At 43.2% G+C, this 144,179-nt stretch overlaps 3 protein-coding genes across 5 annotated transcripts; 2 read left to right on the forward strand and 1 right to left on the reverse strand.

Annotated features, from left to right (window-relative positions):
• The first annotated feature begins 5,655 nt into the window (after positions 1–5,655).
• Positions 5,656–61,837, forward strand: LOC147902216 (uncharacterized). Of its 2 annotated transcripts, none has more exons than XM_087374647.1 (9): positions 5,656–5,870; positions 5,969–7,010; positions 26,336–26,577; positions 27,042–27,060; positions 27,352–27,554; positions 38,726–38,835; positions 38,929–39,027; positions 60,583–61,069; positions 61,307–61,837. In XM_087374647.1, exons 2-9 carry the CDS (start codon positions 6,007–6,009, stop codon positions 61,393–61,395), a joined length of 2,253 nt encoding a protein of 750 aa, XP_087230773.1. In that variant the 5' UTR covers positions 5,656–5,870; positions 5,969–6,006; the 3' UTR covers positions 61,396–61,837. The 2 variants fall into 2 exon arrangements, with proteins under 2 accessions (XP_087230773.1, XP_087230774.1); XM_087374648.1 differs by having other exon boundaries at positions 5,671–5,770.
• Positions 61,838–113,722: 51,885 nt separating this feature from the next.
• Positions 113,723–118,120, forward strand: LOC147902217 (pentatricopeptide repeat-containing protein At4g13650-like). Of its 2 annotated transcripts, none has more exons than XM_087375245.1 (2): positions 113,723–116,829; positions 116,995–118,120. In XM_087375245.1, exons 1-2 carry the CDS (start codon positions 114,951–114,953, stop codon positions 117,408–117,410), a joined length of 2,295 nt encoding a protein of 764 aa, XP_087231371.1. In that variant the 5' UTR covers positions 113,723–114,950; the 3' UTR covers positions 117,411–118,120. The 2 variants fall into 2 exon arrangements, with proteins under 2 accessions (XP_087231371.1, XP_087231372.1); XM_087375246.1 differs by having other exon boundaries at positions 113,723–115,617; positions 115,858–118,120.
• Positions 118,121–122,949: 4,829 nt separating this feature from the next.
• On the reverse strand, positions 122,950–124,971 carry LOC147902218 (pentatricopeptide repeat-containing protein At1g11290, chloroplastic-like). Its single transcript, XM_087374457.1, has one exon. It carries the CDS (start codon positions 124,969–124,971, stop codon positions 122,950–122,952), a length of 2,022 nt encoding a protein of 673 aa, XP_087230583.1.
• Between the last annotated feature and the right edge of the window lie 19,208 nt (positions 124,972–144,179).

Below are 144,179 nucleotides of genomic sequence, written 5' to 3' on the forward strand. Positions count from 1 at the left end.
ACATGAAGTTGGGGATAATGAAACTTCACGCACCTCTTAGCTTCCTGCTCTTCCCAATCTTAATAATGGAGACCCTTATCACTTGCAAAGAGAGGTGAAGAAAATATTTTCATGCAAAGAAAACCACAACATATCTTTCTCCTTGCTTCCCTTAGAGGAGAATGAATATGGAGAATGAATATGGTAACATCCCAAGTGACGTTGGAGTCCAGCATCGAGAGAAGAAAAGCATCCGCAGAGGCCATTATCTCACCAAGCCGGTCGGCGCCAAAGAGAAGAGCGATGCATTGTTGGAAGAAGATCTTTTGGCTTAATATGACATGAACTGCTATATATCTAGGGGCTTGAAGGGGCTGATTTGGCTGGATGGGTAAATTTCGGGGAAACATGGCACCTCCTTCACAGAAGCCTCTAGAAATGGCTCAAAATCTTTCTATAAACTCCTAGAAAACACAGAGGTCTATAACTTCCACCACAAACCTGATATCAAAAATTAAAGTACATACAGGGATGTGCCTTGAAGAGCTTCGTACTGATATAAGTTTCATTCAAAACAGATAACCGGTTAAAGAGATATGGACAGTTTACTGAAAGGGGGTAAAAATTGCCATAGAAATATACAGTCATACACAGAGACTCATAACTTCTTGTCCTGGACCCAATGCAAAAAATTAATTACATCGGATGGAGATCTTAAAGAGAGCTTTGTGTTGATATAAGTTTCATTGAAATCGGACCACCGAGGAGAAAGTTATAGGCCAAATACTGACAGGGATCTAACTGCTATATTAACTGCCATCTACCCATGTAGATTTCGCCTAAGCAAACTACTCCCCTCAAGGCTCCACAATTATCAACGATCCAATACCCCTAGAATTTGCCTAAAAGAGAGGAAGAAGCTTGCATGGTGGCTTGGGAAATAGATGGACCATGTGTGCACAGTGAGCAGCCGAACAAGAACTACTTTAGAGACTTGAATACAGAGAGAAAAGAACATAGGAATGGAGACTCAAGGAAAATGATAAGAAGTGACTTTCACTGCCATGAGAGTAAAACTCCACTCAAATACACTCAAAATACTACAAACACGAGGGAGAAGAAGAGGTTTCATACATACAAGAGGGAGCAGAAGCTCCAAAACTACTCATAGAGAGAGATGGACTCAAGAGTCTACATAAGAGAATATCTACAAAAGGGAGAGAAGGTTCATGGAAGAGGCTTGAGGAGACTAGAGCTACAGCAACATGAGGCCTAATGGTGGAAGAGATGATGAACAAGGGAGAGGAGGGCTCCTTTTATAGAGATTTTGTCACCCTCCTTCACCCATTTACAATTGCTGCCTGTAGATTCCTTTCCCCATCAATCACATAAGCCCATATGTCACCATCCATGTTCTTTTTTGCTACTCTTGCCATGTGTCCCATCAAAAGATGCTCAAGACTCTTAAAATATTGAGAAAGTCAAGAGTCTCCCCACATGGAGCCCATAGGGACCCTCTCTTTTCCATATGTCCACATCCTCCTTATTCCACATAGGAATTCTAGAAGGATTCCTCTTAACTCCACACTCCTCCACATGCCTTCCACATGCTTGGCATGTGATGTCTCTTATATTATTGGAGCACATGGACATGAGCCCATCTCTTTATATGACTCACTCTTCCTATTTTCTAATATCCCATACACAAATAACTCTCACCCCATACCAAGGTATTTATAATTCATACCTATGGTATTTACAATGATCAATTCCACTCATCCTCTCAATCCCATACAATATCATAGAAAAGAGAAATAGGTGAGAGCCGCTAGGCTATCACTTGATACTCAAACTCTTATCAAGCATAGAAGAAAACAATACCAATGCCAAATAAAAAATATCAATTTTTGGTGTCACAGCACTCATAACCTATAAATCCCTCAAATTGTGCCCAATTCTAGATCTCGCACTTCTACAAATGCGCATGTGCACACACACGCACACACATGCATGTTCGATATTGCACGTGTGCAAACAGATGCATGCACACACGTGCGCAGGGGAAGGGCAAGAAGCAGGTAGCAAGTTTTTTTTGGTAACTAGCATGTTTTGTTCCACCTATTCCACTTATGAAATACATCTCTCTCTCTCTCTCTCTCTCATTCCCCCCACCTTTTTTACCATGATATTTGTCTTTTTTCGCACCATTTTGGGTAAAATTTTTAGCCCAAAAGGGCTTCTAGAGGAGAGCCAGCATGCATAGAATCACACTAGAGACATAATTTCATGAAACTAATAAGAGAAATGAACTCATTTAATGTGTTCTGATCGTTTTGATACAAAACATGACTAAATTTGGATATTTATAGCAAAAGTTGTGAATTTTTTTAAAGCCCAAGGTGGCGTTTAAAGGAGGGCACCGGTGCCATCATCAGAATGCCAATTTGGGCTTTAAAATATTCCATTGATTTCTTTTTTTAGTACCTCTCTCTCTCTCTCTCTCACACACACACACACACACACACAAAATGCTAAAATTTTTGTCCAAAATGGTGAGAAAAAAATACAAATCATCAAGGCAAGAGAGTCTCTCAAAGACACACACACACACAAATGCGCAAAATGCTAAAAAATTTGCCCAAAATGGTGGGAAAAAAAGACAACATCAAGGGGGGGGGGGAGAGAGAGAGAGAGAGAGAGAGAGAGAGAGAGAGTGAAAAAAGAAATCAAAGAAATTTCTTTTAGCTCAAATTGGCATCGAGAGGAAGGCACTGGCACCCTCCTCTGGATGCCACTTTGGGCTTAAAATTATTTTACAAGTTTTGCTAGGAATATCCAAATTTAGTCATGTTTGGTATCAAGCGCTCATTTCTTTTGTTAGTTTCATGAAATTCTATCTCTGGTGTGGTTTTGTGCATGCTAGCTCTCCTTTAGAAGCCCTTTTGGGCTAGAAATCTACCCAAAATAGTGGGGAAAAAAGACAAATTTTGATGGCAAAAAAGGGGGGAGAGAGAGAGAGAGAGAGAGAGAGAGAGAGAGAGAGAGGGGGGTAGAGAGAGATGTGAGAGAGTTAGGCATAGATGGAGATAGAGGGTCTATACGTAGGACCAAGAGACAAATGAGAGAGAGAGAGAGAGAGAGAGAGAGAGAGAGAGAGAGAGAGAGAGAGAGAGAGAGAGAGAGAGAGCAGCGTGTGCATGAGAGAGGGGGTAGAGAGAGATGTGATAGAGTTAGACATAGACGAATACAGAGGGTTGCAATGAAGACAAGGAGGATGAACAGAGAAAAGAGACAAAAAGAATATTGTGTGTGTGTGTGAGAGAGAGAGAGAGAGAAAGAGAGAGAGAGAGAGAGAGAGAGAGAGAGAGAGAGAGAGAGAGAGACATGCCATAGAGAGGGGGGATGGTAAGATGTTGATAAGACACACACACACACACGCGCGCACGTGCATGCACGCACACACACATGTGTGCGCACGTGCGTGCACGTGGGAGAGAGAGAGAGAGAGAGAGAGAGATGTCATAAGTGGAATAGGTGGAACAAAACATGTTGGTTGCCAAAAAAAACTCGCTCAAAACTCGCTCAAAAAACTCGCTCCTCACACACACTCGCGTGCATGTAGAAACACGCATGTGCGTTTGCACACCAACACATGTGTACACATGCGTGCACGCGCGCACACACTCACGTGTGCACAATGCATGCACTTGTGTGTTTGCCGCACAAACACACATGTGCATGTGTGCACGTGCACTCATGTGCACACACAAACACACACATAGAGAGGATACTTAAGAGGGAGCACCTACACTACAACTACCCTCTAACCAATGCTACTAACCCCCTTGGCTAGTGAGAGGAAGTTAGTAAGAGATCTCCTCAAATGTGAAAAACACTAGTAAGATATGCATATATTTCAAGCTTGGGCTCATCGATTTGTTATAATATAACACTCATATAATTCTTCTCATTTACTATATAAAATTTAATTGCCAACATATCTTTGTTTACTTGTGTGCCGTTTTAATTGCCATTACATGGCTCTCCATTAGCGATAACTACTTGGGTACTAGCTCACCCAGAATCGTGTCATGAATAATGTCAAGCTCACATTTACATTATAATGCTTGATATTACACCGAAAAATTGTAATCACATGATTATGAAATCATTGTCCCATGTTAAACTTTAGCGGCCTGATGTGTAAGGATACAATGCAGGGTCAAGGGATTGCATGTATATGACGGTATTCATTTACAATTATCCCTCGACTCTTCAACACATTTTCAAGCACTTGAGTGCATTTGAACAATAATGAGCCATAAATGTCTTATGATGGATTGAAAGTTGCCTTTTTTTTTTCTCGATAAAAAAATATAAGCTTTATTAGAAAGAAAAGAAAATACTACAGCTGTTGAGCTCTCTTTTCCAAACCCAGATCTGAGGATATGTTATAGGGCCTTTGTGTCAACCAATTGTGCTTGCTTCCATGTTAGCGGGAATAAAATTTGGGATTGGCCAGCCAATTGTGAATTCGTTTCCAAAGCGGTCACATTGTCATGCAAGCCCAAAAAAAATGGAAATGACTCGAGAGAAGCATTACATAGAGGATAGATAGGAGATATATATTTCTACTTTGAAATCTGATCCTTATTGGGATAATCTACATGTCAGTGTCCTCCAAAGGAAAAATCAAGACGATTAGAAGGGGTGGCCTTCCACACACGATGTAGCCTAAGCGCACGTACATTTATGGAATCATGAGGCGTAAATTTATTGCATGGAATGTTTAACTAGACACGGGATATCAAAATTAGTATGGCATGGAAAATCCAAAATGGAGAATTGAGAAAGTTGCTTGCCTTGATCATTAGACCAATGACGAAGATCTATTGTGCCACAATAAATATGAGAGGTAGGCCATGATAGAAGTAGTCTCATGAAGGTGGTAGACAAATGAATTTTGGTCTTTGAGGGAAAGCTAAGACACCTGCAAAATTTGTTGTAAACTATGCCACTGTGAGTGGTGATTTGAATCCCATACCACTGACCACAAATCTATACATTAGTTATTTAGCCTTTTGTATAAGCGAGGGCTAATTTGCATTGCTGTCACTATTGCAAAGTTATTTTGGTAATCCATAGATTTGTTATGCCTCTTTTTTTGCAAAGATAATTGTTATGCCTCTTACAAGTGATTACAGGGACGATTTGTTCAATTAGGGTCCCACCTTATAGTGATTAGGTGGCTTGAATTCTAGGGGCTTGTTCCCACGTGGTTGAAATGTGCGCATCTTGCTGCTCATTCACTTGTTTGGCTAGTTCAAACGTGCAAAGTGAATGGGCGTTTGAATCCATGGATTTTCATCAGACTCATTGGGCCACTGCGGGTGTGAGTGGGTCAAGGCCTGGGATGGTATGTGGCTTGAGAATGCTCGACGGCCACTTGTCTTGCATTTGGCGAGCGTGGAGGTACCTTGTGTGCTCTTGATGCGCTTTAAAAATCAACAACAAAATCGTTACCCATCCAGCAAAAGCGACACGAGGCTGAGGGAGGGCTTGAGCTATCCAATGGCAGGCGTCCAGTCTCCGCCGTTGGATAAGCCACGTGGCGTGTCCACGTGGCGGGCGGAGGACTATCGGGAAGAACGGTTGGCCGTTTTGAGGAAAAAAGTAGCTGCACCTTTCGTGTGAATTTTGATTGAACGAAGCAGAGATTCTGGCCAACTCGCGAAACCTAGTTACAATTTTGTAGTCTTTACAATCGACAACGATCAGCTAGCCTTATCTTGTGAGTGAGCGCTTTAGACTACTGACGATATGCTTTCACATCCAATTGATGCCCAGGATTCGCCTTCGTAGTCCCCCACGTATCGAAGGGATTGACTAAGGTTATGATTATGTTCGGCTTCTAGCATACCGTTTCTGTTCGCGCACACTTATTTTCGCATTGCCACCATGTTAACCACTCTGTTGTAAATACATGCAGTTATGGTGCTCGGTTATTTTGAGTTCTTCCCACTGTAAATGGTTTGTGCACTGGCTTCTGCCTCAGCAGCTGCGAGGGTCTTCTCTGGAGGTTCTACTTTTGTAGGTACATTTGGAAAGTTTGAGGATACACATTCAGAAAGGGATATCGTAAACCTGATACAGCGAAGGGCAGGAAGAGAGGTGGTGTTACAGGGATACTTTTTGCCTTGCCGCACTTTATATTATTGTTCATCGAGAGCATTGAACTCTCAGTTCCTATTGAGGAATAAAATCACGGTTTACCATACAGTTTGTATTGTCCTAGAGAAGAAGAAGACTTGCATATTCGATCAAGGTCTGTTTGAGCTTGCCAGAAAGACAGTGGATCCCTTTGGCAAAGATTCTCAGGTGCAACCTTTGCATGAAACATGTAACATAGGCTCTAATGGAGGAATAGTTCTAGAAGGTCAGCAGCTTGGAGTAGAGAGTGAGCACGTCAAAGAGTCAGGATCACAACTTGATCCGGGTAGGCATTTTTCCGATTTGCCCAAACACCAGATTTTACTGCCTGGTTTGAAAAGGACCTTTTGGAAGGTTGTGGGAAACAAACCAAGAAATTTGGAGGCCAGCTCTCTATTTCCTCTACCACCGTTTACAGGCCGCCTGATTACGTTTTTTGGCTTTGTACTTCTCTTTAGTATAATCGTTAACAAATGGATTGGGCGTACTTGGAGAGGGGATCAACTGTCAAATGCAACAGATGCAGGGGTGGAAACATCTGGCCAGCCAAAGGCTCCCACAGGGATCTCACTGTTTTTGGAAAGAGAGCTAAAAAAAAAAGAGTCCGTAGAGTGGGTCAACATGGTTCTTGGGAAACTGTGGAAGGTCTACAGGCTTGGTCTGGAGAGCTGGCTGGTTGGTTTGCTTCAACCTCTCATCGACAACCTTCAAAAGCCAGGTTATGTGAAAAGGGTACAGATAAAACAATTTTATCTTGGAGATGAGCCTATATCAGTTAGAAGCGTGGAGCGAAGAGCCTCTCGTCGGGCCAATGATCTCCAGTAAGTGAGTATATGTGGTGGGAGCCCCTAATAAGGATATTGTGAACTGTTAATAGACTTTTGACTTTTATCTGGATACCCTCAGTGTATTGGGAAGTTATGCTCCATGTTTCTCCAGTTTTTGTCTTTATAAGGTCCAAATTGACCTGTCCATGCATTTAGTGGACACAGATGGATTTCAGTCTAGTTAAAGCAGGCAAGTTTAGTTTTTAAGGGGCCAGATGCATCTTTCCGAAGAGTTATGGAAATGGAATTGTGTGGCAAAGTTATCCTCGTTTCAGTTTTTGGTTGTGGTTCGTACGATTGTGAGGGCTTGATACCTTTGAAAGCTGGGCTCATTTTGGAGCCTTGAGAGAGAGAGTTGAAAAACTTAGGATTCACGCGTTCAGATCTAAGATATCCCTAGGGACGCAGTGGGTGCCTTGATTAACCCCCAGGCCCGTTGAAGGAATTCCTGCTGTTTTGAAGGCAATTTTTGGGCCCTTGACTTGAAGGTAGTTTTTCACATGTGTGAGTTCGTGGCCTGTTCGTGCTCATTTTGAGCAAAGACATTAAGCTCGTTTATGCTCCAGTCATAAATAAAATCGGTTCGTGAGTGTGTAGGGCAGTTTGTGGTTGTTTACAGTTCAACTTTCAGCTCGTTTTTTTTTCAGTTCATAACCGTTCGTGGCAGTTTGTGCTTGTTTACAGTTCGTTTTTCAGCTCGTTTTTGCTCCAGATATGAAAAAAGTCACTTCATGACTGTTCCTGGTGGCCTACAGTTTGTGTTGGCTCCGAACAGAGATGAGCTCATGGCAGTTCGTGGCTTTTCCCAGTTTGTTTTCAGCTCGTTTTTGCTGCAAATAGGCGAAATCAGTTCGGAACAGTTTGTGAGCAGCAAGCACCAGTTCATCGAGTTTGTTTTTGCTGCTGTCTAATGTTAGTGGTGTTCCCTTTCACATTCCCGGCAGTTTCAGCTCATTTTTTGAGAGGTCATGGCAGTTCCTTCACTTCCTAGGGTTTTTTTTTGCAAGTTGGTGGCTGATCCAGCTCATTTCCATCCCTCGACTTGGTTATCCCTTCAGTTGGAGCTGTTCCCTTTTAGAGTCGAGAAGTGGAGTTCATTCAAGTTTGCACGTTCGCAGCACAAGACCATTTTTCATTTGTTTGGGTTTGGAGCATGTGCTAGACATGTCTCTTTCAAAGAGCTTTGGGACATTGACCAAGGGTGATAAGGTGGATGGATCTTTTATACTTAAAAATACCTTGGTTGGCAAAGGACTATGAGAAATTGTTTCAAGGGATGAAGTAAGGCCTCTTGCTTCAGTTGTTGCCAGCATGGCAAGTACTCATGCCTCATTTGGAGGTTCATCCCTACCCCTCCCCCTCTCATAGAGGACCAAAGAAAATCTGAGCATCGAGATGCCCAAGCTTTGTCTTTGATTAATATAAAAGCATGCACTATTGTCAAGGATAGATTGTTAACTATGTATCACATCAAGAATGAGGGAAGGGTCATTGCTTTGACCTATTAGCTTAAGGAGCTTAAAATTCATGATGGACAGACCATCACGGAGCAGGTGTCAAAAATGTCAGATTTGAGAGATTAGCTTAATAGCACCGAGAAGACCATCGAGCACAAAAAAACTGTCTCACACACTCTCAACAGTTTGGCTCCTTCAGATGGAGTATGTGTTATTTCATTGAGTATTTCTCTAAGGGAAGCTTCTATTTCATTTGATGAGCTGTTTGGGTTTGTTGTTGTGCAGGAGGAAAGGTGTAGAGTAGGACTCCTCGATTGAAGGCACTTATCTCTAGTTGATGAAGGGAGAGCAGCTAATTGCCCGAGAAGTCCTTCTGTTGTGGTGGAACCAATTCACCCTGCATAGAAATGGCTGACCTACCTAAACAACTGCCCTTGTTTGAATGATAAAAATTCCCCCCTGCTCTGCCTAAAGATGGAAGCATGCACCATTACTGACCTTGTTGGGAGACCTGGTCCTGTCAGTAGAGGATATGCCGCACTTGCCAGACTTGAGCGTTAGTGCTTTTACTCCCGGTTCAGGACCCTAGAACTATGTCTCTTCTCTTTGACTCACTTGTTCGTCCAGCTAGGATGTATGACGGCCCCTCTTGTGGGACCAATTGTAGTGGGCCCGTGTAGAGAGAGTACAGGTTCTACTTTTGGCTGGGATGTTTCGGAGCAAGCCATCTGTCCCACATCATCTTATGCTAGCCGAGTCTACCCCTCTACATCTTGATTCCACCTTTCAGGTGGTCACATATCTTCTTAGAGTTAGGGACTTTGGCACCTCAACATTCGGACGATGCAGATTACTATGGCTGGCCTTGACCTCATCTATGGCACTTGAGGGAAAGGGGGATCGGACGAGTTGGTATGCTCAAACACGCAGATTGTTTGTAGCCTGGGACTCGATATGGATAGATTGCCATTGTTTCAGTAATAAGTATAGCCTTGAGGCTAGCACCTATTACAGCCCTCCTCATGAGCTTCCGGTGAAATCAGGCTCTACAAAGATCATTGTTTAAGGATCTTGGAGGGGTGTTTACCGAACAATGGGGTTATACCTCAATCCATATTCCACATGCAGAGGATCTTAATTGGTTAGTTCCGAGTATCTTTGCAAGGCTATGGAGTGAGATAGGACACACACAAGGCACTTCACATGAGAGACAGATCTGCACCTTATGTGATATGCAAGAGATTGAGACAAAGGAGCATTTTGCATTTAGATGCTTTATGTACGATGAGATCGTGAGCAGCATTATTGTCTATTCAGGAGCAGATTTTGATATATCTTGATCAACGATGCATGGTGATTTTCCTCCTTGCGACCCTGCAACGTAGAGATTGGTGTAGAGGAGATCTTAGGAGGGCCCATCAGAGCCCATCTAGAGGATGATCACAAACTTTTTCTCCAGTTACGAGACATAGTGGAGACCGGAATGCATGGCTGAACCTCTGGTGGACTCTCTCATGAGGAACACAGACATTTCCTCTCTACTATTTGACTTGGGGAGAGAGACCACTAGAGTGACCGTAGCTCTTGCCAGACAATGAGCTACCTCCGGAGATTATAGAGGAGGAAAAAAGGACCCATATAGACTGATCGGGCTGAGCACCAACAACACTTGTTCACTGATTTTCTTCCTGATGATGTGAGCCCTCACTAGATCGAGAGCCATTGACTGCTGAGATTATCTTGTCTATCCCCAACCAAATGGTGGACTTGGTCCCATGGACACCATACATGTCAACATCACTCGGATGGATAGCTGACAGGATGGTCGATAGCTAGGGACCTCCCCTCTTTGTGCTTTGCATTTTGGTGGTCTCCCAACAATGACAACGTGGTATATTTATTTCTTTTAGACAATGCGTTGCCCTATTAGCAGCTAGATTTACATGCTTGTCTGGGAGGAGACTAAAATGAAACCGTTTAGTCTTCACAAGAAATTGTAGCTTGAATGAAGAGATTTGGACTACCTTTTGATTAGCCTTGTCCTTTAGTGCTAGCCTTCGTCATGGTTGAGTCTGCCCTTCACGTCCAGAGTACCCACAAAAACTCAGTACGAAGACTTTGCATAAATGGATGCTCAAGTATGTGTGGGTGTGTGGATTTGTATGTGTGAGAGCATATGTTTATACTATGGTCTACACCCACTGTTGGGCGCTAATGATGTTAGTGGGGATATCATAGTAGCGAGTCCCTGCTATGCATGATGGAGCTGACGGTTTGCAATGTTATGAGTGACTATCATGAGATTGAAACTGCACTATGTTGTGTTTTTAGAGGATGATTTTGGGCATGTTCTCAGACTCATCTAGGTATATTGACACTAGCCTTGGGTTTGGGTGCCCATTTTTAGTGGCCCCACCCTTAGCTTTCATTGTATCTGGTTTTTTGCAATCTCATAGACTCTTCGTTCTTTCGAAGACGTTAATAAATTTTCTTTCTTTTATTTCTGTTATGTTGTGCTTGTTCTTGACCAACATTCATGCAACAGTAGGCCTATGAGGTGGGGAAAAAGTGTTAGAGGAAAGTTTGCTTACGGCATTGATGCCCTTGCGTGAAACCAACATTTTGATCTAGGTGGCTCTATACTTACCTCTCATGTTCTAAGGCTACTTGATGAATAATTGAAACATCTGCTCCAAGGGATGTGTCTAAGAAATCTTGCATGTGTCCCTCCACAACTACTTTGAGATCCATTTGAGGCACTAACTTTTGCAGTAAGCTAGAGAGAGCACATGGTATAGGGTTTAAGTGGAAGGATAGGGCTTGTTTCACTCAAGCTAAAACCAAGTTTTGGACCAGATTTTGAGGGTGTAGACTCTTGATTGTACTCCTTCCTTCTCTTTTGATCAGCCTTCTTCTTTCTCCAATCCCTCGCATAATGCCCCTACCGTGGCTGGTTGCAATAGAAACATTTCTTCTTTTCTTGCTTTCATTAAAGTTCTCCTCCTCATCAGTTTTCTCATGTCTCTTCTTGTTGGGCTTGTTGTTACCAAGCTTGCCCTTGGCAATTCCCTTGCTCTTGCCTTGTGCAACAAAGGCTTTGTCTTTGTCACGCTTGCCATCGTACATCCTTGTCCTAGCTTCCTTTTGTACCAGCGTCTTCTTAAAGATGAGCAGCTTTGAGATTTCTGATGTCGTAATGCTAGCTACAAAGGTCCTAAAGGTCCTCGGCAGCATGTTGAGCATGAGCATCAGCCATGATATGACAAACCGCTCTGAGTTGATCTCTCGATACCTTTACTTTCGTGAGGTAGTCGCCTTCTCCATTATCATGGTGAAGGACTGGTGCTGGAGGTTGAGGATCCTTGCTGTTCGTTTTTCCGTACAAGTCCTTTAGGATGTACCATGCTTTCTTATGTATGAGATCAATCCATCAACTGTCGTTTATATGATTGACAACGATTCTTCTCTTCTATAGGTGTGGATCAACTAGTTTTATTGCTTTTCTATAGGTCTGGATCAACTAGTTTTATTACTTTTCTTGCCGCATCTTTGATGTCTTTTGGCTTTAGACCTTCTTCTATGGTTACCTTTTAGAGCTCCAGGTGGCTCCGCCATGGTTGACACGTACGATCACGTTCGATGCGGTACTAAACGAACTAAAAAACCTTAGGCGTACGTCCGATAGTACGTTCGATACCCCAAAAAAAAGACAAATATTTTAGAGTTTTGGAGTAGGTACTTGTACAAGCTTTAAAACTTGTACAAACATGTAATCTAGGTGCTTGATGGAGATAAAGAGGGAGAGAGATGAAGATGCTTGATGCAGCTTGAGCCTCGTCACTTGTTGGAGATGGAGAAGGGAGAGTCGAGACTCAAAGTTGGAGGTAGATGATTAGTGTGAGATCATAGTGAGGAGAGAGGGGGTTTATATGGAACCTTGCCATTTGGGAGGCCCAAAATCAGTTTGGTAGAACCACCACCAATAACAAAACCAGTCATCCAAAACAAACGAACCCAAAATCAGCTTGGCAGCTCATGCTCTAGCACTTGGAAGTACCGGTTAGGCTTGATCCTCAGCTCATGATAGTTCATGAAGAGCTGCTCGAAGATGGCCCATTTCTCTGGCTAGTGTTCGCTTAGTTTGGAGTCTACAAGGCCTTCGTGCAGCCTGTGGATGGAAGGAATTCTGTAGCCTTAGCTTGGTGGAGCAAGCCCGCCTCCCGTGGTCTTTGGGTCCCCGTGGGACCTTTGCTGTGACGCTTCAGCTCGTGGCCTTTGCAAGCTGCCTGCTCGCGAGGTCTCTTGGAGCAGCTCACGATCCTTCTAGCTCCCCTTTAGCAAGTGGTACAGCCCGATTGGAGGCCTCAAGGCTCTCAGTTCACCCAGCTTGGTATTCAGGAGTGTTGGATCTATCGCCATAATTCATGGCAGTGACCAATGTATAGTCAATAAGTGGGTTAGGGGCACTTTTCCCTTGTTAACCTCTTGTATGTTTTCTTATCTCTTGTATTCAGCACGTTTGTGGCTTGCTCTCCATGTCTCCATTTGCTTTCATTTGGTATCAGAGCGTCAAGCTTCTGGACCTGCTCGAGCTCGAGCTCAAGCTCTCGGACCTGGTTGCGCCGACCTACACACCCAGTTGCCATATATCAGCCTTACAGTTGGCTTTGTTAGCCATGCACCATTCCGTACAGCCGTACGGTTGGTCCTGTGCTGCCTCATTTTGTACCTGTAGCAGCAGCTGCTGTACATTTTGTACAGCCCTAGACCAGCAGCCGTACCATTCCGCCACTCATCTATACAACTGTACAGCCCTACCGTACAGCAGCTCGCCAAATCATTTGTACACTGCTTCGCCGTCCCGTCTGCTCCCTGTACAGTCTCTCCTCCCTCTACCATACATTGTCCGTACAGTGACCGTACGCTACCGGTACCTTGCCAGTGCATCGTCCGTATGCTACTCTCAGCCATACGTACCCTGTACATTGACTGTATGCAACCCTCTATACACTGACTGTACGCCATCTGTACATTGTCAGCTTCCGTCCGTACACCTAGCCCATGTGCACATGTTCCATATTGTAGGAGCTTTCGTACAGCTGCAAGTTCCCTTTGTATGTCTCTTTGTAGGTGTATTTGGAAGTTTGGTGTGCTCACACACACACATTTGCACATTGGGTTGATTTGATTGCACAATTTGGGGCTTTTCTTATATTTGCACCAATTTCAGCACAATTCAACCCTGCAAATTGGGGCTTTTGTGACTGGGCTGCAATTTCTTTGTGCTCGAGGTAATTGGACACTTTGCAAGCAATTTTGGACTCAAATTGAGTTAGATTGCAGACTTTGCAGTTGTTTTCTGGCAAATTTTAGGCATTTCCAGGTTATTTGGGTGCATGTTGAGTCTTTGATAGGCCGAGACTTTCGGACACCCATTCTCCTATATTTGGGGCTTTTGGACTTTTTGCAGGTGTTTCGCAGGCACATTTGGCAAAGATTCAATTGAGTTTATGCTTTTGGGCTGTTGCATTTTGTGAAGTTTTCGTCCAAGTTGCGGCCTGCTGGTATTGTGATAATTCTTTCTATCTTAAATGGTGCGTTGCCCTATCAGCTAGATTTAGATTTAGATGCTTGTTGGGGAGAGACTAAAATGAAAATGTTTAGACTTCACAAGCAGTTGTAGCTTGAATGAAGAGATTTTGGACTACCTTTTGATAAGCCTTCTCCTTTAGTGCTAGCCTTCATCATGGCTGAGTCTGCCCTTCACCTCCGGAGTGCTGGCAGAAACTCAGTACGAAGACTTTGTATAAATGGATGCTCAAGTATGTGTGGGTGTGTGGATTTGTATGTGTGAGAGCATATTTTTATACTATGGTCTACACCCACTGTTGGGCGCTGATGACGTCAGTGGGGATGTCATAGTAGCTAGTCCTTGCTATGCATGATGGAGTTTATGGTTTTCAACCTTGTGAGTGGCTATCATGAGATTGAAACTGCACTATGTTGTGTTTTTAGAGGATGAGTTTGGGAATGTTCTTGGATTCATCTAGGTATATGCTTCTGCCGTATTAGCGGACATGCAAATTTCACCTTGTAAAGTTTTGGTCCAAGTTGCGGCCTGCTGGTATTGTGATAATTCTTTCTATCTTAAATGGTGCGTTGCCCTATCAGCTAGATTTAGATTTAGATGCTTGTTGGGGAGAGACTAAAATGAAAATGTTTAGACTTCACAAGCAGTTGTAGCTTGAATGAAGAGATTTTGGACTACCTTTTGATTAGCCTTCTCCTTTAGCGCTAGCCTTCATCATGGCTAAGTTTTCCCTTCACCTCCGGAGTGCCGACAGAAACTCAGTACGAAGACTTTGTATAAATGGATGCTCAAGTATGTGTGGGTGTGTGGATTTGTATGTGTGAAAGCATATTTTTATACTATGGTCTACACCCACTGTTGGGCGCTGATGACATCAGTGGGGATGTCATAGTAGCTAGTCCCTGCTATGCATGATGGAGTTTATGGTTTTCAGCCTTGTGAGCGACTATCATGAGATTGAAACTGCACTATGTTGTGTTTTTAGAGGATGAGTTTGGGAATGTTCCTAGATTCATCTAGGTATATGTTGCATTTTGAGCCATTGATTGGCTGTTTTTTTGAGCAATGGACAAATTGCATCAACATCCTGGAAGGGATTTGCATTGTGCACCTTAATTCCCAGGAAGGGAATTTTTGCTGGTATTTGCTGCATTTTCTTTGGCAGTTATGGCCCAAAACAATCCCAATGAAGTGTTTGGAGTCCTCACACAAGAGGATAAGTTAGATGGTACCAACTACTCCTCATGGAGTTTTATGGTTTGCAATATCTTGGTTGGCAAACACTTACGGTATTATATCAATGGGGATCAGCCATGGCTTGAGAATGTGGTTGCACCTGGCACTCCTCCTCTACAAGGTGGAGGAAGGGGTAGAGGACAAGCTAGAGAATGTGGTTGCACCTGCCACTCCTCCTCAACAAGGTGGAGGAAGGGGTAGAGGACAAGCTCAAGGTGCAGGACAAGTGCTAGGTGCAGCAGTTGCTGCAGCGGTGGCTCCCACACAGGAACTAAAAAGGTGGGATTCACGTAATGCACTAGCACTTTCAGCTATCTCCCTTTCTGTCAATTCCGCACATTCGGTCATACAAGACCTCAAAGGCAGCTTGGGATATTTTGGAGAGTATGTTTTCAGCCCATAATGATGCTAGGGTCTCTTTCTTGAAGAGAGAGTTGACTCATACCTCATATGGATGAGGGTGACTGTATGTCTGAGCACCTCACTAAACTTCAGGATTTGAGAGCACAATTGTTGAATATTGATGAGATCATTCCAGATTCAGAGATGGTCACTACCACTTTGAATTCTCTTCCGGAGTCCTATCTTGGTTTTCACACTTCATTGAATTTGTCTTTGAGGGGGGGTGGCAACTCTCTTACCTAATCAGCCTTCACATCAGCATAAAGATGATTCTGGACAACCTTCTAACAAGGCTAAGAAGGATCAGGTAGCTGACATATTCATGAAGGCATTGGGCACAGAGAAGCTGCACAAGTTCAAAGACCTGCTTGGTGTGTAGGAATTGGGATTGAGCTCGAGGGGGAGTGTTGAGATATCGAGCTCCACTCGTGATATGCCAGGGTGACCGTTGTGGATTTATGTCACCGACTTGTTAGCTGCAAATGCAGTTGGTACACCACCTAGGAATAATAGCTGGATGACAGCTATCCTTATGTACTCTAGTTTGTGGCTCAGTTAGTATGCCACCTTAGTTAGCTGAGTTTGGTTTGAGACCCACATATAGGGTTCTTCTATTTCTTTGTACTGGAGTTCTTTTGGCTTACACAACTAAGAAGAGGAAAACCGTTTTCTACCTCCACATTTGTGTGTATTCCCCCATTGTGTATGTGAGAAAGCCACAAGTGAGACTCCTTCCTTCTCTCCCACTATCTTCACAGTAACACAAAGTTGCAACACAAAGTTGTATCACAAAGTTGTAATACAAAATTGTAACACATTCTCTCTCTACATGTAGAAGCTCCCGGCCGACCCGGGAGTCCCCCTGGATCTGGTCCCACTGACCTCTGAGCATGTGGATAATCTCGCTCCAGATGTCGGCCATGATCTGGGCAGTCGAGGGTGAGGTACCTCCGAGGATCTGCGTGTAGCGCGAGGTCCAAATGTGCCATCCAACGATGCTGCCAATAATCTCCCAAACTGGCTGCCTCACCTGAGATCCTGTGTCCACCTCTACCAAATTCTGCGGGATGCCCTCAAGCGGCCCCCAAGTCCCCTGGGTGATGAGGAACATAGGGTCCTACGGGCCTGCCTCGAACATCTGGTGATAGCCAGGTATGGTACTGCACCAGCAGAATGCGCCCCAAGTGATCAAACCTAGCTCCGGCTCTGCACGAGTGAGGATCCCGGAAGCCCACCTCCACACTTCCTGGGCGCGAGTGCAGCTCCACAGGCAGTGTTTTTGTGACTCCTCGTCCTCATGACAAATCTGACAGAGTCCCTCATGACCAAACTACCGCAACCAGCTCCCCACTAGAAGTCCCTTGTGGGCGAGTAGCCAAAGGAAGTAGGAAATCTTCCGCGGCCGCCAACTCTCCCACAAGGCCTTCCAGAATAGCCTGGAAATACCCTGAGCATACCAACTGGGCCGCTGGGTGGGCGCTCTGCTCTGCATCCTCCCGAGAACGCTCCTACCGAGCTTCGCACTGTATGCGAAGAAAGGGGTCGGCCCCTGGTCTACGGCCCCTGGTCTACCACAACCTCTGGCCATCTCCACTCTCCTGGGTCCCAGTCAAGCTCTGAAAGGGCCCGCCCCTCCCAAAGCCAGAGACGCCACAACTACAACTGATCCTGCTCTACTCTAGGATCGACCTGCCAAACCTTCCCCAAGAGGCCTATAACACGAACCCTCTGCCACGGGAGAAGGGGGTCGATGAGCGCACCCTCTCTCCTGAGTCGGCCGTCACCCAAAACGGCGAAGAAGGAGACAGAGTTGTCGGCTAGCCGACCTGTGACAACCAGTGGGATGCCACGGGGGGTGAGCTGTCCAAGCCAACGGGCATCACCAGGCATGAGGATCTGAATCTCCGGTGGTACCAACCCAGTGGGCAAGAATCGCTCCATCTATCTCTGTGCGCCTTGCCTGAGCACCACGGACGCCCCCTGCTGCGGCTGCAAGTGCGGCTGTCTCCAAGTGCCTATAAGTGTCCCTCCAAACTCGAAGGAACCGAGTGGGCCCCCACATCCAGCCATCCCATGAGATATGCGACCTCTCCCCCAGCTGAAGGCCCGAGACATCTCTGACCTGATCGTTCCAGATGAGCGGCTAGCGGTCGATCTCCTCCTGACTGCTAGGAGGCGACTGGATGAGGCTAAGACGAAGTCGCCTCCAAATAGTGAGCATGCTACGAATGAGCAGGGAGCGGGGGCGGGTAAGCAGTGCAGAGGTAAAGATCCACCTGAGGGACGGCAGCGACTCTCCTCCTCGGCGCGGGGTGCAAGAACTGATCCCCTGCTGAAGTAGCAGCTTCCACGTTTGCCCCCCCGGGGTCAAACCGCGGATAACTAACTTGCCCAGCAGGGCCTGACTCTGGAGCTCTGGATCAATGACTCCTAAGCCTCCCTCCGCCTGCGGGAGAATGATTGTCTGCCAGGCTACCCTGGCTCTGGTATCTCTGAGACCATCCCCTCCGGACCACAGGAAGTTCCGAACCATCCTTATGAGCTGTGCCACGCAAGACCGCGAGAAGCACCAACAAGAGGCCACATATCAGGCCGTGGCCAGGAGAACCTGATTGACCACAAGGGCTCGACCTGCAAGAGAGAGCTTAGCAGTGCTCCAAAAAGCCAGCTTCCGTCGTATGGAATCTAGCACTGGGAGAAACTGCTGAGCTGGCGTAATGTCCAGGCCAACCTAAAAACGGAGGTATCTAGTAGTCTGCCCCCGCGGGATCCATCTAAAACCCAAAAACCTCCCCCACTGTGAGCAGGCCCCCGGGTCTGTGAGAAAACCAACTGATTTGTTCCAGTTGATTTTCGCACCGGCTGCCGAACAGAAGACCTCTAAGGCCAGCCTCACCCTCTCCAGCGTCATCTCATCATCCTGTACATACAGCGCCGTGTCGTCTGCATACTCCGAGTCCAGGAGCTCAGAGTCCTCCCTGATGGGAAGGCGAACACCCCGAATCCCCGTCGTCCTAGCTCGAAGATAGTGCGCCATCGCCTCGGCGAAGAAGAGAAACAGGCAAGGAGCAAGTGGGCAACCCTGACGCACTGATCTCTCCAAACGAAATCGCTCTCCCATTCTGCCGCCGATGATGACCCTGCTGGAAGCTGTCCTGTATAACGCTGAGATGCCCTGAATCCAGTCCACTGGGAATCCAAGTCTCTCCAGAGTACCCTCCAGGAAGGACCAGTCCACTCGATCGTAAGCCTTCTCAAAGTCGAGAAGTAGGATGGCTAAATGAAGCCCGCTGTGCTGAGCCCACTCCGTCGCCTCTGAGAAGGTGAAGACATTATCCAGAATACTGCGATCCTGGACACAGCCTGTCTGAGTGTCATGGATGAGGTCCGGAAGTAGTGGTCGAACTCTGGCGCTGATCATTTTGGCAAGGATTTTGTAGGCGGTGGTGAGGAGAGTGATCGGGCGCCACTGACGGATCTCCTGCCGATCTCCCCCTTTCGGGATGAGGCTGATCAATCCCGAAGAGAGGCTGTCTGGCATCTGGCCACTGCTGAAAATCTTTTGGAGAGCTGCAAGAAGGGGCTGATGGATCTGATCCCAGAATGAAGTGAAGAAAGCTCTAGAGAGCCCATCCTCACCAGGGCATTTCTGCCCATCGATAGCCATCAAGGCCTCCTGCATCTCGACGGTGGTGAACGGGGCCATCAGCGTCGTCTGCATGCTGGGCTGAACAAGGGCCGGAGTGTGCCTCCACACCTCCTCGCGGAAACGACTGGTGCGGGGGGCAAGCTGCTCCTGCTGGAAGAGAGTCCTGTAGAAGTCGGTAGCCAGCCCCATGACCTCGTCCTGGTCGGTAGTGATATGACCCTCCGTTGTCCTAAGACTCTGGACCTGGTCTCCTGCTGCCCTCTGACCATGAGTCCTGAAGAACTCTCTGCTCATCCTGTCTCATTTCCTAGCCCAGTAAGAGAGGGAGGCGTGATAAGAAAACTCCGAGCGTCGCTGGAGAGTCTCCTCAAGAAGGGCTTTGGCTCGAAGGGCCTGGTTACGAAGCTCCTCCGAACCCGGAGCTGCCTGCTGGAGCCGCTGAATGGAGGCGAGGTCCCTACGAAGAGCTCTCTCTCTGCCCCACCACTCCTGACAAACCTGAAGGGCTGCTAGCTGGCAAATCTGGCTGGACTCCTGCAGAGCCTGAGCCACCGCCTCTACCAAATCCTTGCATTCGCCCCAATCTCTGTCCCAAAGGCTACCGATACGACTGCGCACCTCCTCCCTGGAAAAGATGGAATCAGGAATCCTACACGAACGGGGGGCAAGGGACTGAGCTGCCGAGTCTAGTGTCAAGAGCACTGGCGCGTGGTCGGAGAGCGTCGTCCGTGGCACTACACCCACTTGACCACCTCTGCCGATGGCCCAATCACTGACATAAAATCTGTCCAATCTCTCCAGGAGTCTGCCCCCTTCCCTGCGGAAACCCCATGAGAAGTCCAAGCTCCCTTGCCATCGACGGAAGGCAGGGTCTCTCCAGCTGTACCTCCCTCCTATCGCAAAGAGAAAGGAGTCCCATGCGGACTGCTCTGCCTGAGCTATGCCTGTAAACTTTGGTCCTCTGCCCTGCTGGTCCTCCATGGTCTCGAGATTGTTGAAACAATCCACGAATCCATGACTGGGAGAAGCTCTGTAAGTGTCCTCCAAAAGGTGGCTCTGCGTCGGAGATCTGTGGGTGCATAAATGTTGAGGACTCCTATTCTGGAGCCCTCCAACTCTAGGCCAACCCACAGCGCACGGCGTGGGATCAACGTACCATGGTCAAAAACCCCCTGGGCAATCGACTCGCAGACGGACGTGTAGACACCGCCACTCCTCCCCTGTTCACCGATCGAGGGCTCCCAGTAGGTGTGAGAGCGCCCAGGGAGGATCTTCCCGCAACTACTGGTATGAGCCACTGAAAGCTTATGCTCCTGGAGCAGGATCATATCCAAGCGACCAATCACCGTTGGTTGAAGTTCCTGTCTCAAGATAAGCTTCCTAGGACCACGGGTGCCAGAAGAATGAAACCTGTTCACATTCCAGGAAACAATGTGTAAGCTCATGGCGAGGACTGGCAGGCTGCGAACAACTGTCTGCTCGCGGTCGAGGTCGATGAAGAGGGTGGCTGTCCGGAATGAAGGCGCAGACGCTTCTGTGAGGGTTTTGAGGGGGAGGCGGGGTCATCCTGCCCGTTCTTCAAAACTCTAAACAAAGGCGTGAGGCCTTTGGTGCCATGGACGAACGCTTTCTCGAGCCAGCTCGAGATCTCTGAGGTTGTCATCCTGTAGAAGGCGCGAAGTTTCTGTGATGTCCAGACTCTGACATTCTGTGGGAGGTGCCAAGGCAGAGGGGGCCTGAGGATCACAATCAACCTGAAACGCTTGGCGACGCATCGCCACCGCAGGCGCACGTCACCCTCGGACCAATGGGTCTCGAGAAACTGTCCACCCGTCGGGCCTATCCAGGAGCTAATCTGAGCATGTGTCTGCTCCCTGAGAGCCTCCCAGACCGAGTCGTCTGTCCAACCCTCGGTGCCGTCGCTGAGAAAAGTGAAGGCAAAGCTGGGCCATCCCTCGGGGCCAAGGCTGCGATCTTCCCATCCGTCCCTTTGCGGAGCAAGAAGATACTGATGTCAAGGCAAGCTGGGAAGGTCCCGAGGTTGGCCACATCCAAGTAATCCCAAGGTCCGGACCTGTAGAAGTCGCGTGGGAGCTCTCTCTCCTGGAGCTGAGGCCCGCCAGAATCTGCAACTGAGGGGGGCGGGCTAGCAGACAAGGAAGGCTGCTCCTGGGGTGGTGAAGTCTCGGGGTGCCCTACCAGGGTGGAGGAAGCTGCAGGGTAGGACACACTGACTCCACTGAAGCGTCTAGCTGGGGGGGCGGAGGTGGGGGAGTAGGAGCTGCACGCGGCTGAGATAACACCGGTGAAGATGACGCTGCGGGAGAGCTGAGAGGGGTGGGGGGGCTGGGGTTGGGGCTGAAGGGGAAGAGGCGGGGACTGAGGCTGGGGGGCGGTAGGAGGGGACTGCATCTGGGGCTGGGGCTCGGTGGGGCTGGGGGAGGGGGGGCTGGGGATAGGGAGGATGGGGGACCTGATGCTGTGAGGGGCGGGTAGCAAACGAAGAAGAAGCTCTCCCTAGACCTTGGGGCGGCTGCGTGTCAGGTCTCTGAGGCACTGCTGCAGCTGGGTACCCTCTGCCTCCTTGCCTTTGTCAGGATTCTTCTTATTCTTTCCCCTTTTCCTTCTGACCTCGGTCCAGCCACCAACCACCTCTGGACCGGACTCCTGTTGCCTCTGCTCTGCCTGGCGTGGCTGCCTGGAGGGGGGGGAGGGGGCTGCGGGGGAGGGGGCGGGGGGGGCCGAGAGGGGCTGGAGAAGCGTGGGCAAGCAGCAGCCAGGTGCCCAAAACCATGACAACGCAGGCACTGGCCTGGTTGTCCTGTGACCACCATGCTCTGAGTAATGATGCTAGCATCTGTCACAACCTCGATCTCTACAGGGAGGGACGCAGGATCTACCACAGCCACGCGGACTCTGGGAGCTCCTGCCGCAGCAACCGCATCGACAAAAGTGTCATGCATCACCCAACCAGAGTGGGAACCCAGGTCCCTGACTATTGGCTGCAACTCAGCAGCAAGGCCTGGAAATACTAGCATCACTGGGTGGCGAGGTATGCGATAACGAGCATCAAAGTCCGCTGCGCTGAAGCCTCAGTACCACAAGGGACTATCATGATGATCTTCCCATCCACTGATGTGGGGGAACCAGCAATCAGGTTGCTCGCAGCTCTCGCAGTGGAGAGCTTGAGCCAGAAGATGCCCCTTCCCATAAGGGCCACCTCCTCAATGTGGCTATCCTCTAGCACAAGGGTGGATTGTAGCCAATCCCTGATGGCTGCCCTGGAGGGAGAGTGTCCAATGACTCTGCCATAAACTGAAGTGTGGGCAAAGTCATTGGCAGCCTGTTTCACCAGGGAAGAGTGCTGCTCTGTCAAAATCACGCGGTAGGCTAATGGAGAGGGGGGGTCCGGCTGGGCCTCTGGTTCCGGGCAGGGAGCCGCCATACCGCAAAGACAAACTGCGAGAACTCCAAAGAAGAAAGAGGCTACCACCGAGATGGAGAGATAGAAGAGAGGTGGAGCCTGGGGGTGGATGAGGGAACGAGGCACACACAGGGGCGACTCCTTCAACCGAACAAGGCCAAGCCAGGGGGAGAGGTCTTCGAGGCAGCAGGCGGGCTGCCACACGATCTGCAGTGAGCAGGGATCTTCGAGCACCTGGGTGGAGCTTCGAGCAGCTGGGCGGAGCTTCGAGCAGCTGGATGGGGAGACACCTGAGATACGAGCAGGCGGCGACAGCGACGAGTTGAACGGGCAGACTCTGAGCGCGGCGAGGCTCTGAACGGGGGGGGAGAGGCAGCTTGTGCGAGCTCGAGCAGGAGGTAGGCGACAGAGAGGGAGAGACAGACGCGCGAGGAGTGGGGGGTGGGGGGGGAGAGAAGAGGCGATGGCGAGGCGACGGGCGGAAGAGGGAATCAGGGGGAGATAGTCGTGATGGCGAGGAGGAGGGCTCGCAGGAGCAAAAAAAGCAAGGTGATGAACATGCCTTAAGACTATCTGGCACGCTGTTTCGTGGTCTTTCTCAGCTTGATGTTTTTGAGAAAAGATCAGATGATGCACTTGCAGTTTCCACTCCCACGATTGCTATGCAGAATGCATAGTTATGGCATGCTAGATATGGGCATATGAGTTATGGCAGCTTGATGACACTTCAAAAACATTCTATGGTTGACGCTTTGCCTCCTTTGGAGTCACCTCCTCCTCATGCCTGTAAAGGGTGCATACTTGGAAAGATGCACAGGTTTCCCTTCAAGAAGGATGGTGCAATACAAGCTCTTTGGAAATTACAGCTCATTCATAGTGATGTATGTGGTCCCATGAGGACTCTTGCATTGGGTGGTTATCTCTATTATGTCACATTTATTGATGACTACTCAAACTACACTTGGGTCTATGGTTTAAAGAAAAAATCAGATGTGTTTAAGCATTTTCGACACTTTGTCACAAAGGTGGAGAATGAAACAGGCCTCACGGTTAAGATTCTACGCACAAATAGAGGGGGGAGTATATGTCTCATGATTTGAGGCTTATTTGAAAGAGAGAGGCATCACACATTAGCTTACAGTGAGGCTTACCCCTCAGCAAAATGGCAAAGATGAGCGGAAGAATAGAACTCTTATGGAGATGGATAGATGCATGCTCACAAGCAAAAAGTTGCCTCACTTGTTTTGGCTTGAGGGTCTCTTTTGTGCCAACTATGTTTTGAATCAGGCTCCCGCTAAGGCTTTGAAAACAAAGACTCCTTATGAAGTTTGGCATGGAGGAAAGCCTTTGGTGAAACATTTTCGTGTCTTTGGATGAGTTGCATATGCCCATGTGCCCTGTTGAGTTTCGACATAAGCTGTCAGACAAGGCAATTAAATGCATATTTGTTGGGTATAGTGCAGAGGAGCAAAGGTTACTGTCTCTACAATCCTGTTTCACGCAAGATTTTTGTCAACAAAGATGTAATCTTTTCAGAAAATTCGGCACATACACAAGCTGAATTTAATGTGCCAGCTTCTTCTACATCAGATGATATTTTGAGGGGTTAATCCCCATTGCTTTGGGTTCCAGTTCTGACATCCTTGCTGAAAATCAGAATTTGCAGCAAGCTCCTCATGTTCCACATGCCCTGATTCAGCCATCAGCTGATTTAGTTCCTCCACAGGCAGTGGAAGATGCTGTCAGGCAAGAGATTACAGAAATACATGCAGCCAAATCTGTTCCCAATTGAATGCTCCAAACTCTTAGGGAAAGTAAACTTGATGCTCCTTTGCCTCGCAGAAATCGTAGTGCAGCAAGGCACGAAGGGGGGACTCTTTTTGTCGAATCAGCTTATGCAGGTACTCTTCTTGATGAAGAAGAGTTTGATACTTTTGAAGAAGCTAAGGACAATGTGCGTTGGATGAATGCCATGCAAGATGAGTTGCAGTCCATTGAGAAAAATCAGATCTGGAATCTTGTGGATTTGCCACCAGGCAAGAATGCCATAGGTACCAAATGGGTTTTCAAAGTAAAAAGAAAGTTAGATGGGTCCATTGACAGGTACAAGGCATGGCTGGTTGCAAAAGACTTACAAGGCATGGCTAGTTGCAAAAGACTATGCTCAGAAGAAAGACATTGATTATGAGGAGACATTTGCTTCTACTTCTAGGATGACCACCATCAGATCAGTTATTGCTATGGCTGCACATTTTGATTGAAATGTCCATCATTTATATACAAAAAAAAACTTTTCTTAATGGAGACTTATTGGAAGAGGTTTATGTCAAACAACCTCCTGGCTTTGAAATTTCGAGTAATGCACATAAAGTTTGCAAGCTGAATAAAGCTTTGTATGGGCTGAAGCAAGCCCCACGTGCGTGGTACTCCAAGATTGATGCCTTTCTGACCAGCAAGGGGCTTCATAACAGTCCGATTGAAAGTACCCTCTACATCAAAAAGGATGGGGGGGATATTTTGGTCATCATTCTTTATGTAGATGACATGCTGCTCACAGGGTCACATGAAGAAAAAATTGCAGATTTCAAAGCTGAATTGAAAGCTATATTTGACATGTTAGATTTGGGCATGTTACATTTTTATTTGGGGATCTATCATCCAGTTTATACAAGAGAGACGTAGCATTATTATGTCTCAATCCAAGTATGTGCAAAAGCTCTTGGATCGGTTCAACATGCAAGATTGCAAGCCTACAGCCACTCTCCTATGGAGCCAGGGCTGAAGCTTAGTATGTATGATGCAGGTGAATCAGTAGATGCCACACTCTACAGCCAGGTTGTTGGATACCTCATTTATTTGTGCAATACACGGCCCGATATTCAATTTGCTGTATCTTAGGTAAGCAGGTATATGCACATCCCAAAGACATCATATTGACAAGCTATAAAACACATCTTCTATTACTTGCAAGGCACAAAGTCTTATGGCAGTCACATTTTGTTTCCCATTCAAGTGACTATAGTCAATTGCTAGTACCATGATTTTCATTCCTTTTATGATTTTGCACATTTTGTGTAGATATTGTTAAGATTTTTATTTGATTTATTGAATCTAGGATATGACCTTTGTAAAGCATATGAGTTTTGGATCTCCCTTTCCTTGCTTTTGTGGTCAGTGGGCACCTTCAAAACCTAAGCCGCAAAGAAATAACTTAAAGGGCTGCATTTGCATGACTGCCCTTGTAGATGACTTGTTCTGAAGCTTGACTTGATGCTTGTCACAAAAAGTTTGTGGTTACCTGAAAAGTGAGAAATACAAATTGGGTTTAACAAGTATCACATTGGTCTCCGGTGTACTTTTGTGGTGCCCACATGCTTCTGCTATTGAAGTTGAAATTGGGATCCTTGCCCTTTAACATACCTGTTGGTGTATTAATTATGAGGGCTAGATCTAGATTTGCATGACTGCCCTTTTAGATGGACTGTTCTGAAGTTTTTCTTGGTGCTTATCACAAGAGTTTGTGGTTACCTGAAAAGTCAGAAATCAAATTGTGTTTGACAGGTATCACATTGGTCTCCGATATACAGGCGGTGCCCGCATGCTTCTGTTATTGAAGTTGAAATTGGGATTCTTGCCCATCAACATACCTGTTGGTGTACGAGGGCTAGATGTAGATGGGGAGTTGTGGGTAAAGTTGCGCCTTGTACCAGCCGAGCCTTGGGTAGGAGCTGCAACATGGGCCTTTGTGTCTTTGCCCAAAATTAAGCTCGATCTGTCTCCATTTCGACTCTTCAATCTCATGGGTACAATTCTTGTCCTGAAGTCTAGTTGAAGATGATTCAGTGTAATTGGATTTCACGGGCTTCCACTTTGCTTTTGTGCATTTGATGTGATACTGTTGGATGGATTACATCTGCAAGCATTTGTGCGGTGGAATAAGTTTTTGAAAACGTGTGTTTGCAGCTAAGGGCTTTCTGTGATTCATTTATTCAGCTTAAACTTGCTTGTTAAACTGTTCAGTAACTTCTTCAGATGCTATCTTGCTGTGTGATGTATTTGTACGAAATCTTCTAAGGGCATTATTTAGTGCATCGATGCGTTACCAGTTTGTCTTCTTGAAACTGTGCAGTTGAGTTAGTATTTTGTAAGGAGAATTTGGAAGAGAGACTGTAACAAGGGATATCTGGGAACAATAATGAGAAGTTTTCAAGGATTATTAACATGTTTCTTTGTGTGCTTGGCTTTTGATGGAGTTTCGACTTAGCAGCCATTCCTTTTCTTTCAGTGTAATTTTTTATCCCCTTCACTCCATTTTATTCTACACTTGCAGCAATGAAATTGTCGTGTATTCTTATTTTTGTACTTCTGCTATGCTCATACAAAATTATACTAAAACCTGAATGAAAAGTTTGTCAAGAAAATTCATTGTAGTTTCATATGTTGCATGATACACTGTAGTTAAATGGGGCAGGCGGTGCCAACAAAATGCCTTTCTTCTAGCTTTTCTCATGTTCATGATCCAGGATTTTTATCTATCTCAAAGCACGATTTCTGACATGTACACTTTTGTTAATCAGATTTTTGACAAAGCTCCTTACCCAGGATCTTCCACAGCTTTTTGTTCGACCCAAAAAAATTGTGATAGACTTCTTGAAGGGAAAGGCTGTTGGTCCAGTTCCGAAAGATTTTAAAGGGGCCACAATCGAGGGCAACAAGGATTTTTCAGGGGAGCTTTCAGTGACCTTAGTCGATGCTAGAAAGCTCAGATATGTTCCTTATGGTAATATCCCTTTAAAAGTCTATTATTTGAAGCAAATGAGCCCCCTGCATTCTTCTTATTGCAGCTAGGACTGGTTAGCATATATGAATACTCCTTGGAAAGCCTTTTCTTTTACATAAGTCAACCCTTACATTCTCTTGTTGCAACTCGGAAAATTTGTGACTGACTAGCATTATTATGTCTCTTGGTTTTCTTTCATGTAAGATATAAAGAATATGTTTTTAAATTTTTTAGAGCATTAGTCAGCCATTAACAGAGGCTACAGTTTCGATTCCTTAATTGACAGCTGCCATAATCGATTTAGTGTGTGCATGAATAGATTATATATATCAGTCACCTACAGTAAGATACCTGTATTAACAGGGCTCTTCTCCTTGTACGGCTAGCATAGTTTCGCTTCCCGAAAGATGTATAGTAAGAAACTTGTCACAACCCCATAGATTTTACGTTGGTTTAGGCTTTATCTTCTCTGGAAGAATGCTTATCACTAAAGGTTAATTTTTTATTAACCGACAAACTCATCTATTTAGCCGCAATTTAATAGCCTACCATAGCTAGATTTAGATGCTTATATGGGAGAGACAAATTTGAAATCGTTAGTGTTCACAAGCAGTTGTAGCTTGAATGAAGAGATTTTGGACTACTTTTCCATTAGCCTTGACTTGCTTGTTTATTTTTGCTTAGTCACCTTCTTCCTTTCTTCTTTATTTCTTGTTTTCTTTCTCTTTTGTTTATTTGACATATTTTAGTAAGCACTGGGTTTGCCCAAGAGACTCCGCGGGTCTTTAGAAACCTAGTATAGCTGCTTATGCTTGGGCACTAATGATGACATAAGTGTTTCTTTTCTTGCTAAGTATGTCTTCATTTTGTTTTTCATAAAAGTTTTTGTTTACCTCTTTTTTCTTCTCTTTCATTTTCTCTTTTATTTTCTGTGTAGGTTTTTGGTCTTTAGAACAACAAAAAATTTAAATTTGTATCATTGGACATATTCTAGTCTTACAAAGGTACACTTTTCCATTAGCGTTCTCCTTGAGTGCTAGCCTTCATCATGGCTGAGTCTGCCCTTCACCTCCGGACTGTGGACAGAAACTTAGTATGAAGACTTTGTATAAGTGGATGCTCAAGTATGTGCAGGTGTGCGGATTTGTATGTGTGAGAGCATATGTTTATACTGTGGTCTACACCCATTGTTGGGCGCTAATGACGCCAGTGGGGATGCCGTAGTAGCTAGTCCCTGCTATCTGTGACGGAGTTTATGGTTTTCAACCTTATGAGTCACTATCATGGAGATTGAAACTGCACTATGTTGTGTTTTTAGACGATGAGTTTGGGCATGTTCCTAGATTCATCTAGATATATAGCTCATTGATAGTCCTTGAAAATGAAGTTAGAGAACCTTGTCGTTCTGAAATTTTATTTCCTTTAGGCCCATGTTGACTATAGTGTTGCCTTTAGACTGCAACTATAATGATTATTGTTGATCATTATTTTACCGAGCCACCATTGGAATGATTAATGCATAATGCAATGTAACAATACCACCTTATAATACCACCATTACAATAAGCTGGACACTCCTGCAGAGATTTTAATTTAGAAGGGAAGTTGCTCATCACAAGAGTAAAAAATCTAGTCAAAAGAATCCTATGGTTTGGAGAACTCATCCAAAGACTAAGAATGTTTTTCCTTAATGTCTCGTAATCCAATTTGAATTTGTACAATTGGATATATTCTAGTCTTACAAAGGTATATGCTTCTCCTCATTGTATCATAATCCAATTCAAGTGTGGAAGCCAAAAGTTATTCCTATTACTCTCCCCATTCTCTAGTGATGATATTAGAAACGTTGCGTCTACTTCTAGACTGATGCATCATGCTTCTTGTGATTTCCCTATAGAAACATAGCATCTACTTCTACATTGATGCATCATGTTTCTAGAGATTTTCCTTACTCCCCAAACTGGAAAATTTCACCTATAGAGATTCTCCTTACTCCCCAAATTGGACAATTTCATCTACTTCTAGACTGATGCGTCATCTTTCTAGAGATTCTCCTTACTTCCCAAACTGGAGAATTTCACCTATAGAGACTAAAAGAGAAGGTTACAGTTCTTGGATTGATTTATTATTTCGTGTAAATTTTCTAAATATGAAGGGTCTTTTTAAACTTCTATATACTTTAGACACTTCTCTTTTCAAGATTTTCATTTAAGAAACCAACATTGCTTTCAATTGAAAGTATTGTTAGAGAAATTTCTAAAATCTCGAGTTCTTGGTCCTAAAAGCTCTCCCATTTTGAGATAAGGGCTTATGATCACTATATTTACTTTTCCTAGTCTTGATAAGATATGTTCAAGTTCTATATTGAAGTCACCTCAAGTTATGAGTGCTCTTCCTCATTGGTTAGAGGAGTTTTCTTGTGATTTCTTGGAAATATGTGAAAACGTTAGGACAAAAGGCCTTCAATGTGTAGACCTTGGTAGAAACTTACAATGCATGGAAGTTTAGCTATTCTTAGTACCCCTTGTTGTTGCACTAGTAAGATGTTTGCTCCTTTTGTTGATATTTCTCTATTGCATGTAGTAACTACTGATACTTCCGTCCTTCCTATTGCCTTTCTAAGGGAGCTTTTTAAAAAAGGTTCAAAATTTTGACTTTTCTTCTTCTAAGGATTTGTTTCTATTAAAAGCGATAGAGAAAGGAATTTCAAGGTTTCTATCCATGTAGAAGAATCTTTAGAGGTTGAAGGTCTCTTATTACATTTCAAATCAATAGTTTTGAATCTAGTTGCTTCAAAACTAGGAGAAGTTCCTTTGCTTTTTACCTCTGATAGTGGTAGCTCTCTCTTCAGAGGATGAGATCTCTTCAGAGGATGAGATATCCTTGTGTAAATCCCATTAAAAGTTTGTGATTTCTTATGTAGACAAATACTCAAATAATTTCGGCTTTAAAAAACATCAAATCTTTTGGTTTCATTTGCAACCCAAGTCTTCCTTATCTCTATGTAGCTTGAAGGTTTCATAAAATCCTAAGAAACCTAGATTCAAAGTGGTTGAGTTATTGCTTCAAGGACATCTTACCAGTTATCAAAAGTAGAGGCCTATGTTCTTGTTAGCTCTTAAGTTTGTTCTATTTTTCAAGTAATCTATTCTTGGGTATCTCTTTAGTTTAGTTTTTCTATACACATACACATACATATAGACATTCTCATATGTACATACATAAATACATATAGAGACACGCACACACACAGAGGCATACATACCCTTGTTATTATTATTATTTTCTATTGTTAAATTTAAAACAAACAAATAAAAAAACTAAACTAATTCTTAAAAATCATGATAATTGTTCCCTTGTGTTTGCCTTGGAGTTTTATTTGTTTTCTTGTATTTATGTTGGTTTATCTTTATTCCCTTGTGTTAGCATTAGTTTTTTTTGTTGGGATGTGTTGTGGTGGAAATCGAACTCTATCACAGATCTAGGCATATGGCACACATACGCGATATCACTATATGATGTGTTATGCTCTAGCCGAGATAGCATGACCTCGGAAAGATCGGTGGGCATTTTCTCTTAGAGGACCAACTTTTGTAATTGTTAATGTGCGTAAATGAAATGGTCAAGAGAAGTAACTGCCAAGGTCCTAGGTGAAGGTGAAATGGCATTGACTAGGTAGTTCTGAGTGCTAAGGCCTAGGTGCACCTAAATGTGCAATAATGCCAAGGGGCAAGTGGTTTTAAATGTGCCCCAAGAGAGGGGTAAAAAAAGGTGCACCAAGTGGAGAGGCTAAAATGATGACATTTGGCAAGGAGAACTATCTAGGGAAATGAGGGTCTCGTAGATAGGCATGAGGAAGAAAAAGGATTAGGAATTAGAATACATGGGATCTACGAGAGTTAGGCTGGGAGGAAAATACAAATGCCATCGCCCGTGATCTGTGTTAACAAAGCAATAGAGTTTCTTACAGTAGAGATAGAGTCCTTATCAGTTGGTATCAGAGCTCATGTAGTGAGCGATTCTGGAAGATTGACGGCGCAGTCTGAGACGGGACGGATTAAGCCGTGAATTGAATTGGGACCTGCGAAGGGAGGTAGTCGGGGTCGTGATAGGCGCATATGAAGAATATGGCGCACGAAATCTGCTTGTGAGATTTGGTCGTAACTCGTTGCATCGCTAAAGGACGACTGTCAGTCAAGTGTCGGAATGGTTTTCTATCAGGCCGTCGCTTGAGGCAGAAGGGGGCATGACCCATATTCGAATCGGCAGTTTGTGTGTGCTAGGACGTTGTGCAGGGGACTGAAGCACATGGGCAGGTTATCACGTTGACAAGTGCTTATCGGAACAGACTGCGCACGAGAGGATTTGGTTGAACAGCGTATAATTGGATGTCAATGGAGTATTCCGCTTAATGATTCAGTGAAGAATTAGTCCGTCAAATAGATCAGCCGTCACTAGCACGGCGTTAATTGTAACCTGCCAAGTCATGAAAGGATCAAAGGGGATTGGGAGGATACAAAGGAGAGAGAGGGGCAAAGGAAAGAAGAGAATCTGAAGAAGGGGCAAAAGGGGAAACAAAGCCGGAGGTGATAAGTGTATGAACACATCTCCCCAAGGAGAAAAAACCAAGAAGGGGGGGAGCAAAATCCCAAAACCCAAGGCTTTGAACTGGGCAGCGTCTATGGGTCCAAAGGTCCTCCAAATAGCCCCAATGGCTTGGCATGTACCAAAGGACAGCACTCGGCATCTAAAGGGACTGTGGGTTACTCCAATGGGAGTGTGGAAGGCCTTGGGGGGCTTTACACAGGACCCAATACCTGATGTGGGATAGGCAAGAACAAAGACCGGGGGGGGGGAGCTCCACGTGAGCTCCTGCCGCGCCCCCCCTGGCTGCCCCGCAGCCTCTCCTTGCCCGCCTCCTCTGCTTCCCCTCCGCACTCCCTTGACCTCCCCGCCTCCCCCTCTGCGCTCACCCCGCTGCCTCCGCCTCCCCTACTGCTTCCTGCCTCCTTGCCCCCCGCTCGCTCCTCCTGCCTCCGCCTCTGCTGCCCCTCCCCACCTGCTGCGCCCCCTGCGAGCCCTGCCACCTCCATCTTCTCCGCCTCCTTCTCAGCCCCTTCTCCTCCACGTCCACCAGCCCTGCCTGCTCCCGCCACCTCCATCTCCGCCCCCTTCTCCTCCACCTCCGCCCCCCACCCTCTCCGCCCCTTCCACCCCCGCGTCCCCTTCCTCTCCCCCGTCAGCTCCCCCCCCTCTCTCCCGCCTCTTCTCCGTTTTCTTGCCCTCTCACCTCCTCACTTTCTCCCTCTTCGCCTTCTTGCCCTCCTTCCTCCTCCACCTTCTGCCTTCCTTGCTCTCCTTCTTCCATCTCTATCCTACCCCCTCCTCCTCCCCGCTTTGTCTCCGCCTCCCCCTTTGCCACTTCTTTTCCTCACCCTCCTTTTCCTTTTCTTCTTCCTCACTGTAGCGGGAGCACTTGTGCTTGTTAAGGCGAAAGAAGAACCTTGGTGGTGACCCTTGGTTTGGCCAGAGGGGTGGCTCTATGCCCCCTCCTCCTCCCCGCTTTGCCTCCGCCTCCTCCTTTGCCACTCTCTTTCCTCACCCTCCTTTTCCTTTTCTTCTTCCTCACTGCAGCGAGAGCACTTGTGCTTGTTAAGGCGAAAGAAGAACCTTGGTGGTGACCCTTGGTTTGGCCAGAGGGGCGGCTCTATGGTAGCACCCTCGAATCCCACAGGTGTTAAGGTTCTTCTTTCCCTAGCTGACAAGCAACAAGTACAGCAGGCAGTTCAGTCCCTCTCGGACAAGGCGCTTGTGGGCAGAATTGTGGGCCTCACGCCTACACGGAGACAGGTGCGAGAGTGGATCCAGGCGAGCTTGGCATTAGAGGGAGACCACATCCAGGAGGTCACCATCTATGGACGAGGCATTTTTATCATCCAGCTAAGCTCCCCCGACATTGCCTTGTCACTTGTGGAGCAGAGCCCCATTCTCCTTGGCCTGCATCTTGTCTACGTCTTTCCATGGTATCATGGGTTCACAGTGGAGGACATGGATACGACACATCATGTTCCACGTTTTTCGGTCACACTCCGCTTCCCAGGGCTTCCCAAGGAGTATCGAGCCATCCTCCCTTCCATTGGTCGGGCACTTGGCACAGTGCTCGAGTCCCCGCTAGAGTCGGCTGCCTCAGTTCTAGCATATGATGGAGTCCCCAGGATCAGGTTGGTGGTTGAGAGCCCAGAGTCCCTCCCAGAGTTGATCCTTCTCGAGACCTTGGAAGGGGGCACACTTTGCCAGAGGGTGGAGATCTCCAGGTTACCAGGCTAGTGCCTTTGGTGCGGATAGATGGGTCACCTCGCCAGAGATTGCCCCCGTGGCCTCCCTTGTGCGCCTCCCCCCCCTCCTCCACAAAGTAGGCAAAGTCAGCTCAGCGGCCTCTCAGGAAGGAGCGGCAGGAGTCTCATACCCCATGGGTTACCCCCTCGGAAGGGAACTGGATACAGGTTAAAAAGAAAAAGAAACCAAGCAAGCAGGCCCGCAAACACTGCAGGCAGAGGGCCAACCGCAGAGAGAGGGACAGGGTTGACCGAGAGGCCTTGGCCCTTGAAAGAAGAACAGCAGGAGTCTCCTCCAGCAGTAGGGGCCACTGCCCATCCAACCGATCCTCCAGCTTCGGAGGTTCAGCCTCTGCATCCACCATTGCAACAGTAGAGAGCCCTTGGAGCTCCAGATGTGGCAATGGCGGAAGCCACAGACGCTACCCGACGAGGGCCGTTGAGGAGCCGATCCAAAGCCTTGGCGAGCCTGATCAGGAGGTCTCCCTCTTTCCTTCTCCTCCCCCCCCCTCCCCCTCCCCCTCTTCACTTCCCCCTCCCCCTCCAGGGTTCCCCCCACCCCCTCCCTCCCCCTCAGCCCCCCCTTCTATGGTCACTCTCACCACCCGCCCCTTGCCCTCTGTCCCCCGCGTCCCTACCTCTCCCTCTCCCGCCGCCCCCCGTAGCAGCTTCTCCCGCTTCGACACCCCTGCCATCAGGCAAGGGAACGCCAAGGCCCCCTTCTGCTTCCGCATCGCATCAGCAGGTCTGCTCAGAGAGGGATCCCGAGGGACGAGGCTCGTCCTCCCGGCCAACAGCTCCCAACTTCCAGCCTGGGCGTCCCTTACCGTGGGACTTCTGGACGTTAGGACCCTGGAACTATCTGAAGATTCCGGACTCATACCCTCTACCATTGGAGGTAACGCTCATAATCCTTCAGCCCCGGAAGGGGGGTTTGATCAGTGCAGTGGGATCTCAGACACACCCCGTTTGAAGATTTCCGTTTGCCTCCACAGGGTTGGAGAAGTGGTCCTCGGAGGTGTTTGATGCTATTTTGGGTAATTAGATTACGCTCATGATGGACGAGTGGATGGACCACAGGGACTAGATCTTTGGTACGCCCATGGTGCGGAGGTGAACTTTCAGCTGAGCTTCATGCACGAGGAGTGTGGTTTGGTGACAGGATTTATTAGATTGCCGCTAGAGGCAAAGGTGGATCTGGCACACTTCTGGCCCCTCTAGACGTGTGCGGAGTTGTTTAGGGTGGAAGCCTCCTTCATGATGAAGTGGGCACGGAAGATCGGTATTGAGCCGGTATCCACCCTAGTACGACGCCGCACAGACATTGACTACTCGCTCCCCAAACCCCCGGCAAAATCACACAAGACAGTCTTTCTAGGACAGGCACCCACTCACAGGAGTGCCTTGTTCCCGACTCCCCCGTCCTCATGAGCTAGACCATAGTGAGTTGGAACGTACATGGGCTCCATGACGGTGTTCGTAGCCAGCCGCAGTACCTGATGCTCCGGCAGGAGTTGCAGAGGACAATGGTAGGGCGGGCAGTGGACATCCTTATGATTCAGGAGCACACAAACTGGGTTTGTTCAGGAGCGCAGGATCCTGAACAACATCTTCACGTTCTGGGAGGCAGTGGATTGGTCCAGGGAGGAGTCACAGCCACTAGCCGTCCTTTTCTTGGACTTTGAGAAGGCCTACGACAGGGTGGAGTGGTCTTTCCTGGAGGGCACTGTGAGGAGATTGGGTCGGCGGAGCAGTTTCAGCGCTATATCCAGGGAGCTCTAGTCAGATGCTTATCATTTGACACACAGGCGAGGCCTTTCCTCTCTCTTGCTCGGTCTATCAGGGCTGCCCACTAGCTCCCTTCCTCTTCTTGTTTGTAGCGGAGGCTCTTGGCTACTATTTGAGATCACAGGTGGCGGGTCTCACAGGGTTGAGGCTCCCAATCAGGCAGAAGGAGGAGCTCCTGGGCTCGGAGTTTGCAGATGACACGGCCTTGTATGTGGAGGGCACCACAATGAGTCTAGAGATAGTCAGAGGCGCCTGGCTATCTATTGTGAGGTCTTGGGGGCACGGATCAACTAGACGAAATCCATAGGCTTCTTCACCGGCTTTGAGGAGACACAGGAGATCCGTGAGTGAGGGAGGGACTTTGGTTTTAGATGGATATCGTGGGGCCAGACAGCGAGATACCTCGGATGCCAGATAAGTATTGACATCACAATAGAGCAGCAAATTGCCCTGGTCTTTGAGAGTATTCAGGGCAAGCTTCTCTATTTGAGCTCGGCCAAACTCTCCCTCGCAGGTCGCACCTTAGTGGCAAACCAGGTCCTTCTTGCCACTCTCTGGTATATTGCCTCTTGTTGGTGCTTTCACAGAGGATGCATTGGGCAGCTCCCACGGTTGGTATGGAACTTCCTCTGGGCAGGTTTAGACGGCACGAGGAACACTAGGGCCCGAGTAGCTTGGCAGACGATGATCATGCCGCAGGCACTGGGAGGTTTGGGTATCATTGATCCGGAGATGCAGAGCAGGCCCCTTTTGGGCAAGTTGGTGGTTCGTGGCCTCACCCCAGGTGCTGAGCCTTGGAAGCTCCTCTTACAGAGAGGGCTTCTAGGAACACCCCACGTGGGGGACAGTGGCAGACTTCACATAGATGGATCTTCTCAGAGGCCCCCCTTACGGGGAAGGGCTCCCCCCTGATGAGGAGTCTTCACAGGGTTTGGCAGAGACTAGCAGGGGATCTCATTTGTGCTCCACCTAGATGCAGAGAGGAGTTTGAGCGCCAGCCCCTTATGTGGCACCGAGAGGTCAGAGATCAGGAGGGACGTATGCTTGGGCAGTGGACTCACATTGGTTGGGCACAGTGGGGCAGTGGTCCAGCAGGGTCCTTTGGTCACTGGAGCAGACTACCTATGGAGGCAGAGGTGAGGCTTGACGCCCTAGCGCATCTGCGAGGGGTAGGGCAGCGGATGGGCGAGATCGACCTAGCCATTCCTGAGTCCTGGTGGGAAGGACTTCACGTTTGGAGAGACAACAGATGGTTGGAGCAGTTTTCCCGTACTGATGTTCCCTTGAGGATTCTGTGCAGCGCGGGCAGCACGCACCTCGGCTTCTTCCATGTAGGACCTGGAGGCCTACTTTAGCTCCTCACTGGGAGTGACCCTGAGATGGATGGAAGTCTTGATGGGATACACTGGCAGGTGATCAGAGTGGTAGGACGCTTGTGGAAGGAGTGGCACATTGACCCTCCCAGTATCTCAGAGCAAGACGCCTCTAGATGGCGCCTTTGGTTGTGGGAGGGTAGACCCCTAAGGGAGGTCCAGTGGGATCCGGGGGAGTGGTTCTGGCCCTCCAAGGGCGGCCTAGTTGAGACAGCACATGAGGTGCCTTTCTTTTCTTACACCACACGGATTGGCAGGAGACTTCAGATGGACTCGTCGAGGTGGACCCCCTCGAGGGAGAGACACTGGGTGACCGAGAGTGTGCCCCGGGATGTTTGCTCTAGGTTGTGGACGCGGTTGTGGTCCAGCTTGCGGCCGAGGAAGATTTCATACTTCTTCTGGCTGGCAGCCCAAGGAGGCTTGCCCATCGGCCCGTGGTTGGAGTAGATGCGAGTGGAGGGGCAGTGCCATTGTTGCTCAGATGGTGTCGTGGAGACTATCCTGCATTGCCTATGGAGCTGTCGTAGCACAGCGAGGATATGGATGAGAGCCCTCAGGATCATGACACGTATGCAGAGTCTTCAGAGAGACTACACTTGGGGGATGGTGGCTTGGTTGATAGAGGGAGGACACACGTTTTAGATTGATGAGATCTCCCCAGCCTACCGGATATAGGGTCAGAGCATTCAGAGGATTGCACTCCACAAGGCAGTCACCGCTGATACCCTAGCTCCTCCTCCTCCTAGGGAGGATAGTGTTTGGGAGGTGGTAGCGAGCATCACGGCTTGGAACATTTGGGTGGCTCGCTGCAATCTTGTGATGGGAGAGCACCCGGTTCCACCCTCGGCTACCTTGGTTGCCATCTAGCAGGATATCATTTACACTCTACGGTCCACCTGGGAGCGTGGGACTCCAAGCTCCAAGGTGACTATTGAGAGGCGTGCTCATTTCTGCAAGGCTTGGCTTGCAGGTGTTTTTACATCTTCACTCCGCGAGGGATTCGCTGGTTGTATAGTCCCCCCACTTGGCTGTTAGCCCCAGTTTCAGAGATCCCCTAGGCAGTGAGCTGGCCTTCTCTGGAACAGACTGGTTTCTTTCTTTCAGCCTTTTCCGGCTTTTTTCATACTCAGCACCTTCGGGGCTGCTGTCTTGTATGAAAATTTTCAAGCATTAATAGAAGATTCCTTTCTTTGGGAAAAAAAAAGACCCGGGGGAGGGGGGAGGCTCAATGGTGGGAGATTGTAGCCCTTTGATTCTTTCAAAACAGACGTGGCTGGATGGAGGAGAGGTGGAGCTTGGGACCGCGGACATAGGAAGAGGGGCAGGTGTAGGAAGGCTGCTTGCCAACCCTTAAAGGGCAGCAGCCAGCAGATGAGTGCACTTTGAGATGGGGAAGAACCGGGTGGGCATGGCAGTGGAAGGAAGGAGGGCAAGGAGGCTCATGGGCAATGCTAGTGGGATGGGGGAAAGAGGGGTGTGCCGAGGGTAGGGAGCTTGTTGCATTGTCACTTTGTCTTTTGAATGCAAACATGAAGTGGAACTATGATTATGAATAAATAAATGTATAACATGGCATCTTGTGCAATTTGAACTCCTATGATTATGAATATATAAATGTATAACATGGCATCTTGTGCAATTTGAACTCCTTAATCATGGGACATACCATATGCAGGCAAAACAGATCCATATGTAGTTCTCATTTTGGGTGATCAGGTGATCCGAAGTAAGAAGAATAGCCAGACTTCTGTTATTGGGCCACCTGGGAGTCCCATTTGGAATCAAGTGAGCTGATGCCATTTGAGTTTGTGGAGTTGTTTTAAATGCAAAGGTGCTGATGGTTACATTTTCTAATTTGTTGCATTATTGGAAATTCAGGATTTCCAGCTACTTGTGGTAAATCAGAAGACGCAACAATTAGCAGTACGAGTACGAGATTTTTTTGGAATCACTGCATTTACAGTTGGCTTTGGTGAGGTAGAAGTTTTATGAACCCATGTTGCAAGGATTTTGAATCAAAATATCATAATAAATTTCTTCTTAACCTGTAACTCTCTGCGGCCTCCCTGAATTGACTGCTTGAAATCTGAGAATTGCAGTAGTGCACCTGAAAAGTTTGCATTGGGGTGTCTACGAAAGAAATATCATTTCTTTTTTGTATGCACGTGAAAGATGTACCAGGACTGTTTTTGACACGAACTTACAATTTCATTCTTGCTGTTATGGGATTCTGTGGTTTTTTATAATTGGCAGATAACATTTTTGATCGTAGGTCATTACTTCACATGAATTTCTTATTTTCCTACACTTACCCAAGAGATTCCAGAACTTTCGAAACCTAGATGGCAGCTTATGCTTCGGTACTCATGAGAACATATGTGCAGCTTTGCTCACTAAGTATTGTTTTTAAATTTTCTTATTTTTAACTCATAATTTGCTTTAAAGTTACTGACAAAATCCCTGATTTCCTTGTTCTTTTGCTTGTTTTATTAAAATTTTACCTTTCTATTTGTAAGATTGTATATTTTTCTAGTCTTATGGAGGTATGCATATATATACTTACTCTACAATAAACTAGATTGTCACAAGGGCTTATGTTTCGTATAAGTGAATTAGTTTACTAGGTGCAACAGGAGAAGAAGCAAGTGGCCCCATTTTAGTCTTGGTTTGTTTGATGCTCCTCCAATTAGATTGTTAACCGATCTCTCAGCTTGTAATGCCACAGCATCATCAACATCAATATAACACCCTTGCTTGCAAATTCTTTAACTTGGAACCAGTATTCCGATTGTCAAAGTTGATCAAGCCATTGAAACGTCTAGTAGCTTCTATTGGATATACAATACCAATCAACAGCTCAGATATGTGCATGCTTCTATTGGATGGGCACAATGCCAATCAACAACTCATAATAACAGATATGAACTTTGTCTGCATATGAGGCAAGTAGAGTTGCTAGTGCTAAGAGCTTCAATATAGACTGCAGTGGATTGAGATGATCTCCCCAGTTCTGTTCTGTGCTCTTTTTTAGAGCACACGATTCTTGTTTTGGCATAGACTTTGCATTCTAGAGCTGGAAAAGGTATGGAATTAGCAGCACTCTTCCAGCACTAGATGTCTAGCAGCACTCTTCCAGCACTAGAATTCTAGTTCTAGATGCCAATTCTGTGTCTGTTACCAGCACTCTTCCACCAAGAACTAGATCCCTTTTGCTCTTTTGTTTCCATATTTGAAAAACATTTCTGACCCCTGATTGTTGGAGGCTCTCCTTTCTGAGCCACACACTAATATCAGAGACATTAACAACAGTCCTGTAGACAAATCTGCAAATCGGAAAAGAGACATTAACAAAATTCCGACATGGAAACTTGACAAGTTTTTTCTAGACAAGTTTCAATGTCGGAAGTTTTTCGTCGAGCTTCTCCATCAAGGTCGCACTATCAGGCACTGCTATATTGATTTCCTTCGAAAAATTCCTCCTCAAAGAAACTCCAAGTGAAATACCTTTCATGCAATACAAAGGCTATGATAGTGCCATGCTGTGTTGCCAACTGAAACTCCAATGAAATTCCAAGTTTAGTACCTTACATCTCCATCGAGAACACACTATCAGACTCTGCCATCTTGGTTTGCCTCTGAAAAATGATTCCACAAGGAACTTCCAAGGGAAATACTTTACATGCAATGCAAATGCTATGACACCCCCATGCTGTGATACCAAAAATAATTCCACAAGGAAATTCCAATTGAAATATCTTACATGCAATGCTAAGGCTATGATAGTGCCATGCTGTGATAACTACTGAAACTCCGAGGACCTTTACATGCACATGCTTCTATTGGATATGCACAATGCCAGGCTCTTCTCTCGGTGTCCTGTATCAATCCATTCCCATTCTCCAGGATCCTATTGCAAATACTTGGTTGGGACCCCTCCATAAATCCAAAGTCTCCAAGAGCCCAAGGGAATGAGATATGGGTTAGCGTCTAGGTAAGATCCTAAATCGAAGAAGCTGTGCTCCACATGGCCTACAACTCTGATAGGCTGAAAAGGAAAATGCATAAGTATAGCATCTGAAGATCTCAATAGCATGCCCCTAGAATGACGTCGAAGACCCAGGCATCCCTATCTGAACATGAAACTTGAAGAGAGATTCCCGATCTCGTAAAGGCTCCTAGCCATGTATTAGAAGAAAGATATCTGTCACTCAGGAGTATCCTATCCAAAGGTATAGCGGCATCTATTTGAAGAATTCTCCCTGCACTTCCTTTGAGTTGGCTTACTAGTTGAGATTGTTGTTCATCTTAAGTCTTCTAAAATTCTTCCAAGAGCCCACTGAGGAAGCATGACCTCTCTCCCATCTAGACCACTACATGTACGAGGATGAACCCAAGGGTCTATCATGCTCATCAAGTGTGCTGCCATTCCACATGACAGGCTGCCTATCAATCTCATCCTGAGAGGTTGGGAGTAGTCTTTGGAGAGTTTTCTTGAAGCTGGCCTAGGCTTTCAAGATGGCAGCCAGAAGAGTGCAAGAGGGGGTCTTGAGACGGGCTGAAGTAAATATCCACCTGGTGCTATCCATCCAATCTCCACCTGTGGAAGGAGAACAAGACTGTATTTAACGAATGAAAAAGTCCTTCCAAGGTTCCTGCTCCCTTGGCATAAGACCACTGACCACCATCTTGCATAAAAGAGCTCTGCTCTATAGGTTTGGGTCTATAATATTAAGTCCTCCTTTTGGAGTAAGAAGAATGAGGGTTTCCCAAGCCACCCAATGGCTCTGGTGTTTGCTACACCATCCAGACCACTCCAAAGAAAATATCTTATCGGTCTTATGAGCTGAGTAATGCAGTCTCTGGAATGACACCAACAAGAACATACGAACCAAGCCGTGGCCAATAGTACTTGGTTGATCACCACCACCCTTGAAACCACCTTGGAAGCAAAGTCAAGTTTAGCTGAACTCCAAAAAAGGAGTTTCCTCCTAATACTCTCTAACATAGGGGCAAACTGTTGTAAGGGAGAGATGCCCAAACCGACTTGGCAGGCCAAATATCTAGTAGAAACACCCCTTTGGATCCAATTGAATCCAAAACCGGTCCCTTAATTTGGAGTATCCTGGTCATGATCCAAAAACCATTGGATTTATTCTAATTAATATGTGTACTTGCTGCCAAATAGAACAGATTCAAGGCTTCCTTGAATGAGGTGAGATTCTGTGTATCGGCATCCAAGAAAACAGCAGTATCATCAGCCGACTCGCTGTCTGGAAGTTCCTCATTCTATCTCAAAGTAGTCTCAGCACAACAATATCTGTCTTCCTGAGCTCTCAAAAATAAACTCATCGCTTCAGCAACAAATAAGTAGAGAAAGGAGCAAGAGGGCATTTATGATGGACTTATCTGGAAATCTGAAACGTCTCTCCCTTTACACCTCTAATAAGTACCTGTTGTGGGCTGATTTGTACAAGGAGGAGACCCCCCTAATACATGCATTTGAGAATCCATATCGTAGGAGGCTACCCTCCAAAAAACCCCAATCTACTCTATCATAAACTTTTTCAAAATCCAGAAGTAGAATGGCAAGTCTTTGGCCACTGTGCATAGCCCATTGAGAAGCTTCCCAAAAAGAGAAAATGTTATCGAATAATCCTGTTTATGTATCATGAATAAGATGTGGAAGAAAGGGCTGCAAACTGGCTTTGGCCAACATTTTATAATAAGTTCCCAAAAGAGTGATGGGCTTCCATTGGGAGATTATACTCCTGCAATCGCCCTTTGGGATGGGGTGAATGAGATCTTCTATTAGTGAATCAGGCATAGTACCAGAGTCCCATATGCCCTGCAGGGCTTAGGTCAAGTGCCCAATCATATCCATAAAAGTAATAAAGAATGAAGGTGACAATCCATCTAAACTTGGAAATTTGCCCTTCTGCAAGGCCAAAAGTGCCGTCTTGAATTCATGATTTGTAAATGGAGCATCAAGCATAGCTATCTTGTAAGGTTCCACCAATATAGGAATATGTTGCCTAGTTGGTGTGTCAGGATCTGTTGATAGGAGGGAAGCATAAAAATCTGTAGCAACGTGTAAAATGGCATCAGGATCTGTCTGCAAGACACCGTTCGAGTCAACAAGTTGAGAAACACTTTCTACCATGCTTAGGCCCAATCGTAGGGAAAAATTCATTGTTGATTCTACCTCCCCTCTATTTCCAAAAGGGTTCACGTGCATGAAAGGCATACTCTGCTCTTTGATCAAGCAAACTGAAACTGGCCTTCAATAAATTAAAGGGCAGAAGAACTAACAAATAACCAGCCAACACTGTTACATTAACAATTCAGCAAATATACAACTAGTAGATTGGGAGCTAGAGTGCCCCTGCACCAAGACAAAGACACAAATTGGCCCTGAACCTTGGCACCCCTTTTGGTATCTCTTTAATCAATTGAGAGGCCTTGAAATCCAAGCTACATAAGGGATACATTCTTTCTCACATTTGAGACATTTCACATCCTATTAGGCATCCACATTCCTCATTGCTCTCACTAAACCTTGCAGTAAGCATCCTTGTATATTCTAGATTGATTGCGGAACCGTTACTAGCAATCCACTCAGCCACTCAGTTCCCCTCAGCTATCACTAGTACCAATGCAAAGAAAGAAAGCATACATAAGCTTTCTCCATTGTCCAAGACTGCCACTACCTATAGTCTCACACCCTATGGGCAGCAAATATCCTAATACTTCAACCTGTTACCCATAAGAGAACTGGCATCACAACACAACAAACACTATGGCAGTCACACCTGTACAATCCCTCTCGGGGTTCCAGGGATACTTTCCATCTCAAGCATGGATTCTCGACCCTTGCCTATACAGCAACGAGGCTTTACCAAACATGTGCTCTTTGCCAAAAATCCACTACCTACATGTGACCCACCTCCTGGGGAAACTAAAAGTATGTTTCTACACAAAACAAGGTACCCGCCAAAAGCTTTGGAACCTCTTGTGAAGCTGCCTTTCGTACATTCGCCTGCCTAGGAGTCCCTTTTGGCCTTGCACTCAAAGCATTCCACATTTCCTTAGGCATCAATGCCCCTAACTTCAGCCCCTCTAGGCTCTGCCTTCATCAAGCAAACTAGAAGCATCCAATTCTGTCCCAAGCATTCGCATCAAACCTCGTGGCTCATACATACTAGCAAATCGTATTGGAGATGGGTGATGGATGCAGAGAATCAAACAAACACTTTTTGGAAGTGATATGTTGGTGGCACCACTATCAAAATACCAATTATTCAATGTCTCATTGACATTGAAAGTGCATGCATCGTTAGAAGGATCATAACTGCAAGTCAGAAAAGCATAAAAGTCATCCTCAGATGTGGCTGTAGTATCTGGAGCAGCCACTTGAAAATCAGAAATGCAAGTCAAAAACGCATAGTGAGTAGAATAAGTTTTCTGAGAACTCATACCTTCTCCTCTTTTTCTTTGTCAGATCACAAAGCAGTCTTCCTTTACTGTAATTTTGGATCTGGTTTAAGAGATTCCTCTTGGTTTAAAGCTGACCCAAAGCATTTCACCCTAAAGAGTGTTCAAAGTATGGTCAAGACAGTTTGGTATAATGCATTTTTTGATTACAGATCTGTGGCAGGTTCTTGGGCATTAGCAGTAGTGAACACCCATAAATTGCCAAAGACAACAAGAAAGAACAGGGTTAAATAAGAGCTTAGAGGATGGATAATATTTAGGAAAGGATTAAGGAATTAGATGACCACGGATTGGGGAATATAGATGCACAAACTGGGCTGTTATTAGGCAACAAGGAGCTCAGAAAACAAGAACAAATCGGGTTAAATGACACTAAGATCTATTTCAGAGATGCAGGGAAGCTAGACAGACCTCCTAAAGAGACCTTCAAACTCACCAAGAGAAAGAGGGCTAGTGAGGAGATCCCTTTGTTCAAGAAGACTGATAATACTTTAGTTTCTTCCCAAGACGATAACATAAACTTGATTGAGAGCCACTTTCAAACTATGCTCCTTCCTCTGTGAGACCATATGAAGAAGTTCAAAGGGCTAGATAGCTATGCCAAGGAGTGAGAGAAAAATCTGTTGAGAAATTTGACATGCTATATTTAGAGAGGTCCTTCTTACTAGAAGAGCTGAAAGAAGCTGTCTCAGTTATGGCAAAGGGGAAAACTCTAGGTGAGGATGGACTGCCCATCGAATTCTACAAAGCATTTTGGGATGTGGTTGGCTCTTATTTGCTTTTATTATGGCAAGAAAGCTTGAACAATGGAGCTCTACCTCCACATATTAATGGGGAAGCTATCAAGCTCATCCCCAAGGAGGGCTCTAAAGATGAACTCAAAAACTGGAGGCCCCTTACTATGCTCAACTGCAATTACAAATTTTTTGTTAAGGCTTTGGCTCTTAGGATCCAAAAAGAAGATGAAGGAATGAATTTTGCAGGAACAAAAAGGATTTATTAAGGGACACCATCTTCTTGAGGCCATCATTAACAAGAAATATGTTTTCTTAAGGTGGATTTTGATAAAGCCTATGACAGATTAGAGTGGGACTTCCTCATTCGGTCCTTGTAGGATATGGGGTTAGGCCCCTCTTTTGTTGCTTATGTAAAACTGCTACTCAACAATGTTTCTGCTAAAATTTGTGTCAATGGTGAAATGAGCCCTTCTTTTCCCTCGAAGAGGTCAATTAGACAAGGATGCCTCCTTGCTCCATTGTTATTTGCAATTGTTGCTGATTCTCTAGGGTGGTTACTTAAAAGCCAGGTCCAGGAAGGTAACCTTAAGAGGTATAGAATTGATTCCTAGCAAGTAGCTAGTTTGCTAATAGTTTACTGATGACACAACTCTCACACCTAGAAACACAGTACATGATGTTAAGTGTACTATGAAGTATTCGGATATCTTTTGCAAAGCTAATCATACAAAGACTGGCTATGCTACTCTCAAAGGAAGAGAACAGGAAACGCTAGAAGAAAATTGGGATAACCACATCACTAACAAGGGTATTGTTTTGAAATTGCTTGGGATTCCCATGGGGTTTAATATTACCATGAAGCAAAGATGGGACTGGTTTATAGAGAGGTTCAGAAGAAAATAGACAAATGGAGAGGCTATCAAGCCAATCTTGCAGTAGGAGGCTGGTTCTCAACCATTGTATTTATCCTATGTCCATTTTTTACTTATCCTGTTGGGTCCCATCCAAAGCTGGACTGGGCAGATTCATTAGGATTTGTAGATCCTTTCTCTGGGCAGGGAACTCTAGAATATCCAAAGTAAGATGGACCTATTGCATCAAGCTAAAGGAAGAAGGGGTCTTAGGAGTAATTGATATAGCTTTAGCATTTAGAAAACTCTCTACAATATGGGTGATTAAAGCTATTTTGAATCCATAATGTGACTGGGCACAACTTCTTTTGAGGATTATGAAACTGGTCAGGCCAATTGGGGTCCTTTAAATGGAAGAATTATCCTATTCTCTCTGCCATTTGCAATCATGAGCCTTGCAAAGCTAAGGGAAGTCCCCTTCCTTGAGCAATCTATTTGGAAAGCCTTTAAGGAAATTAAGGCCTTTTTGCAATTTTCTGGCAAAGGAGCCTTTATGGCTATTGACTCTATATGGGTCTCATCTATCTTTGGAAATGCCGAGCTCAATGACAAACATATTCTCTTAGCCAGCATTATGTTTAAAAAAGGATTGCAAACTTGGGGACAACTTGGAATAAAGAGCAGCTAAGTTGGAAGACTTGGCAAGAAATCAGGAGAGAATTTACTTTAACATACTGATTATGAGCAGACTTGAACTCTGGCAAGGGAACACTTGTTGGAAATGTGGCGCCTTTCTAATATATCATAGAGAATTTAGTTGGGTAGGAAGTTCTACACTGCTTCTAATCCCCACTCCATCCTCTGATATTGAGGATCTTTTCAGAACTCTGAATGCAAGATAGCTGCTTTAGGGCAACATAGAAAAGTGGTATGAAAGGTTTGGGAAGGTATGGAACAAGCAGGTCCGGAAAAAATGTCATGCCTGGCTTGGCTTGTTTTACATAAAGCTGTGTGGACTACTGCAAGTGGTTTCAAAATAGGGAGAGGAGATGGCAAATGCAGAAGATTCCCTGGTGTTATTGAAGACATTTTCCATTTGTTTGTTGCCTACACCCATTGTAGAAAGGTGTGGAAGTACATCCAGATAGAAATTGGGGAGCCAGTTAACTCGAAAGCCAATTTATTAGGTGATGCGTTTAAGACCAAGCAGGAGCTTTGGGTTCAAATAAGAGCTCATGCTTTATGGTTCATCTAAATATCTAGAAACAACTTCCAATTTAATAATGTGGTGATGCTTGCTGACACTATTTATTTCATGGTGGGACATGAAAAAAGGAGACTGGACCTCCAATCTGGAATACACCAGGTTAATAAGAATCTTGCTGACCACATAAGCAGATGTACTTTGGAGGAAGATCATGATAAGCCATCTCACTACCTCCACAAGAAACTATCTTCTCAAGCTGAAGCTGCTCAGACCTCTGCTCAAGGCAATGCTGGTCAAGGTATTACTGCTCAGTACCTTGCCTCAGATGTTGCAGACTAGACCCCTGGTGTTACTTCTCATGATCATGATATTTCTATTGCCCTTGCTCAAGGTGTCTTGCCACCAATGCTCAGGGTTCAGATGCTTCTGATGATGTTGCACATAGTTTTTCATTTCAGGTCCCTTCATGCATATATGGGAGGATCGAAAATGTCATGTTGGTTTCCTTCATGCTGTTATCAATGAGCCACTGTTGCTGTGCTCTGAAATTTTGTTTGAGCTTAAACTTAGCTGTACTACAAGAATATCCTGTCAAGGATAACTTCTATAATGCACAAAGTTTTTATATATTAATATAATCACTCTTTCCTTCAAAAAAGAAGAAGAAATAATCACAACAGAGAGTATACGTAGTGGAAGATAGAGTAGCCACGAAACTCACATAGTGCTGTTAATGGATGGAATCCAAAACTTCTTAGTGTGCTCAACATACATGTGCAAGCCAGTAAATAGACAGTTATTGTAAGATAGATATAGAACAAAGTGCACCAGTTGCTCAGCGATTCAAAGCGTTAGTGGTATTCCATTCATTGCTTCATCATTTGCACAAGGCAATGCAACTGGCATTGCCTGCTCAACACACCCGTATCCCATATATATATATATAAAATCACTTCACACAACCATCAACACTCCCAATTATTAGACCCGTAGAACTACTAGAAGTAGTAGACTAACAGAACAGTGGAACCAACAGAACTCTTTACAAATGACCAATTATGCTTTTTATACTCTCTCCTTGTAATGCTTGGCATGTACTCTTTAATGGGCATTTCGCCTTTGATGAAGCCCGACTACTATTGAAGATTCCTCTAGAGAGGAATTCTTGCCAAAACTATTGGTGTGGCTTTCAGATGCATCTCCCTCATTGCACCGTCTTCCAGGCCCTCGGGTCTTCACTACTAGTTGGTCCAGGCGATTTGGACTTCATCTTCTAGCTCGCATCGCCCTTTGTTTGCTTTGCCTAGTCTAGGGTTTAATAACCATGCTCTTCTCTATCTAGTAGAGTGATGTATGATTGTATGTGCAAGTGAAACGACATTACCACGTTGCTCAATCCCCATACCCCTCCTAGGATGTTTTCTTTGTTCTATGTCCAGACATCCAAGTATATCCATTGCAATATTGGTAGATCCCTCGTGTCTCTATATGTGTACCATGATGTCCCGTCTTTGGAAGGTGTTATGGATGTTACCTAATGCAGAGTAGAGGCCTCCATTTGTGCTTTAGACAGCAAATGTCAAAGCATTGTTGGCCCCATAGTCCTACCCCTACTTGGGCGCTTCCGGTGATGATAACTCCGTCATCTCTACAGACTGTTCATTTGCATTTGGCCCCCTGCATTGCCCTATCAGCTAGATGGTCTAAGCATTTTTTTGCTTGGATGTTCATTTGGGAGAGACTAAAATGAAATCGTAGTAATTGCAGCTTGAATGAAGAGAATGTGGACTACTTTTTGATTAGCCTTCTCCTTTAGTGCTAGTTTTTGTCATAGCTGAGTCTGCCCTCCACCTCCGGAGTGCCAACATAAACTTAGTATGAAGACCGCTCTATAAATGGATGCTCAACTATGTGTAGGTATATGGATTCGTATGTGTGAGAGCCTATGTTTATACTGTTAGAAACATGGTGTGAGTGAGAGAGAGATAGGCTAGGGAGAGAAGAAGTGATACTCAAATGTTAGACACCATGGAAGGTTTTCATTCATTTATCATCATCATCAAATGCGACAAATGAAGTACAAGTCTTTATAGGCTACACACACACATACTAGCACCAAGTGCATATGGGATAAGTCCCATGGTGACACGTGGCACTCACACATCAAACCACTACTAGATCTCCTAGTACAATAACAACACACAACACATCTCACACACTCTTTGGCTATGGTATCTCCAACACCCCCTTTCAGAGCAAAGAGTGTGAGACGTAACACGCAAGGAGTAGACCAATCCCCCCTCCTTTGCAATACTGCAAAGAGCAAGTCCAACTATCCATCACTCGTCACCCCCCCTGACTCCGAACTGGGTGGTCAATACCATCATACCAAAGTAAAAAACCATACAATCATTTTTGGGGGGCAACCCAGAGCAGAGTACCTCTTATTGACCCAAATACATTCATTTTAGAGGGACAACTCAAGGCTGAGAACATTTATTGACTCAACATAAAAACACATTGCATATAGGGCCTAGAGAGGCCAAGGATCTGAGTCATAAGGCTTCTCAAAAGAGAGGCCCTGAACCTCAGCTGTGGCTGCATGTATCTCCTCAGGGTGCTCTTCAGGTTCGGCTTGTTCTTCAGCAAGAAGGTTGGCATAGTGCTTCTCTTGTTTCGTTCCTTCTTCTTGAAGCAATGAGCCTCAATATGTCCTTTTCTCTTACAAACCTGCAAATAATATTCTTGTTGGTCTTCTATCTTGTGGAAGCAAATGCTTGATCACCAAGAGAGACAAGAATGGCTTCTTTATTACGACGGTCCTTCTCAATGAGTAGAGCCACCATATCATCAAACATGGTAGTGGCAAGGCATAGAACTTCAAGAGTTTTCTCAAAGTGCGGTATCTCGTGCATGCTCTTGATAAGGACAACCATCTTATCTTCACCATCAGGCGCGCTTTTAAAACTTGAGAGTTGTTGAACAAGAGATTGAAACCTTGCTAGATGATCACTCAACTCATTACTCTCTTCCATTTTCAAATCATAGAACTTGAGATTCAAAAAGACTTTGGTACCAAATAACGTCTCAAGGCGACCCCAAATCTCCTTAGCAGTTGACTTGAAGTCCACATGATGGATGAGAGAGTCAGCCAAGCAAAGACCAATGAGGGCAATGGCTTTGCATTCAATTACTTCCAAAGCTCGCGTTGTTGCTGATCAAGTGTATCAACTTTGTCGTCCTCAACAACATCCCAAACTCCTTCACACATAAGGAGAAGCTGCATCTTGATTTGCCATGTGGGATAAGCCTTCCCCCTTGAATTTCTCCACGATCAAGGAACTAGCAGACAAGGAAGTCATGATGGAAAATGGCTTCGTGGAGGCGGGCATCAAACTGAAATGAATAACCAGAAAATGAATGGGCTGGTCTCAGGCCCTGAAATGTATCAGCACCCTTCAACAAATGCATCACACAACACATCTCACACACTCTTTGGCTATGATATCTCCAATATATACTATGGTGTAAACCCACTGTTGGCCGTTGATGATATCAATGGGGATGTCATAGTAGCTAGTCGCTGCTATGAGTGATGGAGTTCATGGTTTCAACCTTATGAGCGATTATCATGAGATTGAAAGTGTACTGTGTTTTAGAGGATGAGCTTAGGCATGTTCCTGCATTCATCTAGATATACACGGATATCTTCTTAAGGCTGTCCCTTTGTTGTGTGAGGACCTCACACATGTATATCTTTTAGATATACATATATATCTTGTTAAGGCTCCCCTCACACATATACATCGATGAGGACCTCACGCATATGTGTGAGGTCTTCATTGATCTAGACTGGGGGCTTAGCATAGTTGCAAATAAATGCATTTACATGCTTAGCAAACGTTTGCTAAAACTGCATTGCAAACCCGCAATTTTTTTGGGGCATGCTTCACCTGCAAACAATGGAGGGGATGAGCATATGCAAGGGCACTTGAGGATGACTGATGACCTATAGGTTGCAGGCTTCAGCCCTCACATGCAGTTATGAGGATGTTTGAATTTTAGTAGCCTGAAGTTCAAATCCTAAATGATCAATTAATATTGCTCACAATCGTTTCAAATAGGGTCAGCAAGCAAACGTTTGCACCTTGCAAATGTTTGCTTGCAACTGTGGACTGGCATACCCTTCAAGTTGTCAGACCATCTATTTAGTTTTGGCATTTTTGAATCTGATAATAAGGGGTTTTCATTGTGCATTGTCTCGTGCCGCTCTCCATACACTCTTAGGCTCATCTTTGTCCATCCATGTTTGATGCTTTGTTCTTTCTCCTAACTCAACTGTAGTCTCCTAGATGAGTTTTTGAGGTTTGTGCCCCGTTACCTCTGCACACCAAGATTTTGCCTTTATCTCAGTGTCCATGTTCTTTGATTCCTCCTTGGCCTGCCCATGACTGAAAAGCAGATCTTCCAGATGCATTTTTAAAGCTGCATTTTCAGCTCTTAGTTTATTTAGGGAGATGGCATCTGGGGCACCCATGAGTGACCAGTCCCTTTTGCTTCTCTAGCTGGAGTACTTTAACACAAAGGCTTGTTGCTCTACTGTCTCTTTCTCTACCCTCCCCATGGTCCCTTGTTTGAGTTCTTGCAAATCAAATTCACGCACCTTGACAGTGGAGGTTTGCTATTCCACTACCTTCCTTCTCTTTCTTGAATGCCGGCATTCTCTTTCTTGATGCCATCAACACTATATTTTTGGCTGTGAAGTCTACCCTTCATTTTCATATTGAAGTTTCGGACTGCTTTTGTCTTGTTTTACCATGGGACTATCTTTTGAAGGAAGTTCCATCTTATACACAAGTTAAGTATGCCTCCCTAGCTACCAAATGAGAATGCAATTCTAAATGTACCTTGACTAGAAAACACAACTATTGCAGGCTGAAATTCCCTATAGGATAGGTGATAGGTGTGGGGGTCTAGTGGAGACCCGCTATTAGGGGTGAATCCCCTTGCAATAGTGAAGAGATGGAGTGGTCCTACAATCAACAATCGATTAGGCTTGGAGGCCTCTGAGTTGGTGAAAGAGCCCCCAACAGGTGCGATCAAAAGCACAAGATCTCCCTTTGCAGGCGAGGGCTGAAAGAATCCTGTGCTCAGGCAAATAGATTGGAATCCTTTGGGGTAGTAATGGGATGGAAGATTGTAATCAACTGTGACAATGTCTAGAGCCCCTTGAAGCAGATGACAGTGGCAAAGCCCCTCAAACAACAGGACAGTCTAGCAGGGAGCATGATGTTAGAATTGGAGTCCTAGTGTGTGTGGTCCTAGTGTGTGTGGTCCTAGAGTCTTAGGAATGTCCTACAGTTGTGTGAGTGTGAAGAGTCTTGAGGCCACTTGTGCCACCTCATGTGATTCCTCACCTAGATTATAGGATCTAGATTCTCTTGTGTGTGACCTCATCTATGAGGTGTCTGTAAGGCTTGCCCAGCCTATAAAAGAGGCTATGTACTTGCTGTGATTATCAATCAATCTACATCAGTTCGTGCCTCAGCTCGTCTCCAATCATGTGTCTCTCACCCTCTCCTCATTTCCATCAATTGGTATCAGAGCGGGTCTTCCCTGACTGAGCCTTACCCTCACCACCGGCATTGGAGCTTCCCCAACATGGAGACTTGAAGCATGAAGAAAATGAAGACGTGGAGCTGCTCCAGTTTGCTGCTATACCTGCGTGAAAACTTCCGCCCCTCTGCTGAAGTATATTTCGCCTGCAATTCCGGCTGAGTTCCTTCTGCTGCGCCACCATCCTGCTGCGCCACTCTTCTACGCTATCTTCTCTACGCTGCGCCATACAGCCTCTGCTGCTGCTGTCCGAACACCTGCTGCTCCTCGTACACCCACGCTGCTTCACGTTGTCCACGCTGATACTGCTGCTGTGGCGCCGTACGTACAACAGCCCGTACAGCCTGCCCGCCGCCTGCAATCCACGTTGTCCACGCTGCTGCTCCCGCTTCTGCTCTACGCCTACCAAACAGCCTCGAAATCTCCACGCTGCTGCTCCCGCTTCTGCTCCTGCGCGCCATATAGTCTCTGCACCTGCTGCTCCGTGGTGAACCCGACGTGAACACCTGCTGCTCCGACCGAACTTGCTGCTCCCACGCAACTGGACCTGCGACGGCGCCAGCCATGGAGCTGACTTGACGACTGACGCTGCTGCTCCCGCTTCTGCTCCTGCGCCATATAGTCTCTGCACCTGCTGCTCCGTGGTGAACCCGACGTGAACACCTGCTGCTCCGACCGAACCTGCTGCTCCCACGCAACTGGACCTGCGATGGCGCCAGCCATGGAGCTGACTTGACGACTGACGATCTGAGGGCTGTGGCCATCAACTCGCACAACAGATCTGAATTGTTGCTCTATGCTGTTGATCTTCTTCGTTCGCCTCTCCACATGAGCTCCATCGACCAGCAGACAGTCCGTCTGAGATATTTTTGAAGATTTTTGCCTCATTTTTGGGTGAATTTGTTGGGGCTTTTATGGTCTAAAGCTCCCCTAGTGTTGCTAGAACACTATGCTCTAGGAAATTTTGAAAAGCCCCAATTTTGTGCAAATCCTGATTTTTGCAGTAACCCTAACCCTAAAATTTAGGGCTTTTCTGTTCTATGTCTTCCTTTGGCATAATTGAAGCTTCTACCATGTAAAATTTGGGCCCTTTTTGAAATCTAAGTAAACATTGTAAGGGATTTAGACAGTGGCTGTAATAACAGCTAAGACCTTCCCACCAATGGATAGCATAAAAAACTCCTTGCTCATCGAGAAATTCTCAGGGAGCAATTTCCCAACTTGGCAGAAAAAACTCCGGCTTCTTCTTATGCGAGAAGGGATATGGAATATCACCAATGGCAAGGAGCCAAAACCCCAAAGTAATGATGCTAGAATCAGTTGGTGGCAAAACCAAAATGATAAAGCAATGGCTATCATTGGCCTAGCTTTAGCCGACAACCTTATCCACCATGTGGATTTTGATAAGACAACAAACGACGTTTGGGAAAAGTTAGAGAATTTGTTTGGAAATAAGATCAATAATTCCAAAGTATTTCTCAAACAAAAACTCTTCAAGCTCAAGATGAAGGAAACTGAAACCCTCAATGAACACTTGAGCAACCTTGGGTCAATTCTCCAACAATTATCTGCCATCTGAGCCATTGTTGAAGATGATGATCAAGTTGCTGTACTTCTCTCCAGTATTGAAGATATTTCCAAGTACAATGAGATCCTTGCTGTCCTAAGAGTCAGCTGCAATATGAGCTTTAAGGATATGGTAGCTCATCTCATTGATGAGGACCGTAGGCTTACAGAGAAAGCAGAATCTTCCTTCGAATCTGACAAAGCGTTCTTGTATCAAGAATAAGCCCAAGAAGAACGGAAAACCTCTTAAATGTAATTACTGTCAGAAACTTGGCCATCCAGAGGATCGTTGCTTCAAGAAAATGGCAAAGGTACAAGCCAAAGAACATGCCAATCTGGTTGCGAAGCAGAGCGAGGACGAAGACGATGAAACTACACCTTTTGGACCTGAGGAACAAGCCTGCATTGCTGCTATTTCTGGTCTATCCCTCCATGAGGTGATAGATGAAGAGTGGGCTTTCTAGAGTCGTGTGTGTTAGGTACTCTGCCTTGGGTAGTCCCCCTAAAATGCTGTAATAATTTGTCATTTTGTGTGCCTTGTCCTATGAAAGGCTCCACTTACTTCCATGTACCCAGTTAGGAGACAGGGGGGGTTGTTATGTCTTTCCTTTATCAGGCCTGGCCGAGTTCCAGGATGTTGGTGTACTCCCTAGACCTATGAGTTGGTCATGCATCCATGCTCAGATTTGAGTCTCTGATCATGTTGACACCTAAGCCATGAGAGTGCTTGGTTCAACCTCTGAATTATGCTCAGCTGTTAGCCTCTGAGATTGCCTGGGATGCACAGTCTGGATGATGTCATACTATCTCACCCTAGCTCCGAGGGGGGTTTTGTTAGAATCGGAGTCCTAGTGTGTGTGGTCCTAGAGTCTTAGGAATGTCCTATAGTTGTGTGAGTGTGAAGAGTCTTGAGGCCACTTGTGCCACCTCATGTGATTCCTCACCTAGATTATATGATCTAGATTCTCTTGTGTGTGACCTCATCTATGAGGTGTCTGTAAGGCTTGCCCAGCCTATAAAAGAGGCTATGTACTTGTTGTGATTATCAATCAATCTACATCAGTTCGTGCCTCAGCTCGTCTCCAATCATGTGTCTCTCACCCTCTCCTCATTTCCATCACATGAGAGGAACATATTTTCTTTATACACCAATTCTTCCGATCCATCTGACAGTAGGTCAGTCTGTGTGGTGGAAACAGCCAAACTAATACCAATCGAGCCTGCATTGCACACTATAAAAAATGTGGCTGCTGCTGGACTGACCTCCTTTGGGATTGGTCTTGTCAATTCTATTGGTTCCATGAGTTGCTTGCATAGGTGTTGGTGAAAGCTTGGCACAAGATTCAGCAGTTGTTGCTACCGTGGCATAAACTTTTGCTTGTGCCTACCAGTCTATTGTCTCTGTCTTTGTTGACGGAATACCCTTTTGGTAATATAGGACCTGACGGGATCTTCATGGCTCTTGTGGGAACATTGACCACGGGAGCATCACCAGTAGACCTTCCATCCAGCTCATCTAGAGCCACAATATTTATCGAGTTACTTGAGGAGCCACAGGAGAAGTCGCGGCTATTTGGGCATGAAACTACTACTCCTCTGCTTAATGACATTTGAACAATTTACACTCAATCTTTCAATGACCGATTACATTGTAGAGCCCAGGGGAGGAGGTGAGCTATCAAGGGTGGTAAGACTGACAAGTGGCCACAGGAACTGCGGTGGGGATTGCTGCCAACACTATGGCGACAATGTGGTTGAGGGCTTGCAAGCCTATGTGACAAGGTACAATAAGAAAGTAACTCATACAAGCCACTATGGGCTGAAGCAAAGGGCTCACTAGGGCCCTTGTTGAGTGCTCAGGTAGTAATCTCAAAAAACACAACCCCTAAAACTACTAGTCAAAATACATATCTAGGTGCCATGGTGGCTCTCCGGCGATCAACGAAGATATCTTGTATCCGTTTCTGTTCAGACATGTGTCCTTGTGGTGGAGGACGAGATTATTAACATATTTGAAAGACCAAAGGGTCAATGAGACTGAAAAAACTAAATACAATGAAAGCTACGAGGTGGAGCTACTAAAGATGGGTGAGAGAGAGAGAGAGAGAGAGAGAGAGAGAGAGAGAGAGAGAGAAAGACAGAAAATTTATTAGAGTCTTCGGAAGATTGAAAGAAAACCTAATACAAATCACAGTAAGGGTGGAGTTACTAAACAAGCATCATCACCCATGCTGAGTCCTAAGTCTAATCATACATAATCAAATACATCTGGGTGTGACAATGAAAAGAAAAAAAGACTGGAGCGGAGCGGAATCCTCCGTATGTCATGTCGCCCTGGCTAGTGCATAGCCGATGATGGGACGCTGGCGTCCGTCAAGGGGTGCTGTGTGTCTCGGTCTCTTGGAGGAGGCTCGACGTAAGACCAGAGCCACCGTGACTCTGGTGGGATGTGTCTTGGGTCTAAACAATGACGGGAGGTCCCCCAGAGTGATGTGTGTGTCCCCTCGATGCCTCGTGTGTCGTGTTGCGGTTGTTGGGTCGGGGTCTCTGTCACGTTTGTGGCTAGAGATTGGACGATCAATATCACTCGATGGGAAGAACTCTTTGATCCTGCTCTGAGAGGTGTTTGATGGTGTGGTCAAGCCCCGTTGCTTGAGTAAGTACTCTCTGTGTCAGACCCCCTCATGAATGAAGGCCGCGAGGCATCTCTGATCTGGGTAGGCGAGGAATCTGGAAAGGAGTCCGGAGCCATCTTTGAAGAGTCAGTTTTAGCGACCTCGGATCTCGTAGTACACTAGGCACCTGAAAATAAAATGCTCATCCGACTCAACCTCCTGCACAATGTGCATATGCGATGCTCCCTAGGGATCCCCTCTGCTCTGCCGCTCTCTATGCGAAGGCAGTGTGATGATACCCGAAATTGTCCATGGAGTTCCGTAGTGAGTGAGGCATATGAAGCTTAGTGTACCCCGGTGGTGTGATGAATTCCTCCTCTGAAATACGAAGACAGTGATCTCTGTAGAAGCTCAGCTTCACTGGAAGCTCCCTTGGCTCCAACCAAGTCCTAAAGGTGTGAAGCTGCAGGAGATCCTCTCGAATGACCTGGTTGGTGTGTGGCCTGATCGGGGGAGAGAGATATATTAATGTCCGCGGGAGGCCTCGCGGGCCTATGGAACAAAAGCGCGGAATCAATGTAAACTCATACAAGCCACTGTGGGCTGAAGCGAAGGGCTCGCTAAGGCCCTCGTTGAGTACTAGAAAACACATAAACTGAAATACTAATGTAGTACATCATATCAAGTCAGGCCAGAAAAGCCAAATAGTGTGTAACATGAGTGAGGCGGCGCAATGCTCCAAGAACATGATCTGGCTCCATATATCCAGGCTCCGTCATAGCTCTCTGGTGTGATGCAAAGATCTCACGTATTTGCATCTGTCGAGTTGTTTGGCATTGTGGTGGTGGGCGTGGTCTCCTCAATCTCTGGATCCGATGGGCTATGTCAAGTGTAATGCCACGTCTCTATAGGTCGCCTCTGAGGAGAGTTGAGATAGGTCAAACCTCAATCGTGTGTGCTCTGGTCTCCTGTCGCATGTGAGATCCCTGTGTCCCTCGTCCAGTAGTGGTGTCGTGTCGACTCCCTCTACTGACCCATCTACTCTCATGTCAGCTAGCTTCTCCTCCTCTACTCCCGAGTGCCCTGGAGCTGACTCAAATGCATAGAAGTCGGCGACCTGCCTCTGCGTTCGATCCACCTCAGTGTTCTGTGACGTGGTGGTCGCATCATCCTGCTGCTCTCTGATCCGTTGCAGTAGTGTCTCTCAGTGTCTCCGCATCTCCATCAGGTAGAGCCCAATATAGACCTGATCCCGGAAGTGGATCAGTCGTGAGAGTGGGCCAAACCCGTGTCCCTCCTGAAAAAGGCAATGGTAGCGCCCTCGGATCTCATAGTAGGCGGGACACATACAAAGAAAGTGCTCCTCGGTCTCGACCTAACCCATCGTGCATAGCATACAAGTCCGCTGCTCTTTGGGTATGCCTGTAGCTCTCCCTGCCTCAATCCTCAGCTGATGGGAGGAGACTCGCATTTGTCCAATGGCAATCCTCAGTGCATGTGAGACTCCTCTATCCTCAAGATACTGGGGTCTGATGATAAGGCCATCCTCCGATACTCTCAAGAAATGGTCATAGTAGAGCTGGGTCTTGGTGGGGAACTCCTGGCCCCCCCTCAAGTCCGAAATGTGTGAAGCTGGAGGAGGTCTAACTGTATGATGCGGTTAATCTCATCTCGCGGAATCAGCTCAGGGGGTGCATCTGAAGGGTCTGTGAGACAAAAAATCAAATACAATGAAAGCTAAGGGGTGGGGCTACTTGAGATGGGCATCCACTTCCAAGGCTGGTGTTTGAGACGAGAAAATGAATACACCACGTTGCTGCTGCTATGCGGGAGAATACCAAAATGCAAAGGAGAAAAGGGAGAGAGGTCCCTAGCAATCATCCATCTGAACATCTATCCATCCGACTGATGGGACTTGTGTATGCTGTTTGTGGGACCAACTTTGCCGGTTAGCTAAGGATAAACGAGATGATCTTTTACAGCAGTGCTATAGATCTAGTGAGGGTTGGCGCCATTGAGGAAGGAAATCAGTAATGGAACACTGCTGGTGCTCAGTTGGATCGGCCTATCTAGTTCCTTCCCTCTTCCTTTCTAATCTTTGAGAGATAGCCCGTCATCTTGTAAGTGCAACCCTCAATTTAGTGATCTGTCTCCCCAAGTCAAATGGTAAAGAAGAGATGTCTGCGGTCCTCATGTGAGGGTCCACCCATGGGCGAGTCTATCAAGTCGTACTCTCTAGTTATGTAATATGTCTCACCCTGCTGTCCCTGGCTTGAGTCATGGAAAAAGAAGTCCATGAACATCCTCTGGTTGGGCTATGATGTGGCCATCTTGGACTTTCCGTTGCATTCGGACGAGCAGGTCTCTATCTCATTGGAAGCGAAGAGGAAAATTACCACACCTCCTTGGCTCAAGATGGGCCAAGAAATCTCTGAGTGGATCAAAATTGCTCCTGAATAGACAGTTGTTGATGTCCACGGATCTCATAGTCCACAAGCATCTCAATGCAAAGTGCCCTTTGTTTTGACCTCTTGCATATCACATAAAGTGCAGACGTGGACTGCCCTCTGCCCATCCTATCTCAGTAGTTAGCGATGAGAAGATACTGGGAACTCTCAAATCGAGATCCTTAGTGCACGTGGGAGATGGATCTAAGTATAGCCGGGGGGATTGGTAAAACCCTCCTCTGAGATTTACAGGCAGTCATCTCTGCAGAAGCTGAGAGAGAGAAAAGGGGGAGGGGGGGGGGGGGGGACTTATCCTGGGAAAACCTGAGCCTCTTTGGTTTGACCCAGGTTTCAAACTTAAGGTAATTGGAAGAACCGTCTGTATCATAGCATGAGCATTGGAGGCTAAACATCCAAGCCCCTCCAGAGCTAAGTGTTGGGGCCTCCCCAGTGCAGCAACCTTCACCTCCATACATGGCGTAAAATGTGTTATTTGTAGGGGAGAGTCTTCAAAGAAGGTGTAAGGAGTGGGAATGGCTTTGAAGGTCTGCTTTAGACGATATTGAGGGATGATATGTGTAAATGATGATGTTTCAAGAGATTTCAGCACAGGGACCATGCAATTTTCCATAGGATCATTCCCATTTCAAGATGTGAATAATAAATGAAGTTGATGAGTAAGCTTTTAAAATATAACATCAAGCTGCACTATATATTTCATGTTCCAGCCAATTATCTGATTTTTGCATGAAGCTGGGGATTATTTTGCGTCTCGTCTCCCTTTGCAATTGTTGGTCTTTTTGGGTTATTCCAGTTCCTGTGATGACTAAGGCATTGGTTTCAAGACCCCACTCCTAAACAGAAGCTTACTTGTTTCAATCTAAAGGAAAGGAATGTTCTAGAATTGCAAGCACAATATCTGCTTCATGTTATCATTGTCAACTATTGGGTTATAAGCTGTATGCAGAGTATTCATCTATGATCTGTAATAACTATTGGCAGGTGGAACTCAGTTCTCTCCAAGATACTGTTCCAACGGACAGAGTTGTTACCCTTAGAGGCGGTTGGGGCCCATTTTGGAAACAGTTCACTGGGGAATTATTGTTGCGCCTTACGTACACTGCCTATGTTGACGATGAAGATGAAGACACAAAAGGGGACAGACCTCTTCCGTCTTTGAGTGGCTATTATTCTGATGCAGATGAAAGTGTGGATGCAATATCGTTGTTCAACAAAGTGCTCAACAAGGATACTGAGTCAGCTCAAGGGAAAGAATCCTTAAGTGATGTCTTTACTGCAGTGATTACAGAAATAAATAATATTGTTTCCGAAGATTCCTTGGTTACAGCACGTGTAGAAGCAAGTGAGAACAATGCAGTTACAAAATCAGAAGGCTTTGAATCAAGAAATATAGGGTACAAAACTGGAACTGACAAGAGACGTAGTCCTTTTACGGCTCAGATAGATGAATCAGAAATAACAAATCAAAGTGAGTGACTCCCTGGCTGGGACTATATCATATAATACATAGTACATAAAATTCTCTCTCATTCCCCCTATGTAAACTGTTAAGCCTTCTTAACACATATCTTTGACAGACCCAGAACCCTTGAAGCAGTCAGACTAAATGCCCATGTCAACAGCAACATTGTGCTTTTAGTGCTCCTGCAATAAGTTTAAAGTTGGACATATAACTGACAAATCATGTATATGCTCCCTGTTGCAGGAACTGTATTGCTATGGTTTGGGTTGATTACTGGGCTTGCTGTCTTGGTGGCTATCAGCTTGAATTTTTCAAACCTGCTGAACCCTTAAAAGTGGAGGTGGCTGTTGCACCCATCAAGGAACAAAGGTTGAGGGGAGGTAACCATATGCGATGCATTTTTCATTCATTCATACCTAGAGAAGGCATGTGAAAAAGTTGCCATACCATGCATTTCACACTCACATGGGAGCATTCAAGAGTCTGCATCTATCTTGAAAAACCGCTTTCATACCATCTGGATGGTTGGAAGTACCCAAATAAGAATTTTGACTTTCCCTGTCCATCAGTGTTCAATTAGCTTGTTAATATATACACGTTGTGAATAGTTATCCAGCTCGCTAGCTCTAAAAATCTGTCATTGCCAAGGTGTCAAGCAGGATGCCTGTGATGCTGTCATGTTATTTAGGCAGCACGTGATCATTGTTTTAGTTTAATTATTCGATTATGACACATTGACTCAACTTCAATGAACGTCCATGTCAGAGTGCTCAGTGAGGGCCTGAACTTAATGTACCATGCGATTCTCAGTTTTACTGTGTGTCATTGTTTTGATGGTTTAGAAAGAAAGAACGGAGTTGTTCAAACAGAAAGGGTCGACTTTTGTTACAGAAAATCAAGTGGTTTGACTCTCAACTTTTTACGTAAAAATTACCAGAGTTTTGAAAAGACCTTTCGTTTTGGGGGGGGTGAGGGAAATTGTACTCTGCCAAAATAGTATAAAATGCTGTCAGCCTTTTTTATAAGACTATTTTCTAGTATGACCTTTTCTGTAAATTAAATTCAAGAACAGAGCTTTTGAAAGATGATAAAAAACATACAAACCTTACAAGGAAGCACCTTTAATATGAAAGCATAGCCATGCATATGAGGGGAATTCCTTAACTGTCAAGGAACCCTTGAAATTACTTTCCTTCAGAAGAGACGGGATGGCTTTTAAAGTCACCATGAGGCTTCTCCCTCACCCCTTCTCAATTACACTAGGAGGCATGTCCGACATCTCCTCACCTCGACCCTATCCTATGCAGGACATTGACACAATGTGCTTAATCAGAATGTAGTAAACACATGTACATGATGCAATACTTGCATCTTATTGGCTGCCTTACAGTGAGTGATGTGGTAAGTGCAATGCTCGTGTGATATGTGGTAAAGCCACATGAGATAGACCCATGATTAGTGCCATGTGGCACTGATGGATGTATGCATGGGCTTGCAACATCATGTGGCCCCTTACAAATCGTTAGTCCCTACTCATGGCATAACATCATAAGTGGGCTATCGTAGGACCTAATGTCTACCTACTATCTTTGACCTGTGATTAATCCTAATTTGTAATCATATGTTATTATGATGTTTTCCAACGCTTTACCTTGATGAACATTGGATTAGGCTTTACACCCATTAGGTTGGAAAACCCATCTTGCTTAGTTAGGAATTCTTGGCCAATTTAAAAGAGCTTTGATTCATAGTGAGTAATGAGTTGGATCTTTTTAAACGAGTCCAATATCACTTAAGCTCCTTCTCAACCACCTCACCAACTGCATTCTTGGATGCTCTACATTCAGCTTCTGTGGAGGATAAAGAAATTGTGCTTTGTTTTTCACTGGTCACAATATGGGCTATATCTAATAGTGAAGCAATATCTAGAACTACGCCATCCCAGCAACCTACCCAAATCATTATTTGTAAACCCTAATAGTGCATTGCTTCTATTAACCTTAATTCCATAAGTAGGGTTACAAATATATGTTAGAATTCTCTTAGCTACCTTCCACTGGCTTTCTTTCAAATTAGCCATATATATTTCAATCCTACATCGATTGGAGAAGTTACGTTTGTTTTGGTGGTCAGATATATCAAGCTACCAACTATGGAGTATTGTCTACTCCAAGACTATCTTGATCTTTTAATAGTTTCTCACTTTTTGGTCTGCCACGCTTCAAGTGGAAGCCTAAGTAACAATGGCTGAGCTTGGCAAAGAGAAATTCATGTTTTTTGAAATTCTTTTGGTTTCCATTTTTGTCCCACTACTATTGGTCCAAGTTAGACTTCCCTATTCACTATTAGTGTAGTTGAATTTACTGTTTCAGTCCTTTCTCTCTCTCTCTCTCTCTCTCTCTCTCTCTCTCTCAAGCTTCCCTACCTCCATGTCCTTGCTCCTCGATTGTCTCCAACTCGTTTGCTGCTGCTTTTGCGTCTAGTTCTTGGAAATTGCTCCACCAATAACCTTTTGGGCAGGCCTTATGAATGGCAAAAATCATTCAACTTGTTTTTATTATTATTTAAATAAATAGTTTCTCTATATAGGCTTGCAATCGTCCATTCTGAATCATTTGAGGATTTCATTTGCATACTTGGTTGGGATATGAGTGCTTTACCTTGGTCTCTCTAGACCCAAATATTAATACACAAAGCCAAGATCGTTCATGTCAATTGCTTTGTTCAGGTTCTCTTTGGCTTGTTCCATTAGTCATTATCAATGTTGACAATGTCATCAATGTATAAGACATCAAGTACTATATTACCTTTGGCATCATGCTTTGTATACAAATCACAAAATGAACTCATAATCTTTTTCATGAAGATAGCTCACCGGTTTTTGAACAAAAGCACGAGGTGCTTGTTCCAAGCCATACAAAACTTCATATGATTTGCAAGTGTTCTTCTCCTCGCCTGTGATTCCATATAAGACTTCCTCCTTCGTATCAGTGTTTAGAGAAACCAATTTCACATACTTCAAGCAAGCCATACAAAACTTCATGTGATTTGCAAGTGTTCTTCTCCTTACCTGTGATTCCATATAAGACTTCCTCCTTTGTATTAGTGTTTAGAGCAGCCAATTTCACATACTTCTTAAGAAGAGGCTAGTCATAATGAGTGACAATAGTTGCTGAAAATGTTATGCTTGGCTACTGGTGAAGGAGTCTCGTCATATTGTATGCGTTCTTTCTAGCTTGGCTACATACTTTTCTAAATTTCTATCAATTTTTTAAAAATTTAGTAGGCCCTATTGTTACGGATTGAAATATTTTGTGGTGGTTAGTCTACTAATTCTGAAGTTCTATTTTCTATTATATATTATCATACTCCTCTTCATGGCTTCTTGCCATTTAAGATTATCCTTGGCATCCTCATATCATTTTGGGTTAAATTTATCATTAATGGTAGCCATCAAAGCATGACTCACATTGAGCCTATCAAGTGTGCCTTACGGACACTAGTAGATCTTTTGAGTGCTACCTTACTTGTGGAGGGCTTATCAACTACTTGAACTTCTAAGATCTTCTCTCATGCTTTCATAATACCATCTAGGTACAACCCTTGTGACTTAGGTTCAACCTCACCACTACTTGATGAAAGGTTCTTCAGTGAAGGTGGTTTAGTCTCTATCACTTCCACTTGCTCAATGTTAGATACAATGGTGTATCTAACACTTCCACTTGCTCAATGTTAGATACAATGGTTATCCTATTGATGCAAGCTTTACTTTAGGATCCAATAGGCTTCGTGATCATCAATGTAGCCAAGAAGTATCCCTTTTAATTTATTTATTATCAAGTTTCTTCTTCAAGTGTGAGTCATGCAACCAATATTCTTAGGTGATAAGTTTTAGGTTTTACACTTGTGAAGGCCTTTTCAGGTGTCTAGATTAGTATGGCATTCATAGCACTCTGGTTCTGGAGGTATGTAGTTGTATTAATTGCTTTGATATCATGCAAGAAAATAGGGAGGCTCACTAGACAATGATGCCCTTTCACAATTATTAGGTAGGACTTACACACACACACACACACACACACACACACACACACACACACACACACACACATTTTTTTTTTTTTTTGGGTAAAATCCAGTGTATTTATATTCTCATAAATTTACAAGATGGGAAGTCTCCCACTCACTGACATTAGACTCCAAAAAAGAGCCCAATGGAAGAACTCAAAAACAGGTAGAGAACACTTCAAGGCTAGTAGCATCCAAGTCCCTTGCAGCAAAAATGTCATATAAGGATTGCTTGAGGGACATTCTGAAGAAAATATATGCCTGAGGAAACTGTTGACCCATCCTAGAATGCAGTCTCTGTGTCCAAATGGTCCATAGTACCCAAAAGCGAGTCCAGTGAAAGAAGAGGAGGAATGGAGACATCTGAGATGAGAGGCATCCAAACATCCAGAAGAGTTTCCAAATCTGATAGAGGGAAACCGAAGCCGCAGCAAATGAGAAACATGAGTGATCAATATGCGAGAGTGTGGGCAAGACCATAATAGGTGAGGAACTGTCTCACAGTGATGAGAGCAACGGGGGCAAGAAGGGGAAGCAATGCGGTGTGCTACCAATTTCACCCCAATGGAAAAAGCTCCCATACATCTCCAAAAGAAAAGCCTCTGTTTCAATGGCAATTTGGCTTTCCAGATTTTCATGAGTCGTGATTGTCACCAAGATAAAGGCCTATCCAAATTCCAAAGAGTGTTGGCATGCTTGTCAATCCATGGCGGTGGAAGAAGACATCTGTAGACCTTCGAGGAGGTCAGATTGTGCATTGAGAGCGTATGGGTAGCAGGAGGTAAGGAAGTCAAATTCCAATCCATTAATCTGTCCTGTGCAAATAGTGGAGGAACCGGAACAAATGGCTGCAACATAGTTGAAAGTATTCTCCAATGGACCTATGATGCAGACCCAAGGAGAATGTCCTGCAAGCTTGTGGAAATGAAAGCATACAACCTTGTTGATCCACAACATCACCAACAAATCTTATGCCTAGTTTCATGAGATTGTATGCTTTAATAGGTGCCTGTAAAGCGAGAGGCAATTCAAACACCTTGCTCCAATGGATGCTTTCCAAGCGAAAAGAATTACCATGATGAGAGGAAGCACCTGTCCATTTTGCATATGAGAGAATTCTCTTCCAATCATGAATAAAAGCAGTAGAAACAGGGCAACCAGGAATTTTCCCCTGAAATGTGGTCATGACTGCTTCCTAGTGATCTGTAATCCAATGCCCATATGCATGGGACGCCATGTTTCCACACATAGCTGCTAACATAATAGCCCATGGCTGTTTTTGCTGAAAAAAATCAGCAATCATAGTGCTCTTTCTTGCCAACATATGAACCTGGAGATTGAGAATATTCAGCCCCCCATGAGTCTTGGGTGAACAAATAGACTGCATAGGTAGTAGTCGCAAAGCCTTTTTATGAGATTTGCTTTTCCAAAATATCTCCATAGCCTGGGACATATAGGAAGCCAAATGCTTGAAAGACCAAGGAAGAAGAGGCAAATAAAATTGCACATATGCCATAATGATGGACTGTACTATCCGAAGTCGAACATGTAGAGGCCAAGTGGACAATGCCAGTATTCCAGCTTCTTGTTGATCTTTTGAAGCACCCATTTGAGCTGTTGTTGCGGGGTAATATTCCAGCCAATGGGGTAGCCTAGATGCCTGACAATAGTATGGGAAGAGATAATGTGGCCTGGCCAGAGAAGTGCATGCCAATCAGCTTCTTTCAAAGCTAGAAGTTTTGATTTCTGAAAATTGATATGCAGTCGAGCAGCTATGCCAAAGTCATTCAGTGTATGCATCAAGTGAGAAAGGTCACTTTGAGAATTCCTGGGCATAAAGTATGAATCATCAGCATATGCCTGTGCAAGAAATGGTTGTGCCCCTGGAATTTGCAAGCCATGAAGCTGTCCTGTGTCTGCAAGATAGTCCATAGCAACAGTAACGAATGGGTAGCAATGGCATACAGTAAGGAACTAAGAGGGCAACCCTGTCTCACTGAGCGGGTCATAGTCCAGGGTCTTGACAACCCACCACCAAGCAAGCACTGCGCCGTGGCCTGAGAATGGAGCCAGTAGATGATATGGACAAGCCGAGGGCCAAATCCCAATTTATGCATAGTCTGAGAGAGAAAATCCCAATGGACAGTATCAAATGCTTTCGCAATGTCTACTTGCAGAGAATGAGAACATTTTGTTTAGAATATTTGGCATACTCAATCGCAAGCAAGGCATTGGAGATATTGTCAGTGATCTGCCTTCTGGGGACAAACCCATACTGCCTAGGATGAAGTCCTGCTTGCAAAAAGAGGCGAACCCTGAGGACAATCATTTTAGCAATGAGTTTGTAAATGATAGGCATGAGAGATATAGGCCGCCAATCAGCCATCGTCTCACACAACCTTTTTTTGGGAATCAATTTTACTAGGCCATGCTTCCAGGATGGAGGAAGAGATTGTTCTGCCCAAGCATGATTGATCATTAGAAGAAGAGTGTTCTTGAGATCACCCCAAAATGCACGGGAAAATTCAACAGTCAATCCATCCCAATCAGGAGAGCTGCTTTTGCGTAGATGACTCAAGGCATCATCCAGTTCACTAAGCATAAAAGGCTGCTCCAATGCATGGGCCTGTTCCCGAGACAATATGGGCTGGACATGCATAAGAAATTGAGACCTAGCTGCATTCACTTGCATCAAATGATCAAGCTGAAGAGAAAGGAGATGCTGGAAATGACTAGAACATTGCAATTCCAATTCTGATTTGGAAGTGGTCCAGGTGCCATCATCTTTCTTAATCCTGCAAATATCCTCCTTTCGCCTATCCACATGGAGACTTTTAAAAAAGGCTTTGGAGGAGCGGTCCTTATCCAAAAGAGGTTTCATGCGAGCTCGGATTTGCCACTTCTTTAATTTGCGAAGATAATTTTGGTGGATGATATGAACCGCATAAGCACAAGAATCCTGTTCAGAAGAGGTAAGCTGCCTATGAGAACTGATTGCATCCATTTGCTGCTTGTGAGATTGAGCCCATTTCAGCTTAAGCCTGAGGTTTCCCATGTAACTTTGTCCATAGTCTTGAATAACAGCCTGTAAGCGATGAGCAAGACTGATCCAAGCAAAATCCATATCCTCCTGAGCATGTAAGAGGAGGGGACGGACAGCCACTCTCACCATGTTCTGAAATTGTTGATGAAGCAAATAAGCACTATTAACATGGAGCAGGCGACGACCAAAAGAAGGCATATCATCTGTCAGACGTGCTATTGATAATGTCAAGCATACTGAAAAATGATCAGATAGCAAGAGGGAGTGATCAACCCATAATGTACATGTAAAATCAGCATACTGCTGAGCATGCAGCAAATACCATCTGTCAAGTCGAGCCCAGTAATGAGTAAAGGCATTGTGATGATATGTATAACCCATATCTGTGTCCCTTGTTAAGAGCCATAGATCTTCTGCATGCAGAGATGAGAGCATATCTTCCCAATGTCGAAGCTCAGTGGGGATCATGTGAGAACGATGAGTGGTATTGTCTTGAGTGGCAGGCGAGTTGTTAAAGTCTCCACATAAAAAAGCATTGGACAGCCATGGATATTGTTTGAGGGAGGCCCACATTTGAGCTCTAGTCGCAGAGGTTTGTGAGGCATAAACAGATGCTATTTCATAGAGATCAGCCTGCCAGATGCACCTGATCACCATCCATCGACCCTGAGGGTCATTGTAAGCAACCATGGGCTGTATATCATGTTTTACCAGCATGCAAACCCCCGAAAAGTGCATTGTACCAGCATAAAAAATATCATAACCTGCATAGTGGCCTTGCTGGCCAGCCAAGAAGTGTTGGTTGTGTTCCTGTAAAGAGATCACATCGGGATGCATTCTATGTACATAATGCCAGAAAAGTCTCCACTTATTGACATTGCAAAGACATATGCAAGTAATTGAAGTAGACATAGAAGATATGTACAGTCAAACCAAAAAGCAGAGTAAAGTATAAGCTGTCAGGCCTCAACCATGACATCAACATCCACCTGGGCTCCTGGATCATTAGCTCTATGATCCTCATCATTGTCACATACAGGGATGCCTCTTTTTAACACATCAACCCACAGTTGAGAAGCAAGGCTGTCAGCGGGGGTAGAGGTCTGACCAGGGGTAGAAGTTGAAGCATCCCAATGGCGAGATTGTAATGGACGTGGTTTGAGAGCGAATACCTTTTTGGGTTGCTGCCAGACACCCTGGGGAGAGGCATGAGATTCTGAAATTTTGCCCTTCCCCTTATGCTTTTGCTTAGCTGAAACCTGAACCACATTTTCTTTGGAAGGGACAGATTTGGGAGCCATATCACCCAGTTTGGTAGGCATTGCCTTAGACCCCGGGGCATAAGTTGGGGGGGGGAGTATTTTCTGGAGCAATAGCTGTGGGTGGGAGCTGATGCAGGACTGCAGGACACTGTGAGGCTAAGTGGCCAAACTTGTGGCATGTGAAACAAGCACCTGCAAAAACTCCCCATTTCAAATCAAAATATTTTTCACCGAGGGGAACATCCTCCACTTCTACCGCAATGGAAGGAGGGGTTGGGTGATCTATATTCCAAAGAATACAAAAGCGATTGCGATTACTTGAAGGACGGGGCGGGCATACAACTTGCCCCAAAGTGGCTGCCAAACTTGGTAACTCAGCCCTCATATAGTCCGGAAAATCCACTACCTCAACCCATACGGGGCAGTGATGTCGAATGAGGCTGTGGTAATCCTTGTTTGGCGACCATGGCATGACATGCACCATTTGTCTGCCATAGAATAAGGCATCCAAAAAGTGCACTTCATAAAAACCCCTAGAAGCAAAGTATACTCCAACAACAAAGCAGCCTCCCAACAATGCCTGAACCCAAAGGGCCACATCATTTGCTGAAGGTAACTTTCCTGGGAAAAAAATGATAAATGCTTGCTGAGAGAACTTTCGAAGAGGAGTAACCAATGAAGGCAGCTTCAACTTGTATTTGATGGCCGGGGGAGGTTTGGCCCACTCCTTCCGGCTGTGATGAAATTAATCTTTAAGCATGTCAAAAACATAGTGAGCGTCTACAGAATCTGCAGTAGAGAAATCAACTTGCTGTCTTTTGGAGTCCCGGGTCGACTCCTTGCGAGAGTAACTTTTGAACTGGTCCTCCATGAAGAGAAACAGGGCGGGATTAATGAAAAGACAGAAACGGAGCAGAACTGTACGGATAAGGAACAGGCTGAAAGTACGAACTGTATGGAATGTACAAATCGTACGGATGTATGGAAGAGAGTCTGAGGGGGTTGAGACGTACGGAAGGTGACAGGGAGCGCAGAGGTTGTACGGAATGCAGAGATGGAAGGGGCAGCTGATGCAAAAAGGCGAGGCAGGCTGTACGGAAAAGGACGGAGGGTACGGCTATACAGTGGGGATGAAGGTCGAAGGACGAGCAGATGTGGCGGAGCTGCGCACACGCATGCACGCACGCACGCATATACGCACGCACGCATGCAAAATTTATTAATGCAATCCAACATTGATTAGAATGAAAGCCAACTCTGACTAGAATGAAAGCGAGCACTGATTAGTAAAACTCCAACATTGATTATAATGAAAGCATACAATTGTGAAATGGCCAATGAATTCATCATATAGTTAATTGTAAAGGAGGAGGTGAGAGGTGTGAGGGAGAAGCCTCCTGGTGGCTTCTCACAAAAGCAAGGGCCTCAACCCTATCCTATATGCCACATTGGCACAATGCTCTCACTCAAAATGCATCAAACACATGTACTAGATGCAATGTTTGCATTGTGTTGCATGTCCTATAGTGAGTGATGTAGTGAGTGCAATGCATGCTTGACTTATATTTAGCAAAGCCACATGAGATAGGCGTGGGGAGTTTTGAGCATCCTTGAAGTAGTGGTGATGTCCCTTGATCTCGTGTATAGAATTTAAATGTTTCTTTGCCTTGACCCCATCCAAGCCACATAGCTAGCATATTTGTTGCTCTTTGGATATCGGCCATGTCTATTTCTTGGGCATCTACTTGTCTAAATGTAGAGCGAGGGTGATGAGACCTAGTTGCCTAAGAAACACCATAGAGCATGTAACATGCAAATCCCAATGTATCCAAGTTATATAGATAATACCGTTATATAGATAATACCCAAAGGAGGAGGGAGGCCATTTCCTTGCCTTTGTGTGCAAAATGAAGTCATGCCATTCAAACTTCTTGGCATGTTTCATCCAATACTACTATAGAACAATTTCAATGGGACCCATGTTTGAGGCATCAGAGATCTATTGCAATGTGAGTAATTATGTGAGAGCCAAGATGTAAGCATCTTGGTAATAGAAAACATGCTAATCATGTGATGTCCATTGGCAATCTTGAGTCTCAACTCATGGTCAATCGCAATGGCTAGAAGCTTTAATTTTGTGAGATATTTTGGAATGTGTGACGAAAACATCTACTTTCTAGTTATAGCTTTGTACCCTTCGTTCATAGATTACAATAACGAAGAACCCCTTGATCTTTATATTAATTTTCCATCTTGCAAAAGGGCAATTAAAGAGTTACCTTTGCATTGGGAGAGAACTTCCGAGTTGTATTTATCTCTAGCATCTTAAATAATCAAAATTTCGGGCGGGGAGGGGGGGGGGCGGTGTTTCCAAAACTGTTTATGATGCTAATCAAGAATCAATGTGGGCTACATGTTTCAAGAAGCATTTTTTTCCCCTCTTTGTCTATGTGTCAATTTAGATGAGCTTTAAGACTTAACTACAGTCTTTGTAGTTAGACCTTGAGTGCCTTGCCTTGGTACAATTCTTACGAGGGATAATTCACATGTATTCAAAACGAGTAGCAAAACAATTGAGCAAGATGAAATCTTATAAAGAAGGAAACGAATAATGTAGAATGTAATACAAAACCATTTAACTTGCACATGCGCCTTAGATTGAAAGGATTCATGAGACAATATGCCTACAATGCAATAGCCGGGACGTGAAGAAAAAACTCCAATGCGCCCTTGAAACAAATAGAAAATGTGATGTAAATCCCCTCTTCTTATTATATAATATCTTCCCTAATAGTGATTTTTAGTAGATAGTCGCCTTTGTAAAAGTGCCACAACTTTTCATGTTGCATCCAGATCCTCTTGCACGTTTTACATCTCCTTAATGGTCGATGGAACTTGGAAAACTAGTAGTGTTTGAGGTCAATTAGCTTGCTTCTATTTGACAATATATTCAAATAATAGGCTCCTTCTATTAATGAACTTCCGAGTGAAGGTCTTTTATTGTACTTGGGTCATAGATTGTAAGTGAAATCTTAAATGTTAGTTCTAACAAAATCATTTTGAATGGTGTATTGCAAAATTCAAAAGTCTAAATACTATTGCTTGAGAAGAGGTTTGAGAGCCTAGTTTCTCCTTTTGTTGTTTGTATCTTAGACACATAGATTGCCATGGTAGAACAAACAAAAAGGAGAAACAAGGATTGTCATGTTAGAACAAAAATAATGTCATCCCATTGACTAACATGCAATGCAATGAGACCTCAATTAAATAGGACATCTTTGGGATTGCTTAATTCTGTACAGTATGTATCAGCAGAGAGCAAAAATCAATCCAAATTTTCTGCCCATGCAAATGAACACTAACGTGGACAAAGATAAGGTTTCTACACAAGCATACTATTCATGGCTTTCGAATTTCCCATTAACATTGGACTCAATTTCAATTGCAGGGGTTAAGAGTGCTATAGGAAAATAAAAACAAGTGACAATGTCAAGATTGCAAAGGATCTTACTTGTCACAAACTTGAACTTGCACAATTCTACTTTGAATGTCTGCATAAGCCACCCTAATTTTCTATAGTGCAACTTACAATAGTGTTTTTGACACTAATCACCCTCAAGGAGTCCATCTTAATTTAAACTCATGAAAAATTTCAACAATTCCCAAAAAACGATTCTAGAACTAGTAAAGTCAAGTATTTACTTTTAAACTCCATAATAGTTTTTAATACTTTTTCCTATTCATTTGTACATAAAGTATTTCGTTTTGTTCTAGTTCCCCTTACAACGTTATAAAAACTAAAAAGCAAAATATTTTAGAATCCTACTTTTGTCCTATATCTTAGCTATCAATGTCCTAAAGTGTTACAAAGAAGGATCTCTAAGCTAGCTTCACAATATTCCATTTTCATTCAAAGTTCCATTGATCATGTTTGTTGAGATATTAAACCATAGTGATGCACTCGCCACTTTGTTGGAGAAGCTCAAAACATGCACTTTTAGACTTCTAATGCTCCATGCTTGAAGATGTTCTATATGCAATCAATCATGATTATTGAGATTAAAAGCATAGTGATGGCAACCATCACTCTATTCATGCTCCATGCTTCATGAAAAAACTTTTGGCCAATTCAGAGGGAGGAACTCAAAGAAATCACTTCACAAAAGTGGAGGATAGAGCTTTAGCAAAGTATGCCGAATGAGAGAGGATGGTGGTGCTTTTGTAAGCTCAATCTAGGGGTGTCCTTAAGGTTAAGGGCATTTAGATATATCTTTGGAAGGTAATTTTTTATGGGCAAAAGTAATTATGTATGTTACACCATATTGTTTGGCCACAAAAAATTGTGATGGATGATTATCCCTTTGTGTTGAGGATAGATCCTTGATATGCTCATGTAGGGTGTACATATGCATATTTATATGGTCATACGGCTAGAAGGCTAGGGAACCCTTATGGAGTTGGAGTTGTTGTGAATAGTCCTTATGGAATTGGAGTTGGAGTATGTATATGAGTCATAGGGATAGAAGGATAGGGAATCCTTATGGAGTTGGAGTTAGTCCTTATGGAATTGGATTTGGTGTAAATAATCCTTATGGACTTTGAACTAACATCGAGGGTTCAGGATATGCTATCTTTGTCATCTTGCTCCCATGTGTTGTGGTGTTCTATGCATTAGAATTCAACATGGTATCGACGGTAAAGGTTCAACCTTGGAGTGGATGCGAGGGTGAGCATGAGTAGATTCCCATTCCACATGCGTTATGTGCTTAGTTTTGGAGATGATAGATTTCAACCACACCTTATGTGAGAAATCTTGTGTTAACCTACTTTTCTCTTTGACTAGTTCTCATATTCCTCTTTCTGTTTATATCAATTTGTTTCTTCCAATCTGTGTTTCATCTCAAATTTTTGTGGGAAATATTTTTCAGTAAGCCTCGAGTATAAAAGAGTCGTTATGATGTGTGTAAGAGAGAAAGCTCCAGAGAGGTAGAACATCTCCTACTTTACCTTTATTCAAGTTTGTTTTTGAAAGTGGTAGCTCAAGTGGTTCTCTTCTTCTATTTCTAACATCAAGGGGTGGCTCGAAGATAAGAGGTGGTGATACCTATTGCACTAAGGACACAACAAGCTTTAAGCTTGTGACATGCCAATTCGGACATTTATAATAGAATGGCATGGCTCGAGAGTCAACCCAGTAGCTCCAAGTAGAAGTTGGTGAGGCAAGGGTGACAATGGTAGCCATTTGATTGTTGCAAGAAGCACAGATAAAGGAAGAGATTACGAGACTTGGATGATAATTAGATTGGTAGCTATATATATAAATCAAAGGGAAGCATTTAGCTATTGAGCAACCCAATCATAACCTCATTTAAAGGACCGTTCATGGAGGCTTTTAATAGAGAGCATGGTAATTATAAAGGAGGTCAAAGGCTCTCAAATCATAGGCTTGGTGACTGTTAACAGAGCTGAGTAGCATGCATGAAAATGAAGAAAAGGGGATTGGAAGGCACACAACCACCTCTTTTTCATGCAATTAGGAAAGCAACTAAAGCAAGCCATGAGTAATACAAGGTTGAGCATTAAACAACAAGGTTGGAAATACAAATTGGACAATAATGCACTAAGCATAAGTGACTTACTAAAAGTTAGCTAGCAACTTGAAGTAGAAAACATCAAGGTGATCAAACAATGAAAGCCATGAAGGGTCAATACTATAGAGGCAAGATGGTCTGACGCAAAGAGCTTGGGAAATAGTAGCCTTTATTGATCGACATAAATTTCTTTTTTTGAAAGTGCAATTTAAATTTGAATAAGAGACAAAATCTTAATATGTCTTCCTCAAATTGGACGGTTTATATCTTGCTTAATGTTCCAATATGTTGAAAGGACCAATATGAGCAAGGGTGTGAGCAAAAATTTCACATGGAGGCATTATCAAGTGCACTGATCATCTAAAGATCATGTCAATCATAGAACTCAAGGTGGTATCAGATTCTTGTACCTTTGATGAGGAAAAATTTCATATATAGAAATGCATAATCAAGAACCTATTTGTGGCACAAAATTTATTATGTTGAAGGACAAGGACACATACTACATAGACCACGTGCAAGTGAAAAAGCATGCTTATGATGAGATGAATGCCAAAGAAATTGACATACTCACAACATATCTAAAGAAATTCCTTTTGCCTCGTGATGCATATGACAAAAGCATCATAAGTATTGACAATGCTCACATCAATATATGAGGGCAACACATTGGTCACACATCTCAATTTGAAGAGATAGTTGTAAAATCTTAGGATACGTGATGGAGATTGCCCTTATGGATCATCTAAACACAATGAAAGTACATATGTACTTTAAAATCAAGAATCCTTAGAGTCTTGCACATCAACATAGTGGTGATTCTTTGTTCGAGCTTGGATAGACCATGCTATTGCCAAATGTAGTTACTAAAAAGGGCAATTGAAATTCTGGAGGCAAGGGTTTACACACCCTAACCCCAAACATCCACATAAAGGTGTTCTCACTTGGGGACTTGTGAGAGGGAAACCATGTCCACAATAGGGACAAATTCAGCCAAATGCTACTATCATAGTAAAGTGTTCACACATTACCAAACATACACATGCTCTGTTGTATTATCAAAAACCTACTTGACACTCATGTGTCCTCACAAATGTTGTCTCATTCAATAAGTTCAACAATGGATGCATGACTATTCTAAATCCTATAACAATTCACTTTGAATTTTTAATGTAAAACCCTCCTTTTTGGAAAAAACTATTCTAAATCCATGTTTGCCATGATATAATATCTACTATTCCAGTAATCCTCTTGATTCATTTTTTGATCTACATTCATTCGTCAATTCATCCAAACACCTATTTCATATATTTTGCACTTGAAATGTAGACACAAAACCCTATTTTCTCTAATACATTCTCGAAATCATTTCTAATAACAAAATTGTTTGCGTACATAGAAATAGCATGCTAACCTAAACACTTTTTGTTCATAGATTATAGCAATTTCAATTACCATAAAAGTTCACGAACACTTCAATATTTTTGAGCATCTTCATAGAATCCTAGAGTCCAGTCTACTTGGAATCTAGAATAAAGCTAAGTTCCTCCACCGATGACATCATCATCCATCCCACATTGCCACATCAACAACACGTGTTTGTGTCACTATGTCAGTTTGGCATTGAATATATGATGAAGCTAACCAACCTAACAATTCAACAATCCAACCAATATTATCACATGGGGGTTTAGTTAACTAGGCTAACATATTATTGAATTGATGTGTCATCAGATTGTACATGTTATACATCAATAGTGCCATATGGAGGAATCATCCACTTGGCATTCTCCACAAGGTGGTTCTTAAATGTAACAAGATAAATGGGATATCCATTTCCACATCTTGTCTCCATGATATATGCATTAATGATATCATCTGGCTCCAATAGATGGGTCTCTCCTCAAAGCAAAGGTGCCTCCTCAACAATAGGGCGAATTAGTGTGTTTCCATGAAAAGGTTTCAAGAGATGCACATGAAAAGAATTATGAATTTTCCAATGTGGTGGTAATTCTAACCGATAGGCACTATCATTGATACGCTCTAAAATTTTAAAGGGACCATAGGCTTTAGGGGCCAACTTTACAATAGGACATGTCTCAATACTCTTAAGTCGACACTTTTCAATTCATAACATCACTAGGTCGCCTTTTTCAAAATATAATTCTTTTTCTCCCCTTGTTTGCTCATTTAGTATATATAGCTTAAGCGTGCTCTATATTCTTATGAACAGTAGTCAAAATTGTAGAGAAGTCATCAGTGAATCGGTCAGCACCTCTACTTGATGCTTAAGATAGGTCAATGAAGTAAGATAGTCTTGCCATAGACAACTTGATTTACCTATAGTAGAGTGCTTAGTATTGTTGTAGTCCAACTGTAAAATGTGTAAATATTCGTTTCATTTTCTTGGATGACTTGATACATAAGCATGCAGCATGTCACAAATAGTATTCTGTGTGACCTCAGTTTGACCATTGGACTCCGGGATGAAAAGAGGTGGAGAAGTCTAACTTCGTACCAAGATGATCAAAAAGTGATGTCTTGAAGTTACTACAAAATTTACTATCTCAATTTGACACAATTACTTTTAGAAGGCTGTTGTGAACAAAGATATGACTGATGAACAAATGAGCAGCTTGAACTACTGTCAAAGTCTTTTTGCACAGAATAAAACAAGCCTATTTGCTAAATCTATCTATGATAGTCCAAATCATATCGAAACTTGAGCTAGTTGTAGGAAACGCAAAAATGAAATCCATAGAGATTTGTTCCCAGGGACCAGTAGGAATCGGTAAAGGCATAAGCAAACCTTGATATTTGCCCTTGTAGCTCTTGACTTTCTAGCAAATAAGGCATTGTGCAACAAATGATACAACATCGACTTTAAGCTTGCACTAAAAAAATCTTGAACTATGGTTTGATACATTTGTAGTGATACCTCTATGCCCATGTAGGGTGGTTGATACATTTCTTCAAGTACCAAACAACTAAACGATGTAGTGATGCACAAGTGCTTTTCATAGAAAAGGTAGTAATCATGAATGGAATATGAGGCCATAGGGGTACCATTGGCTTGCTTAATTTTATGCCAAATTTTTGAAAGGTCTCAATCATTGGCATAGGCCTCCTTCATGAGGACACAACTGTGGGTTGCTTCTTGCTGACCCATGACACAACTCTAGATCCAAGTGAGAAACAGTAACCTATCACTGATCTCCTGCTGTCCACATCTCCTGCCCAATCTGAGTCATAGAATTCGGTCAAGATATTGCCCTTGGTATATGTGATGCCATAATCAAGTGTGCCTTTGATGTATTTCAACACCTGCATCCCTGCCCTCCAATGGTTCTCTCGGGGTTTATTGAAAAACCTGCTTAGTACACCAGTCGCAAAGTTGATTTCTGACCGTGTGTTGCACAAGTAAATCAAACTGCCCACAAGCATTTTGTACTTTGCTTTGTCCACTAGTGGTGATGAATCCTCGTTTGAGAGCTTCACGTGAACCTCCATAGGGGTACCAACTGTCTTGCACTCAGCCATGCCAAATGTATCTCTCCAGCATACTTCAGCTGTGAAATGAAGGTCTGTTTTAGCTCTTGCCAAACTTCAATCCCCAAACAGAAATGCATCATGTCATTTCAAACTCTCTTCCTAGCAAATGCTTTGTCTGCGAGATCTTCTCTTCATGGTTCCCTGTTATGACAAGGTCATCCACATAAAGGACCACAATCATACACCTGCCTCCTTCTCTGAAGATATACAAGTTTGCATCAGATGGGCTCCTCCTGAACCCATTTTGCAGAAAGTAGGCATCAATTCGCTGGTACCACGCTCGTGGGGCCTGTTTCAGCCCGTAAAGTGCCTTCTTCAGTTTACAGACTTTACCTTCTGAATCGGGGATCACAAAACCTGGTGGTTGTTCCACGTATACCTCCTCGTTGAGATCTCCATTCAAAAAGGCAAATTTTACATCCATCTGAAACACAAGCCAACTTCCCTGGGCAGCTAAAGCCAAAACACTACGAATTGTGGTTAGTTGAGCTGTGGGAGCAAAAGTATCCTGATAATCAAAACCATGGACCTGTGCGAATCCTTTTGCCATGAGCCGAGCCTTGTACTTATCCAATGTGCCGTCGGATTTGTACTTGGTCTTGTACACCCACTTGGTGCCGATTACCTTGCATTTTGGTGGTCGATCCACAAGGTCCCAAGTGTTGTTCTTCATTATGGAGCCATACTCCGATTGCATAGCCTCCATCTACCTATCATCACCCTGTGCCTCTTCAAGACACTTGGGTTCTTCAGCACGGATCACATCTATCATCAAAGCATAGTTGACCAAGTGTTCCTGCGCCCTTCTTTGCTCCTCTTATCTCTTGGACCGGCGGTGTTCGGATGGTTCCTCCTCAATGGCTGGAGGTTCTCTGCTGTCCAAAAGCTGCTTTACCCACTTCGAGAATGGCCGTTGCCATTGTGGTTCTGCAGGCTCTTCTTCATCTTCTTTATCTTGAATCCTCCCAAGCACCGTTGGGGGAGTTCGGTCTGCTATTGGTGGTGGTACTGGATGGATATCCTGGTCCTGGTTGTCTGGGAAGGAAGCATCCTCCTCCAATTGATGTGGCTATTCTGAGAAGACCACATCGCAACTTACTTTTACCTTCTTAATAACAGGGTTATAGAGACGGTAACCCTTCACCTCTTCACTGTAGCCCAAGAAAATACACTTCCGACTCTTTGGTTCCCATTTGGTCCTGTTAGCATTAGGGACATGCACAAAATAGTCACATCCAAAAAATCTAAAATGTGCAGCTGAAGGTTTCTTACCAGAAAAGGCCTGCAGTGGAGTCATCCCGTTCACAGCCTTCGTGTAGCTACGATTGAGAATGTAAACTGCCATATTACATGCTTTAGCCCAGAAAGTCTTTGGCAAATCTTTCCCTTTCATCATACTCCGGCCCATTTCGCAGATGATGCGCATCTTGTGCTCTGCTACTCCATTTTATTGTGATGTATGTGGCAGGGGTTTCTGCCTCTTGATCCCATGACTTTTGCAGTAACTTTCGAATTTAATTGATGTGAACTCTCCACCCCTGTCTGATCTCAATTTCTTCACCTTCCTCCCCGTTTCTTTCTCGACCATTACATGCCATTCCTTGGACTTACTAAAATCCTCGTCTTTAGTCTTCAGGAAGTATATCCATATCCTTCTACTGTAGTCATCGATCAGCGTCATGAAGTAGTAGGAACCACCCAAAGCTTCCGTCTCCATCTTTCCACAGAGGTCCGTGTGAATGAGCTCTAGAGGAGCCTTTGCCCTACTGGCCTCTTTAGGAAAGGGCTGCCGATGCTGCTTGCCCATCATGCAAGCTTCACATACATCGAGCAGATCTGAAATTTATGGTAGGTCTGCAATCATTCCACTTTTATGCATCTCCTTCAAAGAACTAAGGTTTAGATGACTAAAGCTCTCATGCCATAACTTAGTGTTCTTCACATCAGCTCAAGCATTGAAAGCTGAGAGTTCGTAGATGTTGTTGCGCTATGTACCTTTACCAATGACCTTCCCTTGAAGATCTAGAATCTGTGCACCATTCTTATCAAATTGAACTTTGAGGTCCCGATCTGTGATCGCAGAAATGGACAACAAGTTCCTCTTGATATCTGGCACATAAAGAACATCGGACAAGTGTTTTACAACTCCATCTGACTTGAGAGCAATCGTACCTTTTCCTTTTGCTGGACATTTTGCATCATTGCTGACTACTACCAGGATGTCATTCCCTACCGGCTGTAGAGAGGTATACCAATCCTTTCGACTGGTCAAGTGGCGTGATGCCCCACTGTCAATGATCCAAGGTTCATCTGTAGGTACATGAACTGCCTCCGTGCAAATCTCCTCAATTGCTACAAACAACTCTACTGGTACCGCCTGCACACTGTTGCTGGACTCTTTCTTTACTCCGTTCTTCTCATCTGCAATCTTCTTCCGGCACTCATTTTGCTTGTGCCCTGCCTTGTTGCAATAGAAGCACTTGATCTTCTTCTTTCTCTTTTTATCATCAGAAGAAGATGGGTTACCAGAGTCCTTGCCCTTACCTTTCTTTGATCCAGTGTAGAAAGCCGAATCTTCTCCAGTCCTCGTCTTTTGATGCATCTCCTCCTCCAGAAGCATTGCGCTGAAATCCTCAAAGTTGAGGGGCAGATTTTTGTTCTGCGTATTCAGCGTTGTAACAAGACCATCGTACTTTGGTGGGAGAATCCATATGCACCTTTATGCTAGATTCTCGCTGGTGATGGTGATGCCAATCATAGTCATCTGATCGCACAGATTCTTCACCCTGGTGATGAACTTCTCTGCTGCTTCACACTCATACAATTTTTTGTTCGCAAATTGAGTCTCTAGATTCTGAATCTGCATCTGATTCGTGGTCTCGTACTGATTTTTCAAGACCGTCCATGCCTCCTCCGTTGTGGTGACATGTTGAATTAATGCCATGAAAGAATAACTTACACTACAGACAATAGAACACAATGCATCTGCATTTCTTCTTGTCCACACGAGAATCTCATCCGCAGTTGGTACTATCTGTTGTCCTGCATTGGCCGAATTCGGTCTCGAAACCGATTTCAGGTCCACCCCAGTAGCAGTATCCCAAAGCTCATATGCGCTTAGGATGGTCTTCATCTTGAACTTCCAGAGTGGATAGTTAGAGCCGTCCAACTTTTCGCTTTCGCCGAACGGTGGGATTTGCAGTCTTGTGGGCTGGGCCATCTCTCTCAATCTGCTCACAAACAGAAACACACTTCCAAATCTTCTTGCTAGAGTCTAGGATCTAATACCATGTAAGAAAATAATACAATGTCTGTGCTCAACAGATAACAGGATCTCGTATGTAAGAGAGAAAACAGATAGTCTGGAGAATTAAAAATTTGATTACTATAGAATTGATACAATAGATGGTGCTATCTCTGAGCCGTGCGATCCTGTGAAAGAAGCTTCGATGGCTGGAAACAGTAGAGGATGGAGGCTGGATGCTAAGGAATCAGGTTGCTGTAGCCAGTGATGAAATGGGCTTCATGGGCTTGCTCTTATATAGTCACTAGTCATAGTCGGTTGGACCAAATTGGGTGACCGACCTAGTCTGCCCAAAACGGTCGACTGGGGGCAAAATAGGCCACCGACCACACGATAGAACTGGTGTGCAAAATAGAGCAACTAACCTACGGATGCCGTTTGCGGCCCAGAGCCATCCGAGATTATTTGGGGCTCCAAACAGGCCCCGCAACCCGAGAGTGGGCTGCCTTGGGAAATGCTCCATCTACCCTCAATGCGGTCAATCATGGGATGCCTTCCCGCACTTGCATGTAGCCTAGTTGGCAGTGTGCCAACTCCGTCTAGCCATCAGGCCACTTATGGCCCCTATCTGGTGTCCGAACCAAGACCTACCGGATAACCGAGGTACTCAAATGCCTTCTCCTCATATGGGTGGCTTACAAGTAGAGTTAGTTGGTTCACGCATAGTTACACGAGAGTGGAGCATTAATATCTAACATAGTGTACATGATTAATATAGTATAGTATACTGACATGATGAGTATTAAATAACAATTATTGTTATAAATACTTTAAGTAATTATGAAAGGGGGCTGAGGGATTCATTATATGTATATGTATGTAATTATGAAAGGGGTCCGAGCAACATTAATAAGATGCAATAGGCCACTTTTACCAAAAAGCAATATTGGGTGTAGTTTAAAGGTGTAAGTGCATTGGTGGCCAAGGGAAAAGTAGAGGGGTTTTAATTTGGGTATAGTAGATATAAGAATTAATAGGGGTACATAAGAGGGACAAAAATTAAAAATTGGGGGGTTTGGGATGAAATACAAAAACTTAAGAGGGAAGATAAGATTTAAAAGCAAAAGAAGTAGAAACAAACGGAATGGGGTTGATAAATTTTCCCAAATAAAAGAGTATAGCCTAAAATAAATGAAGGGCAAAAAATTTACCTATTGAAAAAGCTTTAGGTATGCCATTAACAGGTTAATAGTCATATGAAATACTCATAAAAGAACAGTAAGTTTTAGTACTAGGCTCATCAATGAACCAACATCCCTTGGACAAGTTCCAAAACTAGGGGGTAAGTGTAGAAATGATTGTGTGTGTGTGTGTGTACAGATGGGAAAAAATATTTTTGAAGATATCAGTGTACTTTGTGTGTGTGTATGTGTGTGTGTGTGTGTGTGGCCGTGGCCTGCCCCCAACCCAAAGGGTAAGATCACATGGTGGGGAGTAAGCCCACCATGTGGAACTTACTCCCCACCTACTGATATTAAGTGAATAAAATGGATTTGTATGATAAGTGTCAAAATGAAAAAATGATGCCAATAGTAAATGCGTAAACCACTTCTGCAAAAGACTAGGGATTATCCATGCTAAAGAATTATCGAATGGATGTGGATTAATTGTATGGCACTAGCCTGACCAAAGGCTAGTTGGGAAATCAAAGTGTGTGTTTAGATTAAAAAGTCCCATCAATAATTGAGCCATACCATTAATTCCATCAATTGGATAAAAATGTAAAAAAAAGGGGAACATATAAGGAAAACACGTTTGAGACATCGAAGTTGAAAAATGCAACAATTAGAGTTTGTAAAAATTTCCACCAAAATTGAGGATTTTAAATAATATTGAGTTTGACAAACACAATGTTGAGAAAAGATGTCAAATCCTCAGGAATTCCAGGTTCGAAGGCCAAGGTCCACTTACCTGCCACCACCCAAACAAACTAGGTGTTAGACAATCATAATTATTTTTAGGTAGACAAGTAATGCCTATTTTCCCTGACTTGTTATCGCTTTACCTAGGAATATAGACAACCATATGGATTCTTAGATAATTAAATGAAAGTTTATGTCACAATTGAAGTTTAAGTCACAAGTGGATCAAGGAGTGAATGAGTACATGGGTTGAGAAGGGGTTAGTGGAGGTATGGGAGGATTAGTTTTCTTGATGTGTTGAGTGGTCAAAACGAGAGTGTAAAGTGGAGATTTAAGGGGGGGTACATAAAAGAATAATTCATAGTTGGGGAAGTATGTGTGTGTGTGTGTGTGCGCACGTGCATCCACATGCATGCGTGCATGCGCATGTGCACACGCATGCGTGCATGCATGCATGTGTGCCATGTGCATGCATGTATGTTCACCCATGCTTGCATGCCGTGCATGTGTGTGTGTGTGGGGATGACCTTTTGTGTGGACACATGAGTCTCAAGCTAGTTTTAATAAGTCAGTAAATCATGTGTATGCTTGGTGATATATGAATGCTTTACTATGACAATGATTTCTAGCTCAGTTTGTCCCTATTGTGGCTACACTCTCCCTCTCAAATTCCTCAAGTGAGAAGCCATTTACGTGGATGTTTTAGGTTGCATATACTCTTGCCTCCATATAATCTTTTGGTGCCATTGCTAAGGAAAGAATAGGATGATAGCAAGAGTTGGGATATGAAACAAAACTGAAATAATCAATTGAAAATTGTTGAGGGAATACTAGGTTGCCATGAGGAATGCACTATTATGGGTGGCTTGGTTGAGTGAGTGTCAAAAAAAAAAACATGCCAACCAGAGTCTTAAGTAATGGCAATGTCTCTGTCCTTTGAGAGTTATGCTAATTCTATTAAAATTATTAAGGAATGCTTATATCCAATTTTGGAGGGACTTAAATTTGGACGTCTAAGAAACTAAATTCTCAAATTTTTTGGGAGTGATTCAATGCAAGTGTTTAGCAAAAACTCTTAACACCCCAATCATTGAAGGTAACCCAAATGTTGCAAACCCTATAACCAATCAACCATAAAGCATTCATACTTATTTGAAAATATATGATCCTAAGTGTGTTTTACACCATGCTAGCAAGCCATCTAGGTTCACACAAATTGTTCAACATCATGTAAGAGTACAATCTATACTGCCCACTAGTAATACTTCTTTCAAGTGAACCAAGTATAAATACCTAGACCTACATATCCATGATTTGGAGATTATTGAATAGGCTCTAGATCAAAATGTTTCTATTGACAAATTAACAATTTCCATGGACACATCAATTGGCAAGGCTGTATTGATATGCATTGTATTCTCATGGTTCTTTAAAGACCTACGATAAATTTCTTGGGTATTACAACTACATAGATAGAGAATCCAAAATTTCTAAGTGGATGTTGATAAAAGAGGATGCAATATGTCTCAACAAAAAGCACAAAAAAATGTACGAATGATTTTTAAGTAAGCTAGTTTGTGAAATATTGTCGCATAAAATTTGGATTTCATATCCAAACTCAACAGTCAACTACCCTTGATGATGCTATATCTTTAGCTTGAGGTTGAGAAGAAGCATGGGTTATCAGTTACATCAATGTTGGAGCCACCTACCTAACAATGAATTGGACATTATACAAATTAGGAACACCCTATGAGATCCAAATGACACCCTGTATCTACATCCTCCATCTATGAATGTTCAATCAATGTGTCAACTAAGAATTCTCATATGGAGCCATCATAGGAACACGGGGTAAGTGAGAAACTGCCTAGCATGATTCCTAGAATATACCCTAGACATAAGCTACACCTCATAAAATACAATGGCAAGACAAGAGTGTTGAGATGTTATCAATACATAATCCCAACCACATAAAAAGTGTTTTTTAAAGCCAAGCCACATAATCTACAATTAATAGTTTGTAATTCTTGCAAAGGTCATGGGGATGTAGCAAAGCACTATCAAGAGAGGTGTACCCCACACCTCTAGCAAATATGAGAGTGATGAATGATCATAATATTTATCAAATGATATAATTTCTTTGAACCAAGATATGATTGAAGTATCCACTAACAAGTATGAATGAGTCATGTCTAGTAGTGATAATATTGCAGAGAGTAGCTTAAGTAAATGTTACCAATAATCTTGATTGTAGTGGGGATTGGACTGAAAGTAAAGATGTAAGAGAATTTGATAATGAAACTATTACATTTGGCATAAAAGAAATGGTTATCTGAAAGAATTGGGACTTTATGATTAGATGATTATCTATCCAAAAATTAACCAAAGGAAGAAAAAATCTGCCAAGAGAGAGATTTTTTAGGGAAAGAATGCAATATGTACTCATATCAATTGCAAGTAAAAGGAGATGATCCTACATGAGGAAAAAATTAATACCATGTAGGTAATGCTAGGGTTGACAAAACATATGTGCCTCAGGATCTATGGAGCACTCTAAGGTGGATGGAACCTGTGTGGAAACATGATGAAGAGAGTGCTCATGACATGTATCTCAAGTCAATTAGGTTCCAAGATAGATTAGCTTGGACTCATAAAGAGAATCTTGAGATAGTGCAAAGTGCTTGATTTATATTACTTCAAATGAACCTCCCTTTTATAGGTGAGGGTACTTACATCCATTTGCTTGCTCACATGTGGGATATGTCCTCCATGCCATGTGGCAGCTTGTCCTTTGCTCATACCTTTGCTCTACATGTGCTCATGGCACCACAATTCTCAACACCTCCCCTTGGTGCCATAATCCTTTGGCTACTGCAAGGTGGTCAGATGTGAGTTACATTCCATCACCTCCCCTTAGTGCATACATTGCTACTTAAGGTGGTCAAGTGTGGTTTACATGTCAATACCTCCCCTGGGTGCTTTCATAGCTACTCTCAGGTGGTCAGGCTTGATTATAAAAATAATAGGCAAGGTTGGCAAGGTTTTTGGCTTTCAATACATTCCATTGATGTCACCTCTTGGCTCATGGCTTGATGATGACTCCACGTAGTTGACTTGTTGATTCTTCAATCTACGAACTTCTTCCTTGTGTAGCTTCCTGCATGATGCTTTGTTCTTCCATGTGCCTTGATGCTTTATGTGTGGATGCCATGCTTTCTGCTATGGTCATCTCATGCACTTGTGCTTTTGGCATGCTTATGACAATGATGTGTGCATTCATGCTTTGCTTTTTCATTTGCTGCAAAGGTCTTACCAATTGATTTCTTTCAATATTGGCAGTGTCTAATTGCATACAATGATTCTGACATGACAGGCGCGTAGAGCTCAAAAAGACAATCACTTTTCCTTTTTGGAGCATGTCCAAATTCTTCCTGGATTGCAAGTTATGGCTTGTTGAAGCTTTTGTGAAGAAGAGGGGCCTTTGATGATGTGGCACAGGGATTCACATGCTGAATTCCATACTGTGCTTAGCAGGGGCTCTATGCTTAGGTGGCACTGTGATGACCTTGAACCTCACTTGGTTAAACTCAAGGTTACATTAACTTTCCCATGGTCCAACTAACCATAAACTTTAACCAAGGTTAACTTAACCATAGTGATTTCAAACTCAACCAAGGTTCACTGTAGTTAGATTAACTTAACCACGGTTAGTTCTTATCCTGCCACGTGTCTTTTGGTAAAGAACCTTGGAATCTTTGTGAAAGAAATCTGACTAGAGAAGGCGACGACAGTCACGGTTTTTTGCATGCTGGAAGGTCACAGGGAGATCGATGGAGACGCTGGAGATGTAGCCTCGTAGGAGCTTGTTGCCCGCCGGCGTGGATGTGCAGTTGGAGTCACTGAGGAGGCCGTCGACTGATGGTCATTTGTCGCTGTGTTCTCTCAGAGTTTGAGAGTTATTGTTGCGGTGAAGACTGTCGTTGAGTCGAGGATGTCGGTGCAGCCTATTGCAGGTGATTGAACCATCCGTGGCGACTGGCTGTTGAAGGATTCGCTTGTACTTCTATGTCGCGGCACCTTGCAGGGTCCATTGATGAAGAGCCTTTGCAGGTCAAATACTTTGCATTGGCAACGAACTTTTCGTTTGCCTTTTCTACACCCCCCCGCCTCTGTGCTATTTTGCTTGGAGGAGGCGTGGCTGTCAGAGGAGTCGCTGAGGCGTGGCTTGGAGGTAGACGCCATTTTGCGATGAGGATAGCCGGTTGTTCTCTGACTTTGTAGGAGTGTTGTGCGTTGGCTAATGGCTGGTCAATGGAGCTTTTGCTGAAGGTGTTACAGTCCGTGTGGTCATTGCTCGTTGGCGTCTGGAGCCCTTGGTGCATCAGGGGCTGTTGAAGGCTGGCCTTCACATAGGAAATATATACTCCTTCATCAACAACACTGAATCATTTCGGTCAAACTCTCCGTGAATTCTATCTCCCTCTCTATCTTGATCCTAAGACATTTTCTTCTCTCAATCTAATCTCCTTGAGCTCATGATCTATTTCAGGATGTTAGCTTCCTTTCAATCTCAGAGATACATATCCTCTTTTTCAAAGAACCTCACTCATGAATTTCTCACAAGAAGAATCGAAAAGAGCTGAAGCCTATGGACGGAATTTTCTCTCACAAAGATCACTCAAGAAAAAAAAAAACTCACTCTAAAATTGAAACTAACCTAGGAGAAAAACATGAGCTCCTAAGACATGCCTACAACTAATCTAGGAATGGAAGCAATCCTAGTGAGCTACTAATGAGCTAAACTAGGAGAACTAAACCTATGCTCTGATACCATGACAAAACATATGTGCCTCAGGATCTATGGAGCACTCTAAGGTGGATGGAACCTGTGTGGAAACATGATGAAGAAAGTGCTCATGACATGTATCTCAAGTCAATTAGGTTCCAAGATAGATTAGCTTGGACTCATAAAGAGAATCTTGAGATAGTGCAAAGTGCTTGATTTATATTACTTCAAATGAACCTCCCTTTTATAGGTGAGGGTACTTACATCCATTTGCTTGCTCACATGTGGGATATGTCCTCCATGCCATGTGGCAGCTTGTCCTTTGCTCATACCTTTTCTCTACATGTGCTCATGGCACCACAATTCTCAACAAGGGTGTGGTCAAGCTATTTTAGAAAGCATGGATATTGTGGTTCCCAAAGCAGTAAGAGTTTAAGATGTAGGAATTAAATAAGAAAGGATATAATCTAGAAAATGAGGTGAAAGGTGGACCAGGTCACAGAGATTTGTTATGGTCCATGAATATTCTTTTCATGATCCTATCATGGTTTTAGATTATTCATGGAGGATAATCTCATTTCCTTTTTATTTGTTTAGAAAATCTCCCTTTTATAATTAGAGTGTCAAGTTGCTTGAATGCATGGATGAGAGGATGTGAGTATGGATGATCACCTTGTCTTATTTTTGTTTGGCTAGACATTTTACTTTTATGATTAGGGGATTGAGTTGCTTGGATGTATGGATGACAGGATGGACAACGAGCTAAACAATGAGAGGATGGACAATGAGCTTGGATGTATGGATGAGAGGATGGACAACGAGCTAAACTACTAGATTTGAGAATCTAGTAGTTTAGGTGTTTGAGAGAGCTTTTTTTGGGAGTTTTAAATGAGACTTGGTATTGAAATATTATTTCTTGAAGGAAACAACAAGCAACATGAGGTATTGAAAGTTTATTTCTTGAAGGAAACAATAGGCTAGTGTAGCCTTGTTCCATAATTCATTCATCGTGGATGGAAAATTTTGTTAGGGGCTCATTATGTGGATACTAGGGTTTATTTGTTTTTATCATGAAATTTGTATTTTCAAAGGAAGCCAAAACAATGGTTAGGTCATGGATATCTTGAGTTTTAATTATTGCATGTAAAACTTGTAGCTATGTTTCATCATTCCTAGTTTAGGATTGCCCCCCCTATGAGCTAAATTGTGAGCCTAATCAACTTTGGGGTTGTAGACTCCCTTGGACCCCACAATGGAAGAATCATTTTTAAAGGTTTTTTTTTTGGACTACTAGTAGAAGATTTGCTATCAAAAAAATTTGGAGCGAATCTTCGTACGAATTTTGGTCTAGATTCCTAGCCTTGGGACATATGGTGGTGGTCGCCTAAAAAGTGAGCAATAGAGGGGTTTGGGGACTAGGTACTCACCAAAACTATGGATTTTCTAGATGAAATCTATATAATATATATAGATTCTTTGGAAAGATACTTAGAGAAGGCTAAAATTTGGCTATAGATCTTGCTTGAAAAGGGTGGAGGGTCACAACCTTGGGCTACAGATTCGTGTTCCTAGATTACTTCACTTTAGAGACCAATTTTGCAAACTAGCTAATAGTGTTTTTCTAGCATTACTTTTGTGTATATAATGAAGTGTTAATAACATTTTTCTCTCATGCTTAGCTAGTTGCATTCTCTATTTGTTGTTTTGGGATTCTCCTTGTGTTGGTTTGGACTTGTGTAGGTGGCTTGCTTCTTTAGGTTATCTCGATTCCATTGATGATTTCCATGATTGGTGTGTCTCAATGGAATATAACTCCATTCCCCAGTGAATCACTAAGAATGTGAGCTACAAATTGTGGCTACTAACATGTAGAGTCATTCGCTTAGACATGCATCGAATTTGCCTACACGTATCAGGATTGCCTACATTCTAAGCCTTGTGAAGGCGATATACCTACTTGTAAATTGTCTAACAAAAGTGTTAACTTATTGAGAGAGGGAGTTGACATGCTTACGACTCCTTATGCAAATATATCAATCATAATGAGAATGGTTATTGAATGCCAAAACTATTGTCTTGATGCCTTCCTTCGAGTTTGTCCTTCATTGCAAGTTGGTCCAAATCATTTGAACTTCTGCCAATGTCTTCTGTTGCACTTCATTTGCTTAATGTATTCTCTGATATGATAAGTATGTTATTAGAGAATAATATAGAGAGGGAAAAAGGTTACTGCCTCCCTCCGAGCTGCACCCCCCTTCTCCTCCCGTTTGCTACTGAAGGCTGCGAGTGGCACCCTCGGCTCCTTGACTTGTTCTTTACCTCCCATCTGTTATTGAAGGCCATGAGCTTGCCATCTAGCCACGAGGGGATGTGCTGTGATCGCGGTCCCCTTCTATGTTACATGGTGCCACCACATCCTATACAGGATGTGGGATGTAGATACTATACGTGCAACCCACATCCCAAGGGCACTTCAGCCCGAGTTTCATAACAGGAAGGAGCTACACTAGCATCCGAGCCCCATCTCAAAACTTGTTTGTATAGCAGCTAGCGCTCACATTAGTGCATCGAGTTCTAGACAGCTTCATTCATCGTATCTTTCATAGAGTACTTTAACTCCTTGCATCGGGGCTGGCAAGGAGTGACCAACCATCAAAGTCCTTTCTTCAAAGGTCCAATTGGCAATGAGCCCTCATTCATTGAAGGCAGCCCTGAGAGCATACTATGCTTTAAACAGGATTAGCTGCTCACCTTGTGCATTCCACTTCACTCTAAGATTGAGAGTGTGAGCTTGCTTGTGCATCACCCTGGACGATTTCCCCTTAAACCACTCATTCTCTACCAAATCATCTATAAGCTTCACTATTCCAAGATTTAGAGGTGTCTTCTTCTGAGGTGCAATTGTTTCTTGGCGTGGCTCCACTAGCACTCTCCCACGGTTCTTCTCACTTAGAGCAGCCCCACTGTAGACTCCCCCAAAAGGGGGTCCATATACCAAATGACCTATAATTACATGAGGAGGATGTAAAGCAGTTGATTGTAGAGCTCTGGGGACAGCTCTGAGGATAGACCCAATGAGGGGTGGGTGACCTGGGTGGCTAAGAGGGTCCAATGGAGTAGCCAAGAGCTTCAGTGCCACAGACCCTAAGATGAAGAGCTCCTCTATAGGAGGGTGAGAGAGCTTTACACATAAACCTTGCATTTATCGAGAGACTCAGGGAATAGGACCTAGGGTCCCAGTGTCCATCTAGAGTGTGGACGTTTGGAGTTGTAGGACTTGGAGGTCTGCAAAGCAGAGTTTTCATACCACTCTTCCCAATCCAGATGGGTCCAACAGGGTGACAGGATTACCAAACAGCTTTTCAGGACCACAGGACCACGGTTTGTGGGGATCCCCACTTACAACATCTTAGGGACTCATAGGGGCATACACACATAGACCCTTCAAGTAAAATGTTCTAGGAGGTTCAAGATTGGGGGATGGATTTGGCTTCCAATGGATCCTACGAGGGGCGACAGCTAGATACCTGGGCTTCTAAGTAGGCATCGACATTTCGGCGGACCTGCAGTTCAACCCTATTCTAGAGAGTGTTTGATGGAAGCTCTTGTGCTGGAGCGAGCCTTGATGCAAGCCGAGCATTAGTAGTTAACCAAGTATGCCATGCCACATCTTGGTACATTGCTTCTTGCTAGTGTTTCCACCAAGGTTGCATGGGGCAGCTACGTCACTTGGTAAGAAATTTTCTCTAGTCGAGATTGGATGGCACGCATAATACCAAAGCCAAGGTGACCTGGTAGATAGTGATCTTGCCCTGAGCACAAGGTGGATTGGGCATTATTGATCCAGAGATGCAGAAAGGGACACCAGAAGAGGGCCACGATACTTTTACTCTGTGGGCAAGTTGCCTTGACAAGCACTTTGAATGGACTTGGCTCAGCTTTCCAAGAAGTTTCCCCATCCTATTGATGTTGAGGGAAGCATCAAGCTTGATAAGGGAGGAAGTGATGTGGTTCACATCCCCAAATGACCAATTGAATACATAAGTACTCCATAATATTGAAATTTCATAGCATTGATGTGCATTTAGCTCTAGTAGTACGCTTTGGATGGTTGCATACATAACTTAGCTTGCTATGGCAGTTTGAGCCTAAATTGTGTAACTGAGGAATAAGGTATATCATATAAGGATGCTTGAGGAGTTCACCTCCAGAAATGTTAGTGTACCACGTGCAATCAAAAGGAGGGGTCTTTTAGTCCCACTTTTGGTGGGAAAATTTTAACAGGGTTACAAGAATAGGAGGGGTTTTTTAATTTAACTTTAGAAAAAAATCAATTATTTCATAAGTAAAGAGGGGTGGTTATATTGGGGAAAACATTTTAGTTGAGGAGTTTTCTAAATACTCCATGAACGCATGTGATAGTTAGGATTTCTTAGTGGTGCACCCCTCGAGGCAATATGACAAGAAGATCACAATGATATTATATGTTTAACTCATACTCAATAACTTCTCTTCTATGCAAATACCTCTAATCGATTGTACAACAATAAACCCAAAACATGCCATTGACCATCTATCTTGAATCATAGGTTACAATATAACTAGAACATACAAATACAAAACATTTGCCATATCCTATGGTTAATAGCACTATCAGTGTATCCCCCTACATCCATACAATGTATGTCCCACGATTTGTTGCATGATCTCTCTTAGTGTAACTTTCAGAATTCAATAAGGTTTTTTTACATTGGTCTCCTAGTAATGACTTCCTATAAAGCTCTAAAGACTTACTTATGACTTTAGGATTTTGTACTTCTAAATGTAACTACAAAATTTGATCAACCATCCATAGAACAAGCATGAATGGTCCACATCTTTTATTATTTCCATATTTCTCCAAAATACACCAAGTTGTACAAAATGTATGCATCTATTGCTAGGATATGCATATTCTTTCTTCTTTTTTAGTCAATTTTTAAAAATTTTATGAGCATAATTGTCTCCACTAATACTAAACATAGCATGCAGATACATGTGACTCTTTAAAGGGTCCACATGCATTAGTCTTTGATGTCATGTATTTGGATATTTCATTAAACATAATTTCCTTTCATAATAATCTTCCCTAACATTCAGGGCTGGAAGCCTCATATACATAGGGCAGCATGACGTGTCCTACTTGGAGGCTTTGTCACGTGGACACCATGATGAATCTCAGACCAAGCCCATTTGGATACAGGTATTAGTGGTCATAGAGGGTATACCTACCAAAGGATACCTCAATTGGATTACATTTTCCTAACATTAAAAGCTTATTCCTTTCCAAGGCTGATTTTTAAAAATTTAGCAATGCCAGGAAGGTTTCTACTTTGGAGGTGCATTTACTTAGAATCAGACCGTTAGATTTATTTAAGCTCTTCATAAGAATTTTTGATCACATATAGAAGTACAATGTGACCAGTGGGATCTTCCAAATCTTCTAACATGGAGACACGCCAAGCTCTACACTAGATCCTAAATTTCAAGCAAGATTCCAGGAGTGCTGACAAGTAGCCATTAGTGGAAGGTTTGAGGCTATTCTCAGCCTATAAAGGGGCACATCTGCATCCACAATAAAATTCTCCAAATGGAAGCAAAGAACCTAATCCAACATGATGATACAATAGTCCTACCATAACGTGCCCAATTTCATGGATCAGGTTGCGATGGTGCCAGGTTGTTGTTTGGTGGAAACATGCCCTAGAAGTAAGGCACTTGGCAACATCTAAGCTACTCTCAGCAAAATCATTTTCCAAAAATATAAATGTAAATAAAATATATCTCTATATAGATAGATAGATACACACACATGGAAGAAAACTTTTGTCAAATGCTAGATGGCCTTCTCATTTACGTAATTCATGACATGGTGGTGACTTCATGGATGACCTTAACAAAGGTACCTGAGATAGTTGGTGAGATTGGTATGTTTGTTTTAGGGATGGTACCTATGTTCTAGGGTGGCTTACCTTGTATGGAGTTGGACTTGGAGGGGTAGGAGCTACAGATCACTATTAGAGCCTAGTCCAAGTTTCCTATCAGATTCTAGCTTAGGTTTTTAGAAACTAGTCTGTGCTGCCATTTGGATCCCAATCTAGCCACAACCACAGGAGTCTGGTACATCCTACAATGGTATTGCTAACCTTGCTACTCCCTCTACCAGCCTCACCACCACTTCAACCACTCCCTCTACTGATCCTGCTTGCTTTACTTCCACAACTCCACTATCATTTATCCCTCCCCTTATCTCTCTTGCCATGTCAAACCCCATTGTTGAAGAAGAATTGAATCTTTTATTTTGCTTCATGTTAGGCATCATTTGCTTAGGTTCATAGTCATTTTTCTCTCTATATTTTTTTTCCCAAAAAAAGTAAATTCTATTAATTCTTAAAATAACCATACAAACAGCTTCCAAAAGAAGTTAGATGAAATAAAACAAGTTGCCAGCTATAAAAACAAAAGTTGTTTTCAGATCTGACGGCTCACCGCCTAGAGAGATTCTGAAACAGGAGCTAGCAACCAAGATGGCAGTCTATACATCTAGTGGATACCCCTCGCAGAAAGGGTATAGAAGACTCTTGTAGGCCATGTCTAGCAGAAAGGCTCTTGGCGTTCGATAGTTTCTCTTGAGCTTGGGGTGTGTCACTCCCAAATGGCATGCAAAGTGAAGATAATATCTTGCCACATAGCTACTAGAGTAGCCATTGGCAAAATCGGCTGGCCTCCCATCACTCGACTACACCAAGCTACCCAGATGTTCCAGGTAGTGATGCTGGAAACTGTCTCCCACACAACATCCTCTGGAAGCGGTGTTGGGCATGAGTGAGATGTCTGAACTGCGTTATGAATATCAATCTGGGAAACTTGGTGTCCATGTATCTTGTAAGCCAAAGTGACTGGTCGATCACAAAGGTGTGTCCTCCCTCTGTGAGCCAAGTCACCATCCACCAAGTGTAATCCCTGCTCATCCTTAGTGTGCTAGCAACAATCCTAAAGGACACCATCCATATGCGACTAGCACCCCCATAGATAGTGAGGGATTGTCTCCAAAACTCCATCCACATAGCTAGTGCATCTGCCATCTATCTGCATCTGTTCTAGCCAAGGGTTGATAGATAGACCCCCATGTGCCATCAACCATAAAAAATAAGAGATCTGTGGGTGCAAGCTCATCTAGAGCCTAGGGCTATGACCTCTCTTGGGATCCTGCTCTAACCAGTGGCATTCCCGCGAGTGGGGCTATGATGCTAACTCAAGTTGTAAGCGGCACCTGATGTGAGTAGTGTATGAAAGAAGGAGACCTCCTCCTCCCAATCTAAATAGCCTTTGCGGGTGGGCCAAAACCACTCTCTTGGATCCCACTGATTGTCGCATAAGGGTCTACCCTCCCAAATCCATAGGTGCCACACTGCTCCCTCTGGAGTCATTAAGACTATGGAGGGATCAATGTACCAAGTCCTACCCAAACAACCCACTATCTTGACTCTTTGCCACTCTAGGTCCTCTAGATCCATCTCTGCCTCATCCTCTAGCTCTGTCTTTGCATATAGTGAACCTCCCACTCTCACCCTATAAAACAAGACTGGTGGGATCTGAGAGACTCATGAAAGAAGCATATCTAGAGCAGTACCCTTGTTCACAAATTGTCTGACTAGTAATGGGGGGGCCAAGGGCTCTGTAGTTCCTCCCAACATGAGTCTAGGATAGCTGCCTCAATCTCTAACATCCTAGTGCCTGATCCTCAGAGGTGAGAGAGGGTATGTCTACAGTCCTTTGTCTCTCGCGAAAGCCATCTCCATGCCCAAAAGATTTAGCCAGTCCATTGTCCCATTGTGCCCATCCAATATGAGTTTACTACCCAAGCATGCATCGCCGACCTATGGGTGTCAAATAAGAGGCTGCCTCTCAAACTCCTCTTTGCAAGATAGATTAGCCCTTATGATTCCTCTTGCCAATCTCTACCACACTAGGTAGAGGCTCCTCATCAAGGGATAACCCTTCCCTATCAATGGAGCCTCAGAGAACATCCACCTATAGGACTACTGCCACTGACCACTAGTGTGGGGAGTGTTCCCAAGAAGCCCCCACTTCATCCTAAGACCACTACTCCAAACCATCTTGCCCATCAAGCAAGCTGTTCCATGAAATGAAAAGGTAAAAGATCTAGGAGAGAGGTAGGATCTAATTTTCTGAGGAAGGTTGGTGGTTGTTGGTCCCTATGGGTGGCCTACTTTTGCTCAACTGATCCATGCTAGTAGGATAGTTTTTTTCAATTCTAGGTGCTTTGGGAGGTTGCATGACATCCCACACAAATTTTGAAAACAAATTTCTCACCCAAAATGGGTTCCAAGAAGCCATCTATTCCACCTGGCTTGAAGCTATGAAGGATATTCTAGATCCTTGCAATAGATGGGATGTTGCTATGTTTGATGTGTTGCATGTATGTAAATGCTAGGAGAACTAAATGCATAGTGAAAAGGTGACTCACAGTTTTATACTTGATAGAATGTAGGTTCAACCTGAGGAGGCTATTAGTGGAGCAGTCTCCTAAAGACTCTATTCTCTCTACACTATTGGTTGAGATTGAAGAAGCTGTGCAGGCTGATGAACTTATGAAACGGTTGAGAAGTCATGGATTCAAAGTCAGATCCTACAGGTGTCCCTCAAAAATTGTCCTTCAAAAATTTTCTTTGAGGCTATAAAGAGAAAATACATGATGGAGCCGATTAATAAGGTAATGGTGGACAAAGATGGAAAGTTAGTCTCAGAGTTCTGGCACACTGCATAGGTGTTTACACAAGAATTGTCTTGTATTGTTGGCCAACTAGGTGAAGTAGACCCAGAGTGGAGAAATTGCTTGTATGATTTCCTCTCAAGGTTATCCCATAGAATCTTGCAAGCTCAATGAGTCGGTCTTGAAATTTGGTTCACTGAGAAGGAATTATGGGATGACCTCGATGTTCTTGATTATGACAAGGTGCTAGGCCCTCATGGCCTGACGCCAAAATTCTTTTTGAATTTTCGGCATTTAATTAAGCAAGACTATGTTGAAATAATTATTAATGCAACTATGCAAAGGGGATTTCTCTCCCTAAATGCGAATGTGGGCTTGGTAAGCTCTTTCCAAAGAGGCAAAATTGTGTAACTAAAAGTCTGTGACTAGAGACCCATCTCAATGCTCAATACTTCCTATAAGATTGTGGCTAAGGCCATTGATTTTTGTATTAGGGATATTTGCATGTCTATAGTGGACAAAGAGTAGAATATCTTTATGAAAGGCAAAAATATATATGTCAAATATTGTTGAAGATATTTTGAATGTTGTAGGTACTTTGAATTATGATGTGGCCTTTGGGCAGAAAACAATGATTCTTGGGTTTGGTTTTGATCAAGCATCTCTCAAGCGTATCATTGCATGAGGTGGGACTACATTATCGTGGTCCTTGGAAATCGGATCTAGGTTTTTCAAGATCATAAACATGTTTTTTAGGAATGCTTATGCCGTAATGAACATGTAGTGGGTCAGTATGGACTCAAGCAACTTATTCGCTAGATTTCCTTGGTGGTCCCTTGCAGTTTGACATCTATACGATTTTGTTCATCTAATTGATTAAGGAGATTCTACATGTTGGATGGATTAGAGGGGTGTTGTTGCCATCAAGCTATCAGAAGTGCTCATAGTCATATGCTAATGACATGGTTGTCTTATTGGTGGCGGCGGATGAAACACAAGAAAGTGTTAGTGGGCTTTGTGAGGTGATTCATAAGCTACTCTTGGTTAAGTGTGCAGTTGGCCTAAACAATTGGTCTGAGAATGCCCCGGTCCTGGGGCTATGGCCTGGCTAGTTGGATGCTCTACCTATTAGTTGGGTATATTGGGGTGGTATGGCTTGATATCTGGGTGCCCTCTTGGGATGGGGTTGACTCGATGACAGTTCTTTATTTGGTTCTGGGAGAAGTTGTTATCCAAAATTCCAGTGTGGCATGGAGCCCATGTGGGTTGGAATGCTAGAATCCTTATTGTCAATCATTTTTTATCTATAGCTACTACAGACCTTTGAGTTCTTTCTATGCTTCTTTATTTTGGTAGAGGATGTTGGTAAAACAAAATGCCACTATGTCCCTTGGGAAGTAATCAAGTTGTCAAAATCCAATGGTGGGCTTGGCCTATCCAATGTGGATCATTGGAATGTTGCATTACTTGTCAAGTGGATGCCCAAAAATTTTAAATGTGGGTGGTATGCCTTAGGTGATTCCTCAAGAATGGTAGGAGCAATGGGGTAGGAATTTAGAGGAACTTGTCATGGTATGACAAGTTTTCATGTCAAAATATATCGGTTGGATCTGCTGCCAAGGATGGTTGATGCTGTTAAAGTTTGTGGCCTTTTGATGAAATGGAAAGGTTGGTTGGGTCTACAAGGACAGTCTAGCCTTAATGAATGCTTGTAGTGGATTTGGACTGTGATGATGGAGGATAAATCCCTTGCTGGAATTGATGTGTAGGCAGCTCGAATGATGTTTCAAAAGAATGTAAGGTCATATTTGCAGTTGTGGGATTGGAGGCATGGGTGCCGGCATCAATTGAATGCTTTGTGTGATCATATACCTTGTCTTCCACCAAGGAGCAGATGCTTCTTAGTATTGTGTCAGAAAACTTTCTTGAAGGATGGCCGATTGATACAGTTCCTTTGCTTCTTAAGAGCAATAGGTTGTTGGCTCCATTGGGTTCACAAAAGTTTCATTAAATCTTTGTTTAATCTCCTAAATGAGAAGTGCAATTTGCACAGGTCGCCTCAGTGGTGCAAGGATAGCTCCGTAGATATTTGGAAACATGATGCCCTTGGGAGGGCCTAGCTTTATGCTATGAAAGTTTCTGCATAAATTATTGCCCCTCCGTGGGAGGACAAAATGTTGAGAGTTGTGGTGCCATGAGCACATGTAGAGCAAAGGTATGAGTAAAGGGAAAGCTGCCACATGGCATGGAGGAGATATCCCACATGTGAGCAAGCAATTGGATGTAAGTACCCTCACCTATAAAAGGGAGGTTCATTTGAAGTAATATCAATCAAGCACTTTGCACTATCTCAAGATTCTCTTTATGAGTCCAAGCTAATCTATCTTGGAACCTAATTGGCTTGAGGTACATGTCATGAGCACTCTCTTGATCATGTTTCCACATAGGTTCCATCCACCTTAGAGCACTCCATAGATCCTAAGGCATGCATGCTTTCTCATGGTATCAGAGCATAGGTTTAGCTCTCCTACTTTAGCTCATTAGTAGCTCATTAGGATTGCTCCCATTCCTAGATTAGTTGTAGGCATGTCTTAGGAGCTCTCTCCTAGGTTAGTTTTAGTTTTTAGATTGAGAGAATTCCGTCCATTGAATGAAAAAATTCCGTTCTTTTTAGAGAGTTTCAAAGAACCCTTATCTGGTAGATCGTGGTTTGGACACCAGATGGGGGCCATGTGTGGCTTGATGGCTGGATAGCTTCAGATAGAGTTGGCACACTGCCAACTAGGCTACATGCAAGTGCGGGAAGGCATCCCATGACTGACCACACTAAGGGTAGACATAGCATTTCCCAAGGCAGCCCACTCTCAGGTTGTGGGGCCCGTTTGGAGCCCCAGATGATCCCGGATGTGGCTTTGGGCCGAACGATAGCCGTCGGTCTATTGCTCTATTCTGTGCCACGGTTCTAACGTGTGGTCAGTAGCCTATTTTGGGACCGACCTCTAGTCGGCCGTTTTGGGCCGACTGGGTCGGTCTCCCAATTGGGTCTAACCAACTACAACTGGTGGCTATATAAGAGCAAGCCTGTGAAGCCCATTATCATCACTGGCTATAGCAACCCTGATTCCTTAGCATCCAACCTCCATCCTCTACTGTTTCCAGCATGCCATCGAAGCTTCGCACATAGGAACGCACGGCTGGGAGGTAGTGCCATCTATTGTATCAGTTTTACAGTAATCAAATTTTTGATTCTCCATACTATCTGCTTTTCTCTCTTGCATATGAGATCCTATTATCTATTGAGCACAGACGTTGTATTGTTTTCTTACATGGTATTAGAGCTTGGGCTCTAGCAAGAAGATTTGGTAGTGTGTTTCTGTGTGCGAGCAGATTGTGAGAGATGGTCCAGCCTGCAAGACTGCGAATCCCACTGTTCGACAAAAGCGAAAAGTTAGATGGCACTAACTATCCACTCTGGAAGTTCAAGATGAAGACCATCCTAAGTGCATACGAGCTTTGGGATATTGCTACTGGGGTGGACGTGAAGCCAGTTACAAGACCGCGAATCCAGCCAATGCAAGACAATAGATAGTACCAACTGCGGATCAGATTCTCGCATGGACAAGAAGAAATGCAGATGCACTGTGTTCTATTGTCTACAGTGTAAGTGATTCTGTCATGGCATTAATTCAACATGTCACCACAACAGAGGAGGCATGGACAGTCTTCAAAAATCAGTATGAGACCACGAACCAGACATGGATTTAGAATCTGGAGACTGAACTCGTGAACGAGAAACTGTCTGAGTCTGAAACGGCAGAGAAGTTCATCACTAAGGTAAAGAATCTGTGCGATCAGATGACGATGATTGGCATCACCATCACCAGCGAGAATCTAGCACGAAGGTGCATACGGATTCTCCCACCAAATTACGATGGTCTTGTTATGACGCTGAATACGTAGAATAAAAATCCACCCCTCAACTTTGAGGATTTCAGCGCGATGCTTCTAGAGAAGGAGATGCGTCAAAAGATGAGGACTAGAGAAGATTCAGCTTTCTCGGCTGGATCAAAGAAAGGTAAGGGTAAGGACTCTGGTAACCCATCTTCTTCTGATGATAAAAAGAGAAAGAAGAAGATCAAGTGCTTCTATTGCAACAAGGCAGGGCACAAGCAGAATGAGTGCCGAAAGAAGACTGTAGATGAGAAGAACGAAGTAAAGAAAGAGTCCAGCAACAGTGCGCAGGCAGTACCAGTAGAGTTCTTCGTAGCAATTGAGGAGATTTGCACGGAGGCAGTTCATGTACCTACGGATGAACCTTGGATTATTGATAGTGGTGCATCGTGCCACATGACCAGTCATAAGGATTGGTATACCTCTCTACATCTGGTAGGGAATGACATCCTAGTAGTAGTCGGCAATGATGCAAAATGTTCAGCAAAAGGAAAAGGCACAATTGCTCTCAAGTCAGATGTTGTAGAATAGTTGTCCGATGTTCTTTATGTGCCAGATATCAAGAGGAACTTGTTGTCTATTTCTGCAATCACGGATCGGGACCTCAAAATTCACTTCAATAAGAATGGTGCACAGATTTTGGATCTTCAAGGGAAGGTCATTGGTAAAGGTACATGGCACAACAACATCTACGAACTCTCAGCTTTTAGTGCTCGAGCCGATGTGAGCAACACTAAGTTGTGGCATGAGAGGCTTGGTCATCTAAACCTTAGTTCTTTAAAGGAGATGCATAAAAGTGGAATGATTGTAGACCTACCAGAAATTATAGATCTGCCCCGATGTATGTGAAGCTTACATGATGGGCAAGCAGCATCGGCAGCCCTTTTCTAAAGAGGCCAGCAAGGCAAAGGCTCCTCTAGAGCTCGTTCACACGGACCTCTGCGGAAAGATGATGGAAGCTTTGGGTGGTTCCTACTACTTCATGACACTGATCGACGACTACAGTAGAAGGAGATGGATATACTTCCTGAAGACTAAAGATGAGGCTTTTAGTAAGTTCAAAGAATGGCATGTAATGGTCAAGAAAGAAACGGGGAGGAAGGTGAAGAAGTTGAGATTAGACAAAGGTAGTGAGTTAACATCAAGTGAATTCGAAAGTTACTGCAAAAGTCACAGGATCAAGAGGCAGAAACCCCCGCCACATACATCACAGCAAAATGGAGTAGCAGAGTGCAAGATGCACATCATCTGCGAAATGGGGCAGATGTAAGATGAAAGGGAAAGATTTGCCAAAGACTTTCTGGGCTGAAGCATGTAACACGGCAGTTTACATTCTGAATCGTAGCTACACGAAGGTTGTGAATGGGATGACTCCACTGGGATGACTCCACTGCAGGCTTTTTCTGTTAAGAAACCTTCAGCTGCACATTTCAGAGTCTTTGGATGTGACTATTTTGCACGTGTCCCTGATGCTAACAGGACCAAATGGGAACCGAAGAGCCGGAAGTGTATTTTCTTGGGCTACAGTGAAGAGACGAAGGGTTACCGTCTCTATAATCCTGTTACCAGAAGGTAATAGTAAGTCGCGATGTGGTCTTCTTAGAATAGCCGCATCAATTGGAGGAGGATGCATCCTTCCCAGACCACCAGGACCAGGATATCCATCTAGTACAACCACCAACAGCAGACCGAACTCCCCCAATGGTGCTTGGGAGGATTCAAGATAAAGAAGAGGAAGAAGAGCCTGCAAAACCACAATGGCAACAGCCATTCTCGAAGTGGGTAAAGCAGCTTTTGGATGGCAGAGAACCTCTAGCCATTGAGGAGGAGCCATCCGAACACCACCGGTCCAAGAGATTAGAGGAGCAAAGAAGGGTGCAGGAACACTTGGTCAACTACGCTTTGATGACAGAGGTGATCCTTGCTGAAGAACCCAAGTGTCTTGAAGAGGCACAGGGTGATGATAGGTGGATGGAGGCTATGCAGTCGGAGTATGGCTCCATAATGAAGAACAACACTTGGGACCTTGTGGATCGACCACCAAAATGCAAGGTAATCAGCACCAAGTGGGTGTACAAGACCAAGTACAAGTCCGACGACACGTTGGATAAGTACAAGGCTCGGCTCATTGCAAAAGGATTCGCACAGGTACATGGTTTTGATTATCAGGATACTTTTGCTCCCACAGCTCGACTAACCACAATTCGCAGTGTTTTGGCTTTAGCAGCACAAGAAAGTTGGCTCGTGTTTCAGATGGATGTAAAATCTGCCTTTCTGAATGGAGATCTCAAGGAGGAGGTATATGTGGAACAACCACCAGGTTTGTGATCCCCGGTTCAGAAGGTAAAGTCTGTAAACTGAAGAAGGTACTTTACGGGCTGAAACAGGCCCCACGATCATGGTACCAGCAGATTGATGCCTACTTTCTACAAAATGGGTTCAGGAGGAGCCCATCTGATGCAAATTTGTATATCTACAGAGAAGGAGGCAGGTGTATGATCGTGGTCCTTTATGTGGACGACCTTGTCATAACATGGAATCATGAAGAGAAGATCTCGCAGACAAAGCATTTGCTAGGAAGAGAGTTTGAAATGACATGATGCATTTTTGTTTGGGGATTGAAGTTTGGCAAGAGCCAAAATAGATCTTCATTTCACAGCTGAAGTTCACAGCTGAAGTATGCTGGAGAGATACTGAAGGCATTTGGCATGGCTAAGTGCAAGACAGTTGGCACTCCTATGGAGGTTGACGTGAAGCTCTCAAATGAGGATTCATCACCACTGGTGGACGAAGCGAAGTACAGAAGGCTTGTGGGCAGTTTGATTACTTGTGCAACACATGGCTGGACATCAGTTTTGCGACTGGTGTACTAAGCAGGTTTTCCAATAAGCCGCGGGAGAACCATTGGAGGGCAGGGATGCGGGTGCTGAAATACATCAAAGGCACACTGATTATGGCATCACCTATACCAAGGGCAACACCTTGACCGGATTTTGTGACTCAGATTAGGCAGGAGACGTGGACAGCAGGAGATCAGTGACAGGTTACTATTTCTCACTTGGATTTGGAGTTGTGTCATGGGTCAGCAAGAAGCAACCCACTGTTGCTCTTTCTTTTACCGAAGTTGAGTACAAATCAATGTTTTGCCTCTTGTGAGGCAGTGTGGTTGAGGAGGATTTTAGGGGACATGGGTGCAGTGCAGAACAAGCCTATGCAGTTATCATGTGACAATCAGAGTTGCATGGCAATTGCAAAGAACCCTGTGTTCCACGCTCGCGCAAAACACATTGAGATTCAATATCACTTTCTATGCAAGCTCATCATGGGTGGAGAGGTCGATTTAGTGTACTGTCCAACTATAGAGAATGCTACAGACATCTTCACGAAGGCCCTTGGAAGAGACTTGCTGGAGAGGCATCTTCCTCGACTTGGCATTGGGCCGAAAAAGTAGTTCACTTATGGGTGGACATTGAGGGGGGGTGTTAGATATCAATGCTCCACTCTCGTGTAACTACACGGGAACCAACTAACTCTACTTGTAAGCCCCCCATATGAGGAGAAGGCATTTGAGTAGCTAGGTTATCCTATAGGTCCTGGTTTGGACACCAGATGGGGGCCATGTGTGGCCTGATGGCTGGACGGCTTCAGATAGAGTTAGCACACTACCAACTGGGCTACATGCAAGGGCGGGAAGGCATCCCATGACTGACCGCACTGAGGGTAGACGGAGCATTTCTCGGGGCAGCCCACTCTCAAGTTACAAGGCCCGTTTGAAGCCCCAGATATCCCGGATGGCTCTGGGCCGAACAGCAACCATAGGTCAGTTGCTCTATTCTATGCCACGGTTCTAACGTGTGGTCGGTGGCCTATTTCGGGATCGACCTCCAATCGGTCGTTTTGGGCCGACTGGGTCAGTCTCCCAATTGGGTCTAACTGACTACGACTGGTGGCTATATAAGAGTAAGCCCGTGAAGCCCATTATCATCACTGGCTACAGCAACCTTGATTCCTTAGCATCCAGCCTCGGTCCTCTACTGTTTCCAGCATGCCATCGAAGCTTCACACACATGAGCACACGGTTGGGAGGCAATGCCATCTATTGTATTAGTTTAACAGTAATCAAAATTTTGATTCTCCATACTATCTGCTTTTCTCTCTTGCATACGAGATCCTGTTATCTGTTGAGCATAGACGTTGTATTGTTTTCTTACACCCATTATGAAATCTAGCCCCAAAACTCTGTACACTGATCCAAACTCTATACATCAATCCACCTACTATGAAACTATGGCATACCCAAAAGGCTTTGGAATGCTTTTGTTCAATCTAAAAACAATGTTGGATGAAATTCGCAGAATCACATCGTGGAGATTAAATGAAATATATGAGTTGAACTTACCTTGAAAAAAAGGGGGAAGTGCACTTGCAGGATTCTTGTACCATTATGAGCAGCCCTTCTCTCAAAAAAGTCTAAACCTCCCTAACCATTGAGGAACCCTCCTCTCATAGACCGAGGCATTTTGATGAGATAGAGTTAATTGTTTTGGGAAGCCCAAACATGGAGTTCAAGGGGGGCGTGAAGATCTTAGAAGAGCTCTAGCATAGAGCTTGAAAGAGCATGGAGACCAAATACGCTGTTCAAGCCATGAAGACCAGCTCAAATAGTCACACTCACACTCACAATCAAGGAGGAGGAGGCAGACCCGGAGAAGGAGGAAAATAACTGCAAGGAGGACATGCTTCGTTGGTGGGGGTGGGCATAGACGGTGTATTACTTGGAGTCGGCATAGACGGTGAATATTGATTTCCTTGGCTATTGTTTTTCTTGCTCCTTTAAGGTACTTGTCAAGCTCATAATGTAGGTTTCTTTTGGTAGGACATGATAGAGGCCCGAAGATGTATAGACTGCAAACACCAGGACGAAGAGGACCCCTAGCGAAAGGAGGAGTTACTATGGGCAGATAAGTCGGCAGAGTTAAGCAAGCAGTGTGTAATCTGAGTGTGTGAAGAGGTTTGCCATTGTGTAGCAGACCGGCCTCAAGAGCTGGGAGATGCTTGCTATAGAGAGGTTGATAAGATAGTTAGGAGTCTGGAATTTCCTTGAAAAAGCAAAATGTCATTGTGTTTTGAAATAATAAAAATCTTGCAGACATTTCTTGAACTTGTGGACATTCTCATGGTGCTCGTAAGACCTGATTTTGTATCGACCTACTTCCATGTTAGTACTTAAATGTTTTAAGTAGCCTAGTGGTTGAAATCTGACGGTTAACTATAACCAGTCTAAAGGGCACTAGCACTGTGCAACAAATTTTAGGATAGCACGGTAGTAGCGTAGGGATAGCATGGTAATAGTGTAGGATAAGTTATCGCCAGTGCGGTGGTTGGTTGCACTAGAATATGAACAGCCACCAACGCAGTGGTTTGCTTCTATTATTACAAGATGAATGCATTCGTTATGGGAAACCAACGTAGTGGTTGTTCGGATATACTAAAAGCAAGCATGGGATGAAATCTGACAGTTAACAAAATGATAAACAGTCTAAAGGGCATTGTATGCACTGTGCAACAAATTTTAGGATAGCATGGTAGTAGTGTAGGGATAGCATGGTAGTAGTACAGGATAAGTTATCGCCAGCGCAGTGGTTGGTTTGCACTAGGATATGAACAGCCACCAGTGCAATGGTTTGCTTCTATTATTACAAGATGAATGGATTTATAGGATGTGTGGATTTGTTATGGGAAACCAGTGCAGTGGTTGTTGGGATATACTAAAAACAAGCATGGGTTTCACCATTTGGGATTTACAAAAACAATTTAATAAAACCAGCACGGTGATTGTTTGGGATATACTAAAAAGAAGTAGTCTCAATACAAATTCCATTTTGTAGGACAAGTGGACATATTGTTTCCTTGCAATGAGACTACATAATTTTCTTAGTACTATCTCCATCATCCTCGTCCACTACTCCAAGACACCCCAATATGTGCTCATGCGTGTCTAAATCCAATTTGAAGACACTCTTGCCCTTCTTTCGTTGTGGCACAGGTTGCATCTAGAACTTAATAGCTCTTACTAGATGAGAGTACACACATGTTTGTGGACTCTTATGTAGCAGTTCATAATTGTGGCCTCTCTTGGATGTTTTTTTGTACGAAAAAGCTCCAACTACATCCCACTTCTCATAGGTTGTTCCCCAATTATCCTTAAATGTTTTTTGAACCTTATACTTAGGTTTTATGTACTGCAACAGAAAGTATGGGTCATCTTCCTTGTTCTCCCCAGAATCTGTGACAACTGCAAAGTTATCCTCCTCTTCCAGACAGTTAGTGAGGTCATTGAAACTCTCCCCAAACTGTGGCGAGTCATTTGTCTCTCCATTGTTTGTCACTCCATCTGAACGTAGAGGGAAAACTTTAACTTGCTCCCATGTCTTTGCAGTTGAAATGTTCTCACAATTGTCATGATCCCCTATGATGCATGCACTATAGAAACAAGAAAGTTTTCTCCTTTTAATCAGTTGGTTGTTTGAAAAGCACCATATGCTATGCAGACCATGAACTCCTTTAATTTTCTCACAATCGTGCAGGCTTCTCCTTTGCACTTCATCTGCTTTCACTTCATGGAACACTCTGTGTACTACAATATTCTTAAGGCTTTATTTACTGTATGTTGAATGTACGCCTGTGGAGAGGTTGGCTGTAAGCCATGTTACAGCATCATGGGCATCATTGAGTTTTTCTTAAGGGCATGCTAATTGGTGTTTAAACAGAGCTTGCTTAATAACAGCACCGCATCCATCATGTTCATCCTTGCCATGGCTAGACCCAAAGAAATTCCACATCATGTCTAGACCCGGTTAGGGATTTGAACCTTGAGACGAAGTAGAATCCATGTGTTGATTTAAATTGAGAGGCAACACCATCTGACCACACCCAATGTTGTTTTATATTTTCTGCATGGGGATTTTCCTTTTTCATCTATTCCCTATGCATTAGAAAAGCATGCTGCACAAATAGCGTGTCATGTTCCCTATCATCTGAAATGTAGAAATGGTTAGTGCGTTGCACTGACCTGGACTCCAGTGAGTCAGAGCAGATTGGCATCAGGCGTGGAAGAATCAAGCAAATGACTGTACGTGATATGCACAAGAATTGTTATCTGCTTGTTGTACTAGTGAGCACTTTGTATCTCATCTTGTTCCTGAAAAGAATAAATTTTTGCAAAATCTATGACACATACAATGGTGTCACAGGGAAATTGGCAAGGCATGTCCTGAACTGCTTATCCTACCAGCTGGCCGTGAAATTGTGAAGCACATATTTTGGCATGGTTTGAACCACATGACCTACAAGCTCTCTTGGCTGGGTGCTCTTATATGACAATAGCCATCTCTTTTTATTGGATCCTTCAACATTTACATTTTTAAATCTCCTCCATTTTAGAGCAACGTGGTTGTCTTCCCTCATTTCATTTGGACAGACATTGAATGTCGTCTTCTTCTTCAGCTTCAAACTGCAATGCTTACATGTGCCGCGAATGCATTCAATCATGTGCCACTCACAGTCTCCCTTTGGATAAACCACTGGCTCCCAAAAGACCTCAGGCTACAAAACCTGCCCTCCCTTGCAACACATGATGAGGATCCAGGTGGCCTATAGACTGTGCATTCATTGGGGAGGCATGGGCATTGATCCCCATGGAGCAATGCTCCAACACGACTAGATCTCAAGTCATTCATAGCTTGCCGGGCCAGGTCAAAGTCTATGTGTGTTTTGCAACAATAAACATTCATGTCTTTCAGTTTCCTGACGTACTAGGGCTTACAATGCTCAAAGCTCCTCTACCCAATTGAAATGTTTGGTTCTGATCCACAAACTTGAAATACAACTCCGTCTGTTGATCCAACATGCAGTAACAACAGAAATGAGCCCCCTTTTTGCTACTACTAAAAGAATACAAAACACAGTCTAATTAAAGTATATAATTAAACACAGTCTAATTAAAGTATATAATGAAGCAAAATAATTTTCAACCACCGTGCTGGTTTAGGACAGTCACAATTTCAATCACCAGGCTGGTTTAGGATAGTCAACCACCGGGCTGGTTTAGTACACGTTTAGGGTAGTCACAATTTCAACCACCGAGATGGTTTAGGACACTATCACAGTAGTTTCAACCACCGGGATGGTTTAGCCTGATGGTCTCAACTTCACATATTAGACAATAATAAGTATATTGCTTTTCATTTCTGAATTTCACCATTAGAATATTGCTTTTCATTTCTGAATTCCACAATTTAACAGTGGTATATGACTTGAATAGCAGGAAATTAAATTTAATGAATTTAAGTACTAAGAAACACAATAATTTCTACCATTGGGCTGGTCAATAACTAATGTGTGTTCGACCACGCTAGTTCAGGACAATCACATAACTGGTGATTGAGCTGAAGCAACCATGGTTGCATGATGTTCCAACTATAGGGCTGGTTTAGTAAAATAACAATATATTGCGAGATATATTGCTGTTAATTTCTGCTCAACCACGCCACCGGGCTGGCATGTCTGTTCAACCATGCTGGTTTAGGATAATCACATAATTGGTGATTGAGCTGAACCAGGCTACAGTTGCATGATGTTCCAACCACCGAGTTGGTTTAGGACAATCACATTTAGTCCAAGCCTAGTTTAAGAAATGAAACAAGTAAACTATCCCAAAGCTCAATCACAAACAACCACTGGGATTGTTTAGGCACCACTAACCTGTGTTGTATCTAGCATGTGTATGGTGTGCTCCTCAAACACCTTGCATCTCGTCTGCTTCTTACAAATGTACTTTCTATTTGGAGAATCTCTCGTATTTTTGTGCCAAAACATCATCACTGTAGCAATGACTTTCACACTTAGGTTGTCTCTTCTTTTCTTGTGTTTTGTTGAAGCCCACAGACTTCTCGGATTGGGATGATTGTGCATTGCTTCTACTCTACATTCAATCGCCACTGGAGCCACATTGCTCCTTCTGATTAACAACATCTTCGACATTGTGCATCCAAGCCATTTCTCCTTTGTTTCAGGGGACACCAACATAGATAATGTCGCCCTCTTTGCAGCTAGTTGATCTAAGCTATGCACCCCTTTCACTTTCTATAGGCCATTTCTCAGGTTAGAGAGCATCGCCTCTTGGGCGTGCATCTCCCGAGGTGTTGGTAGGGTTGTTACTCTATGAACTTTAGGGTGCAGGGTAAAGCTTGTGAAGACTTGAGAGTGGTAATCACCTGAATGGCCTGATGTTGCTGCCTCGAATGCTCCCACCAATTGTGACACCACAGCTCGTGTTCTTCCCTCCGATGGCAATGATCGAATGCGTGCATCTGCAACCACTTCTTGCTGCTGCTTTGCAAGGAGTCTTCTTTCTTCTCGTTGTTTCTCCCTTCGTAGTAGATGTTACAAAAGTGTCTTTCGTTGCCGATTCGATACCGTGCTACCGCTTTTCTCGACCCGCACCCTGTTCCTTGTGCCTTGACCTAGCTTTTCGACTTTCCTACCTCGCAGCCTCTGTTTGCTTCAGGCCATGGTGAGCTACATGTTGCCATTGACGCCATGGCCACGATCAATCCAGAATAGACCTAGAGAAGCTAGCTGGTGAGGCAAGCAAAAAATAGAAGACAACTTACCCGAAAGAAGATAATGGCAAACCAAAGTTGTCGAGGTCATGCGGGTTGTAGAAAGTTTGTAGGGCCGGGGCAGGTTGTAGGTACATAATCTTCCAAGATTTAATAGGCAAGAGGTGTGAAAATTCAAAATTCGTGAGAGTAGCAAAATTTCAGCCGTCAGATTTCTCCCCCTCCGACGGTACACGTCAACAGACTTGGATATCCCAACAAGTGCAATGTGGCCTAAAATGCTTCAAAATACAAATAGGCCGAAGGGCACACTATCGGGTTTGATGCTGCGCATTATTAAATGCAATGAGCTTTGGCATGCTTATGAGCCATATAGCAAGCAAGTGCAAAACACCATGCACTAGTCCAAATAGTTTGGATTCCAAATTTTCAATCCGTTTTGGTTTTCAACAAATCAAAAAAAGGTTCTGGAGCATGCTCTCAAATGGGTATGCATCACTTTAGCACAACATTGGAGGCCCATTAACCCATGCATAATTTTCTCATTTAGATGTGTCCTTGGGCTGAGGAGAAGCTCACGTAGTGTACTTTAGAATGATTACTTGGTTGCATGTATGTATAGAATAAAATTTTGATGTTTTTGAATAAATTTCTATATCCTATAGTCTTCAGGATGCATGCTTCACATGAACATAGCACTAGTAATGCTTTAACGGTCTCATTCCAAATCCTTAATCCATAATTTTTTGCTCTCATGTTCAAGTTTGGAATGTGTACTACAACTTGAAGACAAAGTTTGCTGAATTCCATTGAGCCATGCATAAGTTATGGGTCATGCAAAATACCTATATATAGAAAAGTCCTTGAACCTCACAAAAAATGGCTACAACCAAGCAAACAATGACCCTACATAGATACCCTTAGTTTTTTGATCCAGTAGTTTTTGAGCCTCGATGTTATCAAGCAGTTCTTTCAACTCATTGAAGTCAATGTCAAGCTTGAAAAGTATCTCTTTTAAAAGGTCTGTTACGATCACAAGATGTGTTCAAATTGGTTGTATAGTGTTTATTTTTATGGTGGGTACTAAGATATGGTGTAATGAATATAAGCGGTTTATTTATGAAATGTAAAATGCAACATACCATTTGCATATCTGTTGCCTTTTTCTTCCTACCTAGCTAACTGTTGGTCATGGCAAGTGTCAATATACTCGTGAAGCTCCCTGTAATTGTTGAACCCATTGATGTACATAGATGGGCAGTTGCCTGTAACGTTGGCCACTACATGCTCCTGGCTACCATGGACGCGCTTGTTTTTGCATTCTCTTTGTACATCTTGAACAACTGCATCAAAACTTAATCATAAGTATAGTAGAGAAGATACAAGAAAATAATTTCATTTTCTTTCTTTCCTGGTGTATGCTAATTTGTACCTTGTTTGTATCCATTTGTATTTCTTGTGTACAATTTTTGATCGGCTAGCAATTGAATGTTGTAGAAGAAAAGATACAAGAAACAAGCATTAAAATATAAGGTTCATTTTATTAGAGGATAGCCTACGAGTAGAGAGATGTATATATTTTCTAGAATGCAAATATGAACATGTACTTTGTCATGAAGATTCCTGTGGTAGAATATCTAGTGGTATTGGAGTGAAGAAGTATGGATGTGAAAATCCGAGGATTCGCAACTTTGATATCTCAGTTACACGAGATAGCATCATGGATCCAAGGCCCGGTGCAAATGCTTCATGGAAAATGAGCAACACTTTGCTTGAGAATGTTGCACCCTTGCAATTTGTGTCCCATGATTGCGTATGCAAGTGTTAAAGGAAATGTCAATTTGTGGTACCAGTTGCCATTCACATCATTTCGTTGATGTTTGGAACGACGTATTGTAATTCTTGATTTAGTTGGGTCGATGAAGATAATAATTTCGATTATCGTGCCCATTGCAGATGTACTAATTTCATGAATCTTGCATGTTGCTCTGTTTGCAGCATTGATCATGAGGTCAATGTTTTCTGTGATCATCGCCCTTGCTCCAATGGTGTTTTTGCTGATCTCATTGAAAGTACTATCATTCAGTCATTCGTGAAGTGTTGGTTCGTTTAGTAGCATTTGTGTGAAGAGGGATATGAATAACCAACTCTGGCGGATGAAATTTTTCTATCAACAGGTGGTTGTATGTACGCACTTCTACTTTGTGCATGCATATAATGGTGGTTCTTCTATCAATGAATCGAAGAGCCTCTTCTTCATCGATAATGCATTGGCTAAGGCATTCGGTGATCTCTAGCTCCATAGGCTTTCTTTGTCTAATTGAGTGGAGGAAGGCCAATAATGGCAGGTCCTGTGCATGATGCATGGAGAAGTTCATGTGATACATCTGTCCATGCGATGATGTCAGATAGCATGGAGTGTATAATCCACAACTGTAACCATGACCTTATATCCTTTTGATGAAACATCATCCGGGCTACTTGCACATCAATCCCAGCATGGGTTTTATCTTGCATTGTCATAGCCCAACTTCACCACAAGCATTCATTAAGGCTAGAGTCTCCACGTAGACCCAACCGACCTTCCAAAGGGCCACAAACGTGTACAGCATCAACCATCCTGACCAACAAATCCGACCCATAGATGTTGATAGGAAACCAAGAGCATAACCTATTGTATCATGACAAGTCCCTCTAAACTCCTACCCTATTGCTCTTACCATTCTCGAGGAACCATTTAAGGCATACCACCCATGGGGCATGACACTAAAAAAATATGGGCAAGCCCTTGACAATTAATGTTACATTTTGAGAGTCCACATGGGGTAGGCCAAGCCCCCATTGTGTTTGGACACCTTGATTGCTTCCCAAGGGACATAATGTCATTTGCATCTCTGCCCAAACAAGGGAGCGAAGCAAGCGCACCACCTCCGCCTAATGAGCTCTCTTGAACCTCCAAATTGAAGGAACGTACGTAGTGGCTACAGATAGAACATGCTTGACAATAAGAATTCTAGAATTCCGACCCACATTGGCTCCACGAATTTTGGACACCAACTTCTCTCAAAACCAGACTCATCCCCATCTGCTTCTGTGGATGAGAGAGCGATGGAGCACTGTTTCTAGGAAATAGGACCTCCAGCTAGTAGGTATACAAATCCGCTGGTAGAGTAACGGTCATCAAGATCCTCCGCCCAATCAGCATCAGCATATCCGATTAAGGATGGCTTTTGAGAGGAATATTGTTGGAGGTCCCTTTGAGATAGCGCAGAATTCTCTTAGCGGCGTGCCAATGACCCATGGCTGGGTTAGTCATGAACTGTGCAAGCTTAGTGACGGCCGTAGAGATATCACGACGGGTACAGATCATGGCATACATTAAGGATCTAAGGAGATTCCGGTATGGAATTGAAGCCATGGTGTGACGCTCCTCAGCAGTGGTAGGACTCATGTTGGCAGTGAGTTTTACGTTCGAGTCTAGTGGTGTACTGATGGAGTGCATGTTCTACGAGCTCAGCATAGCTTCAATGTTGTGATGGAGGAAGAGGTTTCCTTGCTTAATTTAATGTGCGATGTTTTGCACTTCAGGATATGGGAATTCGGGCCGGGCAAGAAATTTATATTGCTGGAAAGCTTTACTCTACAAATTATTATTAAAAAAGGCTTATAGCAAGCTAGCACAGAACTCCCATCGCCTCAGTTTTTAGCAATCAGACCTCCTTCTGGGAAAACACAAGATTTGCGAGCAAATCAAACTCCTGTACCAGAGCTACTCCATGGAGTGCCAACTATTTTATTCCATGCCAAGATGTGAGATAATGATCAAGCTTTTAGACGACATCACAAAATGCAGAAGTCACCTGGGGAACCTGATCAACAGGCTTTTGTTGCAGTCCTTGAAGCATCTGCAGCACTGAAGCAGGGCAAACTTATTCATGCCCATGCAATTAAATGTGGTTTTTCATGAGTATGTTGGTTGCCAGTACTATCATTGCCCTGTATGCCAAGCGAGGGGGTTGAGGATGCCTATTTGGTGATTGAGGATGCCTAAACAAGATGTAGTTGCATGGAATGCAGGGTATGCACATTAAGGCCATGGTCGGAGGCGCTCCAACTTTTGCAGCGGAAGCAAGATGATGTGAAACGAGACAAGATTTTACTTGCTTGGATTCTTAAAACATGTCCTAGCTTATGGCAGGGCAAGCTAATACACATTTACATAATAAAAAATGGTTTTGAGTCAGATGTACAAGTTGGCAACACCCTCATCAGCATGTATGCCAAAGCGGGGAGCCTTGAAAGTGCTCACATGTTGTTTGAGAGGTCCCTGGATCGGAACGTGGTGACATGGAATGCAATGATTGCAGGCTTTGTCCAGCATGAGTATGGGGCAGACGCCCTCAGAATTTTCCGGCAAATGTCATTAAATGGCATAGAGCCAAGCCAAGCCACATTTGTACTGATTCTGAAAGCATGTTCGAACATAAGAGCCCTAGAACAGGGTAGGCTTCATCATTGTGAGCTCATTGAAATGGGGTTTGAGTCAAATGTGTTTGTTGGGAGCACTCTTGTGGACATGTACTCCAAATCAGGGAGCCTTGAAGATGCAATCAAAGTGTTTAATACAGCATCGATGCGGAACTTTGTGACATGGACTGCCATGATTGCTGGCTATGTCCAGTATGGACATGGCCAGAAGGCTTTGCAACTTTTCCAACAAATGATCGAGGAGGGTATGCAACCAAACCATGCTACCTTTGTCTGTGTCTTGAAAGCATGTTGCAGCATAACAGCCCTTAATCAGGGCAAAATTTTTCATATATCTATTATTGAAATTGGTTTTGAATCCAATGTACATGTTATCAACACTGTAATTGACATGTATGCCAAGTGTGGTAGCCTTGAGGATTCCTGTCGGGTATTTGAAAGATTTACAAAGAGGGATGTTGTGACATGGAATGTGATGATTGCAGGCTATGTTCAGCATGGTCAGATAGAGATGGCACTCCAACTCTTCCAGCATATGCGACTTGAGGAAGTGCAGCCAGAGCAGGCAACACATGTCTGTGTTTTAAAAGCCTGTTCCAACATGGCCGCCCTTGATCAGGGCAAGCTTGTTCATGCTAACATAATTGAAAGTGGTTTCGAGTCAGACAATTATATCAACAACACCCTTATTGACATGTATGCGAAAAGTGCATACCTTGAGGATGCATATATTTTGTTTAGCCTTCTGCCAAAGAAGGATTTGATAACATGGAATGCCATGATAGGAGGTTATGCCATGCATGGGTATTATCAGGATGTTCTCCAACTTTTTCACCAAATGCAACAGGAAGGCATCAAGCCAGACCCTGTAACCTTTGTTTGTATCTTGAAAGCATTCAACATTATAGCAGAGCAAAGTCAAGTGGAGCTGATACATGCCTTTATTACTGAAAGTGGATTTGAGTCAGATCTCTTGGTTTGCAATAGCCTTATTGCCATGTATGGAAAATGTGGGAGCCTTAGTAATGCACAAATACTATTTGATGGATTAATGAAGCGAGATGCAGTGACATTGAATACGATGGTGGCAGCCTATTCTCAGCATGGGTATAGTCAGGAGGCCCTCCAACTATTTCAGCAATGGGAGTATGAGAACATGAAGCTAGAAAATAACAGCTACATCTCCATCCTCAAAGCTTGTTCCACAATAGCAGCCCTAGATCAGGGAAAGTTTATTCATTCCCACCTCATTCAAACAGGTTATGAGGTAAATGTAGTGGTTTGCAACACCCTCATTGACATGTATGCTAAATGTGGGAGCATAAAAGATGCCTGCAATGTGTTCAAAGCAATGCCAAGACGAGAGCTAGTCACATGGAATGCAATGATTGCAGGGTTTTCCCAGCATAGGTTGCATAAGCTGGCCCTCCAATATTTTAACAATATGCAAGCAGAAGGTGTGAAGCCAAATAATGTGACATTTGTCTCTGTTCTCTCAATGTGTAGTCATGCCATCCTATTGAATGATGGTTGTCACTATTTCAATTCCATGATAGCTTGTCATGGCATTGTACCCACACTTGAACATTATAACTGTATGGTTGACCTCCTTTGCTGTGCAGGATGTTTAACTGTGGCAGAAGACTTGCTTATAACCATGCCATGTTACCACAACAGCATGGGATGGATATCTTTGCTTGGCCATTGCAGAACACATGTCGATCTGGAGCTAGGAGAGCGATGCCTTGATCACATCATTACTCTTGATGGTCGAAATGCTACTGCTTATACACTCTTATGTAACCTCTATGCTCATGCCGGCATGTGGGAGGAGGCAAACAGAGTAGAAGAGCTGAGATCAGGTGCAAACGCATGGAAGGAACCAGGTAAGGCCATTACTGAGGTCAGAAGTAGTCTGCAAGCTTTCACAGTGGGAGACAAGAGCCACACACAAAGTGATGATGTTTATGCGAAGCTACACAAACTAAGCGCACAAATGAAGGAGGAAGGATACATGCCCACAGGAATCAATGCTTAGGGAGTATTCAAAAAGTGTGAGGAACAGATCTCTGATATTTCAAAAAAATTATGATGTGTGACACACCCGAGAAAAGACAGCAGATTGCCTCAAAGCTCAATCTTCTGTAGCAGAGCAACTCTTTCCCTTGTGTGCACCAACCATCTAAACTTTATCAACAACAAATGGATGAACTTCATGCCACAATACAGAGGCCTGCTTGCTACAGCCAAAATCCCACAGCAGAAATAAGATCATGTTCAATATGTGCACACAAGGAAACCCAAGAGCAGTTTAGTTCTGGAGAATCACATAGCTAAATAGACAGCCATAAGTTACATATTTCTCATGCTCCAATCGAGGGGCTTTGGCACATTTGCTCACATAGAAGATACCCCACCCCCCATGAGCATGTGGGATGCCCATTAATGAATGGAGGCTTGCTTAAAGGGGGGACTCCCAAAATAGGTTGATATCCATTTGTATAGACATCATCGTCTTCTATCATTATATTCCTTGATGGTCCTCTCCCTCACTCCATGGTGTCTCTCCTTCCTACTTCCCCTCTCCTTTCCCTCCCTCTTCCTCTAGATGTTTCTCACTTCGATCAATATCCTATCCCACACACTGCCTTGTAATAGTTTTTCTCCTCATTCCCTACCTGCCTTTGGGTTACACATTTGGCCTACTTGGATTGAGAATCTCCACATGGATTTGGATTCACGACTTATCTTTCTTTCCCTCCCTTCCCATATTCCTTTTTAGCTTTAATCTTTCGTTTTATATTCTTTAATAGGAATAAATTGAAACCTCGTTTTAGTTTGCTTATTTATTTTCTGTCTGTCTTTTGCTGCTTCTTTTTTACCCTCTAGTAAATCACCCCCTCTTCTTCTTCTTTTCTTAGATTAGGAAAACGCCCATTCTCAAAGGTGGCCTCTCTCTCTCTCTCTCTCCCCCCCTCTCTCTCACTCCCTCCCTCTCGCTCCCTCTCCACAAATTCTCCATCACTCTCCGCACTCCTTGTTTCTACCCTGCTCTCACGAGCGCGTCCCCTCTCTCCCTATTCCTCTTTCCAAACTTCATATACAATGACAGTTCAGATTGTGAACTCCCATACTCTCCCTATACCACTTTACACACACATAAACCTATGCACAAATTAATCTTATTCCATGAGAATCAAATAGCACTTCCCCTTTAGTTGATGGTCTCATATATATGATACATTGATTTCCTTACTTAACCATGGCAAATATTTGGTGAATTACCAATTGATTTGCCTTCCCACATTCTTTTGAATTTTTTGCTAAGGCAATTTCTCTCATGTCACAAAAGATCATAGTAGCTTCCCTTGGGCTAATTGAACTTCATGTAGAAGCCTTTTGAGGAATATTGCTTTGTATTCAGATTTGAATAGAGCAATTTACTCTTCTTTTGTTTTTTAAAAAGCAATTGTGTCTTGCTTCTTTATTTAAATGTTGATCGATTAAGAATTATAACCATTTGTTGACTTTGCCTCTTTACCTTCACCCCAATCTGTATCATAGAGTCCAATAAGAAGTGGCTTTTGAACTGTATTTTCATATCAGAAAGTTGATGGTTCTTTGTATATTTAAGACACTTGAAGATTTTCTTCATCGATGTCCAATCATTCTCATGGGCTTTCACTAAATTGATTGACCAAGCCTATTGCATAACTAAATGTTTGGTCTAGTTGCTATCTTGAGAAACTTTGCCAATTACTCATTGATATGATGTTTTAAGGAAAAAACGGTTGTCAATACAATGTAGCACCTTGAAAGTGCTTCTCTCAATCTTAAAAGTGCTACAACATCTTTCAATCAGAGTGTTGATAAAGCTTGTGTTTCCTCATGTTGAGTGATTTGAGTGTTTCATCAATGTATCTTCTTTTGATTGAGAGAGATCCCATCTCAATGTCTAGAATTTTAATATTTAACATATCTCTCATCTCAAACTACCATCACAAAATTTCTTTGACCTCATTGCTTGCTATGCTTAGATAATTTATATAAATTACAATGATTGCTAGGTTTCCATCTTGACTTAACCCATGATTATCTTCACATTTGACAAATTCTTGTGAATTGATGTATCAGTCTTGTTGCACCAAGCTCTTAGGGCCTACTTTAAATTTCGTGTGATTTGCATGCCATATGCTCTTTTCCTTCTATGTCAAAACCTAGTGCTAAATACATATAGGCCTCCTTGTATAGATCTCTGTTGAAAAAGGACATCAATTTCACGATCATGCAAGTCCAATGTGCATGATTTATTCTTTATAATACCTTACTATTCTTCACAATCATCAATACTCCATAAACCATGAACCAAATTGTTTTGCATAGTGTCCTACTTAGTTCTTCAATGATATCCTATACAATGTACCATCTTTCACACTATGGAAAAGAATTTCCTTGTGATTGAACTTATGAATTTCGTCTTCTCAAAGAAAACTTGACTTTCTGATTCGCAATTCTTGACATGGATAACAATTGGTGCATATATCATTTTACAAATATTTCTTTATGAACCATCATAGAGAGATCTTCTATGCCTTCAATAAGTAGCTTGCTGTCACCACCAAGAACTAATCGTTTTTGAAGGTCATATGAATGTATGCTACAAGGATCTATGTCTAATGCAAGACATATTTGAAATCAACTTTTGAAGTGTAAAATACTCTTTTGGAGACGAGCATCTTCATATGCAATAATATCTTTTGACATTGTCGAGGGTAACTTCTATGCTTGAATTACCCAACCCATCAACTCTTCTTGAGTCTGATTATCATCCATTGTTATTGCTAAAATCAACTACAATGTCATGCAACACTTTGGTCTTTCTAAGTTACTCTTGTCCTCTCTATTTGCAACAATTTCTCCTTTGACCAACACTCTTGCAATATGCCCCTCTTTTCTTTAGTCGTGATGCATCACCTTTGGATTTAACTGATTTGGTTTGTGCTTGCTGGCCAATTTTCCTTTTACTAATTATCATGGCCTTGGTGATATGGCCCATCATTATCTTAACTATAAAACTTTTTGTCTTTGCCTTTAAATTTGGTTTCTGACATTAAGACTCTTGGTACATTGCTTCCATCAAATCCATACCATTTGGCTTCTCTTGAAACAAAATTGTCATAAATGCATTAGATGGTATCTAAGCCTCTTTGGCAATAATTGCAACCCTCGAACGATGGGGGCCAGCTTCTCAAATTTTAATCCACAAAGTTTTCATCGACAAGTTTTGAGCCAATTTCTATGATGTCCTTGAAAATGTGATTACTTCAAATGCTCCATGGTCGGTTCAATGTCTTTCAATCTAAAATGTTCAAGTGTGCTTTCCAATTCAACTTATTAGATGGTGGTTTCAATGTTTGTCTATATATCCTTTGTGTGTGTCAAGCTCATCACATGTGCAAAGGCTGTGTCTCTTAAACATTTTGTGATAATATTAAGTGGCTTGGAATCCTCCTTATCATAAGCTATTGCTTTCTTGTCCGGTACTTGTACATCATAAATGAAACAACTATCCACAATTTCTTGCCAATAAGAAGTTGTTGCCTCAACATTTCAAGATGATGTAGTTGTTGTCACCAAAGACCATGGTTTTTGAACCCTCATGTTCATCGTCAATGCCCTTATTATGATGGAGAACTAATATGTAAATGCTTTCTTAACTCACCTTAGGTTTTAATTCATCCTCTCTTGAGATCATACCAACATGGGTACGTACGTCTTAGACTAAGAATAGTCTCAAGAGGTTGAACCCAATCTTCTAGATGTACCCTTTTTTCCAATGTGAGTAATGATCTTCTTCAAGGTTTTGAAAAGCATTAGCTTTTCGGGTGGGCTACAAACTGTAACCACTATGAAACAGTTCCTCTCTCACTACATTGGCTGCCTCAGTTCCGGCTCTTCCTTCTTGATCTGGTCCTCGTTTTTTCTGATCCCTTCTCTTGTAGTCACACATGATATGTCCAAGTTGATCACCACTGCCTTCTCTTGCTCTCACTGTCAAAAATGTCCTGTCCCCAGAAGATTTTTCTTCAGCTTACCTTGTCCTTTTCCCATTACCCTTCCCCCAACCCTTTCCTTTCTCATCACCAACTCCCTCATACTTCTTGTTCCATCATCAGCAATGGTCCTAAATCCCTGAACGTAATTTTCTTTGAATGTTCTGATACTATGATTGTCATCACAAAACTCCTAAAGTTTTAGGCAAGATATTTAATACCAGCATGGCAAACCAACAAGAATTTACCTTATGACTGACCGTAAGTACTTGATCCCTGAGAACCTTCATCCTTATCGGGTGCTCCTGAATAAGATCTTTCTCTCTCACAATTGCGAACTGGTTAGAAACGAATTTTCTCTATAAGTATTATTTGTTTCATATGTAGCTCAGAGGACCCATGTATATTTATATTACAAGAGGTGGTCCCCAAAGTGGAGACCAGCAACTACAATATCAGAAAATTTCATTGTGTTCCCCCCCCCCCCTTTCTTCCACACACACACATTTGTCTGAATCTGAGTGGATGCCCCTGTCAACCAAACCTTTGCTCACACCCACCATCTGCTGTAGCAAACTGCCAACCAGCCTCTGCTGGCCAACTGCTCCTCACGTATGCAAGGCCCCTGCCTGCTGCATTTCTGTCTCCTTTGGTGGGCTCAATGCTTGCCCAGCTGGCCCCTGCCATGCCACATCTGCTCGCCATTCTGTGCAGCCCATGTGACACACATTCCAGCGATCCATACTCTCCTTGAGACAGCTATGTCTTGCTGCCCATGTGTCATTCAGATCCGCATGCTGCCCCACATAGCAGCCATGCCACTGCCCATGTGGCAGCCCTTTTGGCCTCCTCCTGTGCCCATGTGGCCTCCATCAGACTGCTCATGCCCATGCAAAATGTCAAGACCCTGGGTCCACTGTCCTCCTCATATGGGGCCTCATAAGTTGGGGCATTGACCCTACTACCCCAACAAGGGGAAGGGTGCAGTTGTACCCAGTGCTTGTGGATTGTTTGAGCAATCACTTGCACATGAGCACTTGTCCTTTCATTTCATTCATTCCAGAAGTATTCTACGCTTTTGCACTCTAGTTAGTAGAGGGGCACATGTGTGGGAACAGACAAAGACTTGCTTGCTTTTTACAGGTAAAAGGCATACACACACACAAACATTGTGTGTGTGTGTGTGTGTGCACGCGCACGTGCATTGTGTGTGTGTGGACAAAATCACCAAAAAGTGTGTGGACAGTAGAAAAGCATGCATACTTTTGTTCCTAATCACCCGCACTCTCCACATGAACATAATCCCTGCTTGAAGTGGTGGAAGGGAACAACATCCAACCCGAGGCAATGGCCAGCTTCTCACTATGGTGAAAAAACATCTCTTCCATCTCATAAAAAGCCATCTTGCTGGTAGGCATAAAGCTAGGCTCCTCCGTCAGCTGAGGCCACCTTTGTGACTCCACATGATTTTCTTTTGATTGTGGGTGAGTCCCTTCTCCTTCCTGAAATGGATGCACCCTATCATCACCCTGGGGCCTGAATCAAACTGTGCCACTCACTCCTTTCCCTCAACTTCATAGCGTCATCCCACCTGCCAGCTGCAGCGTAGATATTTGCTAAGGACACATAAGGTGCAGCATTTTGTGCATCTATTGAAAACACTTGCTCTGCAGCATGCTGCCCCCTCTCTATGTCTAAATGCACTCTGCAAGCGCCAAGAATAGTCATCCACGTTGAAACAGTAGGCTGAAAAGGCATATTTTTTATCAAGCTCTCTACTCCATCCAACCGCCCAACACGTCCAAGAAGGTCAATCATGCAGTTATAATGCTCCACGGTCGGCATGATGTTGTGGTCTTGACTCATAGAGCGAAAAAAGCAAGCACCTTCATCCAAGAGGCCAGCATGGCTACATGCGGACAGGATGCTGACAAAGGTAATGCTGTCTGGGATCACAGCTTCCTGCATCTGTTGAAAGAGAGACACAGCTTCCTTGCCCTCCCCATATTGGGCATAAGCCTCAAGTATGGCATTCCATGTGATAATGTCTTTCTCAGGCATTCTATTGAATGTTCCTCTTGCATCATCTAAATCGCCACACTTTGCATACATGTTCACTAGAGCAGTCCCTACAGCAACATCTGATTCAAACTCAGTTTTTCTAATATCATTATGAGTCTGCCTGCCTTCAGACAGTGCTGCACAGCTGGCACATGCATCCAGAACACTTATAAAAGTCACCCTACTGGGCGTCACAATTTCCTGCTGCATTCGTTGATAAACCTGGAATGCCTCTTTGAACTTGCCTTGCTGGGCATACGCTGCAATCAATGCATTCCATGAGACTACATCAGGGTCAGGAATTTTGTCAAACACTCTTTGTGCTTCATCCAGATTACCACACTTGGCATACATGTTGACGAGAGCAGTCCCCAGAACAACACCTGTCTCAACCCCAATACCAACGATGAGAGCATGCATCCCCTTGCCCCCGGCTAGGGATGCCTCAGTGGCACATGCATCAAGAGTGCCGATGAGGGTGATAGTGTCCGGTAATGCAGCTTCTACTTGCATTTGTTGAAAAAGTATCAAGGCCTCCATCCCATGCCCCCGATGAGCATACACAGAAATCATGGCATTCCAAGATAGCACATTTCGCACAGGCATTTGATCAAACACCCTCCTTGAATCTTTCAGATCGCCACACTTGCCGTACAGATTAACCACAGCAGTTCCCAAAATAACATCTGAATCGGATCCGTGATAAATAGCACGTGTGTGCAGCTGCATGCCTTCAGCTAAGGCTTCCTCGCTGGCACATACATCCAGAATGCTGATAAATGTCACTTTGTTTGGCTTTGCTCCTGCCTGCTCCATTTCGTGAAAAAGCAGGAAAGCCTCTTTACAGTGCGCACTTTGGGCATAGGCTGTAATCATAGCATTCCAGGCAATCACATCACGCTCAGAAATTCGATCAAACGTCCTTCGCGCATTCTCCAAACTGCCACACTTGCCATACATGTTGACAACGGCAGTCCTTACGATCATATGTGATTCGAATCCTCTACTCAAAATGAGAGTATGCATACGCTGGCCTTCTGCAAGAGCAATCTGGCTGGCAAAAACACCAAGAATGCTGAGAAGGGTAACTCTATCTGGAAGCAGCCCTTCCAGCTGCATTTGTCGAAAGAGTTGAAGAGCCTCTTCGGCATGCCCATTTTGAACATTTTGACCAATCATGATAGCCCATGAGAACACATTGGGCAACGGCAATTTCAGAAAAACGCAACGCGCATCGTTTACAGCTCCGCACTCTCCATACATTTGTACGATGAGATTCCCCAGGTATGTATTGTATTCATGTCCGCCATTGATTATGTGAGCGTGTATGCGCTTGCCTTCTGAAAGGGCCTTTGCTACACCCACTCGTCTTAAGAAGAATTCGTAGCCGTTGAGCCCTGCGCTTGGCACGCCAGACAACATTCTCTCCTGCTGCTTCCACGGAATTGTACCGATGAGAGATTGCCCATGTCGTCCGTATTTCATGCGAACGTTGCAAAAGCTTGAACACCGCGATGAAAGGTGCCAAAAGCTAGGCGAAGGCTTACATGGAAAAGTCTACGCGTCGAGTTTCTTGCTGCTCAACCCCATTCTATGGACTTGTATGCTCACACAGCTTGTCTTCTGTCATATGTCATATGTTTGTTTTTTGCCCTGCCCATTGGAAGCCCTTAGTCAAGATGTGTGATAAGCATGGAAAAATAGGTATTATTTAAGACATTTGTTTTTATTTTAAGGTGATTGGTTCATATATGCTCCATTAAATTGTTTATAGTATGTTGTAAGGGGCTTTCAATGCATGCATTCAGTGCCTCCATCTTCTTTGGCCTGCCCTCTCACCCTCTCTCTCTCTCTCTCTCTCTCTTCTTTTTCTTCTCTCTAGGTAGGCCACATGAATGAAATTCATCTTGTTGAATGTATTGCCTATGTTCTTGATGTCATTTTTTGCCATCATTGTACACAAGTGAGAGATTACATTTGTCAAAGCATCATATTTTGTTGAAGTTGCTTGTACGGGTTCCAATCGATCTTTTGCGCTTTGTTTCTTGGAGGCATAGAGTATTGGCAGTCATGAGATTATTGTCCCCTAGTATGTCTTGCCCATGTGTATTGAGTGGGACAATGTTTAGAGATTCGAAGATTGTGTGTGAGTTGCTGTATGATGGTTTCTTTCTTTGTAGAGTTCCCATCTTGCTTTTGTGTGCACCCGTGAAACTTCGTCCTATATAGCATTATCAACTCTGCTATGTTTTTTCTCTAGCTTATTAGGCAAGAATAGATTGTTTGTGCATGAAATCTGAGAGGGACCTGTATAAGCTAGTCCATGACTTCGGATGTTTTTGGATCAAATGCTATGACTCCCATGATTAGCCCCTGTGATTTGTGTATTGTTCTTGCATTGGTTGGTTGTATTGCGAAGGTTTTCATGTGATTGTGTTTAGGAAATTTTTCCTTACTTGGAATTCTTTCGTGATTTGCCATATTGGTGTTCAAGTTGTTGGCCTTGTTTTGTGATATAACTATAGGTTCTCATAGTGTGTTTTTAGCCTATTTTGGTGTTGTGAAAGTCTTTTTAAGCTCTTGGTTGGGTTTTGTATAGTGGTCAAATGTTGAAATGTGCCACATCACTATTCACCAGTTGGTCATCAATATCTAAATTACTTGCACAGATCTCGCCTATCATTCCTTGTTTAGGGGTAATGTTGCATGCAAACCAAATGTTGCTTGTGAGGCTTTGCGCATTTTGACTGGTTTATTGCATGTCTTGTGTTTTTTGTCAACTACTTACATGATGTGAGGCCCTAGGAATCTTGTCAAATATATATTGGTTGTGTTTTTTTTTATTTGGGTGCATTTGTGAAGAAGGGGTGTGCAATTCATATGTCTAGGTCTAGCCTTCTGTGGAATGTTATGCTTAGTTAGGCCAATCATCACCTATTTGGTGTCCACTTCTAATTTGTTTAGAATGCTAATGAACTTGTTGTATTTTTATCGTATCGTTTTTTAGTTCATAGCATCAAATTTTGTCTCTACCAGTATGTTTGCTTGATAAGACTAGTTGAGTGCTTTGGGCTTTTGAAGATCCAATTATCTCTAACTAGACTTCCCCAAGGTACCCACAAAATATGACGTTTATGCTTGATTGAGCGAAGAGGTGTATCAACCAAATTTAACATGTTATATCTGATAAGTGATGGTTTGTCAAAATTAACTAGTTTTAAGTTTTTGTATTGCACACTCAGCTTGTCAGGCTTCTCTCCTATTGCATGTGCCATTAGTGAGAGGTGTAGTGCAAGTGAATTATTGTCTCACCTATGTTGAATGCCGCTTTGCCCACGTAAGCCATTACCAGAGCTATTTGGTAAGTCAGCATCGCTATCCGGAATTTGTGCATAATGTCTAATGAGTCCTTGGAGTATACTTCTAGTGTCTTTAGCAAATCCAATCATTCGTTGAATGAAATGATTGTGCCATGTTGAAGATCATTCAATGTCTTCGTGACTTTCTTTGCTAGGCTGTTGAAATATGGTGCAGTGATTGTGCTTATTGCCTCTATGTTGAAATTCTATGATGAAGAAGTTAACAAATTTTTGTAACATTCTTCTATCTTTTTTTAGTTCTTGATTTATTGCTTGAAAGTGATGAACATAATACCTTGCTTTTATGATTGATCTGAATGGAGAAGATGTCGAATGTATGATGCTTTAGTTTCATGCGTCGTGTGCTCAATGTCTAGGCTATTTTTTCTAGACATTCTAGAAGCTTCAGCCAGTGTGTCTCACCTCATGAGAATGTAACAAAAAATGCAGGAGGTCCAAGTTGGCAAATCATTGAAAATAAATTCTTCTTCTATTTTTCCTTGTTGTCTCCCAATTTTTGCAATGCTTTGAATCCTATCCTTGAGTTTAGTAGCTGCTCAATGTTTGTATCTTGTTACACATCTCGTGCATTAAGTTGTCCGCCATGTAATTGCCCTTTTCATAGTCGCACCCAAGTCGGCAATATAATTTTTGAGATCATTATTTTTATTATTTTGAAAAACAAGTTTCCTATGTTTCTTGCAAATCTTCTATCTTAGATCAGTTCCCACTTTGCAATTCTTTGATACTCATGATTGCACAACTCATATTAGGTTCTTTGTTGTCCAAAGAATTGCATTGGGAATGAAATTTCTTTGCAAAAGAGATATTTCAATAAACTAAGTGGCGAATGGCCTTTGCATGGTGTAACCTTTGTAATGGAATCATTGTAGTCAATGACTTGTTATGCTATGCATAGTCCGTATCTATCTCCAAGTTGTCATCAACCGTGTTATCATTACAAATGCTGGTAGCTACAGGGCTTCATTGCCCCAATTCACAGAAAAGAGTGACATTGTTGTTTGATATTGACATAAGCTCATGAAGTGTGTTCATTGTCAGCAACAATCAAACAATCCAACTCATATCGCAAGACCTATATTGTAGCTTTCATTTAATTCTAACCTACATGCATCCTTCATTGTTGAGAAATCATGGAAGCACTTGTGGTGATTTGTCTATGTTTGCCATGACATTTATGACACTTCCACTTAGTCCATATTTCCCTTTGTACTTTAGTTCTCAAATTTGTGCAAGTGGTATTCTTATGCATACTCAACGTTCCTCAATTGGATTAAGCTTTTGAATGCACTTAGTAACTATATGCATTTTCAATATGGAATCTGCAAATAGCTTCGGTTTTCTACTGAGGTTTGAGCACTCCGCACATTAGTTATGCTTTCTGAGAAAAGTTTTTGGTTATTGTGCTGACATGTAGTACTAAGGGTAGCAAGGAAATTTTGGCTTATCTTTTGGAGTTATTTATTAGTGAATGGAAATTTGCAAGGAATGCAAGAGTTGGAAGGTGTGTTGGCTACTAGACCATAATATTTTGGTGTCTTTGTTGAGGTCTTTCGAATTGCTACTTGGTCTTACTCATTCCCAAGCTGGGATTATTTTAATGTTTTTTGCTCTTTTTGGTATTCTACAAATCTTGTCTCAAATTTGTTTGTCTTTCATCAATGTTCTTGGGAATGCCTTTTTGAATTCTACAACTAGATTTTGTGGTGCCAGAGTTTCTTCAGCTTGTAGTTCTCTAATCAATACATCATAATTTTTCAGAAGCCAATGTGCATGTTTTCTATGATGCTCACCATTAGTTCTACATGGAATTATAAAGCAAGTGTTTTCAAGCATGCCAACAATTAAAATAATCTTGGGAGTGCTTCTATGCACATTTGCATTATAGGTTATGGCTCTAGTACTTTGAAGTTTGTTGTAGGTTGTCAGCAACAATGTCCAACTCATAAGCTTTGCGTCGCTACTACAAACATGGTGGATGAATATCATAGAGTTGTAAGTTATTTGCAAGATCGTTCAAATTTTATCTCTAGTCATTGAATTCTAGTTCATCGTTGTGAAAAAAGGATTGCCAAACCATGATGGTATGAGCATGTCTCGTGCTTTCATTTCTTCTACTATCCTTGAATTATACTTTCAATTCTTCTACTATCCTTGAAATTACCATCCATTCCAGTACTCCGATATCATACTACATATTGATCAAGTGTGCTAGTGCCAGGAAGATGCTTCTATTATGAGAGAATAGATGGTAGAATTCAAGGTCAATTTGCAAGTTATTGATAGCTTATCGACTTAGCAATTCCACAATATCATGATTGTGTTGAATAAGACAAAAAATGTGAATTGAATTGATAAGGCTTTGGGAACACACAGGAATCACAATCACAAGAAGTGTCCCATGCTGCATGAAAAAAGATGTAAGTTAAAGTTTTCTCATGAATATTTCATGCAAGAAAGAAGTGCTGAGAAAAGTACATCATGCAATGCATGAGGAAAAAACGGCTCAAAATGAGCTAATAAAGAAACAAGGCGGAGGTTGAAAATGCCATCTCAACCCTGAAGAAGACTCAGAGAAGAAATGAGATCCTCTCCAAACTCTAAAAAAAGTAACTCTCTTGGCAATGGCTCCTCTAGAGGACCCCTGTATGCTCACCCAAATGGCCATCAAAGTGTGTATTGTGTCAGTATAGATACTGGCAATAGTCTAGGAAGGGTGGAACCTGGATACCCTCCATCGCCTTTGTACACCTGGCTCTCTAAATATGCCACACTGCAATGCTAGCCAAAATCTCCCAAGACATGTCTATTGAGGCATGAGCAGCTCTGAAAGGAGTGAACGGAACATTCTAGAGGGAACAAGACTCCACGCGTCATCGTACAATGAAAGCTGGGTCTGGATCATGTCTTTTGAAAAACACCTGTGGGCCAGTAAGAGAGAACCAAGCCATTGAACCCATATAGAAAGGTGTTGTATGAAAGATGCTGAAAATCCTAGCAACACCTTTCCAGATCGTCCTCGCCTATCTATACTCCCAAAGGCAATGCTGTACTGACTCAATTGTCATGTGACAATGAGGACAAGTAGGGTCAGCCCCCCCGAACCTAGATCTCCACAAATTCACTGCAATCTCTCCATGAATAGAAAGCCAAAAGAAAAGAGTGATCTTTCTATTCCTAAGGGATTTCTAGAACCTATGCCAAAAGTTCTTCCGCACAACTATGGAAATATGAAAACTATCCCAATGTGTCGCTTTGGAGGGCCTCCAACCTTTACAGCTGAGTTGAAATCTCCGAGCATTTCTAACTGTGTAGCGAAAGAAGGGGAAGCTCTTCTCTCGGTGCCCCTCATCAATCCATTCCCACTCCCCTGGGTCTCACTGCAAGAACCTAATAGGAGAACCACCATATAGCCAGAGTCTCCAAGACCTCAGCATAAGGAGAATAGGATAAAGGTCAAGATATCACTGTAAGTCCCTGCCCCACTCCATGAATCCTGCAATCCAGACAGCATATCATCAGAAGATCTTATAAGTCTGCCTCCCGATGACTGAACATCAAAGACAAGGGTATCCTCATGTGCATCCTGCAATGCAATAATCTATAACGGAATGCCCGTCTTTGAAAAAGCTACCCACCACCAAGTGGACTCTGTAAGCGGCATGTCATCTACGTCAATCCACTCTGGTGGAATGGCTACCTATATCTGTTGTATCCTGAGTGCACTCCCTCTGAGGTCTCGCCAACTGCTAAAAGTTTCTGATCCTCTGGAAGTCTAATAAAGTCCTGCCAAGCACCTACAGTAGAGGCAGGTCCCCTCTCCCATCTAGACCACTGCATATAATGTGACACTCCAAGTGGCCTGCCACATGATCATCCAAATCGTCACGAGAGGTGGGTGGAACTCTACAAAGTGTGTTTTAGAAGCAGACCCAAGCTTTCAGAATCACAGCCATGAGAGGGGAAGGGGGAGATTTGAGATGGGATGAAGTAAAGATCCATATGCTGTTGTCCAACCAATCTCCCCCATGAGAAGGGGCACAAGATTGAATGCTGCATGAGGAAAAATCCTTTCAGGGCTCCTGCCCAGGCATCAATCCACGTACTACAAATTTGTAGAGTAAGGCCATACACTACAAGTTTGGGTCAATAATATTGAGACCTACTTCTCCTGTGGAGAGAATGAGGGTCTCCCAAGCCACCCTGGCTACAACATCTGAGGTGCCATCTAAACGACTCCATAGGAAGTTCCTGATAGGTCTCATGAGCTGAGCGATACAACCTCTAGATCTACACCAACATGAGCAGACAAACCAAGCAGCGGCCAATAAGACATGGTTCACAAGTGACAACTCTGGATGCAAGGTCAAGTTTGGCTGAACTCCAAAAGATGAGTTTCCTCCTAGTACTCTCCAACATGGGAGTGAACTGCTTCGCCAGAGAGATGCCCACCCCAACCTGGCATCCTAGATACCTGACAGAGACTCCCCTTTGAATCCAAGTGAACCCTATGTCAATCCCCCACACTGGAGTGTCCTCATCACTCACTGATCCAAAAACTATTGGATTTGCTCAAATTTATGTGGCCACTTGTAGCAATGCAAAACAAATCCAATGCCATCCTGAATGAATTTAGTGTCTGTGGAGTGACATCCAAAAAAATAGCCGTATCATCTACCAACTCACTATCTAAGAGCTCATCCTACGATCCCAGCTTGAGATCTAATGTGATAGCTCATAACCTCAGCCACAAAAAGGAATAAAAAGGGGGCTAAGGGGCATCTCTAACGGATTGTTCTACTAATCTAAAACCTATCCCCCCGGCTATGGACTGAGCTGTAGAGGGCTTACACCCCTCTGATCCATATGTCTGAGAAGCCAAAATGAGTAAATGTGTTCTCCAGAAAGCCCTAGTCTACCCTATCATAAGCTTTCTCAAAGTCCAAGAGTAGAATGGCCAGCAGTCTTTGGCCATTATGCATGGCCCAATCCGAAGCCTCCCAAAATGAGAAGATGTTATCAAAGATGCTCTTGCCATGCACAAAACCTGTCTATGTATCATGAATGAGATCTGGTAGAAAGGGCTGTAGACGAAGGCTGATAGCTTTAGCTAGGATTTTATATAAGATACCTAGCAAGGTTATCGGTCTCCACTAAGACACTTAATTCCTGCAACCCCCTTTTAGAATCAAATGAATGAGGCCCTTTGTAAGTGAGTGTGGCATCTCACTTGAGTCCCATACACCTTGCAGGGTCGAGGTAATGTGATCCCAAAAAGTAATAAAAAATAAGGGGTAAGTCCATCTAAACTAGGACACTTACCCTTGTGAAGGGCAGAAAGAGTAGTCCTAAACTCTACGTTGGTGAAGGATGCATCAAGTGAAGTAGTCATATCCCCTGTCACCAACCTCAGTAAGTGCCTCCAAATAACCACTCTAGCATCATCTATGGCCTGTGTCAGGATCTGTTGTAAGAAGGGAGGCATAGAAATCGGTGGCAGCCTGCAAGATGGCATTTGGATGTGTCTAAAGAACTCCGCCTGAGTCAACAAGCTGTGAGACACTCTCCCTACTATGTCTGGGGCCAAGAATAGAGAAGAACTGCTTGTTGACCCTACCTCCCGTCTGAGTCCAAAATGACTCTCTGGCATGAAAGGCATACTTTGCTTTCTAATCTAATAGTGACTGCTATTGAGCCCTTGCTACAACAAGGCGCTCCTGAATCCAAGCATATGTAGGCCTCTTCTGCTCCTCCCTCTGAAGGGTAGCCAACTGCTATGGCAGATATCTATCTCATGCCTGAGGATCTCACCCCTCCTGATACAAGAAACTAAAAGATAAAAGTCACTAGATCCGAGAGGGCTGTAGCTAAGTCTAAAGAAGAAAGCTGCCCGTCTTCTAAATGAGATACCCAAGTCCTCAACACTGTCTCTGTAAGGCCCTCCTCTGCATAAAAAGGATGTGGAATCCTAACATTGGTAGAGCGGCGCCTCACATGGGGATCCGAGACCATCAAAACCATTGGAAAATGATCCGAAGTGGACACCCCAGCTGTAATGCAAACAATACCACCTTTGTGTAGAGCCCAATCATCCACACAAAATCTGTCAATCCGTGCATGTATAGGCATCTGCAATCTCTAGTTCGACCAAGAAAATAGGAGAGAAAGTGGCTGAGTGTGAAAAGCATCATCATGCCAAGCATCCCAGCCACTGTACTAAAAAAGGAAGGCATCCCACATTGTACTGAAAAAGGAAGGCATCCCACGCTGCTCTCTCTAGGGAGTGAATGCCACCTTCTCTACCACCCCTTTTATCTGAGGGCATTTCAACCATGTTGAAATCGCCTCCTATAATCCAAGCATCTGCAATATGTGACCAAGAGAGCAGTTCCTTTCACAATCCCCTCTAGAATTGGGTGCATACAGGTTTAAAACACCAACCTTATGCCCACCAATCAAAAGTAAAATCCACTGAGCTCTGGAAGGGACTATGATCCCGTGTCCAATCACCAAGGGGAGTATAGAAGAAGAAACAGAAATGCAAGTACCCCCCTTGGTGCCCAAGGTAGGTGACAAAAAAGTATGGCCTGAAAGAAGCTTACCCGACTTGGCACAATCCATGACATCTAATTTGTGTTCTTGAATCATCAGAATGTCCATGGGACCCCCAGTAACACCAGGATGAAGTTGGTTACCAATCAACTGCTTGTGGCAACGGTGAGGTATACCTCTTGTCGAAATCTGGGTCATTTAGCAATGGAGTGTGAATTGAACTATAAGTGGTGTGCTAGCATGATCAATAAGCACATGATAGAGCAATGTTCCTACAATGAACGAGGCTTGTGCTTAGAGGGGCAAACACAGATTTGGAAAGGAGGTACAATGCCAACAATATGTCATGTATTCTCTTGTTGGAGAATCAACTGAAAAACAATCCGATGCTTCCAAATGAATCAGATCCTAACTTCTCACTCAAATTGAAGGACCTTGGAGATTAGCTCACATCACTTGGACATGAGGTCAAACAAGAGAGACTAGTCTAGCTTGCCATCAATGGACTTTGATCAGATTATAGGCAGTTTGCGATTGCATTAGTCACTCAAGATGCACCTCCAGCATTTCAACTTATGTCAGATATGCTCATGCAGGAGCAATTGAGACGTGGTATCAAAACAGATTCAAAGAAATGACACTGCCTTCATAATAAGAGGAGGTGCGAGAGGGTTGTACAGAGGAAAATGCAAGAATTTTGGATGCTCCAGTCCAAGAAAGTCCACAAGTCCAAGAATGCATGTAATATTTTTACTTTTTCAAAAATACAATGACATTTTGTGGCTCAAGGAAATTCCAAACTCCCAACTATCTTATCAACCTCTCTATAGCAAGCATCTCCCAGCTCTTTAGGCCAACCTGATGAGCTATCACATACCTCATTACACACTTGGACCACCAACTTCTTGCTTGCCTCTGTTGACTTGTACGTCCATAGTAACTCCTTTCGCTCGGGGCCCTCTTCATCCTAGTATTGTCGCTCTATACAACTCCATGCCACCATCATGTCCTACCAAAAGAAACCTACATAAAGAGCTTGTCAAGTACCTTAAAGGAGTAGAAAAAATGATAGCTAGGGAAATTCATATTCACCATCTTTTTTGACTCCAAGTCATACAGCCAATTGCAAAGCATCTCCTCCTTGTAGAGCTATTTTCCTCCCTCTTCTCCAGGTCTATTTCTGCAAGGAGGTCATCCAACATTGTTCTCAGATAGAACATGAGCATTCCAAAGTCTTTTGGGTATGCCATAGATTTGCCGTAAGTGGATCGGTGTACATAGTTTTGGAGCTAGATTTCATAATGGGCTCTTAGTTGTGTCTGCACTGCACTTAAATAGGGAGAGAGTTCATTGAGCCCGAACTTCTCATTCTTCTTTCATACACCTTGACATGTCCACCTCTCATCATTCGACTATTTAATTGAAATCTTTCATCTCACATTAGTTCTCTAATCGAAATCTTTCATCTCACATTAGTTGTCCTTGGCCTATCAAAGGACACTATATGTACATATATATGTATATATATGTGCATATATGTACATGTATATTTCCAAAGTGACTGAATTGATGTTTTCTCAGCAATGTGACTAGATATGTGTACATGTATATTTCCAAAGTGACTGAATTGATGTTTTCTCAGCTATGTGACTAGATAGTGTCCTTTGACGCAACTTATGTGAGATGAAAGATTAATCAAAATCTTTCATCTCACATTAGTTGTCCTTGGCCTGTGTCAAAGGACACTATCTAGTCACATAGCTGAGAACATCAATTCATTCACTTTGGAAACATTATAATATTGCATATATATACATGTACATATATATATATATCTTAACAACAACTACACTTACATTGGGAAATATGAAATCCCGTAACTAATACACAATTCCTAAATGAATGAATTGTATGCCATTCATCTTGTCTTGTAATAATAATAATAGAACTAAACCATTGCACTAGTGGTAGTTATATTCTTAGTGTGCAACCAACCACCATGCTAGCAAACAAGCACCGCACTGGTGGCAGTTAATATACTCATAATAATAGAAGCAAACCCCCAAGCTGGTATCAGTTAACTTTCAGGTGTAGCAATTAGTTGTACCCAAGCAAACGTTGACCTAGTCAATAATAGAAAAAACCGCCATGCTGGTGTTATCCTAAAACAGATACATTGCCCAAGTAAACTCTGGAGAAAATAAATAATTCAATAGATTAAATATAGATTACATCTCAAAGACTCCTTTCCTTTAGATTATTTCCCAAGGACTCCTTTCCTTCAGGGGGCTGGTTCCACATTGATTTGAGCAGGTCATCTTTTTGAGCTCCCTTATTGTAGGCTTGGGCCTCCTTTCTCCTTCCTTGCTCCTTTCTTGAAGGGGTTTGGTCCTTCTTGCTCCTTTTTTGAAGGGGTTTGGTTCCTCCCTTCAGGATCCTTTTCCTCGCAATTAGGCTTGGGCTTGTCCTTCTTCAATTTGAGCTCCTTGTCTTTTCCATTTTGTGCCCAAATGGCAAATTGAGTTCCAGCATCTACTTTCTCATCATAGATAGCTATAAAAGGTAGGAAAATTAGATCTGTCCATAACCTGGGCAATGGCAAATGACATCCTCTACATAGCGATCTGGCATGCACAAACACTCCAAAGCAAAAAATGTGCATAGGGTGATAGCATGCATGCCATTGGATAATGCTGTCATCTATGATGGGGGTGTGGTAGACCATGCATTTTGGACCCTCCTGCATAGCAGGATATGCATCCAATTTACCTATTGTGGCCGTCAATACCACAGTCTTCCTCTGTACATGATGAAGTTACTTCTTGATTCCTTCCACCCTCATCCTAAGGCTACGGGTGTTCTCCTTCAGCTCCTCCACTCTTTTCTCACTCCATGCAATAGCTTCATCTAAATCACTCGGCATTTGTTGAAGCTGCTTAAATTGCTTAAAAACATCAACATGGGCCATTTCCAAGACTTCCACTCTATTTTGGAAATCTCTCATGATGATGGACTACTTTTCAAAACTTTTGAAAGCCACTGCAAGCTCATGAACAACCCTATCAGAATCTTGTTTGTAGGGTCTTGTAGCTTACTTCCAACAATGTTTTGAAAAAACAACCCCCACTATGGCTGTTGCAACTTGCTCCACCATGGCTGCTCTCTGCATCCTGCCTAGCTTGAAGAGCTACCTCATTGTCTTCTCCAACCTGGCCATTCTCTACCCCATCCTTCCTAGCCGTGCAGCTCTCTCGCAGATCCAGCATCATTGCTCTAGTTTTTGCATTCTCCCTTTTTAGCTCCTCCATCATCTGGCATTTTTCAATGTTCAATGTGTTTTGCATGTTGTAGCATCGTTTGTAAAGGCCCTCTGGCTCTCTCATCTTCAAGCTCCCTTTGCATCATTGTTGGCTCTTTGTCCGTGATGTTCCCATCACTTCTAACTTCTTCAAGCCTATCTTGGAGCTCCTTGATGCACTTCTCTACTTCTTCTCTTCTATGACTTTCCATGTCGACCATTTTTGCAATGGCCTCAACTTGCTCTTGTGCATGAAAGGCCCTCACCTTTACCTCCTCTACCTTGGCTTCTGCACCCTCCTTGAGAATTTTCTCAAGTTGCCATGCCTTTGCTACATCGATGGCTTTCTCTTATAAAAAAGTCACCTTCTGAGATATCTTTCTTATCATATTGCTCAAAAATCCCTTTGAGGTAGATGTCAGTAGGTTCATTGCAACTCGAGCGGGCTGAGATGACAATTGGGATTTGCAATCCATGCAATTATTCAGGTTGGTTATCACGCTCTTGGAGATCTCCCTTGAGAAAGATATAGCACATCCTTTCAGTTGCTCTACTATTTCTTGAACTTGCCAAAAATTCATGATTCCTCTCGTATCAAGAAAGAAGTGCATTGTCTTCTTCAGCACATCTTTGAGGTCTGTTGGCAAGCTAGAAATCTTGACTCCACCATCTTACTAATCTTAGCATTGGGGTATACATCTAGAATATCTTGTCTCTTCCATTGCTTCTCGAAGAAGTGTGCTTGCAAATTGTCGCCAGGAATGCCTACCACATTTTCAATCATGATTTCAGTGATGGTAATCTTCTGACCTTGACAGACTATGTCCCTCCATGTTCACCTCCTACACCAACTTGGTGAAGTTACTAAGAGCATCCAAATTGGGCTTTTAAAGAGCAAGTGAGGAGCTCCTAGATGTCACGATTTCAAGATCAGGGGAGGAAAGGCTCTTGCACTGTGCTACAGAGGGGGATGAAAGATTGTGTGAGGAGCTCCTCGATTGTGCACAGGGTCCATTACGAGAGGGGATAGAAGTTGCAGGAAGAGTGCAAGGGAGATAGAAATGGTCGAGAGGGATAGAAGATGAGACAATGAAGGAAATGGAATACTGGAGGCTTAAGTTTGCAGTCAAGTGCAAGGGAGAAAGAAACGATCAGGAGGAATATAAGACAAAACAATGAAGGGATTGGAATAGCAGAGGCTTAAGTTTGTAGCTTGACTACAAGGAAATATCAAGGTGAGAGTCACCATGGTGGTTGGCCCGAATTTCAATTAATTCAAGGTGGTAGTACTACCTTGCATGGTAATGAGTGATAAGAGGTGGTGGCGTCTAAGATTACTCGCCACGTCTATGGTGGCAGCTAAGATTCCACTAGGTTGGCAATTAATTACTAGCCATCGTAGTGGCTCACAATTACTCACCTGCCAATTACCACCACCGGGCTTGTATGCATGATTACTATGAGTGCAATAAATTACTAGTAGTCATCGGGCTTACATGCTTAGTAGAGTACTAGAGTGCATGGTAATAAATTACCACCAGGATTGTATGCATGATTACTATAAGTGCAATAAATTACCAGTCATCGAGCTTGCTTGCTTAGTAGAGTACTAGAGTGATTAGAGGTGGTGATTATTGCCCGGTGGTGTTGGCTCTCATCAGCCATGTCTATGTTGGTTAAGATGCCATCGAGCTAGCAGTTAATTATCAGCCACCGCAATGGCTCGTAGTTACTCACCTAGCTACCAATTACCACCATCGAACTTGCATGCATGATTACTACAAGTGCTATAAATTACCAATCACTGGGCTTGCATGCTTACTAGAGTTCTAGAGTATATGGTAATGAGTGATTAGAGGTGATTAGGCTTCATGCTTTACTTTTGTGGTAATTATTGCTCGATGTGGTGTCTCTCATTATCAGCATCTATGGTGACTGCCATCGGGCTGGCAATTAATTACCAACCACCGTGGTGGCCCACAGTTACTCACTTGCCAGTTTCCACCATCGGGCTTGCATGCATGATTACTACAAGTGTAGCTAGTCACTGGGCTTGCATGCTCAGTAGAGTACTAGAGTGCATGTTAATGAGTGATTAGAGGTGATTATGATTCAAAAGCTACAGCAAAAGGCTACGCGATGATAGGTGCTTAGGCCAAAGACTACGCTACATGAAGTAGTGCAAAGTTGCCATGTGTCAAGCTCTAGGATATTTAAAATAAATAGATTACATCTCATTATTATGCTAGTGTGGCATCATGACATGGGGAAAATTTTCGGCAAGAGCGCGGGTTCATGAAAATTTCAAAATCTCACCGAAGCTACACCCAAGCAAACGTTGACTCTGAACAAGATGGCTATCATACTGAAATCGAGAAAAGACCAATTCTGCAAAAAAGAAAAGGAAGGGGAGTTGAAGCCTGCATGGGTTCATGACGATGATTGGAACATTGTAAAGAAAGAACTCAAGACTCCACGAAAGTATGATCAACAGAAGCAGGCGGCTGTTGGAAGGAAGAGTAAAGTGAGCCAATCTCACTTGGGCTCAGTTGGGAGGGGTTGATTTTATATATTTTTTGTAAGTACCTATTCTTTCACTTCTTTTTGCATGTAATTTGGTAATTCTTGGGGTAAATAATCAAATTAACATGCATGCTTGAAATGTTAGGAAATGAAAATGGATAGACAATGGAGGAGGAGTACTTATATGCGTACAACAATGGTATGCAAGCCTTGTGCGACTTACTTGAAGAGAGTGGGGAGTTTGTTCTCTTGTTGAATGTAAGCACTTACTGTACCCATTTTTCTTCGAATGCTTGAATTGAACAACTATTGGATATACTAACCTCTGACACGTGTGCTTCTTGAATAAGATGATGGTGATAATTTCTTATAACAAGCTTGCCAAGAGGAGGAGGGGATGAGGATGAGGAGGGTGGGAGCAATGAGCAAGGTGTGAGCAATTATGAGAACAATAGTAGTGATTAGGCTAGAGTTGTCGGATATTTGAAAGTGCAAGAGAATATAATTTTGTACTCACGAAAACAAGAGATTTTGTACTCAATTTTGAAAGAGAATATAGAAACTTTTGTACTCAAACTGAATGTAAACATATCAAATGGCTAGTACAATGTAATACATACCTTTTATAAAAGGGAAGATTAGGGCTAAATAAGCCCTAATCTGCCCTTAAAAAAATTTGCCCTAGATCTTTAGCATCAAAATTTCTATCAATCCAACTATAGGTTTCCCTAATAGTGTCGATACTTTTGTCCCATATAAGCGTCAAAAATTGGTTCACAGAGTCAATATTTCTATCCATATTAGCGTTGAAAATTGATTTATTGATGGATATAGCAACATTTTTCTAAACTGTAATATCCATGTTTTCATATCGGCATTTATATGGAGGATAATATCGATGCTTACAAGTTTTTTTAATTAAAAAATTTATGTATTTTTCATTGAAAAAGCATTGAAAATGGAGCCAATGGTTGTATTGCATTCGGTGTCACATAAAGGCCTTGTGGGTTGGAATGCTAGAATCCTTATTGTCAAGCATGTTCTATCTATAGCTACCACATACATTGGAGTGCTTCCTATGCTTCTTTATTTTGTTGGAGGATGTTGGTAAAATGAAATGGCACTGTCCCTTGGGAAGTAATAAAGTTTTCAAAATCCAATGGTGGGCTTGGCCTACCCGATGTGGATTGCTAGAATGGTGCATTACTTGTCAAGTGGATGCCTAAAATTTTTGAGTGTGGGTGGTATGCCTTACGTAGTTCCTCAAGAATGGTATGCATAATGGAGTAGGAGCTGGACAGACTTATCATGGTACGACAAGTTATGCTATTAGTTTCTTGTCGAAATCTATGGGTTGGATCTGCTACCAAGGATGGTTGATACTATTAAACTTTGTGGCCTTTTGATGAAATGGAAAGGTTGTTTGGGTCTACATAGAGACTCTAGCCTTAATGAATTCTTGCGATGGAGTTGGATTGTGGACGATGGAGGATAAAGCCCTTGCTGGCATTGATGTGTAGGCACCCCAAATGATGCTAAAAAAGGGGATAAGATCATGGCTGCAATTATGGGATGGGAGGCATGGGTGCTAGCATCAATTGGAAGATTTATGTGATCATATACTCTATCTGCCAGCCTCCAAAGAGAAGGTGCTTCTTGGTATTGTGTTAGAAAACATTCTTGACGGATGGCCGACTAATACGGTTCCTTTGTTTCCAATCAATGGGTTGTTGGCTCTATTGGGTTGATGAAATCTATCGCAAGGGCTATATATAGGCATCTTATGGCATCAAAAAATGTCATTGGTTCTTCATAATAAAATATTGCCCATGGCAGGTCTGGCCTAACATGGGCCTGACCATGTCAGGCCTCTTTTTTTCCTCCCATCCTTCTAATTCAACAAACTTTGACTTCCAAACCAACTCTCTCACTGTTCTCTCTCTTCCTAAACGTTTCACCTCCTCCATGCACTCCAAAAATGCATTCCCGCCATCTTGTAGCACCTTATTTCAAACTATCTCTATTCTACTCTTGATTAGACATTTTTCCTCCTCTTTGTGCACGTTTTTCTTACACATGCAAAAATCTCTCAAAGAAAACTTCTGTCCAAGCTTCTTGTTTCAATCTACTCTTGATTAGTCACTTTCCCTCCTCTTTGTTCACATTTTTCTTGTACCTATGAAAATCTCTCAGAGAAAACTTTTGCCCAAGCTCTATTCATCCCTCCTCTCTTCTATTTTGTTATTACTTCCATTCATTCGTACATTGCTACTCTCTTCTTAGAAACCAAAGGTACAACCTGATTCTTCTTTTAAGGAGTATGAAAAAAGGGTGTTCTATCATTTTTTCCTCTTTCTCTGCCTTATTGGAGTATAAAGAATCAACTTCAAAAGAAAGGACACATAGTTTTAAGGTAATGAAGTGATTTTGCTTTGAAAGTTGTCTCTTTATTACGTTTTTATCTCACAAGTCATCTATATGTTTGTTGCTAAAGGTAGAGAGGAAGAGGAGATAGAGGTTGATGATATTTAGAGCCATAAGATTATTTCAACATTTGTTTCTTCTCTGGTATAAGAGGGAGAGGGAGAGGGAGAGAGGGGGAGAGGGGGAGAGAGAGAGATTATAATTTCGAGCTGCTATGTTTGTGAATTAGTTGAAAGCAAATACCATGGAGAGAGAGAGAGAGAGAGATTATAATTTTGAGTTGTTATGTTTTTGAATTATTTGAGGCATTCTTTGAAGGAGTACAAAAAAAGGGTGTTCCATCATTTTTGTCTCTTTCTCTGTGTTATTGGAGTATAGAGAATCAACTTCAGAAGAAAGGACACATAGTTTCAAGGTAATGAAGTTATTTCACTTTGAAAGTTGTCTCTTTGTCTTAGAAGTAGTCTATATGTTTGTTGCAAAAAGAAATTGATGATATTTAGAGCCATAAGATTATTATGACATTTGTTTCATCTCTGGTATAGGAGGGATATATATATATATATATAGAGAGAGAGAGAGATCGATAGATAGATAGATAGAGAGAGAGAGAGAGAGAGAGAGAGAGAGAGAGATTATAATTTCAAGCTGCTATGTTTTTGAATTATTTGAAGGAAGATACTAAGGAGAGAGAGAGGGGGGGAGAGAGAGAATATTTGGAGTTGCTATATTTTTGAATTATTTAAGGCAGATACCGGGGGGGAGAGAGAGAGAGAGAGAGAGAGAGAGAGAGAGAGAGAGAGATGGTCCTAATAATGCTTTATTTGTTTATGTGAGGAACAATCTGAGCTTTAGCATGGTTAGAAATCAAAGTAATCTATATATTTCAAAATACATTTTGTTTGTTTGTGTGACGAGAGAGAGAGAGAGAGAGAGAGAGAGAGAGAGAGAGAGAGAGAGAGAGAGTTCTGAGGAATGATTACTATGTTTGTTTATGGGTGGAATGAGAGAGGAAGAAAGCTATTGTTAATCATATGGAACTAGGAACAGGGACTATGGAGATGGAAAATGACAGATATCGAGGTAGTTTACAATCTGTTATATTGAAGAACATCAAGGATGAGCATGAGGGATGGATTCCTCAACTCTACAGAAAATATTCATGGATAACAATGCAATCCAATACTTGTGGGTGCTATAAGTAGCTCGGAAAGATGCAATGGACATAAACAAACATTGGAAGGGGAGGATATTAGATTTTGAAATGTCTCCCAACAGCAAAATAGTAACGTGGGTATATATTCAACATGTCTTTACCCATGCCGACATATACATGCATCCACATGTAGGCCTTCCATATCATAGGCCCAATTGTAAGTATTCCAAAGTGTACTAGTGTCATGCTTCAAAGTATTTGCATTTGTTTGGGGACTTTCTTATGTCTTGAATTTGTTTTATAGATTTGTATCCATCTACTTACAAAGAGTGGGATCTAGCAGCATGCATAATTGGGGTGTTGCATGTCCTCCCAGTACGAAGGTCACACACCATCAAAATTGAAGAAGGATGGGACCTTCTTTTATGACTCAATGTTCATAGTGCCGAATCAAAAAGACCAGTATGGAAGATTAGAACCGCTTCCCTTACCTTCTTTTGACAGTCTAGAGTGGCCATTTCCAAGCACAGAGATCAGTGAATCATATAGAAATAGAATGTTCAATGATGTGAGAAATGCTATGAAGCCAACTGCAGGTGGAAGAAATTCTAGGCTCAGTTGGTTTCTTCCATTTCCATGTTTTGTTGATTTCTTTGCTGGTTGTAGGCAATTGAGAAAAACAAAGATTACACATACTTGCAAGAGCTTAGAATTGGACTGCCTATCTGAATTATCTGACAATGGATGGGCAACAAGAACATGTCATAGTGAAGACTTGGTACAATGTCGACTGAACACTTTAGATGTGACATTCCGGTAACCATGTCTAAAAATTCTTGTTTGTATAAAAAATTATAATGTTACAAGATAGTATTTAATGACAGATTCCAATTTCTATAGGTATTTCATTGGAAGGCAAAATCTTTGCATGTCTTTCACATATGGAAGGTTTAGATGGAAAAATCTGCAATGGGAAGCGATGGATGATGATTTGTGTGATGGGACTCACAGTCCCATTGTTAAAGTATTTATTACTCAGCAAGGACAACCTGATCTAATGTTGGAATTGGAGGAGTGGACCATGCAATTCATCAGAGAAGAAATGCAGCTGGCAACAACAAACCCTCCCTAGGACTACTATTTTAGACTTGACAATCGCAAAGTTAGATATAGGGATGAGACAAACATCCTTTGGAAGAATTGTTGTCCCCCACATACTCTTGAAATAGAAGAGACATGATTGCAGGAGATCATATTTTTTGTCCCAAAGATTTGAGATCAAATGTTTGGATTCTCAGTGCTTCAACAAAGCACTTGGCCATGGGGCATTGATAGATGTATGAACAAAACAAATAATACA

This window comes from Dipteris shenzhenensis, chromosome 5 (assembly GCF_047967505.1).
Source record: "Dipteris shenzhenensis isolate YYH24624 ecotype China chromosome 5, Dip_SZ_1.0, whole genome shotgun sequence".
NCBI lineage: Eukaryota > Viridiplantae > Streptophyta > Polypodiopsida > Gleicheniales > Dipteridaceae > Dipteris > Dipteris shenzhenensis.

Bases quoted from the DNA above. Each gene is read 5' to 3' on its own strand.
- LOC147902216 (XM_087374647.1), top strand. From the start codon at position 6,007: ATGGTTTGTGCACTGGCTTCTGCCTCAGCAGCTGCGAGGGTCTTCTCT. The intron at 7,011-26,335 runs GTAAGTGAGTAT...TGTGTTTGACAG, and splicing joins CGTCGGGCCAATGATCTCCA to GTATCACATTGGTCTCCGAT. The intron at 38,836-38,928 runs GTGAGCTGATGC...TTGGAAATTCAG, and splicing joins GGAGTCCCATTTGGAATCAA to GATTTCCAGCTACTTGTGGT.
- LOC147902217 (XM_087375245.1), top strand. From the start codon at position 114,951: ATGGAATGCAGGGTATGCACATTAAGGCCATGGTCGGAGGCGCTCCAA. The intron at 116,830-116,994 runs GTGTGAAGCCAA...TTTGCTGTGCAG, and splicing joins TAACAATATGCAAGCAGAAG to GATGTTTAACTGTGGCAGAA.
- LOC147902218 (XM_087374457.1), bottom strand. From the start codon at position 124,971: ATGAAATACGGACGACATGGGCAATCTCTCATCGGTACAATTCCGTGG.